Here is a 138,466-nt window from a genome sequence, read left to right as displayed (position 1 = left end):
TAAGAACAAGGTTTAGACTCCATGGTGGAGCAACAGTTTTTAAACACAGGCTTAATCCTGGTCAAAGCCTGACAAAAAGCCTGGACGTCAGGAACTTTTGACAGACGTTTGTGTAACAGAATGGACAGAGCTGAGATCTGTCCCTTTAATGAACTAGCAGATAAACCCTTTTCTAAACCTTCTTGTAGAAAAGACAATATCCTAGGAATCCTAACCTTACTCCAAGAGTAACCTTTGGATTCACACCAATATAGGTATTTACGCCATATCTTATGGTAAATCTTTCTGGTAACAGGTTTCCTAGCCTGTATTAAGGTATCAATAACTGACTCAGAAAACCCACGTCTTGATAAAATCAAGCGTTCAATTTCCAAGCAGTCAGCTTCAGAGAAGTTAGATTTTGATGTTTGAAGGGACCCTGTATCAGAAGGTCCTGTTTCAGAGGTAGAGACCAAGGTGGACAGGATGACATGTCCACCAGGTCTGCATACCAAGTCCTGCGTGGCCACGCAGGTGCTATTAGAATCACTGATGCTCTCTCTTGTTTGATTCTGGCAATCAATCGCGGAAGCAACGGGAAGGGTGGAAACACGTAAGCCATCCTGAAGTCCCAAGGTGCTGTCAGAGCATCTATCAGGACTGCTCCTGGATCCCTGGATCTGGACCCATAACGAGGAAGCTTGGCGTTCTGTCGAGACGCCATGAGATCTATCTCTGGTTTGCCCCAACGTCGAAGTATTTGGGCAAAGACCTCCGGATGAAGTTCCCACTCCCCCGGATGAAAAGTCTGACGACTTAAGAAATCCGCCTCCCAGTTCTCCACTCCCGGGATGTGGATTGCTGACAGGTGGCAAGAGTGAGACTCTGCCCAGAGAATTATCTTTGATACTTCCATCATAGCTAGGGAGCTTCTTGTCCCTCCCTGATGGTTGATGTAAGCTACAGTCGTGATGTTGTCCGACTGAAACCTGATGAACCCCCGAGTTGTCAACTGGGGCCAAGCCAGGAGGGCATTGAGAACTGCTCTCAATTCCAGAATGTTTATTGGCAGGAGACTCTCCTCCTGACTCCATTGTCCCTGAGCCTTCAGAGAATTCCAGACGGCACCCCAACCTAGAAGGCTGGCGTCTGTTGTTACAATTGTCCAGTCTGGTCTGCTGAATGGCATCCCCCTGGACAGATGTGGCCGAGAAAGCCACCATAGAAGAGAATTTCTGGTCTCTTGATCCAGATTCAGAGAAGGGGATAAGTCTGAGTAATCCCCATTCCACTGACTTAGCATGCACAGTTGCAGTGGTCTGAGGTGTAAGCGTGCAAAGGGTACTATGTCCATTGCCGCTACCATTAAGCCGATTCCCTCCATGCATTGAGCCACTGACGGGTGTTGAATGGAATGAAGGGTGCGGCAAGCACTTTGAAGTCTTGTTAGCCTGTCCTCTGTCAGGTAAATCTTCATTTCTACAGAATCTATAAGAGTCCCCAGGAAGGGAACTCTTGTGAGTGGAACGAGTGAACTTTTCTTTTCGTTCACCTTCCATCCATGTGAACTTAGAAATGCCAGCACTAACTCTGTATGAGACTTGGCAGTTTGAAAGCTTGAAGCTTGTATCAGAATGTCGTCTAGGTATGGAGCTACCGAGATTCCCCGCGGTCTTAGTACCGCCAGAAGAGCACCCAGAACCTTTGTGAAGATTCTTGGAGCTGTAGCCAATCCGAATGGAAGAGCCACAAACTGGTAATGCCTGTCTAGGAAGGCAAACCTTAGGTACCGATAATGATCTTTGTGAATCGGTATGTGAAGGTAAGTATCTTTTAAATCTACAGTGGTCATGTACTGACCCTCTTGGATCATAGGTAAAATTGTCCGAATAGTCTCCATCTTGAACGATGGAACTCTTAGGAATTTGTTTAGGATCTTTAAGTCCAGGATTGGTCTGAAAGTTCCCTCTTTTTTGGGAACCACAAACAGATTTGAGTAAAACCCCTGTCCCTGTTCCGATCGTGGAACTGGATGGATTACTCCCATTAACAAGAGCTCTTGTACGCAGCGTAGAAACGCCTCTTTCTTTGTCTGGATTGTTGACAATCTTGACAGATGAAATCTCTCTCTTGGAGGAGAGTATTTGAAGTCCAGAAGGTATCCCTGAGATATTATCTCTAGCGCCCAGGGATCCTGAACATCTCTTGCCCAAGCCTGGGCGAAGAGAGAAAGTCTGCCCCCCACTAGATCCGATCCCGGATCGGGGGCCCTCAATTCATGCTGTCTTAGGGGCAGCAGCAGGTTTCCTAGTCTGCTTGCCCTTGTTCCAGGACTGGTTAGGTTTCCAGCCTTGTCTGTAGCGAGCAACAGCTCCTTCCTGTTTTGGTGCAGAGGAAGTTGATGCTGCTCCAGCTTTGAAATTACGAAAGGAACGAAAATTAGACTGTCTAGTCTTGGCTTTGTCCTGAGGCAGGGCATGGCCTTTACCTCCTGTAATGTCAGCGATAATCTCTTTCAACCCGGGCCCGAATAAGGTCTGCCCTTTGAAAGGTATATTAAGCAATTTAGACTTAGAAGTAACATCAGCTGACCAGGATTTTAGCCACAGCGCCCTGCGTGCCTGAATGGCGAATCCTGAATTCTTCGCCGTAAGTTTAGTAAGATGTACTACGGCCTCCGAAATGAATGAATTAGCTAGTTTAAGGACTCTAAGCCTGTCCGTAATGTCGTCCAGAGTAGCTGAACCAATGTTCTCTTCCAGAGACTCAATCCAGAATGCCGCTGCAGCCGTGATCGGCGCAATGCATGCAAGGGGTTGCAATATAAAACCTTGTTGAACAAACATTTTCTTAAGGTAACCCTCTAACTTTTTATCCATTGGATCTGAAAAAGCACAGCTATCCTCCACCGGGATAGTGGTACGCTTAGCTAAGGTAGAAACTGCTCCCTCCACCTTAGGGACCGTTTGCCATAAGTCCCTTGTGGTGGCGTCTATTGGAAACATTTTTCTAAATATCGGAGGGGGTGAGAACGGCACACCGGGTCTATCCCACTCCTTAGTAACAATTTCAGTAAGTCTCTTAGGTATAGGAAAAAACTTCAGTACTCGTAGGTACCGCAAAATATTTATCCAACCTACACATTTTCTCTGGTATTGCAACTGTGTTACAATCATTCAGAGCCGCTAACACCTCCCCTAGTAATACACGGAGGATTTCCAGTTTAAATTTAAAATTTGAAATATCTGAATCCAGTCTGTTTGGATCAGAACCGTCACCCACAGAATGAAGTTCTCCGTCCTCATGTTCTGCCACCTGTGACGCAGTGTCTGACATGGCCCTAATATTATCAGCGCACTCTGTTCTCACCCCAGAGTGATCACGCTTACCTCTTAGTTCTGGTAATTTAGCCAAAACCTCAGTCATAACAGTAGCCATATCCTGTAATGTGATTTGTAATGGCCGCCCAGATGTACTCGGCGCTACAATATCACGCACCTCCCTCTGAGCGGGAGATGTAGGTACTGACACGTGAGGCGAGTTAGTCGGCATAACTCTCCCCTCGTTGTTTGGTGAAATTTGTTCAATTTGTACAGATTGACTTTTATTTAAAGTAGCATCAATACAGTTAGTACATAAATTTCTATTGGGCTCCACTTTGGCATTGCAACAAATGACACAGGTATCATCCTCTGAATCAGACATGTTTAACACACTAGCAAATAAACTTGCAACTTGGAAATACAATTCAATTAGAATAATATTAAAACGTACTGTGCCTTTAAGAAGCACAGAAGATCTATGACAGTTGAAAATTAATAAATTGAAACAGTTATAGCCTCAATCCTTGTAAACAACACAACTTTAGCAAAGGTTTAATCCCATTAGCAAAGATAACAAATTCTGAAAGCAGGAAACAAATTACAGAATAAACGTTTTTTATCTCAGTCAAACTATAATTCTCACAGCTCTGCTGAGAGAAATTACCTCCCTCAAAATAAGTTTTGAAGACCCCTGAGCTCTGTAGAGATGAACCGGATCATGCAGGGAATACAATGAGTTGCTGACTGAAATATTTGATGCAGTAAAAGCGCCAAAAAAAGGCCCCTCCCCCTCACACACAGCAGTGAGGGAGAACAGAAACTGTCAGAAAAACAGATTAAGCAACTGCCAAGTGGAAAAATAGTGCCCAAACATTTATTCACTCAGTACCTCAGTAAATGAAAACGATTTTACATTCCAGCAAAAACGTTAAGCATAATCTCTAGTTATTAAACAGCTTTATGTATTTCTTACAGTGTAATTCTAGTGAAGTACCATTCCCCAGAATACTGAAGTGTAAAGTATACATACATAACATTATATCGGTATGGCAGGATTTTCTCATCAATTCCATTGTCAGAAAATAAAAACTGCTACATACCTCTATGCAGATTCATCTGCCCGCTGTCCCCTGATCTGAAGTTTACTAAGTATAATCACCATAGTCCTCTCACACATCCTATCTAGTCGTTGGGTGCAAGAGAATGACTGGGAGTGACGTAGAGGGGAGGAGCTATATGCAGCTCTGCTGGGTGAATCCTCTTGCACTTCCTGTTGGGGAGGAGTAATATCCCAGAAGTAATGATGACCCGTGGACTGATCACACTTAACAGAAGAAAAGGCTGCTAGAGAATTATCCATTACTGCTGCTAATTGCTGCATAGTAACAGCCATTGGCGCGCTAGATGTACTAGGTATCGCTTGCGCGGGCAAAGCTGGTGTTGACACAGAAGGAGAGGATGATGAACTATCCCCACTACTTTCATTTAAAGAATCATCTTGGGCAACATTATTAAATGTGACAGTACTGTCCTTAATCTGTTTGGACGCTATGGCACAATTCGCACATACATTTAATGGCGGAACCACCTTGGCCTCCATACACACAGAACATAGGCTATCTGAAGGCACAGACATGTTAAACAGACTTAGGCAGGTCCTTAATGCAATACAAGTTATTTTATACAGAACCGTTACTGTCTCTTTAAATAATAAAAGGGCACACTTTATTACTGAAACGTCAGAAAAACATCAAGGAAATATCCGATCTTTATGAAATTTTCAACACAGTGTCTCAATGCTTTGAAAGTATTGCACACCAATTTTCAGACAAATTAACCCTTAAATGCCCAAACCGGAGCTAAAATAACAATTAACCGGTTAAACACACTACAGTCCCCTGCCACAGTCTCTGCTGCGGCGTTTACCTTCCTTAGGGGTTATTCAAAACAGTAATAAGCCTCTCTGAAGTCCTTTTCCAAGCCTCTGGACCTTCCACGTGAAGCTGCATGAACTGCCTAGTGAAAAGTAACTGCGCAACTGAGGCGCGAAAATGAGGCCTCCTCCCTCTGCATTCCAGAGTGAAGGGGCCTTTTCTGACAAGATTAGGTGTCTAAACGGCTGCCAGGCGCAAATAAAATTCCCCAAAAGTGTTTCAAGTTTGAAAACACTCCAAATGTCGCATAAACATGTTAAAAATCAAACGACTTAGCCCACAATAGTGTCAACCAGCATAGAGCCCAAGTTATAAGCCTTAATTCTGTTACTGAGTCTAAGAAAAATGGCTTACCTATCCCAGAAGGGAAAACTGACAGTCTTCTAGCATTACTTGGTCTTGTTAGAAAAGTGACTGATCATACCTGAAGCAGATAATCCTGCAAACTGTTCCCCCAAACTGAAGTTCTCTGGTTTCAACAATCCTGGGTGGGAACAGCAATGGATTTTAGTTACTGGTGCTAAAATCATACTCCTCTTTTAACAGAAATCTTCATCACTTTCTGTTGTAGAGTAAATAGTACAAACCGGCACTATTTTAAACTAACAAACTCTTGATAGAAGAAATAAAAAACTACAACTAACACCACATACTCTTTACCACCCCGTGGAGATGCTACTTGTACAGAGCGGCAAAGAGAATGACTGGGGGGCGGAGCTAGAGGGGGGGCTATATGGACAGCTTTGCTGTGTGCTCTCTTTGCCACTTCCTGTAGGGAATGAGAATATCCCACAAGTAAGGATGAAGCCGTGGACCGGACACACCAATGTAGGAGAAAGTATAGTATTTCTAAAAGACATTATTTACATACAGAGAAAACCAAGAACTAATCAAGCATTTGTTCTATTTTTTGTTGATGTGATGTGTACTATTTTATGTACATAATAATGGTTATAGTTATTAAAGCCATATTTATAACTACAAATGCTTGATTAGTGTATATTCATTGGTGAGAAAATGTTCTTACTGTTATTGATGTATAAAACTTTTACCTTACATTTATTTCTTATAACATGTATTTGTGCATCCTTTATAATTATTCTTAACATATACCTATCTGGATCAGCTAAAACAGCTGCTTTTTCAGGTGGGGGTGGTGTCCACGCGCTCATCTCTTAACCAATAGCACCATTTTATTCATTATAAAGATAGTAGGAGTATTACAACAGCCAGGCTATGAATACCGCCATAAAGCCAAAACGTGTAAGCCAGTTGAACAGCATGGGACACCATCTCGTTTGGCTGCTATTTTTCCAAGTTTTGCTGACTTTTTAACTTGCATTTAATCCAAATGCTCAATAAAGACTATGTATTATGTTTCAACTATGAGCGAAATATACCTTTTTTTCTTTGCTATAAAAGCCTTAGTAGCCTGAAGACAGAACTTCAAGGCGTGAACCACGTCCAAATTATGAAGCATACCTTCCTACGAAGGAGGATTGGGACACAAGGAAGGATCCACAATCTCTTGATTGATGTTGCGGTCTGACATGACCTTAGAAAGAAAACCTAACTTAGAACGTAGGACAGCCTTATCAGAATGGAACACCAGATAAGGAGGCTCACATTGCAAGGCAGCAATCTCAGATACTCTGTGCACAGAAGCAATAGCCAGTAGAAAAAGAACCTTCCAAGACAACAATTTAATGTCAATTTCATGCATAGGCTCAAACGGAGCCTGTTGCAAAACCTTAAGAACAAGATTTAGACTCCAAGGAGGAGCCTTAGATCTAAACACAAGACTGATCCTAATCAGAGCCTTAACAAAGGACTGTACATCTGGAAGCTTCAAGAGCCTCTTGTGCAGTAAAACAGACAGGGCAGAAATCTGTCCCCTCAGAGAACTGGCAAAAAGGCCCTTCTCCAGTCCATCCTGGAGAAACGACAGGATCCTGGCAACCTTAACTTTATGCCAGGAAAATCCACGCTCTTCACACCAGAATAAGAAGGTTCTCCACACCTTACGATAGATGTGAAATGTAACTGGCTTACGAGCTTGAATTACTTGAATGAGAGTATCAATAACTCTCCCAGAAAAACCTCTCGGCTACAACAAAGGGTTTAATCTCCACGCAGTCAGCCTCAGAGAATCTAGATTTTGATGAACAAAAGGACCTTATTCCAGCAGATCCCTGCGACAAGGTAACTTCCACAGAGGAGATGATGACATCCCCACCAGATCCACGAACCACATCCTTCACGGCCACAAAGGAGTAATCAGTATCACTGATGCCTGCTCCTGCTTGATGCGAGCCACTAGAAACCAGAAGCAATAAAAAAGTGAGGTTTAAATAATGTGAAGAAAAAAGTGGAACAAAAAAGATGCCCACATTTTTTGGCGCCAATACGACGCCCACATTATTGGCGCCAAATACAACGCCCATATTTTTTGCGCCAAATATGACACCACATCCTCTGACGCCGAAACCGACGCCCACATTTTTTGGCGCAAAAAAATGACTGAATACGCATGCGTCAAAAAATGACGTTAACAGAATACAACTTCCGGCGTCAACTACGGCGCCGGAAATGACAAATTTTTGCGCCAAAAATGACGCAATAAAAAGAAACATTTTCTGCCCCCGCGAGCCTAACAGCATGCAGGAAAAAATGGTCAATTGAAAATTTTCAAGGTAAGGAAAAAATAAATTGAAATGCATTATCCCAAATAATGAAACTGACAGTCTGAATTTTAAAGGAATACTGATTATCCTGAATCAAGGCAAATATAAGTTTATAGACATATATTTAGAACTTTACATATAAAGTGCCCAACCATAGCTTAGAGTGTCACAAAAAAAATAAGATTTACTTACCCCAGGACACTCATCTACATATAGTAGATAGCCAAACCAGTACTGAAACGAGAATCAGTAGAGGTAATGGTATATAAGAGTATATCGTCGATCTGAAAAGGGAGGTAGGAGAAGAAATCTCTACAACCGATAACAGAGAACCTATGAAAAAGATCCCCTAGAGGAAGACCATTGATTTCAAATAGGCAATACTCTCTCACATCCCTCTGGCATTCGCTGCACTCTGAGAGGAAAACCTGGCTTCAACCTGTTGCGAAGCGCATATCAACGTAGAATCTAGCACAAACTTACTTCACCACCTCCACGGGAGGCAAAGTTTGTAAAACTGAATTGTGGGTGTGGTGAGGGGTGTATTTATAGGCATTTTAAGGTTTGGGAAACTTTGCCCCTCCTGGTAGGAATGTATATCCCATACGTCACTAGCTCATGGACTCTTGCTAATTACATGAAAGAAAGGTAAATTAGACTGAACCTCCAAGGCACTGCTAATGCATCTATTAGCTCTGCCTGAGTATCCCTGGACCTCGACCCATATCTGGGTAGCTTGGTATTGAGACGGGACATAAGATCTATCTCCGGCGTCCCCCACCTGTTGCATATCTCCACAAACACGTCGGGATGGAGTGACCATTCCCTAGGATGAAAATATTGTCTGCTGAGAAAATCCGCTTCCCAGTTGTCCACACCCGGAATGTGGATTGCTGACAGCAAACAGCTGTGGGCCTCCGCCCACTCCAGAATCTGAGATACTTCCCTCATCGCTAGGGAGCTTCTCGTTCCACACTTAAAGGTTGATGTAAGCCACAGAGGTTATATTGTCTGATTGGAATCTGATAAACTGGGACGAACCCAGAAGGGGCCAAGCCTTCAGCATTGAAGATTGCCTGAAGTTCTAGAATGTTGATCGGGAGGGAGCACTCCTCCTGAATCCTCCTGAATCCACAAGCCCTGTGCCTTCTTGGCACCCCAAACAGCTCCCCATCCTGATAGACTTGCGTCCGTAGTCACAATCTCCCAGGATGGTCTTAAGGATATCCCTCGGGACAGATGATCTGGACAGAGCCACCAAGAGAGTGATTCTCTCGACCGGTTGTCCAGAGAAATCTGTTGAGACAGATCTGAATGATCGCTGTTCCACTGCCTCAGCATGCACAGTTGCAACGGTCTGAGACAGAACCTGGCAAAGGGAATGATGTCCATGCTGGACACCATGAGACCAATCACCTCCATACACTGAGCCACAGAGGACATTAAGGCGGTCCGGAGGGCAAGACATGCCAAAGCTAGCTTGCAACGTCTCTGGTCTGTTAGAAATATCCTCATGGATATGGAGTCTATTATAGTACCCAGGAATTCTACCCTGGTGCTTGAATAAGATAAGTCTTTTCTAGGTTTATCTTCCATCCATGAGATCGAAGAAGAGATTCTGAATGGCCCTCCGCCAGACGAAAAGAAGGTGCTTGTACCAGAATATCGTCCAAGTAGGGAGCTACTGCTATACCCCCCATTCTGGCAATGGCTAGAAGAGCCCGTAGAACCTTTGTAAAAATCCTTGGAGCAGTAGCTAGACCAAATGAAAGTGCAGTGAACTGGAAGTGCTGGTCCAGGAACGCAAACCTTAGGAACTGGAAGTGATCCTTGTGGATTGTAACTTGGAGGTAAGCATCCTTCAGATCTATAGTGGTCATGAACCCTCCCTTCCTGAACTAAGGGAAGGATGGACCTTATCGTCTCCATCTTGAACGAGGGGGCATTTAGAAATTAGTTTAAGCACTTTAGGTCCTGAATCAGGCGGAAAGTTCCCTCCTTCTTTGGGACCACGAAAAGGTTTAAATAGTATCCCAAACCTCTTTCTGCGATAGGAACCGGGACAATGACCCTTAAGGAGGACAGATCCCGCATGCACCCCAGAAAGGCTTCCCTCTTTTCTGGTCTGGAAGACAGGCTTCAGAGGAGAAACCTGCCCTTGGGTGGATGAGACTTGAAACCTATCTTGTGTCCCTTAGCTATGACCTCCAGGACCCATGGATCCTGCACGTCCCTGAACCAAGCGTCTGAAAAGAGCGACAGTCTGCCCCCTACACGATCCAGCACCAGATCGGGGGTCACCCCTTTATGCGGATTTCGTCTTGGCGGGCTTCTTGCTCTACTTGGATTTATTCCAGGACTGAGCAGACTTCCAAGTACTCTTGGTTTGCTCGGGCTTAGTGAAGGGTTGGTGTTGTCGTTGGGAATTATTAGAACGAAAATTAGAAAACTTGTCCCTTCAACTTGTTCTTTTTATCTTGCGGTAGGAGGGCACCCTTGCCCTCTGTAACCGTAGAGAAAATGGAGTCCAGGCCTGGACCAAATAAAATCTTTTCCTTAAAGGGGAGGGAAAGAAGTCTGGACATAGAAGTCATATCCACAGACCAGGACTTCAGCCAGAGTGCCAGACGGGACTAAACCGAAAAGCCAGAAACCTTAGCATTTAGGCGAATAATCTGCATGTTGGCATCACAGATAAAAGAATTAGCAATTCTCAAGGCTTTAATTCTTTCCTGGATAACATTGAGGGGACCCTCCACCTATATCAATTCCGATAAGGAGTTGCACCAGTAGGTAGCTGCTCCAGCAACGGCCACTGCCAGTTGAAATAAATATCCTGTATGTTGAAACATCTTTCTTAGAAGAGTTTCCATCTTTTTATCCATCAGTTCTCTGGACGAGCTATCCTCAAGTGGGATAGTAGTACATTTGGCAAGCATGGAGATAGCACCATCCACCTTAGGGACGGAACTCCAAAACTCCAATTGAGAGTCTAGAACAGTGAATAATTTTTTAAAGGAAGACGAAGGGGAAAAGGAAGATCCAATTCTGTCCCATTCGTTCTTAATAATTATCGCCATCTTTACAGGCACAGGAAAAGTTAAAGGCACTACCCTGTCCTCGTAAACTCTGTCTAATTTAATTTAGGAATCAAAGGTTCATCAGGCAGCTTGGCCTCTGGAACCTCTAATGTAGACAGGACTTCCTTTAGAAGAAAATGTCAATCTTAAACCTAAAGGATGGTTCCTCCGCAGCAGGAGGCTTAGAGGAAGCAGACTCCATCCCAGAAAGTTCACCCTCTGAAGCCTCAGAGTGCAACTCATCCTCGCATAACAGAGCAGAGAAATCCAATAAATTACCTGATGACCCCGGGGCAGGAGAGCTGTGTTTAACCTTTCGCTTGCGTTTAGCAGGGCAAGGTAAAGCAATGAGGTCCTCAGACACCGCCATTTTGAACTGCGTGGTAAAATCTGATGGTAAAAGGCCCCCTCCAGATGCTACAGGAAGCTGCATGTGTAGAAGGAGATGAATGTTGAGAATGCACCTCACGGGACGGCGATTCCTCAGAGGTGGATGGCTCCTCAGTGGTACTAAAAGGGTTAACCTTCTTTGACCGAATAACGTTGTCAAGGCATGTGGAACAAAGTTGAGAGGGCAGGCATTCCAAGGCCTCCTCACAATATAAACAGGTAATACTATTTGGAATAGAGGGAGCTCCATAGCTTAAGCTAATTACAGTAGGACATAGAAAATAAACAATCTTTATATCTAAAAAAATGGCACCTTTATACTCCCAATGGCTGGGGCACTCACCACCTCCTAAACCCAGACAATGCAGAGAAATAGTGTCTTCTCCGACAGCCAGCTTGATCAGAAAAGAGGAAATAAAAGCGAGCTACAAGCTGCGCAGCACTCAAAGTGAAAGTAAAAACCTGCGCGTTCCAGCCACATAACCAACAGCCTATGAGCCCAATAAAATCTCACACATAAAGCAGCATAAAATCAAAGCATCACATTTGATTAATCCCCACTGTTCAATAAACCCCCATAGGAGATATTAACCCATGATTCTATTAAGATAAAAGGAGCCACACTGTGACCCTGTCTTATAGCGTTTTCAACAAATGTAAAAATTTAAATGATCTTACCGGAATCCATGCTGTGGAACAGAAACACAGCCTCTTAAGTGTGACAGTCTTGTAGCATCGCTTCTGACATAGACTTGATTGAGAAAACAAGCAGGCAGTGAAACTCGTCAATACTGATTGCTAAGGAGCTGTTAGCAGGTAGTCTGGATGGGTTTGCAGAAAGACTCTCCCTGCATCTCCAGACTCTAACTTTTGTCAGTGCTCTCACTGAGAGGCTGACAAGACTACTTAAAACTCCAGTCCCATATCGAAAGGCAGATACACTTCCTAAGAAACTACTCAAAAATTATCTGACATTTCTCTGCCATCCTCCTGTGAAGAAAGGCAAAGAATGACTGGGGGATGGGGGAAGTGGGAGAGGTATTTAAGCCTTTGGCTGGGGTGTCTTTGCCTCCTCCTAGTGGCCAGGCTCAGTATTTCCCAACAGTAAGGAATGATACCATGGACTCTCCTATTAAGAAGGAAATTGGCTAAACCTGGGTGTTCCATGGAAGTATACGAAACTGTCTCAAATCCCAGCATAATTCTGTAAACAGTCTCTCCCTACAGTTCTCACTGTTTTTTTTCTTGCACATTTATCAAAATACTCAAAACACTTATTACTCTGAAAGGAAAACCCATGCATATGAAAAAAACAGTGATTGTAAGGTACAGTGCACTGAAAACAGCCTAATTTGATTTGTATTAGGTGTAATATTCAACTTTAAACATAGGACGGGTCCTCCCTGTGTACTTAGACCATTGTAAAATTCTACATAGCTGAGAGTGCCCATTATTTCTATGGGAGATATCTTGCCACTCGCAGGGACAGCCCCTTTCTTATAGAAGTTCTTGAGGGCTGCTTCTGCGAGTGTCAGCGTGTAAAACCATGTCTAGACGGGTAAACGTTTTAGAATTGGCCCCTTAGAGAGAACAACTGAAATTAGCATTTAAAGGGATACTGAACCCAATTTTTTTCTTTCGTAATTTAGATAGAGCATGCAATTTGAAGCAACTTTCTAATTTACTCCTATTATCAAATTTTCTTCATTCTCTTGGTATCTTTATTTGAAATGCAAGAATGTAGGTTTAGATGCCGGCCCATTTTTGGTCAACAACCTGGGTTGCCCTTGATAAATTCATCCACCAATAAAAAGTGCTGTCCAGAATTCTGGAAAAAAAAAGCTTAGATGCCTTCTTTTTCAAATAAAGATAGAACAAAGAATCATTTATAATAGGAATAAATTAGAAAGTTGCTTAAAATTGCATGCTCTATCTGAAAGAAAATTGGGTTCAGTGTCCCTTTAAGTACTTATCTCCCACTGTGATTTCTTCTGTACCAGCACAACAGCTATTTCAAATGACAAAATAAAGGTAAATGAATCATTTGTAAACAATTCGGTACACTTCAGCAGGTAAAATATATAACTGGGAGGAAAAAAAGGGGACAAAGTATAGTCCCTTTATTTTCTCCCACATCTGCTTATAACCCTTCTCTTTGTTACTTCTTTGTCCCTGTCCCCTTCTCTCCAAGGCTTTCCCCATCTCCCAAGCCTTTCCACTTCTTCCCATATAATTTCTTCCAATTCCCCTTATTCTCCTCTTCCTCTCAACTTTTGCTTCCCTACTGTTAACCTCTCTTTGCACTCAGTTGTGCTCCCTGCTATTCATGCTTTATGTCTCCTACCTGTCACAGTTATTTCTTCCCACCTTTGTCTTATTTTTCTGTATCCCATTGTACTGAATATTCTCCCTACCCTCCTTATGTTTTCCTCTCTTTCAGCTTTCCTTGCTTTCCCACCCTTATTTCTCCTTTCAATTCTTCCCATTATGGCCTGCGTGATGAAAACCATTCATTTCCCCTCCATTTATCTTTATGTTGCTTCTCCCTGCACTTTTCACACGCCTTATACTTTTCCCATCACACAGTTGCCAACATTTAAAAAAACATTTCTAGGTGCACTTTGCAGCACAGCAAGCAAGCAGGTAACCGGAGTATTGATGACCTACTGTTCAAGTGTTTCGCACATTCAGTTCTTCAATCAAACCACGCTTATTTGATAGTAATAGTATAGATTAGACTTATCCATATCTTATTATACAGGTTACAGCACCAAGATCTTACACCTACCCCATATTGACAGTAGTCAGTATTATAGTAGACAGTAATATATTGACCAGTCTCTGGAACACATTATTTTACATTTTTAGTTCAAAGGAAAAATATATATCTTACCCTGCAACATTCCTTTCTAAATTCTCTCATTTATATGTGATTGCTAGCATTTACTAATTACTCCCCATTTTAGGTTCCCACTTATCTTACCGGCTATTCTTTCACTTTAACAGATCGGTGAGATTTAACCCTCTTCTTTCATGGTGACATATACCTAAATCTAAAAAACAGCATCATGCACTAAAGTTCCCAAACTAGAGACCAGAATTAAATGTCAATAATCTATATACAGTATGTCACTAACATGCCGGTTCATACTGAGACACTCTTATGACCATTTTGTGCATCTTCATTAGATGGTTCTGCAGTAACTCCTAGAAGAATGTTTGCAGTTTATGGTACATACTGTGCTTTACAGGAAAAAGATTCAGGTCAGATTGCTTCAACATTAATTGCCAGAAAAAAAACATGAATACAGTCTGAAACTTTAATCTTATCATTCATATGCTGCTTCTAGATAAAAGCCTAGAGATTTCAATCTTAACATAAAAGGTATTATTGTTTTTCCTACTATTCAAAAATTGTCCATTTTTTAAATCTGCAGCAGTGGTCAAATAGAAGCTTAAAGGGACAGTCTAGTCAAAATTACAGTTTTTTTACAGCTATACAGCATTAGTTCATGTGTGCCATATAGACAACATTGTGCTTACTCCCATAGAGTTATTTAAAAGCTTGTCCCGCTTTTGCAAACTTGTTCTCATCTGGCAAACCAAGTCTGCTGGGCTCTCCATCTGATATACTTACAAACAAGAGAGTCTCACAGGGTAAATAAGTCCAGCACAGCCACCAAATTGTGGCATCAAAGAATGAGGATGGTGGGTACCCCTTGTTACCATCAGTGGATTCTTAAAGGCTCTCCAACAATTCCCCTTTTTGTGCACAAGCCTTTGCAAAACAAATGCTTTAAAAAGAGTAATACAAGGACCAGCTATTCAACTGCTTACCTACACATTAACGTAGCTCATGCAATGACATCAACACAACATAGGAAATTCCAGCTTGCTTTAATGAAAAGCTTGTTTATTTCAAAAACATAAAATGTGAAAAAGATCTTAAATGCACAACATTCTTTTCCACAAGTCTAAAAATGTCAAAATAAATAAAAAGTAGAATACCTCTGGCAATCAATCTGTCCAAAATCCAGAAACAAACAAACAAAAATAAAATTATATATATATAAGGAAGGAGCCTCTAAAAGTTTGTTATGTTCTTTACAACATTTTGGGACAATTATAAATTAATTTGGTAAAATGCCTTGAATGGCCAATGTATCTGCAAGAAGGAGACAAATTTCTCATTTTGGCCCAACTATCTACGATCGTGTATAGCACATACATAGGGTAAGTCCTGATTTTGTGCAGATCTCTGCTCTGGCATGGTTATTGGTAAGTATGCTATGTGTATCGTGTGCAGAGCATACCTAACAATCAGCGCATGCACACAACACCCACTGATTTTGTGCACATAGTGCAGATCACTGCTCTGACAAGGTTCTTGGTAATATGTGTGTCGTGTGCAGAGCATAACTAACAATCAGCGCATGCACACAACACCAACTAAACAGAAAAGTCTAATGCAGGCTTTATTACGTATTTAATTTACTGTAGCTTTATAGTGACTGATTTACAGCTGTCCCTAATTGGCCTCAGCATTGAAGAAAACCTTTATGGGAACTAAAACTTTACATTCATTTTTTAAAATATTTAACCCCTTGAGTGCTAACGACGGCTCTGAGTCTCAGAGTTTCCCACTCTGGTGCTAACGACGGCTCAGAGCCGTCGCCAGCACTCTCCCACCTTGAGGGAGATCTGGGGGCTCCTACCCCGGCGATCGTGCCTGTAGAGGGACAGGCATCGCCGGGGCTTCCCATTTTTCCGTGGTGACGTCACGCGCAATAATGTGATGACGTCACCGTGCAATTTTATTTATATTTATACTTAACAATGTTAAGTATAGGAGATGGGGGCATGCTGCTTAGAAGCCTGCATCTCAGGCATCTAAGCAACTACAGACCCCCAATACCCACCATTGGAAAGGTAATCGCATAATCTTTCCTACAGTTTAAGTCTTGGGGGTCTGAAAAAAATAAAAAAAAAGTTTTTTTAAAAAATTTGTTCAAAACATAAAAAAAAACAAAAAAACAAAAAAAACAAAAACATTAAAAAATCTTAGCACCCAGGTGGGAAAGTGCTTAGCACTCAAAAGGTTAATATACATTTTAGGCTCTTTTTTGTAATGAATACATCATTCTGTCTAGCATTTAATATGTAATGTCCCTTTAAATTTGTAAGTTGAATAGTGTTTTTACTGTACTTATGACCATACCCCTAATCCTTAACTGTGAACTTATACTGCAGTTTTGCATTTGACAGCATTCCCATTGTTTGGTTCACTGACAGCACATAATGGTACGTTTATATTTAGCTAGAATATATTAAAATGTCAAGACGTCAGATATTAAAGACAGATGCAGAGGGAGATGCATTTCTAACAAACATGTAAGGAACGTGTAATACATTATGGTCTCCATATTGACGGTGATGTACGGCCAATGCTCATTTTGATATTGAGAATCCAGTAAGCTTTGGATGCTGATTCTCCATTCAATGAGATGATTGGTGCCATAATATAACTTACAAATAAGAATGTAATAAAATATTCAAATTCTCATTAGAAATAAAATATAAAAAAAACTTGTCAAAAACCACCTTAGTGAAACATGATTGCTACTTGCCCATGTTACATAGCAGTAGGAAAACACAACAAAGAAATGACACTCAGAATCTGCCATTTAATTTTCCTGTAAATCACAGGCCTATTCGGCATCTTCCTCCCTTTTACAGTTCTCAATTCTGAGGGAGCAGAGAGAAAACGCATGGAAGGTAAAAACTAATCAACAGGTGCATAATTAGTCCATGTATTAAAGGAAAAAAACCTAATTACAATTTCTATCCAATTGTGTCCTGCCAAGGCTTGGATTTGATATTTCTTGGAGAATGAGGTGTTTCCCGCTGTTGTAATGGGTTTTGGGAAAATGTCTGTCTCAGGGGCCCTGAAAGAAAAGAATATGTAATTAGACATTCTTCCTTAGCAAAATGACAATCCATATGCCACCCAGCTAACGGTCTCTATTATGTGATTACATGTCCTCTTAAAATCAAGATGGATACCCATAATGCAGAAGGGAGCAACATGCTTTAGAGATGCTGTGGGCTTATATGTACATTTTATTATAGTTTCATAATCAATCGCTAGATTACACATTGCTAAAATAGATTTGTCAGGCCCTAAGAAACACTGTACTGAGTTCAGTGGCTGTTCATGGTCTGCTGCTTGCTTTATACAGAAAGCCCAAAAATGACAGCACGTCCCTTTATCTACACTGCTACCCTCATATGAGCAACTTGTAATGTGCACCCCCTGACCTTTTGCTGCAATGTCGAGATGATTCTTTATTCTCCGCTCTCGTTCCTCCAGTTGCTGTGCCACTTGTGCATTCTTCCAACCTGGATAATAAGTGTTTTGTCCTTTACTAATCCCATACAAAAGAGTTTTCATAGATTTTGTTTGCACGTCAAGGACTCAAAGCTTTCCCGTACACTCTGTATTTATACCTTATCAAGTGCATATAAACCAATCCAGTACTATTCCCACTGACTATTCTTATGCACACAGGCTGAAATGCCAACATATGTTCCTGTACTAATCACGATTTTCCCCTATACAAACTACAAATATATACACTTCATCTCACAACAAATTCACTATGCCCATCACAATACATAAACTTAAACCCCTCACGCAGCATAATATGGGGATGAAAATATTTCATACCATTTTTCAGACTCTTCAAGAAGCCTTCATTTTTGGGGAGAAGAGAAGGATCGTGTTTGAGCCTCTCAGGAATGCGAAGTTTTTGCCGAACGACTGGGATTTTCAAGAAGCCCACCTGGGCTAGTGAGAAAATATTTGAAGTCACCCAATATGTGAAGACAGCCTGCAAAGAAGGAAATGTAATGATTTGATAAAAAAAAAATATCAACTGCTCTTTATTTATTTATTTTACCTTTAATTTAAAAAAATAAATAAAATATGCCTGGAATAATCTTTTATTTATTTGGGAAGTTTGTATTATTTTTTAAATTAGTTAACTACTTTTTATAAGGTATTTTTTTCTAAAGGGACAGTCAACACCCGACACAACCGGATTCCATATGTTTGTAACGCAAACGAGATCCACCTGCACCGGCTCCCTTCTCTATTACCTCTATCCTTGTCCTAGGAATCCTTCCAAATACATACGTTAATGTAGTCGAAATATGGCTGCTAAACTCCCCCCACGGTTATGTACTAACCTTCTCTTTCAATCTATCCTCCAATCAGACTAGAGTAACGTATGTATTTGGAAGGATTCCTAGGACAAGGATAGAGGTAATAGAGAAGGGAGTCGGTGCAGGCGGATCTTCGTTTGCGTAACAAACATATGGAATCCGGTTGTGTCGGGTGTTGACTGTCCCTTTAACAAACTGATAATCATTTTAATACATTTTATATGGAGTAAGATAAAACAATTTATGGAGCTCTTGTGTGAATTATTTATTCCATAAAAGTTTAATTTGTCCTATATTCTATATTTTTCTACAGTTTTTCCCATCTTAAGTGTCTAGTATGAAAGCTGTAATAAAATATAAATCAAGAGTGGAAGAAAGATACTCACTGTGGGGAAGTTGATTGTAAGTGGTAAAATTACCAAAGGCATAATACGGAAAACAGTTTTCATGACTCTGAGGTTGGGGTTATCCACTCCAGATTCTGCTCCTAGCTAAAATATATATGAATGTGAGAAAGGGTACGGAATAGCAAAGTAACTGAAAAACATCAGAAAAACAGAGAGATAATGGGCAGCAATTGGATTGGAGAAGAAAGGAGAACCATAGCAAATAATAATAATAAACTAATAATAAAAACCTAGCAAAAGATAGATGTGAATATCTAGAGAAAAATGAATAGTATATTAGTGAAAGAAAACAGACATATAACAGTAGGGAAGGAAAACAAAAAACAAGCCTTTAAAAGGGCAGACTTAAAGGGACAGTCTAGTCAAAATTAAACTTTAATTAGTCAGATAGGACATGTAATTTGAAATTACTTTTATAATCAAATTTGCTTTCTTCTCTTGGTATTCTTAGTTAAAAGCTAATACTAGGTAGGCTAATATGCTAATTTCTAAGCCCTAGAAGGCTGCCTCTTATCTGAATGCTTTTTTTAAATGTACTTTTCACAACAGGAGACTGCTAGTTCATGTGGGCCATATAGATAACGTGCGCACACTCGAGGAGTTATTTAAGAGTCAGAATAACACAGCTCTAATTGGCTAAAATGCAATTCAATAGATAATAAATAAAAAGTCATGAGATAAGGTGGCAGTCTGCAGAAGGTTAGATGCAAGGCAATCACAGAGGTAATAAGTATATTAATCTAACTGTGTTGGTTATGCAAAACTGGGGAATGGATAATAAAGGGATTATCTATCTTTTAAAACAATAACAATTCTAGTGTAGACTGACCCTTTAAGAACATGATATGATGAGAAAAAACATAATTTATGCTTACCTGATAAATTTATTTCTCTTGTAGTGTATCCAGTCCACGGATCATCCATTACTTGTGGTATATTCTCCTTCCCAACAGGAAGTTGCAAGAGGATCACCCACAGCAGAGCTGCTATATAGCTCCTCCCCTCACTGCCATATCCAGTCATTCAACCGAAACAAGCCGAGAAAGGAGAAACCATAGGGTGCAGTGGTGACTGTAGTTTAATTAAAATTTAGATCTGCCTGAAAAGGACAGGGCGGGCCGTGGACTGGATACACTACAAGAGAAATAAATTTATCAGGTAAGCATAAATTATGTTTTCTCTTGTTAAGTGTATCCAGTCCACGGATCATCCATTACTTGTGGGATACCAATACCAAAGCTAAAGTACACGGATGATGGGAGGGACAAGGCAGGAACTTAAACGGAAGGAACCACTGCCTGTAGAACCTTTCTCCCAAAAACAGCCTCCGAAGAAGCAAAAGTATCAAATTTGTAAAATTTGGAAAAAGTATGAAGGGAAGACCAAGTTGCAGCCTTGCAAATCTGTTCAACAGAGGCCTCATTTTTAAAGGCCCAGGTGGAAGCCACAGCTCTAGTAGAATGAGCTGTAATCCTTTCAGGAGGCTGCTGTCCAGCAGTCTCATAGGCTAAACGGATTATACTCCGAAGCCAAAAAGAAAGAGAGGTTGCCGAGGCCTTCTGACCTCTCCTCTGTCCAGAGTAATAACAAACAGGTTAGATGTTTGGCGAAAATCTTTAGTAGCCTGTAAGTAAAACTTCAAGGCACGGACTACGTCTAGATTATGCAAAAGACGTTCCTTCTTTGAAGAAGGATTAGGACATAATGATGGAACAACAATCTCTTGATTGATATTCTTGTTAGAAACCACCTTAGGTAAAAACCCAGGTTTTGGAAAGATCAGATAAGGAGAATCACAATGTAAGGCAGATAACTCCGAGACTCTTCGAGCCGAGGAAATAGCCATCAGAAAAAGAACTTTCCATGAAAGAAGTTTGATATCAATAGAATGAAGGGGTTCAAACGGAACCCATTGAAGAACTTTAAGAACCAAGTTTAAGCTCCATGGAGGAGCAACATGTTTAAACACAGGCTTAATTCTAACTAAAGCCTGACAAAATGCCTGAACGTCTGGAACTTCTGCCAGACGCTTGTGTAAAAGAATAGACAGAGCAGAAATCTGTCCCTTTAAAGAACTAGCTGATAATCCTTTGTTCAAACCCTCTTGGAGGAAGGACAATATCCTAGGAATCCTAACCCTACTCCATGAGTAATTCTTGGATTCACACCAATGAAGATATTTACGCCATATCTTGTGGTAAATTTTCCTGGTGACAGGCTTTCGTGCCTGTATTAAGGTATCAATTACTGACTCGGAGAAGCCACGCTTTGATAGGATCAAGCGTTCAATCTCCATGCAGTCAAGTCTCAGAGAAAGTAGATTCGGATGATTGAAAGGACCTTGTATTAGAAGGTCTTGTCTCAGAGGCAGAGTCCATGGTGGAAAGGATGACATGTCCACTAGGTCTGCATACCAGGTCCTGCGTGGCCACGCAGGCGCTATCAATATCACCGATGCTCTTTCCTGTTTGATTTTGGCAATCAGACGAGGGAGCAGAGGAAACGGTGGAAACACATAAGCCAGGTTGAAGAACCAAGGCGCTGCTAGAGCATCTATCAGTGCCGCTTCTGGGTCCCTGGACCTGGATCCGTAACAAGGAAGCTTGGCGTTCTGCCGAGACGCCATGAGATCCAATTCTGGTTTGCCCCAACGGAGAACCAATTGAGCAAACACCTCCGGATGGAGTTACCATTCCCACGGATGAAAAGTCTAACGACTTAGAAAATCCGCCTCCCAGTTCTCTACACCTGGGATATGGATCGCTGACAGGTGGCAAGAGTGAGTCTCTGCCCAGCGAATTATCTTGGAGACTTCTGACATCGCTAGGGAACTCCTGGTTCCCCCTTGATGATTGATGTAAGCCACAGTCGTGATGTTGTCCGACTGAAATCTGATGAACCTCAGTGTTGCTAGCTGAGGCCAAGCCAGAAGAGCATTGAATATTGCTCTTAACTCCAGAATATTTATTGGGAGGAGTTTCTCCTCCTGAGTCCATGAACCCTGAGCCTTCAGGGAGTTCCAGACTGCACCCCAACCTAGAAGGCTGGCATCTGTTGTTACAATTGTCCAATCTGGTCTGCGAAAGGTCATACCCTTGGACAGATGGGCCCGAGATAACCACCAGAGAAGAGAATCTCTGGTTTCCTGATCCAGATTTAGTAGAGGGGACAAATCTGTGTAATCCCCATTCCACTGACTGAGCATGCATAATTGCAGCGGTCTGAGATGCAGGCGCGCGAATGGCACTATGTCCATCGCCGCTACCATTAAGCCGATTACTTCCATGCACTGAGCCACCGTGGGGCGCGGAATGGAGTGAAGAACACGGCAAGCATTTAGAAGTTTTGATAACCTGGACTCCGTCAGGTAAATTTTCATTTCTACAGAATCTATAAGAGTCCCTAGGAAGGAAACCCTCGTGAGAGGAGATAGAGAACTCTTTTCTTCGTTCACTTTCCACCCATGCGACCTCAAGAATGTCAGAACTATCTCTGTATGAGATTTGGCAATTTGAAAGCTTGACGCCTGTATCAGGATATCGTCCAGGTAAGGAGCCACCGCTATGCCTCGCGGTCTTAGGACCGCCAGAAGTGAGCCCAGAACCTTTGTAAAAATTCTTGGGGCTGTAGCCAACCCGAATGGAAGAGCTACAAATTGGTAATGTCTGTCTAGAAAGGCAAACCTCAGGAACTGATGATGATTCTTGTGAATCGGAATGTGAAGGTAGGCTTCCTTTAAGTCCACTGTGGTCATGTACTGACCCTCTTGGATCATGGGTAAAATGGTTCGAATAGTTTCCATCTTGAATGACGGAACTCTGAGGAATTTGTTTAGGATCTTTAAATTCAAAATTGGTCTGAAGGTTCCCTCTTTTTTGGGAACCACAAACAGATTTGAATAAAACCCCTGTCCTTGTTCCGTCCGCGGAACTGGATGGATCACTCCCATTACAAGGAGATCTTGTACGCAGCTTAGGAATGCCTCTTTCTTTATCTGGTTTGCAGATAATCTTGAAAGGTGAAATCTCCCTTGTGGAGGAGAAGCTTTGAAGTCCAGAAGATATCCCTGAGATATGATCTCCAACGCCCAGGGATCCTGAACATCTCTTGCCCACGCCTGGGCAAAGAGAGAGAGTCTGCCCCCTACTAGATCCGTTGTCAGATAGGGGGCCGCTCCTTTATGCTGTCTTAGAGGCAGCAGCAGGCTTTCTGGCCTACTTGCCCTTGTTCCAGGACTGGTTAGGTTTCCAGGCCTGCTTGGATTGAGCAAAAGTTCCCTCTTGTTTTGAAGCAGAGGATGTTGATGCTGCACCTGCCTTGAAATTTCGAAAGGCACGAAAATTAGACTGTTTGGCCTTTGATTTGGCCCTGTCCTGAGGAAGGGTATGACCCTTACCTCCAGTAATGTCAGCAATAATTTCTTTCAAACCAGGCCCGAATAAGGTCTGCCCCTTGAAAAGAATGGTGAGTAATTTAGACTTTGAAGTCACATCAGCTGACCAGGATTTGAGCCATAGCGCCCTACGCGCCTGGATGGCGAATCCGGAATTCTTAGCCGTTAGTTTAGTCAAATGAACAATGGCATCAGAAACAAATGAGTTAGCTAGCTTAAGAGTTCTAAGCTTGTCAACAATTTCAGTCAATGGAGCTGTATGGATGGCCTCTTCCAGGGCCTCAAACCAGAATGCCGCCGCCGCAGCAGTGACAGGCGCAATGCATGCAAGGGGCTGTAAAATAAAACCTTGTTGAATAAACATTTTCTTAAGGTAACCCTCTAATTTTTTATCCATTGGATCTGAAAAAGCACAACTGTCCTCAACCGGGATAGTGGTACGCTTTGCTAAAGTAGAAACTGCTCCCTCCACCTTAGGGACAGTCTGCCATAAGTCCCGTGTAGTGGCATCTATTGGAAACATTTTTCTAAATATAGGAGGTGGGGAAAAGGGCACACCGGGCCTATCCCACTCCTTACTAATAATTTCTGTAAGCCTTTTAGGTATTGGAAAAACATCAGTACTCACCGGCACTGCATAGTATTTATCCAGCCTACACAATTTCTCTGGCACTGCAATTGTGTAACAGTCATTCAGAGAAGCTAATACCTCCCCAAGCAATACACGGAGGTTCTCAAGCTTAAATTTAAAATTAGAAATCTCTGAATCAGGTCTCCCCGATTCAGAGACGTCACCCACAGACTGAAGCTCTCCGTCCTCAGGTTCTGCATATTGTGACGCAGTATCAGACATGGCTCTTACAGCTTCTACGCGCTCTGTATCTCGTCTAACCCCAGAGCTATCGTGCTTGCCTCTCAATTCAGGCAATCTGGATAATACCTCTGACAGGGTATTGTTCATGATTGCAGCCATGTCCTGCAAAGTAATCGCTATGGGCGTCCCTGATGTACTTGGCGCCATATTAGCGTGCGTCCCTTGAGCGGGAGGCGAAGGGTCCGACACGTGGGGAGAGTTAGTCAGCATAACTTCCCCCTCGACAGACCGCTCTGGTGACAATTCTTTAATAGATAAAGACTGATCGTTACTGTTTAAGGTGAAATCAATACATTTAGTACACATTCTCCTATGGGGCTCCACCATGGCTTTTAAACATATTGAACAAGTATCCTCTGTTTCAGACATGTTTGTACAGACTAGCAATGAGACTAGCAAGCTTGGAAAACACTTTAAAGCAAGTTAACAAGCAATATAAAAAAACGGTGAAAAAAGGCAGTTACACTAACAAAATTTTTACAGTGTATGTAACAGGTCAGCAGAGCATTGCACCCACTTGCAAATGGATGATTAACCCCTTAATAACAAAAACAGAATAATAAATGACAAAAACGTTTTTTTAAACAGTCACAACAACTGCCACAGTCTACTGTGATTGTTACCCTCCTCAAACACGACTTTGAAGCCTTTTGAGCCCTTCAGAGATGTCCTGTATCATGCAGAGGGAAGCTGAATGTCTCTGTCAGTATTTCTATCTGCACAGAAAAGCACTAAAATAGGCCCTTCCCACTCATATTGCAACAGTGGAAAGTCTGTTACTAGGCAAAAATCAAGCCAGCCATGTGGGAAAAAACTAGGCCCCAATAAGTTCTGTCACCAAACATATATAAAAACGATTAACGGGGGGGCGGAGCCGGCCAGCGTGAGACATGGCCGCACTTTGAGTGAGCTCCGAGCGTTTTTGCCCAAAACAGCTTATGAAGGGACACCCGAGAGCCATCCTGCAGGGAGATCGCTTGTTCTGAGTATCGGAACACATGGGGAGTTAAAGGGTTGCGGCCAATTATGTGAAAAGTGCGGACTTGATACAGATCACTATTTGGGCCTTGGTCGCGGCCGCCATCTTTACAGCCTGAAACCACGCAGCATCTCCCGGTTCAATAACACTGCAGCACACCCAGACAGCAGACCCCAAGAACTAAATGGATCACTGAGCAGAGTATTACCGATCGCTCAGTAGAAGTAAGGTATGTGAACTTATACAGACCTATAATACGGTCACCACCTCCATAGCCCCAGGTCACAATACTCTATACCGGACACTCTTGGAACAATAACCAGGGCCATATGACTTAATAAGAGGGTCCCTTGGGATGCAAAGACCACAGCAGTGAGTGTAATCAGCTGCCTGCATGGGAAAACACGGCCTGTTTGTGGCGCAACAGATGTAATAATTTAAGACACATACCCAGATAACAGACGTTGTGGAAAAGATTAAGTGAAAGTGAGAAAGGGTTTACTTTCGCCCCCACCTTATTATAGGTTGCCTCAGCTGATAGCTAAACTACCGTGGGGTCTATTTGAATATGCCTTAGCTCAAAAGCCCTGAGTACCATGATTATGTTACTTTGATATATCGCACCTATCACAGCTCACAATTGGTGAGGGAGATTTTTCACCTATATACCTGTTATTATTACAAGGCATAACATTAGGACTTGAAAGTTAGCTATAGCCTCAAACCCGACATCAGACGTGACAATATTCCAGTTAACAGCAGTATTTCTTAACGCTGTATGAAAATGTCACCGAAAAAAATATCTAAACCAGGTAAAGAGGCCAAAAAGCCAGCAACTCCACATCATTCAGTAAGCTCCTTTTTCAGAGCTGCAGAAACCTCACAACCTGCTATATCTGATCTTGCTACACCGCAGAGAGCGGAGATGTCACATTCAGACAGTGAGGAAAGCGACACAGAGGAGTCAATTCCACTAACCAAGTCCTTCTTAGCCACCATACCATCCAAAAGCGACCTGGATAACGTAATTGTTAAGGTGCGTGACTGTATAAAAGAAGAACTAGCTACTATAAGAAAGGATATGTCAGAGATCGGCAATAGAGTGGAAACACTTGAAGAGGATAACGATTTTAATCAGCAAGAAATTTCTGTCTTACAGACCACAGCCCAAGTACATGATACTATGCTTCTGCAACTGCAAGATAAGCTGGAAGACTTAGAAAATAGAGGACGCCAAAACCTTAGAATCAGAGGGATCCCGGAAACAATCCTGCCAAACACTATTCCTGAATTCCTTAGAGGCCTCTTCTCCTTTCTACTAGGCCCTTCGTCTACAGCAGACCTCTCAATGGACAGGGCTCACAGGGCCCTAAGGCCAAGGCCCTCAGATCAAGCACCCCCCAGAGATGTCATTCTCAAAATGACCCATTTTCAAACCAAAGAAGATATCCTGAAAGCGGCGAGACAAATCAAAGACATTAGTTTTCAAAATTGTCGCCTGCAAATATTTGTGGACCTCGCCCCTCGCACTCTGCAGAGGCGTAAAGAATACCAACATCTGACAACTCTACTCAGAGCAAAAGGAATTCCTTACCGTTGGGGCTTCCCATGTTCCCTTAATACCACCTATAAAGGCAACAAACTTACCTGTAAGACACTGGATGATATCCCAGACTTTTGTGAAGCTCTGGGGCTTGACCCCCCTCAACCTGCACTACTGAGAGTAGAAAAAGATTTGGATGACCCAGCAAAACCATCGAGACCTCCTAAAGCACAATGGCAACAACAAAAGAATAAGAAACCGAGAAAACACCGAGATCACACTCCAGTTGACAAGCCGGGATGAGACAGGACTGAGCCAATTGGGTGAGATGCATCCATGTTACATAAGTTTAATATTGTTTTTTTTTTTTTATACCATTGATTACTATATCTATAAATGTTTATCAGACTCTCCAAAGAAAAAGACTGAACATTTTCTCATAGTTCTTTGAGGCGGTTATAGTCTGCCCGTTTCAATATGAACCAAGGTCCCTGAAGGGGTGCATGTACACCCTCTACTGTATTCTTATATCAATGACTTTTATTTTTGTAACCGTTTAACAGACTCTTCAGAAGAAAAGACTGAACATTTTATATTAGCTCTTTGAATTGGTGATAATCTGAATGTTTTACTCTGAGTTAAAGTCCCTATAAAGGTGCCTGTACACCTACCTAACTATAAGTTCTCACTATGGGCAAGCTAATTTTCCCCCTATGTGGAGACTTGTAAAGTCAAGTTATTTGTTATTGTTATTGTTTATATTTATGTTTTTGTTGTTCTTGTTCGTGTTTAATCTATTTGCTATCAGCGAAACTTCAAACGTGTGTACTTTTAATGCTATCCTTGTACTAATTTGGCATTTTTACATAGAGACAGCACAGTTAAATAAGCAGTGACCTAGTAAAAAAGTCATGACTGGACCAAAACCGATTACATTTATGACACAAAACGTAAAAGGCTTCAATACACCTCATAAACGACGTATAGCATTCACTGACATCACACACAAACAAGTTGACGTTCTTTTCCTACAAGAGACGCATTATATAGATGGACAGGAACTTGGGTTTTTTACATCTATATATACTAGGCATTACCATAGCAGCCACCCCACAAAAAAGATTTCAGGAGTTAGTGTGCTACTTCACAATTCCCTACAGTTTCATGTCCAGCAAATAGATAGAGATAATGAAGGGAGATATCTGGCATTGGGGGGATTACTCCACGGGAGACCAATCACACTGGTTAATATTTATACTCCAAACACACGCCAGGCATCTTTCTTTCGGAAGATATCCAATAATATTTTAACCTTTTATAAAGGGTCCCTTATAATTGGAAGTGACTTGAACACCTCCTTGAATCCGGTGATAGACAACTCAACCAGACAATGCCTAGTGTCGAAAAAATCAATTAAGTTTATCAAGGAGGATTTAACGCTACTAGGAGTCCACGATGTGTGGCGTGTCCAACACCCGAATGATAGGAATTATACATTCTATTCAGCACCGCAAAATACCCATTCACGTATAGATTACATATTTGTAGATCACAACACCATCTCCTCAGTGACTTCCACAGACATTGTCCCAACCAGCTGGTCCGATCATTCAGCAGTTATATGCAAGCTACAGTGGTCCACACTCTCCTTTAAGACATTTCAATGGCGCTTTGATGATACCATACTAAAAGAGGAACCATTATTACATCAGGTAGAAAAATGCATTGCAGACTATTTTGACCATAATAACACCCCAGGCACGAATCCGTACACTTTATGGGAAGCACACAAGTGTGTTATAAGAGGAGAGATGATAAGAATTAAAGCTTTCCAAAATAAAACACATAGGATGCAGCAAACAGATCTTACTAACACTTATCATCAAATGGAAAATTTGTATAGGGCCAACCCAAACGATGACACCCTAAAATCACAACGAGACCAAGCCAAACAGCAACTTAAAAATTTCCTAGAAAAAACAGCCCAGAAGCAAGCGTTAAAATTACAGCAGAAATTCTTCATAGAAGGTAATAGACCGGGTAAACTTTTGGCAAGGGCCCTTAAAACAAAGCAGTCTGCATATTACGTTAATGCACTACAAGATCCCCCTAGTGGTTTAACTGTAGAGACTCATAGAATGACAGAAATATTCAGGGAATATTACTCGGAGCTATATAGCCTAACCCCACAAAGAAACACTACAGTACATAAGATAATTTGCAACAAATACTTAGATACTATTTCAGTACCCATAATACCTCAGGAGGAACTTGATTCTTTTAGCTCAGTCATTACAGCAGAGGAAATTGACAGAGCCATACATTCACTAAAACAGGGAAAAAGCCCTGGCCCGGATGGACTCACCAGTGGTTATTATAAAAAATTCAAACATCTTCTCCTTCCACACTTGCTAACTGTTTTTAATCATATTGACGAATCCCATGAACTTCCCATGAACTTCCTTCTTCCATGCTCGAAGCAATAGTAACAATCATACCGAAACCGGGGAAAGACCCGACTATCCCATCAAATTACCGCCCAATATCCCTTTTGAATATAGACATAAAAATATATGCCAAGATTTTAGCCACCAGAATTAACAAAATACTACCCTTATTGATCCATCCGGACAAGGTAGGCTTCGTCCCACACCGGGAAGCTAAAGACAATACTGTCAAAATTTTACATTTAATACAATATGCAAGCACACATGATATCCCACTTGTTTTGTTATCGACTGACGCTGAAAAAGCCTTTGACAGACTGGACTGGACTTTCTTACAACTTACCTTACAGAAATTTGGCTTCCCAGACAACTTTATCCAGAAAATTATGGCCCTCTATACTTATCCAACTGCTAAAATTAAAGTCAATGGTACCCTCTCCGAACCCTTCCCCATTTTAAATGGTACTAGACAAGGTTGTCCTCTTTCGCCCTTGCTGTTCGTACTTTCCATGGAAACCCTTGATACCAAATTACGCGACAACCCCAATATAACTGGACTTACCATAGAATCCACCCATCATAAACTAGCACTATACGCGGACGACCTATTACTGACACTGACTCACCCGACTGTCTCTCTTGCCGCAACACGGAGTACATTGGAGGAATTTGGCCTCTGTTCTAATTATCTGGTAAATAGACACAAGTCCGAATTACTTCCCATTGGAATGGATGATACAGCCATCCAAACAATTGGATCCCAGGTGCCATACTTGATACAGAAGACCTCCTTGAAATACTTAGGCATCCACCTCACTAGCAATACCCAACAACTGCAAGAACTTAACTATGAGCCACTACTGACCGCCATTATCAAAGATACATCACTGTGGCTACATAAACATATATCCTGGTTGGGTAGGATAGGAATAGCTAAAATGACTATCCTCCCTAAAATTCTTTACTTGTTCCAAACAGTCCCTATCCCACTTTCAGACTCCTATCTCAGTAGATTGCAATCGGTGATGAACTCATATATTTGGAGGAAGAGACCCCCAAGAATAGCCAGAACTACACTATACCTATCAAAACAATATGGAGGTCTGGGAGTCCCAGACCTAGTTAAATACCGAATAGCAGTCTTTTTAAAGAGAATAATAGATTGGTGCACACTTTCTAGCACCCAGGATAAAATTTGGATAGCATTAGAACATGATTTAACTAATTCTCCCCAAATTGGGGTATACTGTTGGCAACCAAAAGGAAATCTTCCAGCTTTAATGAAAACCTACCCCATAATTAACAAACATTTGCAGTATGGCACCGGGTCCTAGCTAATTGCCCACATATCTCATCTGTACCTTCCCCACTGACGACAGTATTATCCAACCCTGATTTTCCAAGTGGATTATTGATTACGCCCAAAGCACAGAGTAGCCTAGATAAACTCCTCCCAATGTATACATTACTTGACATGAACAAGTTGCTACCCCAACAACACGTCAGACTTAGGAGTCACGCAGTTTGCCAGTTGGTTTAGATATCTACAACTTCAACACTTCTTGCAGACCCACAAACTCAAGCACTTAATGACTAGAGAACGTACCCCTTTGGAGAAACTTTGTACCCTTGACTCTCCGCTGACACGTGCCATTTCTACCTTATACCAACTTTTACTCAAACCCTCCGAATTTAAACAAACTCCAACTATAACATCTTGGCATAAAGAACTACCTTATACACTCTCTGAGGAGGAATGGTTTGATATTTTCTCATACACCAGCAAATCAGCTCATTCGGCCACTTTATTGGAAACCAATTATAAATTTTTGCTTCGCTGGTACCTTACTCCTCACAGACTAAAACATATATTTCCAGAAGCATCGGATAGATGCTGGAGGAAATGCTCAGGAGTGGGTACTCCCTACCATATCTGGTGGGAGTGTCCTAAAATTTTGAACTTTTGGACAGAAATCAACCAAGAAATGGGTAGATTGTTAAAACATAATATCACCCTAGATCCCCTCACATATTTATTTCATATTCTACCCAAATTCCATTTTAAGCAACACACTTCTCTTTTCCACTTAGCTATATGCAGCGCTAAACAAATAATTCCAAGGTTGTGGAAGTCTGAGGCCACACCAACTCTGTCGATGTGGAAAACTCAAATGGAAAGGAACCTGTCATTAGAAAGATATTTTTATTACACAGTACACAGTCCAAGAGTGAGCACAGCACAGAGGTCTGGGTGCACAGGAGACCAGGGGCACTGCCACAGCCCCCCAATAATCTGTCAATGGTACACACAAAGAGGAACTCCAGCACTCCAGTATTAGAAAAAGGCAATTTATTAAGCAACGTTTCGGGGTCACAGCCCCTTCCTCATGCTATATCTTTATTAAACAACACATCACCATTTAAATACCCTCCTCTAGGCGCCAAAAATGCACCTACATTGGGGAATTGTCTCCCTCTAGTGGTTATTTATGGTCACTATACCAAATGTATATACTATTTCCTAAGTGATATATATTGCTACTTATAAACACATTACATTATGCTTACAACTATACAGGAATATACAACAATATCAAAAATGCATAAATGTATGAAAAATGCATAAATGTATGAAAAATCTTATCTACAAATGTATAAAAGAATTATTTTGTAAAACAAGTGTATAAACAATATATATGAAGATGCAGATATCTATATTTTTTGTATGTTTTACTCTACTCAATTAATATAGGTTCACTTACTCAAAGCTCATTTTCCAAAATCATATTGCTATTTGGATAGTCATAGGGGGAATATATAGAAAAGCAGACTTATATTATGTTCAAATCTTGTTATGCAATATTATACCCTTGGATAAACTACTAAAAGAAATATGTTCCTTGGAGGAAGTAATGCTTTAGAATAAACTTTAGAAAAAACATAATGCTTTTAGAAAAAACAAGACAAGTCATAATCTCTGTTGAGACCCCTAGGTTGAAGTGTAGCTAGTTGGTGTATCCACCACATTTCCCTTTGTTGGAGGAGACGTTCCCTATCCATTCCATTTCTATTAGGGCCTACATGGTCTATTATCTGCCACCTCATCTGGCTGACACTATGTCCTTTCTCTAGGAAATGACTTGAGACTGGGGCATCTTTGTTATTACACCTAATGTTCGATCTGTGCTGACTCATACGGTCACGGGCCTTACGAGTAGTCTCGCCGATATAAACCAAGGAACATGGGCATTTTATAAGGTAAATTACATGAGTTGTCTCGCAGGTATAGAAGCCTTTGATATTGTATTTCCTACCACTTTGAGGGTGGTGGAAATTCTCTCCTTTAATGATCGAATGGCAACTCATGCAATTGTAACAGGGGAACGTACCTACTCTCTTTTTCCCAGTGATTGTCTGCTGTATTTTACCCGTGGTCCCCAAGTCTGTTTTAACAAGCTGGTCTCTTAGGCTCTTGACCCTTTTATAGGCCATGAGTGGTGGTTTTTTAAAATATGTGACTCCCTTGTTGCATTCCTCTAAAATATGCCAATTTTGGCGTATTAGTTTAGCAATTTTGTTACTGAGTGGATTATATTGGCTCACAAAAACCATTCTATCCATATTCTTGTCTGTGTTCCTACTCCTAGTTTTATCCAATTCAGTAAGTGTATTATCCAATAATTTGTCAGGGTATCCCCTATTAGTGAATTTTTCTTTCATTTCTTTGAACCTATGGGATTTCCTGTCATTAGAGCTTACAATCCTATCTACTCGGAGTAGTTGACTTCTAGGAAGTGACTCTATCAAATTTCGGGGGTGAAAACTATTGTACAGAAGGAGGTTATTTTTGTCTGTTTCTTTACAGTGTAAATCAAACTCTAAAAGTCTACCCGCTTTGATGACTTTCGTGTCTAAAAAGGCTACATGTTCCTCACTGTAGTTTACAGTGAATTCTAAACCTCTTACTTCTATATTAAGCTCTTTAACGAACTGTAGGAGGGACTCCACGTTGCCCCACCATACGCCAAACACATCATCAATGTAGCGGAGCCATACTGCCCCATACTTTCTAAACAATGCATTTTGATATACACAATTTTCCTCAATTTCCTTCATGAAGAGATTGGCGTATGATGGGGCAACGTTGGAGCCCATAGCAGTGCCTCTTATCTGGACATACCACTGGTCCTGAAACAAAAAGTAGTTCCAGTAAAGGATCAATCTCAAAAGATCTTCAATAAAATTAACCTGACCATGACCATATCCCCTGTCCACCATCAATGTCTTCCTTATAACAGCTATCCCTGTTTCGTGTTTTATAGAGGTGTAAAGACTTTTCACATCCATGGTGAACAGGAGATATTTGTCACTGGGAAATTCCAGGGCCCTTGTTTTTTCCAGAAAGTGGTTAGTGTCTTTTAAATAACTTGCCATCTTAATAACTTCTGGCTGAAGTATTCTATCAAGGAACCTGGAAATATTGGTATATACCGAGTCCACACTCGAGACAATAGGTCTCCCTGGTGGTCTCTGACTGTCCTTGTGGACTAATATAAGTGAACATGGGGTTAATACCTTTATCAAATTGATACAAAATGGGGTGGCACAATTTAAAGACCAATATAAGAAAAAAGACCATTCAAAAACTTGGCACAAAGGTAATAGAATTGAATTATCTAACTTTTCAAAAACAGATAAAAATTCATTAGAGAACCTTAAGAAGAATAGTGACATCATATTCAAGGGGGCTGATAAAGGTGGTGCCACTGTCATTATGGACAGAGCATATTATATCAAGGAGGCACTATCACAATTAGGAGATAGGGATACATATGAGACACTGAAACAGAATCCATTAAATATTATACAGAAGGAAATTACAGGCATCTTACAGAGAGCAGTAGATAGAAACATCATAGATAACAAACTTATGGATTTTCTAAGTGTTAATAATCCACGCAACCCTATCTTCTATACTGTACCCAAAGTCCACAAGGACAGTCAGAGACCACCAGGGAGACCTATTGTCTCGAGTGTGGACTCGGTATATACCAATATTTCCAGGTTCCTTGATAGAATACTTCAGCCAGAAGTTATTAAGATGGCAAGTTATTTAAAAGACACTAACCACTTTCTGGAAAAAACAAGGGCCCTGGAATTTCCCAGTGACAAATATCTCCTGTTCACCATGGATGTGAAAAGTCTTTACACCTCTATAAAACACGAAACAGGGATAGCTGTTATAAGGAAGACATTGATGGTGGACAGGGGATATGGTCATGGTCAGGTTAATTTTATTGAAGATCTTTTGAGATTGATCCTTTACTGGAACTACTTTTTGTTTCAGGACCAGTGGTATGTCCAGATAAGAGGCACTGCTATGGGCTCCAACGTTGCCCCATCATACGCCAATCTCTTCATGAAGGAAATTGAGGAAAATTGTGTATATCAAAATGCATTGTTTAGAAAGTATGGGGCAGTATGGCTCCGCTACATTGATGATGTGTTTGGCGTATGGTGGGGCAACGTGGAGTCCCTCCTACAGTTCGTTAAAGAGCTTAATATAGAAGTAAGAGGTTTAGAATTCACTGTAAACTACAGTGAGGAACATGTAGCCTTTTTAGACACGAAAGTCATCAAAGCGGGTAGACTTTTAGAGTTTGATTTACACTGTAAAGAAACAGACAAAAATAACCTCCTTCTGTACAATAGTTTTCACCCCCGAAATTTGATAGAGTCACTTCCTAGAAGTCAACTACTCAGAGTAGATAGGATTGTAAGCTCTAATGACAGGAAATCCCATAGGTTCAAAGAAATGAAAGAAAAATTCACTAATAGGGGATACCCTGACAAATTATTGGATAATACACTTACTGAATTGGATAAAACTAGGAGTAGGAACACAGACAAGAATATGGATAGAATGGTTTTTGTGAGCCAATATAATCCACTCAGTAACAAAATTGCTAAACTAATACGCCAAAATTGGCATATTTTAGAGGAATGCAACAAGGGAGTCACATATTTTAAAAAACCACCACTCATGGCCTATAAAAGGGTCAAGAGCCTAAGAGACCAGCTTGTTAAAACAGACTTGGGGACCACGGGTAAAATACAGCAGACAATCACTGGGAAAAAGAGAGTAGGTACGTTCCCCTGTTACAATTGCATGAGTTGCCATTCGATCATTAAAGGAGAGAATTTCCACCACCCTCAAAGTGGTAGGAAATACAATATCAAAGGCTTCTATACCTGCGAGACAACTCATGTAATTTACCTTATAAAATGCCCATGTTCCTTGGTTTATATCGGCGAGACTACTCGTAAGGCCCGTGACCGTATGAGTCAGCACAGATCGAACATTAGGTGTAATAACAAAGATGCCCCAGTCTCAAGTCATTTCCTAGAGAAAGGACATAGTGTCAGCCAGATGAGGTGGCAGATAATAGACCATGTAGGCCCTAATAGAAATGGAATGGATAGGGAACGTCTCCTCCAACAAAGGGAAATGTGGTGGATACACCAACTAGCTACACTTCAACCTAGGGGTCTCAACAGAGATTATGACTTGTCTTGTTTTTTCTAAAAGCATTATGTTTTTTCTAAAGTTTATTCTAAAGCATTACTTCCTCCAAGGAACATATTTCTTTTAGTAGTTTATCCAAGGGTATAATATTGCATAACAAGATTTGAACATAATATAAGTCTGCTTTTCTATATATTCCCCCTATGACTATCCAAATAGCAATATGATTTTGGAAAATGAGCTTTGAGTAAGTGAACCTATATTAATTGAGTAGAGTAAAACATACAAAAAATATAGATATCTGCATCTTCATATATATTGTTTATACACTTGTTTTACAAAATAATTCTTTTATACATTTGTAGATAAGATTTTTCATACATTTATGCATTTTTCATACATTTATGCATTTTTGATATTGTTGTATATTCCTGTATAGTTGTAAGCATAATGTAATGTGTTTATAAGTAGCAATATATATCACTTAGGAAATAGTATATACATTTGGTATAGTGACCATAAATAACCACTAGAGGGAGACAATTCCCCAATGTAGGTGCATTTTTGGCGCCTAGAGGAGGGTATTTAAATGGTGATGTGTTGTTTATTACACAGTAGATAAACTGGACTTTTACAATGAGATGATGTTTTTTTGGGAATCTTATTATAGCGCTAAAGAGACCTAGATCGTTTTGGGGGTATATCGGTACCATATGTGGTAATGACATACACTGACATACATTGAATATATTTGTACGCTCGGGTAAGACTTAATCCTCCATACATGAAGTTATTTATTAATAACACCAGCTTCTGGAAGTAACTCACACTCCTGACTGTCTGGACTCTATCTAAAACCGAACTGACCTTAAGTATTATTTGAAATTCAGGCTTGGTAGGCCTTAAATTAGATCCTACGTGGATAGTATAATTTGACTAAAGTAGATAAGTCAGACTGTAAGAGACCTATACGGATGTCAGGTAACACCTATGACTTAACACCTACTGATCATTCAATGTGTAGTGAAGAGGATTTATAAAGAGACTTTATGATATATCATATGCGCACAAATGTTTAAAGATAGAAATGAATATGTACCTAATTTTGTCCTATGTATTGTACATACTGTTGAAAACCTGTTTTTGTATTGCTTTACTGAGAAATTTTGATATAAATAAAAGATTAAACAAAAAAAACGATTAACATGCCAGCAAATGTTTTATATTACACTTTTATAAGAGTATGTATCTCTGTTAATAAGCCTGATACCAGTCGCTATCATTGCATTTAAGGCTTAACTTACATTAATCCGGTATCAGAAGCATTTTTCTAGCAAATTCCATCCCTAGAAATATGTTAACTGCACATACCTTATTGCAGGAAAACCTGCACGCCATTCCCCCTCTGAAGTTACTTCACTCCTCAGAATATGTGAGAACGGCAGTGGATCTTAGTTACTTCTGCTAAGATCATAGAAATCACAGGCAGATTCTTCTTGTAATGCTGCCTGAGATGAAACAGTACACTCCGGTACCATTTAAAAATAACAAACTTTTGATTGAAGTTAAAAAACTAACTATAATACACCACTCTCCTCTTACTACGTCCATCTTTGTTGAGAGTTGCAAGAGAATGATTGGGTATGGCAGTGAGGGGAGGAGCTATATAGCAGCTCTGCTGTGGGTGATCCTCTTGCAACTTCCTGTTGGGAAGGAGAATATCCCACAAGTAATGGATGATCCGTGGACTGGATACACTTAACAAGAGAAATAAATACAAGTCTGAGCAAAAATGCATGGAATACAAGGGAAAACAGAAAAGAGACAGGGTGATGAAATATTTGAAGGTACTTGGAGAGTAAACAGGTAAAGAAGCAGAGTAATACAAGTATGGAGTTGAATGATGAGCAGCAAAGCTTAAAGGGACACTGTACCCAAATTTTTTCTTTCGTGATTCAGATTGAGCATGACATTTTAAGCATCTTTCTAATTTACTCCTTTTATCAATTTTTCTTCATTCTCTTGGTATCTTTATTTGAAATGCAAGAATGTAAGTTTAGATGCCGGACCATTTTTGTTGAACAACCTGGGTTGTCCTTGCTGAATGGTGGATAAATTCATTCACCAATAAAAAAGTTGCTGTCCAGAGTACTGAACCCAAAAGAAGCTTAGATGCCTTCTTTTTCAAATAAAGATAGAAAGAGAACGAAGAAAAATTAATAATAGGAGTAAGTTAGAAAGTTGCTTAAAATTGCATGCTCTTTCTGAATCACAAAAGAAAATTTTTGGGTACAGTGTCCCTTTAACTAATGTGAAAGAGAGAGCAAAAAGAGATAAAAAAAGAGAAAGAAAGAAAGAGATATTCTATGAAATGTTACCTTTTTATTTCAGTGCATTACCTCTAGAACACCCCACATGGTGCCGGTGACTATAATGGGCAAAATATAGTAGGGATCAGCAGCAGTCAGATCTGTGAACCACCAGAGACCCCCTGTTTGCATGCTGGGAACGGGAAGATAGGACATCTTTCGCAATGCCACAAAAAATGAAATAAATACTGGCGCCTGGTGAAAACAAAGGAAAGTGTGAGTTCTCGCTAAGACATTAAAGCACAAGCATTGTGTTGCAGATACTTAGTTTTATAGGGATTTCCACCGGACCTGCCTGTTTTGGTTTGCCAGAACTAGTTTCCGTAGGGTAGAAATGATGAAATTACCTGAACCAAGGGCACAAGGAAGCCACGCAGAGGATTAACATCATGTTTCTTCTGATAAAGGCTGAGGTCAGAGTACGCCTTAGAGACTGAAAGAAGAAGAAACATGAACACCACAACTATAAGCTAAAAATGGCAATGCTAGAATTCATTGTTAGTGTAGAAGAACATAGAAAGTTTAATCATTATTACTGAAACAAACAAACAGAGAGATACGTTTTTTTTTAGATGTTCTAACCTGTCACACATAATACTGCACTTACATTCAAACTTGTTCCCGGTTTGCTTGGCCTCATTCATTCGGTTTGTTATTGCAGTGATCTGAGGCATGTGATTATTCAGTTTAGCTGCTTCTCTCTGTCCTTTCACTATTAACGGGAAAACTAGAATACGAGCAATTACTGTGCCTGCAAGAAAGGTGGAAAAGGATGTTAAAAACAAAGGTTTACAAAGAATCCTGAAAATGATGGTGCAAATGCCAACAGACAAATGAAAAGGGAGTTTTAGGGAGAATATGAGGTGTCTTGACAACAGAGACATGGGGATAAGAGAGTAGTATCTGAACATGCAACCAAGGGCTACACTGGTATACAATGTGGGGTGAACCAATGGTCATTGTCTGGAAGAACATTATGCAATCCTTTTTTACTGACCACCCGGCTAAAATATTAGCCAAAATTAAAGGGATACTAAACCCAAATCTTTTAGTTCATGATTCAGATAGAGCATGCAATTTTAAGCAACTTTCTAATTTACTCCTATTACCAAATTTTCTTTATTATCTTGCTATCTTTATTTGAAAAGCAAAAATGTAAGCTTAGGAGCCGGCCCATTTTTGTTCAGCACCTGTGCTTGCTTACTGGTTGTTAAATGTAGCCAATAGGGCAAGTGCTATACAGGGTGCTTAATCAAAAATGGGCCAGCTCCTTAGCTTAGATTCCTACTTTTTCAAATAAAGATAGCAAGACAACAAATAAACATTGATAATAGGAGTAAATTAGAAAGTTGCTTAAAATGGCATGTTCTATCTGAATCATGAAATAAAAAAAAAATTGGGTTTCATATCCCTTTAAGCTAAAATGAACTAATATTAAAAATGTTTAGGGCTGCAACAACTGTTGATCTAACAACTGTTGATCTATCGATTAGTTGGGCTGCTTGCACGCAGCCACACTAGAGAAGGCGTGTCCATTGCTGAGCGGTAAAGAGAGGAGATCAGAACGTGGATCAGAGTAGACGTGTGGGAAGAGAGGGAAGTGAAAGTCCGTAGATAGTAAGTAAAAAAACTTCTTTCAACTATTTGCTGAAAGGTGCGTAATGGTATCCAGCAGACATTGGCAATTATGCACACTGGTGAGGGGGCGATGGAGGAATGAGGCTATAGGGAGATACTTAGAGAAGAAAACAAACTGCATGCAGGAAAATGACTTGGTGTCATAAACTAACTTCCCAGTATACCAGAGCAGCCTTTGGAGAAGCTTTATGTTGGAAGGGACTGATCAGTAGTAAATTTAATAGCTGCTAGTGGTTATAGATAATAGATATTATTAGCTGTAGCTGGCTGCCACTTGAGTTAACTTAACGGTTTATTACAGCTGCTATTGAAAAATTGCTGACTGATTGACAGGATTATTAATGTTCTTTCTTTTTTAAAGACACAAGTCCACGGATCATCTTAATTACTAATGGGATATTCACCTCCTGGTCAGCAGGAGGAGGCAAAAAGCAGCACAGCAGAGCTGTTAAATAGCTCCTCCCTTCCCTCCCACTCCAGTCATTCTCTTTGCCTACGTTAGTGATAGGAAGAGGTAAAGTGAGGTGTTAGTATAGATTCTTCAATCAAGAGTTTTTTATTTTTAAAGTAGTGCAAGATTGTGCTGCTTTGTTCTAGGGTGTAGCCGTAGTCCATATCAGTCTCTACAGTAGATTTTTTGGTGGCTTTAGAGCAATGGGAAGTGGTGGGACATAATCCTCACTGCGCCTCCCATATATTTATGCTGCACTATATCCTATATTCTGAGGTACAGCTTACTCAGCATTCTATTTCTCCACAGGTCGATGTGAGGGAGAGGACCTCTCAAGCCTGTGAAGCTGCCTTGCTGTCAGGCAGAAGGTCAAGGTAAGTGCTAACTTTGATATTTTCTGGGGACACAATCACTCAGAAGAAAGTAAGCACTACATTACTGACTCTCACATAATCAAGGGCTAAGATAACAGATTAGGCTCTTTATTGTGACGGGACTCAAACTTTTTTTGATGGCAGTCATTGTATGCAGGCACTGGGGCTGGATAGGAGACAGTATTATTTTATGGCTCTAAGGTTTTCTCCCGGCGGTTTTAACATAGAAATATACCGACCGGGAGATGGTTCCGTTTTTTTTTTGCCAACGCCCACGATGGGCGGATCTTAATGCTGCGCGCCATTTTCTCTGCGCTTGTATTGTGTCACTCTCGGACCCCATATTGAGTAGCTAGATCCATCTGCGCAATCTGCCCAAATATGTAAAGTGCTTAGCACATAGGCGGACATTAGTGCTACGCGCCATGATTATTAGACTCTGAGGGGTTCTCCCGATGGTTTTACATTGAAATATACCGACCGCGAGATGGTTCAGTTTTTGGCTATGCCCACGATGGGCGGATCTTACTGCTGCGCGCCTCTTCCTCTGCGATTGTATTGTATCACTCACGGACCCCATCTTGAGTGATTGAATCCATCTGCGCATTCTGTCCTGATAGAAAGAGTGCTTAGCGCATAGTCAGGTTTTACAGGAGGAACGGACAAATAAAAACTAGCACTGGTGCAGAGAGGCAGGTTCTAGTTAAGCCCTTACATTGTACACATATATTTGCAATAATCTTCCATCGGTCTCCCCTTTGCGGCGACTGGAATAAAACAACAATACTTTTATTTCATTCTGCAGTTTCATTGTCTTTATGTTATATTGTGTTTCTAGCACACAAAAACATATTAGAAGGGCAGATGGGAAACTCAGTAAGGTTTTGCTGAGGTGTGGTTAACTTCTGCATTACTTGTGTACTATTTTAGTTTGTTCTGCACACAAAAAATAAAAAAGTTACATTTTAGAATTTAACCCCTTAACGACCGAGGACGTGCAGGGTACGTCCTCTAAAAAAAAGTCACTTAATGAACAAGGACGTACCCTGCACGTCCTCCGTCTGGAAAGCAGCTGGAAGGGATCCTGATCACTTCCAGCTGCTTTCCGGTTATTGCAGGATGCCTCGATATCGAGGCATCCTGCAATAACAAATTTTACCCCTCTGGTGCATAGAGAGCCACTCTGTGGCCCTCTCTGCACCGGACATCGATGGCCGCATTCGTTGGTGGGTGGGAGTTGAAGTGGGAGGCGGGTGGGCGGCCATCGATGCGATCTAAGTCAGAGAGGTGGGCGGGATCGCCGGGGGCGCGCACGGGAGGAGGCGGGCACGTGCACAGGGAGGGAGCGGGTGGGAACTGCTACACTACAGAATTTTTTTTTTTTTAGAAGTGGGAGAAAGGGGGGGGGGGGGTAAAATCGTTAAAAAAGTAAATCTAAGGGATCTGGGAGCGGGTGGGGGATTGGTCTTGGGGGGGGGGGGGGAGAAGCTACACTACAGAAAAAAGAAATAATAATAAAAAAAAACATTTTTATTTGCAAATTGGGTACTGGCAGTACCCAAGATGGCCCCCAATAAGGCAGAGGGGGAGGGTTAGAGAGCTGTTTTTTTTGGGAGGGGGGGAGATCCTACACAACAGCATATGTAAATATGCTAAAAATATATATATATATAAAAAAAAACAGAATTTATGTTTACCTGATAAATTACTTTCTCCAACGGTGTGTCCGGTCCACGGCGTCATCCTTACTTGTGGGATATTCTCTTCCCCAACAGGAAATGGCAAAGAGCCCAGCAAAGCTGGTCACATGATCCCTCCTAGGCTCCGCCTACCCCAGTCATTCGACCGACGTTAAGGAGGAATATTTGCATAGGAGAAACCATATGATACCGTGGTGACTGTAGTTAAAGAAAATAAATTATCAGACCTGATTAAAAAACCAGGGCGGGCCGTGGACCGGACACACCGTTGGAGAAAGTAATTTATCAGGTAAACATAAATTCTGTTTTCTCCAACATAGGTGTGTCCGGTCCACGGCGTCATCCTTACTTGTGGGAACCAATACCAAAGCTTTAGGACACGGATGAAGGGAGGGAGCAAATCAGGTCACCTAAATGGAAGGCACCACGGCTTGCAAAACCTTTCTCCCAAAAATAGCCTCAGAAGAAGCAAAAGTATCAAACTTGTAAAATTTGGTAAAAGTGTGCAGTGAAGACCAAGTCGCTGCCCTACATATCTGATCAACAGAAGCCTCGTTCTTGAAGGCCCATGTGGAAGCCACAGCCCTAGTGGAATGAGCTGTGATTCTTTCGGGAGGCTGCCGTCCGGCAGTCTCGTAAGCCAATCTGATGATGCTTTTAATCCAAAAAGAGAGAGAGGTAGAAGTTGCTTTTTGACCTCTCCTTTTACCTGAATAAACAACAAACAAGGAAGATGTTTGTCTAAAATCCTTTGTAGCATCTAAATAGAATTTTAGAGCGCGAACAACATCCAAATTGTGCAACAAACGTTCCTTCTTTGAAACTGGTTTCGGACACAGAGAAGGTACGATAATCTCCTGGTTAATGTTTTTGTTAGAAACAACTTTTGGAAGAAAACCAGGTTTAGTACGTAAAACCACCTTATCTGCATGGAGCACCAGATAAGGAGGAGAACACTGCAGAGCAGATAATTCCGAAACTCTTCTAGCAGAAGAGATTGCAACTAAAAACAAAACTTTCCAAGATAATAACTTAATATCAACGGAATGTAAGGGTTCAAACGGAACCCCCTGAAGAACTGAAAGAACTAAGTTGAGACTCCAAGGAGGAGTCAAAGGTTTGTAAACAGGCTTAATTCTAACCAGAGCCTGAACAAAGGCTTGAACATCTGGCACAGCTGCCAGCTTTTTGTGAAGTAACACAGACAAGGCAGAAATCTGTCCCTTCAGGGAACTTGCAGATAATCCTTTTTCCAATCCTTCTTGAAGGAAGGATAGAATCTTAGGAATCTTAACCTTGTCCCAAGGGAATCCTTTAGATTCACACCAACAGATATATTTTTTCCAAATTTTGTGGTAAATCTTTCTAGTTACAGGCTTTCTGGCCTGAATAAGAGTATCGATAACAGAATCTGAGAACCCTCGCTTCGATAAGATCAAGCGTTCAATCTCCAAGCAGTCAGCTGGAGTGAAACCAGATTCGGATGTTCGAACGGACCCTGAACAAGAAGTTCTCGTCTCAAAGGTAGCTTCCAAGGTGGAGCCGATGACATATTCACCAGATCTGCATACCAAGTCCTGCGTGGCCACGCAGGAGCTATCAAGATCACCAACGCCCTCTCCTGGTTGATTCTGGCTACCAGCCTGGGGATGAGAGGAAACGGCGGGAACACATAAGCTAGTTTGAAGGTCCAAGGTGCTACTAGTGCATCCACTAGAGCCGCCTTGGGATCCCTGGATCTGGACCCGTAGCAAGGAACTTTGAAGTTCTGACGAGAGGCCATCAGATCCATGTCTGGAATGCCCCACAGCTGAGTGACTTGGGCAAAGATTTCCGGATGGAGTTCCCACTCCCCCGGATGCAAAGTCTGACGACTCAGAAAATCCGCTTCCCAATTTTCCACTCCTGGGATGTGGATAGCAGACAGGTGGCAGGAGTGAGACTCCGCCCATAGAATGATTTTGGTCACTTCTTCCATCGCTAAGGAACTCCTCGTTCCCCCCTGATGGTTGATGTACGCAACAGTTGTCATGTTGTCTGATTGAAACCGTATGAACTTGGCCCTCGCTAGCTGAGGCCAAGCCTTGAGAGCATTGAATATCGCTCTCAATTCCAGAATATTTATCGGTAGAAGAGATTCTTCCCGAGACCAAAGACCCTGAGCTTTCAGGGATCCCCAGACCGCGCCCCAGCCCATCAGACTGGCGTCGGTCGTGACAATGACCCACTCTGGTCTGCGGAATGTCATCCCTTGTGACAGGTTGTCCAGGGACAGCCACCAACGGAGTGAGTCTCTGGTCCTCTGATTTACTTGTATCTTCGGAGACAAGTCTGTATAGTCCCCATTCCACTGACTGAGCATGCACAGTTGTAATGGTCTTAGATGAATGCGCGCAAAAGGAACTATGTCCATTGCCGCTACCATCAAACCGATCACTTCCATGCACTGCGCTATGGAAGGAAGAGGAACGGAATGAAGTATCCGACAAGAGTCTAGAAGTTTTGTTTTTCTGGCCTCTGTCAGAAAAATCCTCATTTCTAAGGAGTCTATTATTGTTCCCAAGAAGGGAACCCTTGTTGACGGAGATAGAGAACTCTTTTCCACGTTCACTTTCCATCCGTGAGATCTGAGAAAGGCCAGGACAATGTCCGTGTGAGCCTTTGCTTGAGGAAGGGACGACGCTTGAATCAGAATGTCGTCCAAGTAAGGTACTACAGCAATGCCCCTTGGTCTTAGCACAGCTGGAAGGGACCCTAGTACCTTCGTGAAAATCCTTGGAGCAGTGGCTAATCCGAAAGGAAGCGCCACGAACTGGTAATGCTTGTCCAGGAATGCGAACCTTAGGAACCGATGATGTTCCTTGTGGATAGGAATATGTAGATACGCATCCTTTAAATCCACTGTGGTCATGAATTGACCTTCCTGGATGGAAGGAAGAATAGTTCGAATGGTTTCCATCTTGAACGATGGAACCTTGAGAAACTTGTTTAAGATCTTGAGATCCAAGATTGGTCTGAACGTTCCCTCTTTTTTGGGAACTATGAACAGATTGGAGTAGAACCCCATCCCTTGTTCTCTTAATGGAACAGGATGAATCACTCCCATTTTTAACAGGTCTTCTACACAATGTAAGAATGCCTGTCTTTTTATGTGGTCTGAAGACAACTGAGACCTGTGGAACCTCCCCCTTGGGGGAAGCCCCTTGAATTCCAGAAGATAACCTTGGGAGACTATTTCTAGCGCCCAAGGATCCAGAACATCTCTTGCCCAAGCCTGAGCGAAGAGAGAGAGTCTGCCCCCCACCAGATCCGGTCCCGGATCGGGGGCCAACATTTCATGCTGTCTTGGTAGCAGTGGCAGGTTTCTTGGCCTGCTTTCCCTTGTTCCAGCCTTGCATTGGTCTCCAAGCTGGCTTGGCTTGAGAAGTATTACCCTCTTGCTTAGAGGACGTAGCACTTTGGGCTGGTCCGTTTCTACGAAAGGGACGAAAATTAGGTTTATTTTTGGCCTTGAAAGGCCGATCCTGAGGAAGGGCGTGGCCCTTACCCCCAGTGATATCAGAGATAATCTCTTTCAAGTCAGGGCCAAACAGCGTTTTCCCCTTGAAAGGAATGTTAAGTAGCTTGTTCTTGGAAGACGCATCAGCTGACCAAGATTTCAACCAAAGCGCTCTGCGCGCCACAATAGCAAACCCTGAATTCTTAGCCGCTAACCTAGCCAATTGCAAAGTGGCGTCTAGGGTGAAAGAATTAGCCAATTTGAGAGCATTGATTCTATCCATAATCTCCTCATAAGGAGGAGAATCACTATCGACCGCCTTTATTAGCTCATCGAACCAGAAACATGCGGCTGTAGCTACAGGGACAATGCATGAAATTGGTTGTAGAAGGTAACCCTGCTGAACAAACATCTTTTTAAGTAAACCTTCTAATTTTTTATCCATAGGATCTTTGAAAGCACAACTATCCTCTATGGGTATAGTGGTGCGTTTGTTTAAAGTGGAAACCGCTCCCTCGACCTTGGGGACTGTCTGCCATAAGTCCTTTCTGGGGTCGACCATAGGAAACAATTTTTTAAATATGGGGGGAGGGACGAAAGGAATACCGGGCCTTTCCCATTCTTTATTAACAATGTCCGCCACCCGCTTGGGTATAGGAAAAGCTTCTGGGAGCCCCGGGACCTCTAGGAACTTGTCCATTTTACATAGTTTCTCTGGGATGACCAACTTGTCACAATCATCCAGAGTGGATAATACCTCCTTGAGCAGAATGCGGAGATGTTCCAACTTAAATTTAAACGTAATCACATCAGGTTCAGCATGTTGAGAAATGTTCCCTGAATCAGTAATTTCTCCCTCAGACAAAACCTCCCTGGCCCCATCAGACTGGGTTAGGGGCCCTTCAGAACCATTATTATCAGTGTCGTCATGCTCTTCAGTATCTAAAACAGAGCAGTCGCGCTTACGCTGATAAGTGTTCATTTTGGCTAAAATGTTTTTGACAGAATTATCCATTACAGCCGTTAATTGTTGCATAGTAAGGAGTATTGGCGCGCTAGATGTACTAGGGGCCTCCTGAGTGGGCAAGACTCGTGTAGACGAAGGAGGGAATGATGCAGTACCATGCTTACTCCCCTCACTTGAGGAATCATCTTGGGCATCATTGTCATTGTCACATAAATCACATTTATTTAAATGAATAGGAATTCTGGCTTCCCCACATTCAGAACACAGTCTATCTGGTAGTTCAGACATGTTAAACAGGCATAAACTTGATAACAAAGTACAAAAAACGTTTTAAAATAAAACCGTTACTGTCACTTTAAATTTTAAACTGAACACACTTTATTACTGCAATTGCGAAAAAACATGAAGGAATTGTTCAAAATTCACCAAATTTTCACCACAGTGTCTTAAAGCCTTAAAAGTATTGCACACCAAATTTGGAAGCTTTAACCCTTAAAATAACGGAACCGGAGCCGTTTTTAACTTTAACCCCTTTACAGTCCCTGGTATCTGCGTTGCTGAGACCCAACCAAGCCCAAAGGGGAATACGATACCAAATGACGCCTTCAGAAGTCTTTTCTAAGTATCAGAGCTCCTCTCACATGCGACTGCATGTCATGCCTCTCAAAAACAAGTGCGCAACACCGGCGCGAAAATGAGGCTCTGCCTATGATTTGGGAAAGCCCCTAAAGAATAAGGTGTCGAAAACAGTGCCTGCCGATATTATTATATCAAAATACCCAGATAAAATGATTCCTCAAGGCTAAATATGTGTTAATAATGAATCGATTTAGCCCAGAAAAAGTCTACAGTCTTAATAAGCCCTTGTGAAGCCCTTATTTACGATCTTAATAAACATGGCTTACCGGATCCCATAGGGAAAATGACAGCTTCCAGCATTACATCGTCTTGTTAGAATGTGTCATACCTCAAGCAGCAAGAGACTGCTCACTGTTCCCCCAACTGAAGTTAATTGCTCTCAACAGTCCTGTGTGGAACAGCCATGGATTTTAGTGACGGTTGCTAAAATCATTTTCCTCATACAAACAGAAATCTTCATCTCTTTTCTGTTTCTGAGTAAATAGTACATACCAGCACTATTTTAAAATAACAAACTCTTGATTGAATAATAAAAACTACAGTTAAACACTAAAAAACTCTAAGCCATCTCCGTGGAGATGTTGCCTGTACAACGGCAAAGAGAATGACTGGGGTAGGCGGAGCCTAGGAGGGATCATGTGACCAGCTTTGCTGGGCTCTTTGCCATTTCCTGTTGGGGAAGAGAATATCCCACAAGTAAGGATGACGCCGTGGACCGGACACACCTATGTTGGAGAAATATACCTTTTATTTTAGTACTGGCAGACTTTCTGCCAGTACTTAAGATGGCGGGAAAATTGTGGGGTGGGGGAGGGAAGAGAGCACTTTGGGAGGGATCAGGGGGTCTGATGTGTCAGGTGGGAAGCTGATCTCTACACTAAAGCTAAAATTAACCCTGCAAGCTACCTAATTAATCCCTTCACTGATAGGCATAATTCACGTGCTGTGCGCAGTGGCATTTAGCGGCCTTCTAATTACCAAAAAGCAACGCCAAAGCCATATATGTCTGCTATTTCTGAACAAAGGGGATCCCAGAGAAGCATTTACAACCATTTGTGCCATAATTGCACAAAATGTTTGTAAATGATCTCAGTGAGAAACCTAAAATTTGGAAAAATGTAAAGTTTTTTTTTATTCGATCGCATTTGGCGGTGAAATGGTGGCATGAAATATACCAAAATGGGCCTAGATCAATACTTTGGGTTGTCTACTACAGTACACTAAAGCCAAAATTACCCCAAAAAGCTCCCTACAGGCTCCCTAATTAACCCCTTCACTGCTGGACATAATACACGTGTGGTGCGCAGTGGCATTTAGCGGCCTTCTAATTACCAAAAAGCAACGTCAAAGCCATATATGTCTGCTATTTCTGAACAAAAGGGATCCCAGAGAAAGATTTACAACCATTTATGCCATAATTGCACTCGCTGTTTGTAAATAATTTCAGTGAGAAAGTTTGTGAAAAAGTGAACATTTTTTTTTATTTGATCGCATTTGGTGGTGAAATGGTGGAAATATACCAAAATGGGCCTAGATCAATACTTTGGGATGTCTTCCAAAAACAAATATATATATGTCAATGGATATTCAGGGATTCCTGACAGATATCAGTGTCCCAATGTAACTAGCTCTAATTTTGAAGAAAAAAAAAAGTGGTTTGGAAATAGCAAAGTGCTATTTGTATTTATGGACCTATAACTTGCAAAAAAAGCAAAGAACATGTAAACATTAGGTATTTCTAAACTCAGGACAAAATTTAGAAACTATTTAGCATGGTTGTTTTTTGGTGGTTGTAGATGAGTAACAGATTTTGGGGGTCAAAGTTAGAAAAAGTGTGTTTTTTTTCCATTTTTTCCTCATATTTTATAATTGGTTTTATAGTAAATTATAAGATATGAAGAAAATAATGGTATCTTTAGAAAACAGAATTTATGCTTACCTGATAAATTACTTTCTCTTACGGTGTATCCAGTCCATGGATTCATCCTTACTTGTGGGATATTCTCATTCCCTACAGGAAGTGGCAAAGAGAGCACACAGCAGAGCTGTCCATATAGCTCCCCCTCAGGCTCCGCCCCCCCAGTCATTCGACCGACGGTTAGGAGAAAAAGGAGAAACCATAGGGTGCAGCGGTGACTGTAGTTTTAAAAATAAATTTGAACCTGACTTAATTGCCAGGGCGGGCCGTGGACTGGATACACCGTAAGAGAAAGTAATTTATCAGGTAAGCATAAATTCTGCTTTCTCTTACATGGTGTATCCAGTCCACTTATTCATCCTTACTTGTGGGATACCAATACCAAAGCTTTAGGACACGGATGAAGGGAGGGAACAAGTCAGGTAACCTAAACGGAAGGCACCACTGCTTGCAAAACCTTTCTCCCAAAAATAGCCTCCGAAGAAGCAAAAGTATCCAATTTGTAAAATTTGGCAAAAGTATGCAGTAAAGACCAAGTCACTGCCTTACAAATCTGTTCAACAGAAGCCTCATTCTTGAAAGCCCATGTGGAAGCCACAGCTCTGGTGGAATGAGCAGTAATTCGTTCAGGAGGCTGCTGTCCAGCAGTCTCATATGCCAATCGGATGATGCTTTTCAGCCAGAAGGAAAGAGAGGTAGTAGTCACTTTTTGACCTCTCCTCTTACCAGAATAGACAACAAACAAGGATGATGTTTGTCTGAAATCTTTAGTTGCTTTTAAATAGAATTTTAAAGCACAAACCACATCAAGATTGTGTAACAGTCGTTCCTTCTTAGAAACTGGATTAGGGCACAGAGAAGGAACAATGATTGCCTGGTTAATATTCTTATTAGAAACCACTTTTGGAAGGAAACCAGGTTTAGTACGCAAAACAACCTTATCTGCATGGAACACCAGATAGGGTGAATTACACTGCAAAGCAGACAATTCTGAAATTCTTCGAGCAGAAGAAATAGCTACCAAAAACAAAACTTTCCAAGATAATAACTTAATATCTATGGAATGTAAAGGTTCAAACGGAACCCCTTGAAGAACTGAAAGAACTAAATTTAGACTCCATGGAGGAGCCACAGGTTTATAGACAGGCTTGATTCTAACTAGAACCTGTGCAAACGCCTGAACGTCTGGTACTGCTGCCAGACGCTTGTGTAACAGGATAGACAGAGCAGATATCTGTCCCTTTAAGGAACCAGCCGACAATCCCTTCTCAAATCCTTCTTGGAGAAAAGACAATATCCTTGGAATCCTAATCTTACTCCACGAGTAACCCTTGGATTCACACCAACAAAGATATTTCCGCCATATCTTATGGTAAATTTTCCTGGTGACAGGCTTTCTGGCCTGGATTAGAGTATCTATAACTGATTCAGAGAACCCACGCTTAGCTAGAATTAAGCATTCAATCTCCAAGCAGTCAGTTGCAGAGAAACTAGATTTGGATGCTTGAATGGACCCTGTATTAGAAGATCCTGCCTCGATGGCAGCTTCCATGGTGGAACCGATGACATGTCCACTAGGTCTGCATACCAAGTCCTGCGTGGCCACGCAGGCGCTATCAGAATTACCGAAGCCTTCTCCTGTTTGATTCTGGCTACTAGCCGAGGGAGAAGAGGAAACGGTGGAAAGACATAAGCTAGACTGAAGGACCAAGGCGCTACTAGAGCATCTATCAATGCCGCCTTGGGGTCCCTGGACCTGGATCCGTAAAGGGGAAGTTTGGTGTTCTGACGGGACGCCATCAGATCCAATTCTGGAATGCCCCATAGCTGGGTCAGCTGAGCAAAAACCTCCGGGTGGAGTTCCCACTCCCCCGGGTGAAAAGTCTGACGACTCAGAAAATCCGCCTCCCAGTTGTCTACTCCTGGGATGTGAATTGCAGATAGGTGGCAGGAGTGATCCTCCGCCCATTTGATGATCTTGGTTACTTCCTTCATCGCTAGGGAACTCTTTGTTCCTCCCTGATGATTGATGTACGCTACAGTCGTGATGTTGTCCGACTGAAATCTGATGAATTTGGTCTACGCTAGTTGAGGCCATGCCTGGAGCGTGTTGAATATCACTCTCAGTTCCAAAATGTTTATCGGGAGAAGAGATTCTTCCCGAGACCATAGGCCCTGAGCTTTCAGGGAGTCCCAGACCGCACCCCATCGGTCGTGACAATGATCCACTCCAGTCTGCGGAAGCACATTCCCTGAGACAATCACCAGAGAAGAGAATCTCTGATTTTCTGGTCCATTTGTATTTGAGGAGACAAATCTGCATAATCCCCATTCCACTGTTTGAGCATGCACAGTTGCAGTGGTCTGAGATGAATCCGGGCAAAAGGGACAACGTCCATTGCCGCAACCATTAATCTGATTACCTCCATGCACTGAGCTACAGAAGGCCGAGGAATGGAATGAAGAACTCGGCAAGTATTTAAAAGCTTTGTCAGAAATATTTTCATTTCTACCGAGTCTATTAGTGTTCCCAGGAAGGGAACCCTTGTGAGCGGGGACAGAGAACTTTTTTTCTACGTTAACCTTCCACCCGTGAGACCTTAGAAAGGCCAGAACAATCTCCGTATGAGCCTTGGCTCTGTGAAAAGACGACGCCTGTATTAAGATGTTGTCTAGGTAAGGTGCTACTGCAATGCCCCACGGTCTTAGTACCGCTAGAAGGGACCCTAGCACCTTTGTGAAAATTCTGGGAGCGGTGGCCAACCCGAAAGGAAGGGCCACAAACTGGTAATGCGTGTCTAGAAAGGCGAACCTTAGGAACTGATGATGATCTTTGTGGATAGGAATATGTAGGTGCACATCCTTTAGATCCACGGTAGTCATATATTGACCTTCCTGGATCATCGGTAAGATTGTCCGAATGGTTTCCATTTTGAATGATGGAACTCTGAGGAATTTGTTTAGAATTTTTAGATCCAGGATTGGCCTGAAAGTTCCTTCCTTTTTGGGAACTACAAACAGGTTTGAGTAAAAACCCAGTCCTTGTTCTGCAATTGGAACTTGGTGTATCACTCCCATCTTTAGAAGATCTTCTACACAGCGTAAGAACGCCTGTTTCTTTGTCTGGTCTGAAGACAAACGAGAAATGTGGAACCTTCCCCTTGGAGAAGAGTCCTTGAATTCTAGAAGATACCCCTGAGCAACAATTTCTAATGCCCAGGGATCTGGCCTTCATGCTGTCTTGGTAGCAGCCGCAAGCTTCTTGGCCTGTTTACCCTTGTTCCAGCCCTGCAAAGGCTTCCAGGTTGCTTTGGGCTGGGAAGCGTTACCCTCTTGCTTTGCGGTTGCAGAGGTTGAAGCAGGTCCGCTCCTGAAGTTGCGAAAGGAGCGAAAATTAGCCTTGTTTTTGGCCTTAAACGGTCTATCTTGTGGAAGGGCATGGCCCTTTACCACAGTGATATCCGAAATAATTTATTTCAACTCGGGGCCAAATAGGGTCTTTCCCTTGAAAGGAATATTTAGTAATTTTGTTTTGGACGACACATCAGCCGACCACGATTTGAGCCAAAGCGCTCCATAATGACAAAACCAGAATTTTTCGCCGCTAACTTAGCTAGTTGTAAAGCGGCATCTGTGATAAAAGAATTAGCCAGCTTTAGAGCATGAATTCTATCCATGACTTTGTCATATGAAGTCTCCCTCTGGAGCGACTCCTCCAGCGCCTCAAACCAAAAAGCCGCTGCAGTAGTTACAGGAATAATGCAGGCAATCGGTTGAAGAAGGAAACCTTGTTGAACAAATATTTTCTTTAGTAAACCTAATTTTTTATCCATAGGATCTTTGAAAGCACAACTGTCTTCTATTGGTATGGTTATGCGCTTGGCTAGTGTTGAAACTGCTCCCTCTACCTTAGGGACCGTCTGCCACGCGTCCCGCCTGGGGTCAGTTATTGGGAACATTTTCTTAAAGATAGGGGTGGGAACAAAAGGTACACCTGGTCTCTCCCACTCCCTAGTTACAATATCTGCCACCCTCTTCGGGATCGGAAACGCATCAGTGTATACAGGGACTTCTATAAACTTGTCCATTTTATACAATTTTTCTGGGACCACCATGGGGTCACAATCATCCAGCGTAGCTAAAACCTCCTTAAGCAGTACGCGGAGGTGTTCCAGCTTAAATTTAAACGCTAAGGAATCTGATTCTGCCCGCTGAGAAACCTTTCCTGTGTCAGAAATTTCTCCCTCGGACAGTACATCCCTCACTGCCACTTCAGAGTGTTGTGAGGGTACAACAGATAAATCATCCAAAACTTCTGATTGCTCATCCTCTGTTCTTAAAACTGAGCTATCACGCTTTTTAGGAAAAACTGGTAGTTTGGATAGAAATGCTGCAAGGGAATTATCCATGACTGCTGCTAATTGTTGTAATGTAATAGGGGCCAATGCGCTAGAGGTACTAGGCATCGCTTGCGCGGACGTAACTGGTGTTGACACATGGGGAGAGGAAGGAGGACTATCCTGCTTACCTTCCATTAAAGAATCATCTTGGGCTACATTTTTAAGTGTCACTGCATGGTCTTTAAAATGTTTAGATACCTTAGCACACTTTAAACACAAATGTAAAGGGGGTACCGCCATGGCTATTAAACACATAGAACAAGGTCTATCTGTAGGCTCAGACATGTTAAACAGACTTAGACAGCACTCAAATACAGTAAAATACAATTTTTGAAAAAACGGTACTGTGCCTTTAAATAATAAAAAAGCGCACACTTTTTTACTAAATCTCCAAAAATCATCCAATCTTTATGAAATTTTCACCATATGATCCTAATGCTTTGAAATGATTGCACAGTACATTTCAAGTCAATTAACCCCTTACTGCCCAAACCGGAGTAAATTTAAGCTGGCAACCGGTTAGCAAACTGCAGCACCATGCCACAGCCTCTGCTGTGGCCCTACCTTGCACCATGCCACAGCCTCTGCTGTGGCCCTACCTTCCTTGGGGATTAGTTTTGATCGAAAATAAGCCTCTCTGAAGTCCTCAAGTAATCTCTGGACTCTTCACATGGAGCTGCATGAAGCTGTCTGTAAAATCAACTGCGCAACTGAGGCTCGAATTTCAGGCCCCCTCCCTCTTCACTCTGGAGTTGTGGGGCCTTCCCAAGCCAAAATAGGTGTCTAAATATATGCCATGCGGAATAAACCCCAAAAAAGTGTTTCAAATGTAATATAAACTTGTATAAATATCAGATTTTTGTAAAAAAATAACGGATTGCCCCTTAACAGTGTCCACCAGTGTTTTGAGCCCTTTCAAATAAGCCTTCCTTCTACACTAAGTCTCAGAATATGGCTTACCTTTCCCACATGGGGATTCTTGTCAGTCTTCTAGCATTACTAAGTCTTGACTAGAAAAAATTACTGAAACATACCTTAAAGCAGTTAAGCCTGCAAACTGTTCCCCCAACTGAAGTTCTCTGGTACTCAACAGTCCTGTGTGGGAACAGCAATGGAGTTTAGTTACAACATAATAATATAGTTTTCCTCTCAGCAGAAATCTTCATCACTTTCTGCCACAGAGTAAATAGTACAAACCGGCACTATTTTAAAATAACAAACTTTTGATTGAAGAAATAAAAACTACAAATCTAACACCACATTCACTTTACCCTACCGTGGAGATGCTACTTGTTAGAGCGGCAAAGAGAATGACTGGGGGGGGGGGGGCGGAGCCTGAGGGGGAGCTATATGGACAGCTCTGCTGTGTGCTCTCTTTGCCACTTCCTGTAGGGAATGAGAATATCCCACAAGTAAGGATGAATCCGTGGACTGGATACACCATGTAAGAGAAATTCCATTTAATGGCGAGAAAAACGGTATATAATATGTGTGGGTACAGTAAATGAGTAAGAGGAAAATTACATCTAAACACAAACACCGCAGAAATGTAAAAATAGCCTTGGTCCCAAACAGACAGAAAATGGAAAAGTGATGTGGTCATTAAGGGGTTAAAGAGACAGTAACGTTTTTTATCTGTTAATTTTTATTAAAAGAATTTTAGCTGTTTCTTGTTTATTTCATCCTTTGTGACTTAGGATGTAACAACAGCACACAAAAAAAGGAGAGACTTTAAAAAAAAAAAAAAAAAAAAAAAAATTAAAAGACAGTAACGTTTTTTTACGTATCAATTTTTATTAAAAAAATTTCACTCTTTTCTGAACCTACTCCTTCTAAGGCGTTTGCTGTTTAGGAGTCTGTTGACAATGGTCAATATATGCCACAAATTCCTCCTATAGTGTCCCACAAAATTTTATGGCCCATATGCAGTGCCCTGCGCTTCCTTTCACACTCTACCGGAGTTTCTCTGCATTTCCTGCATTATATGTTTTTCCTATGTGGAAGAAAACATTACTAGAGGAATTATTTTCAATCATTTAAAGGGTGATTGACTCAGTAGTTGCTATTCTGAATGGTTCTTCCCTGTTACCTGAAAGAGGAAGATACTTTGGGATTAACTGAGAGAGAATTCTCAGACTCAAATGAATAATATCTTTATTTGATTGTGAGGTTGGTTTTCTTTCAGTTTTTTTTTATCTTAAACACCTCCATTTGTTACTTTAGGAGGTTTTAGCTACCCTGGGCGGCTCCGATACTTCCGGTATTCTCTGTCATAGCTTAGTGGTTAGCATGCCAGACTTGCAAGTAAATGGTCAAGAGATTGAATCTACCCATGTGTACCGTTCATTTAGTAATCTATCCTAGTGCGCCCAGTAAGTTATAAGGAGTGGAAGAGACCGCATTCCCTATATTTAAAAAGATGTTTCCCATAGCCGACTTAGTTAAGGAGGCTGGACAAACATTCCCTAAGGTAGGAGTAGTTTCCAGCGAAGAGAACTACTATACCCTTAGAGGATAGTTGGATTTTTTAAAGGTCCTATGGACAAAATTAGAAAAAGGGATGTACACCAGGGCTCATAATGGCATCCAGCTGTGTACTTTGTTTCAAGAAAAATGGGTCCACCATGGGTCACTAGGGCGACGGCATCTTGATTTGATGCGTTGTCTGATACGACTAAGTCAGAAACTCCCCTGGATAAAATCCAGGATAGGATAAAAGCTTTCAAATTGGCTAATTCCTTTATTTCAAATTCTTCCCTTCAAGTTATCAACTTTGGAGCATTGGTTTCAGGTTTCTCTGTTCCAGCTCACAGAGCCTTAGGGTTAGAGCCTTGCGCTACGGATGTATGCTCTAAATCTAAGTTTTTAGCGATTCCTTACAAGGGGAAGACCTCGTTGGCATCTAACTTGACGGAAATAATGTCCTTTGAAATTTAAAGAATCCATTTAGCCTACTGTTGACTCTTAAGACAGCATGAAGGACATGCTCCCGATACGAGATCGATCTTGCAGGGGGGCAGACTTTCCGTCTTCACTCAGGCTTGGGTTCGAGATGTTCGGGATCCCTGGGCAATAGAAAATAGTGTCCCAGGGATACAAATAAAGTTCAAAGGTTTTTCCTCCCAGAGGCAGGTTTCTGTTTTCAGGATTATCTGCAGATTAGTCAAAAGCAGAGGCGTTCTTACTCTGCATAGGAGACCTCTCAGACCTGGGGGTGATTGTTCTGGTTCCCATACAGGTCCAATAGAAGAGGCTACCTTCAGACCAACAGGGTCTGGGTTTTTTATCCCAATTGGTTTGTGGTTCCCAATAGAAGAGTGAACCTTCAGACCACTTTTTAGATCTCAAGGATCTGAACAAATGTCTTAGTGTACCATCCGTCAAGATGGAAACTATTCGTTCCCTTCTTCCCATGATCGAAGAGGCTCAATTTATGACAACAGTGGATTTAAAGGACGCGTACCTTCATGTGCCATTCTCAAGAATCTTCTCAGGTTCTAAGGTTTGACTTTCTGGACAAACGCTTCCAGTTCGTGACTCTTCCTTCGGTCTTGCCACAGCTCTCAGTTTTCACAAGGGCTCAGGGATCGCTGTTGGTGGTGCTTCGGTTATGGGGTTTTGCAGTGGCGCCCTATCTGGACGACATCCTAGTCCAGGCGCCATCCTTCAGCAAGTTAGATTTCACACGGACATGGTGTTATCCTTCCCGCGATCTCACAGGTGGAAGGTAAATTTGGAAAGGAGTTCCTTAGTACCAAGCACAAGGATAATCTTCTTGGGAATCATAATAGATTCCATGTCAATGAAGATTTTTCTTACAAAATGACAGGAAATCTGAGATTATCGATACTTGTCTAGTCATTCAGTCCACTCCTCGGGCTTCAGTGCTTGGTACATGGAGATAATTGGGCTGATGGTGGCGGCAATGGACATTATCCCGTTTGCTTGGTTCCATCTTAGATCTCTGCAGTTAAGTATGTTCAGGCAGTGGATCTGAGATTATACAGATTTGTCTCCTCGAATACTTCTGGAGCAGGAGACAAGGGATTCTCTTCAATGGTGGTTGTCTCTAGATCATCTCTCCCAGGGAACCTGCTTTCGCGGATCATCTTGGGTGCTTGTGACAACAGACGCCAGCCTTCTAGGGTGGGGAGCATTCTGGGGCTCCCTAAGGGCTCAGAGGTTTTGGACTCAGCCAGAGTCTGTTCTTCCTATAATCATTCTGGAGCTAAGAGCGATCTACAATGTTCTTCTGACCTGGCCCCAGTTAACCTCAGTCCAGTTTATCAGGTTCTAGTCGAACAAAATTACGTCAGTGGTTTACATCACTCATCAGGGAGGAACGAGGAGTTCCTTAGCGATGACAGAGGTATCCAAATAATTCAATGGGCGGAGGCCCTTTCTTGCTGCCTGTCGGCAATCCACATCCCAGGGGTGGATCATCCGGGGGAGTGGGAACTCCATCAGGAGTGTTCTCCTGCTTTTTCCTCCGTGGTGCTTTTCTTTCTCGGGTCATTGCTCGAATCAACCTGGAGGGGGCATCGGTGATCCTCGTGCCACTGGCTTCGCCTTGCAGGATTTGGTATGCTGATCTGGTGGACATGTCATCTCTGCCACTTTGGAGACTTCTGTTGAGAGAGGACCTTCTCATTCAAGGGTCCCTCCTTCCCCCAAATCTGTTTTCTCTGAAACTGACTGCTTGGAGATTAAATGCTTAATATTATCCAAGCGGGGTTTTTCTGACTTGGTCATTGAGACCTTGATTTCAGGCTTGTAAGCCTGTCACTAGAAAATGTATCATAAGATATTACGTAAATATCTCTATTGGTGTGAATTCATGGGCTACTTATAGAAGTAGAGTTAGGATTCCTGGAATTTTGTCTTTTCTCCAAGAGGGTTTGGAGAAAGGTTTATCGTTAAGATCCCTTAAGGGTCAAATCTATTTTGTTACACAAACGTCTAGCAGATGTCCCAGATGCACAATCTCTTTGTCAGGCCTTGGTTAAGATCAGGCCTGTGTTCAATCCAGTTACTCCTCCAGTGAGTCTGAATTTAGTTCTCATAGTTCTTCAAGGGGCTCTGCTTGAGCCTATTCTTTCCTAAGATATTAAGTTGTTATCTTGGAAGGTTTTATTTCTTGTTGCTATTTCTTCTGCTCAGAGAGTTTCAGAGCTCTCGGCATTACAGTATAAGTCACCTTGTCTTATTTTCCATTCTGATAAGGTTGTTTTACATACTAAATTAGGACTTCTTCCTAAGGTTGTTTCTGATCGGAACATAAATCAGGAGATTGTTGTTCTTTTCTTGTATCCTAATCCTTTTTCTCAGAAGGAAAGCCTTCTGCACAATTTGGACGTGGTCTGTGCTTTAAAGTTTTTCCTGCAGGCAACTAAGGACTGTCGTCAGTCTTCTTTGTTTGGGGTTTTCTCAAGAAAATGCAAAGGGACAGAAAGCTACGGCTACTAATCTTTCTTTTTGGTTGTAGAGTATCATACGTTTTGCATATGAGACTGCTGGACGACAGCCTCCCGGGAAAGTTACGGCTCATTCTACGAGAGCTGTTGCTATTTCATGGGCGTTCAAAAATGAAGCTCCTGTGGATCAGACTTGCAAGGCTGCAACTTGGTCTTCTCTTCACTCTTTTTCAAAGTTGTACAAATTTGACTTTTTTGCCTCGGCTGAGGCCGCTTTTGGTAGAAAAGTTCTTCATTTGTTTAAGTGCCCTGTCTTGTCCCTCCCGTATCATCTGTGTACTCTAGCTTGTGTATTGAATCCCATTAGTAATTAAGATAATCCGTGGACTCATCGTGTATTAAAAAAAAAAAAAAAAAAAAAAAAAAAGACAGGTTGTGGGTTATTGTAAACTTCAGATACCTCTGCACCTTGGCTTTTCCTTTCTCTTCCTAACTTCGGTCAAATGACTGGAGTGGGAGGGAAGGGAGGAGCTATTTAACAGCTCTGCTGTGGTGCTCTTTGCCTCCTCCTGCTGACCAGGAGGTGAAAATCCCATTAGTAATTAAGATGATCCGTGGACTCATCGTGTCAAAAAAGAAATACATTTATCAGGTAAGCATACATTTTCTTTTTTGTCAGTTATGTTTTTTTTTTATGCTCGCGTTTCTCTTGGCTTTGAGTTAGATAAAACACAGTGAGACCAGAGCTTATGGCTTATCTCCCAGCAAGTTACTTGATCCGGACCCTTCCATGCGATCCGGTGTTTGCGATCTCGCAACACCCCATGCGATCTTAACAGACAGCTGAGCTCTTAAAAACCATCAACTCACTGCTGACTGTGACTGCATACAACACTGCTGTGACTGTCACTGCTTCTGTTAGAATCGCACGGGGTGTGAGGAGATCACGGGCACCGTGTCGCATGGAAGGGGAGGGGCTAAGGTGAGGGTCCGGATCAAGTAACTTGCTGGGAGCCAAGGGGAGATAAGCCATAAGCTCTGGTCTTTTATCTAATTCAAAGCCAAGAGTAAGTCAGCAATTCATTAATAGCAGCTGTAATAAACAATGTTAAGTCAAGTGGCAGCCAGCTACAGCTAATAATATCAATAACCACTAGCAGCTATAAATGTACTACTGATCAGTAGTAGTGCTATTGAATGATGAATTATTGCTGAATGACTCCAAATGACAATGATTATTAATGTTCTTTTTGCCAGTTATGTTTTTTTTGTATGCTCGCGCTTCTCTTAGCTTTGAGTTAGTTAGATAGATAAAAACAGTGAGACCAGAGCTTATGGCTTATCTCCCCTTGGTTCCCAGCAAGTTACTTGATCCGGACCCTCACCTTAGCCCCTCCCCTTCCATGTGATCCGGTCAAGTGCCCGCAATCTCACACCCCATGCAATCCTAACAGAATCAGTCACAGCAGTGTTGTTTGCAGTCACAGTCAGCAGTGAGTTGATGATTTTAATATAAGAGCTCAGCTGTCTTAAGATCACATGGGGTGTGGGGAGATCACGGGCACCGGATCGCATGGAAGGGGCTAAGGTGAGGGTCTGGATCAAGTAACTTGCTGGGAGCCAAGGGGAGATAAGCCATAAGCTATGGTCTCGTGTTTTTATCTAACTCAAAGCCAAAAGAAGCACGAGCATAACAAAAAGTAAAAAACATAACTGACAAAAAGAACATTAATAATCATTCATTGTCATTGGAGTGGTTAGTCAGCAATTCATTCAATAGCAGCTGTAAACACGTTAAGTGAGTCAAGTGGCAGTCAGCTACAGCTAATAATATATATGGATCAATAACCACTAGCAGCTATAACTATTAAATGAACTTCCAAGTTTCACTTCCAACATAAAGGTTCTTGTCCCACAATGCCCTCTTTTTTTTCTGATCCTCTAAAGCCAAGAGAAAGAGAAGAATTACCTTTGCCTTTCTCGCAAGTTAGTGGTTAAATAAACCACCAATATAACATGGAACTTAGGGTTAGACATTGTAATTTACCCGATTAATCGAAAAAATAATCGACCAACTAATCGATTATTAAAATAATCGTTAGTTGCAGTCCTAAACATGTTCAATTTTTATTGCACAAATTATCATTAAATACATTTTTGTTAAATTATGCAATTAATGTGTGCTTTGGATAGCAGACAATTATATAATATTAGAAATTATTACACTGTCCCCACCCGACTACTTCATAATGCCACCCAGCTGGCTAAATTTACCGTGGAGAACACTGGGATGACTGGTTTAGACAAGAGTGTAGAAAACAATAACTGCAAAATGAGGGGAAGCAGCCCTAGAAGCATTAAAAAAATGTTAACTGAGGAAAGGGAGAAAATGAGGGGTAAAGAGGCTTAGGAAGACACCTTTATAATGCTCAGAATAAAGCAATACACCCAGCAGTTTATTGTAAAATTTCCTGCAGGTAATTTTGAAATGAAATTTTAAATTGGGCAGTTACACTAAAGCACCAGCTGAATGGCAATGTATTGATTAACTGGAGAATAAAGCAAATTTTAACATTTTATAATATATTGCAGCATGCATAATCTGGTGACCCCCCTTTTTCTTAGAACATTGCTTTAAACCAATCCAAAGCGATTTCTTCTGACAGCCTTTTAATAATGGGAAGACAGACCGGTGTTACTGCGCATACGCTCCACTGCCGGTAGTGTAAGAAATCATCAGCCAATCAGCTTTGGCCACTATCATGTGTCACAACATGCTTTCATGAAAGGCACATGCATGCGTGCTACGGACAGATGAAGTGGGAGTTAACACTGAATCATAGCTCTAATATTGCAGTGCCTATACTTTACTTATATGACGTAGCAGTCACATCGGATCATGCGCATAAAACACGCAGCATTGAAGTGCGCATAAAGTGAAGCTGTCCATCTGGAAACTTCACATCACACTCCTAATCTTTTTTTTTTTTTTTTATATATTCTGTGACGTGTAGAGCAGGCCAACCCGTTATGCACGTCACTGAACTAAGTGAAGTTACTTAAAGGGCCACTGTAAGTAAATATTTTCTATGCCTGTTACTAACCAACTACCCCAAATACGCTTTTTATCAATAGCATTTCATTAACATATCTCTACAGTATATCAGAAATCTTGTCTGCAAATTTAATTGTTTTCCAAACCCACTCCGTGGGTATCCTTTGCTCTGTACCAATCTGTTTACAATACCTAGGTTTCAAAATGGCGCTTTAAACACAAAGTTATTGGTTTAAGTATTTTGAACACGCAGTGCTGAAAATAGTGGGCAGGATAACGTGACATCATCGGCGAATAAAAGATATAACTTTTAAAACGTTATGAAACTTTGTTTTGGAGAAAATATAGGTCAGTAGGTTTTAATTAATGTTTATTAACTTTAATATGTTAGTTGTTTAGCTTAAAAATTATAACAGAAAGTAATCCTTTAATGGACAGGTTGGAAATTTGATTATATTTCAAATGTATAATAGATTTTGTATAAACAACAATGCGAGTCACATCAGCATATAAAGCTGTTTTGATGGATATATATATCATTACTTGTTTTGTTTACCATCACTTTAAAGTTTTTAAAATGTCTCATGAATAAATTTGTTTCCTTTGCACTTGGTCTAACATCACATAGTTATAAGGTAAAATATAATAATAAAAAAGGTGCATTTGCTTTGCTGACTGTGTAAGGCTAGGGGTTGAGGCTGAAAAAATCTGAGAGTCAGTAATCAATGCGCTGCCGGTTTGCAGGGCTGCACCGTATTTGACTGCTCTCTTCAAACAGTACTTCACTCTGGCTGCACTGTGTTAAAGGGACATTTACTTGATTGTTTATTGTTTAAAAAGATAGATAATGCCTTTACTACCCATTCCTCAACTTTGAACAACCAACATTGTTATATTAATATACCTTATAACCTCTAAGATTGCCTGTTTCGAAATCCCTGTAGGCCACCTCTTATCTCAGTGCTTTATAAGCTTTTTAAATATTTCACAACAGCCATACAGTGCTAGATCATGTGTGCCATATAGATACCATTGTGCTCACTCCTGTGGAGAATAATAGTTATACAAGAAACAGCAGTAATTGGCTACAATGGAAGATTGCAAAACTAGGGAATAGGTAATAAAGGGATCATCTTTAATTCTATGGAATAAGATTGCTGTCAATAAGCCAAGCGTATGTGATTCTTTATCATTGTACATAAATTGTAACATACAAATCTAAATTTTTGGAAATACTATTTTTTTTTAAAAACAATTACATTTTTTTTTTTGGGGAGTATATTTTTCTTCTCGGAAGTGCAATCTTCTTTTATAGAATTACACTTTTATTTGGAAATACAATTTTTTCTTTTGGAAGTAGAATTTGTTTTTTGGAATTACACTTCTAACATGTCAAAAGACTGTAAAAATAAATAAATTCTAGTTGTTTTTTTTTTGCTAAAAGGACTTGTGATGTCACAGCATTTAGATCAGTATTTTGCTGGGAACTATCCAAATCAATATTCCTTGGTACATTATTATTAAAAAAACAAGGCAGAATAAGCATGTTGGGCATATTAAAGAATGTTGTATGGTAAAACATACACCGAAAAAAGAAGACCACATGCTACAGTGAGTTTTTGCGACTATTAAACTATAATTAAAACATCAAATCAATATTCCTCTCTATAGTGTATTGTATGATGCAAATACATGGGTAGACTTGAAGGGCCTTTTTGGTTCTTACCTACCGTCAAATTCTATGTTTCTATATGTTTCAAATGAGAATAATAACTTCTGGCATGTTAAGCCATGATGTATGTCACATGACAAATGTTACAACCTTTACCTGAGATGGTGATGTGCTGGGGATGTTAGACATTTCTCCACAGTTAATTGAAAGCAAAAGAGCAGCTAGCTCCCAGGCAAACTACTGAACTTATCTTGCACTTACAAGACATTTCTGTTGTGTTGTTATAGAATAACATATCAGCCAAGTCATAAGTTGTTTTTATTTTCAGTAGCCTAACTCCACCCAACAGTTGCCTTATTTAGAGCAGCCTATCTGAGCTTTAGTATGCAGACAACAAAGCTAGCCACTGTCGTAAAGTTAGTATTAAAGGGACAGTCTACACTAAAATTGTTATTGTTTAAAAAGATAGATAATGCCTTCACTATCTATTACCAGCTTTGCACAACCAATATTGTTAATTATATTAATATACTTTAGAACATTTAAACCTCTAAATGTCTGCCTGTTTTCAAGCCATTACAGACAGCCTCTTATAACATGCTTTTTTGTTTGCTTTTCACTAGAGGAGACTGCTAGTTCATGTGGGCCATATAGATAACATTGTGTTCACGCCCGAGGAGCTATTTAAGATTTAGCACAACACAGCACTAAATGCAAGTCAACAGATAATAAATAAAAAGTAATGTGACTAGGGGGCTGTCAGAAGATGCTTAGATACAAGGTAATCAGAGGTAAAAAGTATATCAATATAACTGTGTTGGTTATGCAAAACTGGGGAATGGGTAATAAAAGGTATTATCTATCTTTTAAAACAATAACAATTATATTGTAGACTGTCCCTTTAAGTGAATTGCTTTTTTAGTTGTTAGCCTTGAGAAATCAGCAGGTGCATTTTCAGGTCTGAGAGTTAGAAATTGCTCAATTTTCAGAGCTAACTTACATAAAAAGCGAGCAAAATAAATAATAAAAATAGATTGCACAATGGTTTTATTATGCATGACCCCAGAGGCAGAACTTTTTTCACTTTCTGCAATGAGAATTTTTTTAGTGAAAAACTTTCTGCAGGTCATTTTTAGATTAAATTCAATTTTAAATTAGGCAGTTACAGTAAAGCACCAGTTTGATTGTAATGTGTTAGTTAACTGGAGAATAAAGTAATATTTAAAGTTTTATAATAAAGTGCAGTAGTTGAAAATTGCATTGCAAATTAGCTGCAGACATACTCAATAAATGCACTGCCACTTTGCAGCGCTACTGCATATTTGACTGTTCACTTCAAACAGCACGTTGCTCTAGAGGAACTGTGATAAGGAAAACTTACACAGTGCAGCCAGAGAACAGCTCTGTTTGAAGAGAACAGCCTAATGTGAAGCAGCTCTGAAAAGTTAAATAGCTAATTAACAGTTCCTGCATGTGTCCTGTTCTTTCTGCAGACATGCTGCATTTTCTGCAATGACATCTCAGATCACTGTATGTTCTGCCTTGGGGTGCATGACAAAACATTTTGTATAAAAATAGCAAGGTGTTTACTGTCCCTTTAAAGAAAACGTACACAGTGCAGCCAGAGCACAGCACTGTTTGAAGAGAACAGCCTTATGTGGAGCAGAGCTGCAAAGAGAAAGCACTAACAGTTCATGTGTGTGCCCTGTTCTCTCTGCAGACATGCTGCATTTCTTGTGATCACAGCATGTTCTGCCTTGGGGGCAGCAAATTACTTTCAAAGTGGAGGAGCACACAAGTGGATGTATATTAAAAACAGAGCAGACAATGCTGACTGTGTAGAGAACAGCAACAGACAGAGACTAGGAAGAAAGAGTTGTGTGTGAAACACATGGTGGCAACCTCTTGTTCTTACCTGCCACTATAGCTCCCCACCAGGGCAATCCCATATCCACGTGTAAGAACTCCAGGAAGTTCTGCACCAGTCCAACAGGAGTGTGGCCCCCAAGGCCCAGCTCTGAAAGACCGAGCTCTCCCTGCCCCAAAGCCTCAGTAAAGGTAGGAGGGGTCTCACTGAGTGGCAGGGGTAAGATGGCTTCAGGAGCAGGAGGAGATATGGGCAATTGTACTTCTTGGAGGTCAGAGGCCTATAAGGAAGAGATATTCCTGAATATTTACACAAACAGCTGAACATTATTAAACACAGTACACAGAAAGAAGTCTTCCACAAGCTACAACATAAAATTATTGTAAGATGGTTAAACTTTTTGCAAAAAAATAGCTTTAACAAATAACTTAAGAAAATAATGAAAAGTGTGTTTAGGTGCTGTTATTACTTGGCTAAGTAATAGTTTAGCAACGTTTTACACAACTTTAGAAATGCACTTTACACAATAATAGCAAAATGTTTACAAATCAAAACACGCTTGAGATAAAGACATTTTAGTGGAGAGAAATACAAAATATTCTACTGCATGGCTATGAGCAGAGTGTGAATATGACTAAGTGAATAGTTTTTTTTAATCTTAAACCCTATAAAACAACACTTTATTCCTTGGATTTGCAATGCTTGTGTACTTCTAACATGCTGACCATAGGATACCTAATGATCCAATCAATGCCAAGCAACAAACTCCTGATGGGAACCAGCTATATCCTAGAAAAATGAAGGATTTCCTCTACAGTTTTAGATCACGTCCCTCCTTTTCTGTGTCATAAACATAGATTTTGACAGCAGATAAGAACCAAAGGCCGAACAAATCTTAAAGGGACACTGTACCAAAAAAATTTCTTTCGTGATTCAGATTGAGCATGAAATTTTAAGCAACTTTCTAATTTACTCCTATTATCAAATTTTCTTCATGCTCTTGGTATCTTTATTTGAAATGCAAAAATGTAAGTTTAGATGTCGGCCCATTTTTGGTGAACAACCTGGGTTGTCCTTGCTGATTGGTGGATAAATTCATCCACCAATAAAAAAGTGCTGTCCAGAGTACTGAAACAAAAAAAAAAGCTTAGATGCCTTCTTTTTCAAATAATGATAGCAAGAGAACGAAGAAAAATTGATAATAGGAGTAAATTAGAAAGTTGCTTAAAATTGCATGCTCTTTCTGAATTACAAAAGAAAAAAATGTGGGTACAGTGTCCCTTTAAGTGCTTCTGTAAATAACTCCTGAATATACCACCCTTCAGCTTGAGATCATGACCCCTTGTTCTTGAAGGTTTCTTTCTATGAAAAATACTCACACCTTCAGCTTTACTAAGCAATGTATTAGATTTTAAACTTATTATCATATCATCTCTTTCCCCTCTACGATATTTATATATATTTAGGTAATGGAGACTCTCCTGGTAAGTTTTATTTTTTTAGACCAGTTTGTTTATATCCTTCAGGAGATATGGCCTCCAGAACTGCACAAAAAACTTGATGAGGCCTAACTAATGATCTGTATAGTGGCATAAGATCCTTACTATTTGTGCTGCAAATACCTCTACCAATACAACAAAATTCAAAAAACGAGTTAAACGGTTCCATAAAAAATTGTGTCCAAACTTTATTCAGGCTTAAAATCAATGCACCTTGTAGCTGAAAATAGGCTAAGAAACACCTGGTATGTGTCCTGCACGCCTCTTTTGCCTGATTAAAACAAAATATTCTACTGGCCTCATTTGCTGCAGTACTACTTTGTTTACTAAATTCTAAATCTTTTGAAATAATAAATCCCAATTCCATTCCTCATGTGTAACAGTCAGTAAAGTGTCATTGAGACTGTAATTAATGTTTGGATTTTTCTTTCCTAAATGCATAATTTTACACTTTGCAGTGTTAAACTTTAGCGCCCAGTCATTTGTTCAATCCTCCAATTTTTTTTATATCACTTCTCATTTTGCCCACCCCCCGGAACATCTACTCTATTACAAATGTTTGTATTATCTGCAAGCAGACATACTTTCCCCTGTAGCCCTTTGCTGACATCACTGTTAAATAGGTTTACCAAAACAGGCCCTTGAGGAACACCACCAGTAACTGCCCCCTCTGCATAAACGTCATGGCATGAATTAAACCCTGGTTAATTTTTTTTAAAGGGACAGTCAAGTCCAAAAAAACCTTTCATTTTTCAAATTGGGCATGTAATTTTAAACAACTTTCCAATTTACTTTTATCAACAATTTTGCTTTGTTCTCTTGGTATTCTAGTTAAAAAGCTAAACCTAGGAAGGCACATATGATAATTTCTAAGCCCTTGAAGGCCGCCTCTATTTTATTTACTTTTCACAGCAGGGGAGAGCAAGTTCATGTAGGCCATATAGATAGCATTGTGATAACGCCCGTGGCTAGTGGCAGACTGCACTAATTGGCTAAAATGCAAGTCAATAGATAATAACTAAAAGTCATGTAAATAGGGGCGGTCAGAAGATGCTTAGATACAAGTTAGTTACAAAGTGTATTAATATAACAGAGTTGGTTATGCAAAACTTGGGAATGGGTAATAAAGGGATTATCTATCTTTTTAAACAACAAAAATTCTGGTGTTGACTGTCCCTTTAAGTATATCCAATGCTGTGGGGCACTAGTATAAAGTTTACATTCACTTTAAAGTACTTCATTTACTAAGAAACTCTGTTTTCTCCTTGTACATTCATAAACTAGTTAATAAACCACTAACATAATCCTTAAAAGCACATTTGAAAAATAAATAAATCAGTATGCCCAGTGGTTAGCAATAACATAATAAAATGGTTCACCATTTTGTAAAAAAAAACAACAAAACAAAAACACATAATTGCTCTGAAATATAAAAATGTCTTAAGCTGCAAGAAGATTATTTGAAACAGCGAAACCACTATTAAGAGACTGTACAATTATATACCTGGCTTGCCGATGCTATTACTGTACTTTGGTAGCGAACACCAGACAGGAACAGAAGCCGATTTGTCCCAGAGGGTAAAGCTCTTCGTAGGCAGATTGGAACTACACACCTGTGATACTGGAGACATTTAAAACAAAAACATTTTATTTTTTCAGCTTTTGTAAAATTTACTAGGGAAAAACAAGCTATATCAAGCACTGGATTACAAACATTAAAAAGGGACATTACAGTTTACAACAAAATGGAACTATTTTAACTCAATTATAAAAAAAAAAAACATGCAATATATTTTAAGGAACACTAAAGTCAAAATTAAACTATCATTATTCAGATAGAGCATGCAGTTTTAAGAGACATTCCAATTAACTTCCATTATCAAAATGGGGAATCTTTTTATATGCATATTTATAAGTGACTAATGAGCGTGTGCAAGAGTTCACAGTGTATATGCATCTGTGATTGGCTGATGTCTGTCACAATGAACATGGGGCCAGCAAATTCATGTAAATTTTGAAATTTGCCCTCAAAAAATCAACTGCTCATTTAAAATTCAAAGTAAGTGCTACAGCATTGTCTTTTTAATTAAGTATTTGTTAATTATGCAATTCTACTGTATTTAAAGGGATAGAAAGGTCAAAATAAAATGTGCATGGGTGCACTTCAGTTTGAAATATAAGCATTTTTGCAATATACTTCCATTAGCAAAAATATTCCTTGTAAAAGTTATTACTGTTTTCTGCTGCATTTGCATATATCCTGCGAGGGACGGTGCACCAGTATTCAGACACTACACCTTCTCAGACACAAATTATATGTTTAGAAGCAATATACACCCCCGCCAGCTCTCTGAGAGGGTGTTGTTTTTTACTACTGGTGCATTCGTGCATGTTTCAATTTTGACCTTTCTATGCCTTACAAAAAAAATAAAACAATTAGCTCTCTTAAAATAGCCCCCTCCAAATTCTATTGTCTGTTTATTTTAACTTACCTTAACCCTAATCAAGTCCTTTTGACCGTCTTTCACCATTTCATTAACTTATTTAGTAGAGTCTGCTGAATGCTCTGTCCTATAAATCTAACACTTCTATGGGGAATTAATGCATTGCTAACTATTCTATGGGAAATAGTTGTTAGCATTATTGTAATATTGAATGTTCCTATTTCTTAAGTGAGCATTTTATAAGTGAGGCATTAAGAATTAGACAAAATAATTATACAAGAATCGAATAAAGAGACAAGATACAAGGCACGTGCTGCTGTAATACTGTGTTTATGTGTTTCACTGTTTCCCTTCAGTACAAATGTTCAATATCTTCATCTATTTTGCTACCTTTTGTCTCTAAGACAGACTACTTTATTCATCTACTCCTTCCCACTCACCACCTGCACTATCCACTCTCCCTCTTGCTCATACTAGCTGCTGCTGATATATCTCCTAATTCTGGTCCCCCACAACTTCCTAGCCTCACCCACCCATGTTTGCCTCTCCATTGACCTAGAAAACAAAGCTCTGGCAATCTTACTCAAGTTCCTACTGTGACTCTAAAGCCAACACACCCTTCACTTGTGCACTCTGGAATTCTTGCTCGATTTGCAACAAGGTCACTTCTATCCATGACCTCTTTATTATCCGCTCCGTCAAACTACTGGCTCTCACAGAACCCTGGCTCACTCCTTTAGACACGGCATCCACTGCTGCATTGTCACATGGGGGTCTCCATTTCAGCCAAACCCCTAGGTCTGGAAACAGACAAGGAGGTGGTGTAGGTATTTTACTTTCCTCTTGTTGCACCTTTTAACAAATAAAACCAAATCTCTTCCCTCACATTTTCCTCATTTGAAACCCACATGATTTGCTTATTCTCTCCCCTCTCTATACAAGCCGCTGTCATATATACCACCCCTAATCTCAATTTCTAGATCATTTTGCTACCTGGCTCACCTATTTCCTCTCCTGACACCACTTCCCACATTCTTGGGGACTTCAACCTCCCTGTTGACAACCCCACTGTCTCCTCTGCAAAACAACTTCTCCAACTCACTGTTTGTCAAAATGGACTGGTACTCTCACGCACAAAAATGGTCACTCCCTTCTTGAACCGATTTTCAGCTATCGATTTACTCTCTCACACTTCACAAATTCCCCTTTTCCTCTTTCTAACCATCATCTTCTCACTTGCAACATCCCTCACTACAACTCTCCAGCCATCTACCCCCTCACACCAAACTATATAAAAGCATTAAGTCACTAGATCAGCAACAGCACTCAAAATCTCTCAAACCTCTGCTCTCTTCCATCTCCTTTTCCTGCCCTGACTTATCTATCTGCCACTAAAATTCCACCCTTACATCGGTTCTTGACAATGTGGTCCCTCCTACCATAGCTCTGAAGTCATGCACTCATCTTCAACCCTAGCATACTCTTCTGACACGCAACCTACACTGGAGAAAACCTCGGAGTTCAGCTGACTTTCTTCACTACAAGTTCACCTTGAACTCCTACTATTCTACCATTAACATCTCTAAGATTAATTCTCTTCTCTTGTCTCTACTCTTTCTTCAAAGCCAAAATGCCTGTTCTCCAATTTCAATACTCTTCTCTGCCTACTCCCACATCCTATTACAACTTCTCTCTCAGCTCAAGATTTTGTTAGCCACTTCAACAACAAAATTAATTCCATCAGAAACAACATCATCTCTCATCATAGTAGGTCTCAAACCCCCTCAAAAGCTTGCAATCATACAAAACCCATAAATGCAGCTCTTTCGCCCCTGTTACTGAGGAAGAAATTTCAGCCCATACACTGTTCTCTCACCTCACTACCTGTCCCCTCGATCCCATCCAATCACAGCTACTTCCCTCCCTCTCATCAACCATTATCTCTATACTCACACACATTTCCAACCTCTCCCTCAGCACTGGTATATTTCTCTTATCTCTAAAACATGCACTTGTCACACCAATCCTCAAAAAACATTCTTTTGATCCAACCACCCCATCCAACTACAACCCTATTTCGCTCCTCCTCAAAACTTCTAGAAAAGCTAGTATATACATGTCTAACACATTTCTTACATTAAACTCCCTCCTTGCCCATTTAAATCTGGATTTCACCCCAACACTCCACAGAGACAGCAATCGTTAAGGTTACCATCGACCCAATTCCAGAAAAATAAAAAAGGCCACTTCTCTCTGCTAATCCTCCTTGATTTGTCTGCAGCCTTTGATACTGTTGACCACCATCTTTTGCTCCAAACCCTCCAGTTATTTGTAACACAGCCTTCTCGTGATTCTCTTCCTACCAGTCTAACTGGACCTTTAGAATAGCCTTCTCTGGTGCATCCTCTAAACCTTTACCACTTTCTGTTGGGGTACCCCAAGGCTCTGTCCTTGGTCCCCTTTTCAATCTATATGTCATCATTAGTAATAGGTTCCTTAATAAAATCCCATGGGTTTCAATATCATTTGTATGATGATGACACCCAAATATACCTCTCTGCCTCAGACCAATCCTCTTCCTTGCTAACTTTTGTCACTGTCTCATATTTCATCTGGGATGTCTTCTCACTACCCTAAGGCTAAATCTCTCCAAAACTGAACTCCTTATCCCCCCTTCTTCCAAAATCTCCAGCCCCCATTTTTCTATAACTGTCGATAATTCCATCATTACCCCAACCCCACATGCCCAAAGTCTTGGGGTCATACTTGACTCAGATCTTTTTCACTCCTCACATTAAATCCTTGCCCAATTCCTAACACTTCCACCTTAAAAACATCTCCGAAATTTCCTCACACAAGACACAATTAAGATTTGAATCCACTCATCCTTTCCTGCCTTGACTATTGTAACTCCGTCCCCTCTGGTCTCCCTAGCTGCAGCCTAGCTCCTTTACAATCCATAATAAATGCCTCTGCCAGGACATCTTCCTTACACATCACTCTTCATCTGCTCGTTACCGCCTCACACTCCCATTTACAGGGCGTTTCCAGACTGCCACCTATTTTCTAATCTCAATTCCTCTGCTCCATTGTTATCCCTTAAACCCCCTTAGCATGTAAGCCTATAAGCCCAGCTGTTTGAAGATCAACTTCATGAGAGCTGACTACAACAGTACAACCATTGGCAGGGCCTTCTACCTACTTGTTCCCTTGCATATCATGCCTATGTTTATAGGGCTACAGAATCTTTTGGCGCTTTACAAATAACTAATAATAAATAGGCATCGTCTGCACCCTCCAGTATTATAATAATATGTGCAGATCTGTTTAAGTAGCTGTAGTCTTAAGACCACTGCTACTTAACCTCTCCGCCACCTCAAGGCTAGTGGAGTTAAAACATCGGAATGAGTGACAAACCCTGCTCTCACGTGATTGGTTGCACAAGAGAAGAGGGTATGGATGCAGGACCATTTGCTTGGGCAATAATAACTGCAGGCATCAGATGCTGGGATAATGGGCGGACAATTTCTGCGAGCAAACCTTGTCTGTCCAGCATTTCATAAACGGTGGCCAATATCCTCTATTCATGCTTTTTCTTATTTGCTATGTCATATCCCTGAGTAAGCTGAAATTAAACCCGAAAATCCAACTTTGCTTACTGGTGTTATAGGCACCACATTTATTCATATTTATAATGCTATATAGTTTAGCTATTAGGGAGTTTATCAATAAAGGTAGTTGTTCCAAATGAAATAGAAAATGCTTTACTAAATTTCTTAAAGAATGCATTTATTTCGATGTAGTGTTTTATTATGATATACATTAATATAATAGTTTCAGATAAAATAAATAAGAAAGCAAGTAAAATTATATGCTATTGTGAAATGAAATTCTTGTATTTTCACCCAAGGTTATAAAATTGCACCAGTCTCAATGGCGCCAATATTATGCTTGTTATGTTTTAGCTCATTACTCATGTAATGCCAAAGGATTGTTTAAAAGGGTATAAATACCCCTTTCCCTGAACTGATAAGGGGGGCAGAAAATATTATCTGATCCAAAAAGCTGTCAAGACTGTCTGGTATGGTAAAATATTTATTCATATGCAAGCATGATTAAAGTATTGTAACTCTGCAACATTGGATTTTTAATCTCTCATGCCTTTTTCTATAAATTTTGTATTCAAAATCTTTCATAAGATATGGGACCGATTTTACTTATATAATATTAGAAGTAAGCGTCTGGAATTTAGATTTCAGAATAACCTCTCTCTAAAGCATTCTAAGGGGAAAAAGGTACGAACCGTTACAGTTGTAATGACACAGGGTCTCTCCTATCACTATCATTTAATAGCCCATATTATCAACAGCCCATGAGGAAATTTAGTTGCTTAATAAGATTTAAATCTGTATGAGATTGTAATTAAAAATGTTTAATTTACTATCATGATTTATTCTGCCCCCCTTTTACTATAATTTAACTCAGAACATGGTTTGGTTTCTAAAGTCTTTGAGCTGGACTATTATTGATCAAATACTGGCAAAGACCTGGGTACTAACTGTCTTCAGTGCTCTTGAAGAAAACCCCAGTACATAAGGAATAGAACTTTTATTAATACTGGTACAAATACATAACATAGGGACTCCATTAGATGTCAATATTCTGTATTCAAAGTAGCATGCACTCTACTTTTAACCCTATAATAGCTACTATAATAGCTAATAGTGGTAAAGCTATCCTCCACTAAAATACTGGACAACCTGTAGGTTACTGGGAAGCGGTATGTTGGGTCACAAAATTGGCGCCATTTATGTAACCAGTGCGGACAAGAATACAAAATTTGTAGCGGACACTATATGTACCATTACACAATCACTTGACTGTATAATGCTAACCGCCCTCTCACGCGAGAGAAGGACCTGTAAATAACCCTGAAAGAACGTGTTTGGGGTGATTTCTATCTGCCGATTTAGAGATGGCGGACATTGTAAGAACAAGTGGTCAGATTACCACGGCTTCTTTTATTGCTAAAAGCAGGCTCACATGTCAGCATTCCAGACATCCCAACCTGCAGAAACTCATTTCACTGAGGTGGCTTCACCTGCTACTGCGCTGCCACCCCCCTCCCAGTTATATATTGGACACCTTGAAACCCTAAATAAGATAGAGACTTATCATTAAAGTGAAAGTTAATTTTTCAGCTCTGCAACACATCTATCTAATCTTTAACAAGTATATATTAAGATCGCTATGTTTTTTTTTTATATTACAAATGTGACTATTTTTTAATTTCTTATTTTCCTACTGTGATAATCCTTGCTCCGCCCACCCTCCACTTCCTGTCTTTTGTTGCCTTTACTTATAGAGCGGTCCCACCCGCTCTATACATAGTAGAAATGTGCGTTCACGAGCAGGGAACGCATAGCGCATGCGCGAATCGTCGATCGTGGCTGCAATGTGCATGCGATTTTCTTATCATCCAGATGCAACAGAGAAAAAGCTATGCGCATATCGGGCACGCGCGTCCGACATAATACTGTGTACAATAGCTTTGCCGCATGCGCAACTGATTACATAGTCAGATGACGTAGCTTCACGGCCAGAAAGGCAATTGGCTAAAAAAAAAAATGTGACAAGTAAAATATCTATAGAAAAATGGGATGATTTGAAAATCGTAAAAGTTTGACTTTATTTGCAGCAAAAATGTTTAGATCTAGCTTTCAGGAAAATGATGAATTAAACTCCTATTATTTTTAAATAAACTATGTAACTCTGCATAGCTGACCACCTAACTTTACTTTCACTTTAAAGTAGCTCTCACTAAAGTCACATTAAAAATAGTAGCTTTATTGCACAACCCCATACAACAAACTTATTTTTCCAGTGATCGTATGCTTGTTGAATGCTTAAATATTTTAGAATACGAAGTTTAATTATGTGCAGTAAATAAGGTAGTGTTTGTGTTTTATTTTATTAAAATCAGTGGGGGCTTTTTGGTTACTGATGCATGCTTTGAGGGTTCTTTAATGCCCCAGCAACTAAAGGCATTCCTTAAAGAAACACTTTTCTGGATTTGGGCCACATTGGATCATGGCACTTGGAAATTCAGGGAGATTGCATATAATTTGCTGGCATCAGGGAGCCGCTATTACAATCAGGGAGACTTCCTGAACTTCAAGGAGAGTTTGGATGTCTGGCATTCTCTGCTAATATATTGAGCCCTGTGACTCCCCTACAAAGCTCTCGTTCAATTATTGTACCTCATTGGCTCATTGTACACACAGCTCAATTATTGTACCTCATTGGCTGACAATACACATAGTTGCCAACAGTCCCTGATTTCCAGGGACAGTCCCTGGATTTTGTGGTCCCTGGAAATGTCCCTGGATTTTTTTGCACAACATTTGTTGTTTGTATATGTATATATATATATATATATATATATATATATATATATATATATATATACACATACACACATACATATATACAGATAGATAGATGATAGATATAGTGTATTATTTAAATATAATTCATTCCTAATGGAATATTGTTATTATTATTGAATGGGTTCACATATTATTTGTCTTTCTAATTTTGATGCTGTGTTGTAAAAATAACCATATGCCCAGAATGTGTTCCAGAGACTGGGTAGGTGTAAGAGCTTGGTGCTGTAATCTGTATAATAAACTATGGATAAGTCTAAATTATACTATTACTTTCAAATGGGTGTGTTTTGATTGCAGAACTGATTGGGTGGAGCAGTTGAACTGTATGTCGTCAATACTCCAGTAACCCGCTTGCTTGCTCTGCTGCAAAGTGTCCCTGGAATTTATTTTTAAATGTTGGCAACTATGAATACACAAACATTAATCTAACCACATTTGACTACTAGTACCACACATACAACTGCGTTTCTGCACCCCCATGTTCCCAGCCTCAAGGCTGCCAGAAACTCATAAGATGGCATTTTTATTTACCACCCTTTACGACTGTAACACATATAGTACATGTGCAATGTAGCCATGTTTTTAATACAGAGGGCCATAGGTGGTATTTAAATAGTTAAATAATGTAAACCTTGCCAATCATAGCAGTAGCTGAAACCTGTGATTTTATCATCCAGTGACTCTCCAATTTCTAGGTGTCAGGTTTTAATCTTAATAGTTAAAGGTCATCAGGTAGCCAAATGTCACGTTCATGACAACAGTGACTACATACAGTGAGATCGAAAACATTAGAAGCTTAATTTTCTTAATATAAGACAGATTCAGCATTCTGATGATGCAACTCATGACATCACTACTACAGGATAAACTTTAGAGTCCTTGACGTCCCTACTTTGAAAGGTCACAGCCCGTGACATCATTGGATCCAGAGTTCATACATGTGACGTCTACGAGCGAGCCTCACGATGTCCTCTCACCTTTCTTTCTGGACTGTGCGGAAACATGCGGGTTATTCTGAGCCCCCGACCAAGTACAACCCGACATGCCGACTCCATGCTACTGAGCGCTGCCATGTTGTTGGTGGCAGCGAAAACGAAAGAACACGCATGTGAAGTATACAGCTATCTGGAACAGCTGGCGCAGGCGCAATGAGGCAAGTGTAGTCACCTAGTGGCCATGTTGAGTGAGTCGTGTAAGTAGCTTGAAGTTGAAGTTAGTGGGTACAGTATTCTAATGTAATTCGTACTAGCGTACAGCATAGGCAATGAGTATGGTAGTGTTATTGATTGGTGTGTCATATTATTACCAAAAAGGTAAACAGAGTATCTGGCGAATTGAAATAAAAATAATAATATATTAATAGATTTTGATTGTTATTAGAATCACTGTTAAAAGTTATTCTGATATTTATTTATTTAAAATAATATATAAATAATATACTGACAATACACTAAACAGTAATTGTACATATTGGGTCAAATATGAGGTCTCTGGTGTTATTAAAAAAAAAAAGCAGGCAAACGGCTTTAAAGGGACAGTATACTATAAAATTGTTTTTCCCTTAATGTGTTTCCAATTACTTTTTTTACCAGTGCAGAGTATAAAATGTATGAGATTTGCTTTTTTTAAGGTTTATTTGTGTACAGTATATGAATTAGATGATTTTGTGTTTTGAAGCCACAACCTAATAAAATGGGTTGAGCTTGTAGGTATAATCAGATCTTATTACTTTATCACATTGTGTACATATATCTGCTTATTTATCTTATAGCTGTCCATAAACCAATCACCACAATGTAAAATTAACATTTTATTACCTTCTTTTTTCTATAACCCACTGGGAGTGTAATTTCTTCTACTGGCTGTGTTAAAGGGACACTGAAACCAAATTTTTTCTTTCGTGATTTAGATAGAGCATGACATTTTAAGCAACTTTCTAATTTACTCCTATTATCAGATTTTCTTTATTTTTCTTGGTATCTTTATTTGAAATGCAAGAATGTAAGTTTAGATGCGGCACATTTTTGGTAAACAACCTGGGTTGTTCTTGCTGATTGGTGGATAAATTCATCCACCAATAAAAAAGTGCTTTCCAGAGTACTGAACCAAAATAAAAAGCCTAGATGCCTTCTTTTTCAAATAAAGATAGCAAGAGAACGAAGAAAAATTGATAATAGGAGTAAATTAGAAAGTTGCTTAAAATTGCATGCTCTATTTTTTTTTCTTCTTTCCTTCTTTCCCTCCCTCCCTGTCACTCACCTCAACACTTATAGAATAAGTATATGTGCACGGATCTTCACGGTCACTAAATCACAATTGGTACATGGACAAATTTCTGGGTATCTCTGCTAAACCACCTTCTCCAGCCATGTCTGCTAGGCAAAGGGATAGAAAGCCCAAGGGAACACAGGACCCAATTCCTGAATTGCACTCAGCCCTAGCAAATACACCTATGCCTGAGGCATTTAATATTCATAGCTTAGTGGTCAGTATATCTGAGGCTCTTTCTCCCAAATTTGAGGCCCTGAAGACAGATATCAAGCAAGATATTTCTTCTTTATCGCATGAAGTTAGGCAATTTTCATCTCGGCTTCTTGAGGCTGAGCAGAGAGTGTCAGAGAGTTTCAGTGTCCCTTTAATCCATCTGAATCATGAAAAAAAAATTTGGGTTTAGTATCCCTTTAAATTAAAATTTGAGGAATTTTTACGTTTTAATTCTAATTATATAGACCGCCCTGTTTTGTTCTGGGACACCGCTATAGCGGTTCTTAAAGGCGAAATTATTGCTTTTAATATGACGCTATCTAAAAAGTTGAGGTCAAAGGAAAAAGAAATACAAACATTATTGTCTAACTCATATAACAAATTTCTGTTGCAGAGAAACTCTTTAAACTGGGCTAAATACGTACAAGCCAAAGAAGCAAGAGACATTTGTTCTAACCCAACAAGCACAAAAAGAGTTAAGATTACAAGCAAAGTTATACAGATTCGGAAACAAGTCTGGAAAGATACTAGCTAGATTAGTTAAAAATGAAAAAAAACAATCATACATTGAAGAGATTGTAAACAAGGATAAGCGATTGTCGAAACCAGATGATATTGCTTCGGCATTTGTAGAATATTACCAGGATATATATTCCTGTAGAGGATTCGATGCTGATAAATCTGCAGAATTCTGGGACAAAATCGTGAGTCCTGTACTAACAAAACAATGTATAGAATCTCTCAATTCTTCCATCTCTGAACAAGAAGTTATAGACACGATTTCCAGGCTTTCCAGTAATAAAGCAGCTGGCCCGGATGGGCTACCTAACGAATTCTACAAAATATTAGTTGCTGAAATTACCCCTTATCTAACGAATCTATATAATGATATGTATATTACTGGAAACCCGATCACATCTTCTTTCTCCTCTTCCTATACCAGTCTTATACTTAAGGGAGGGAAAGACTCGACGAAAATGGATTCATATAGGCCTATAGCCCTACTTAATTCAGATTACAAGATTTTAACTTCTATCTTAGCATCTAGATTGCAGCCTATTCTTTCTAGAATAATTCACCCGGACCAAGCAGGTTTCCTACATAAACGTAATTCGTCGGCTAAAATCCGAGAAGTTTTGGTTGTTTTGGATTATTTTGAAAAAATACTTCAATCTAATAAAGTGCATGATAAAATATCTGATATGGCTATTCTTGCCATCGATGCAGAGAAAGCGTTCGACTCTGTCATTTTTAAGCATCTTAACACTTCCTTGCGTAAATTTGGAATCAATGGTAAATTCCCAGAATTTATAGAGAACTTATACAATCACTCAGTTACAAGTCTGTTAGTTAACGGATCTGTTACATCCCCAATATTGTTAAAAAGAGGGACACGTCAAGGATGTCCCCTCTCTCCACTCCTTTTTGACATTGCTATTGAACCGTTGGCAATTGCATTAAGACAAAACATGGAAGGTATAAAGATTAAACAACATGAGATCAAAATTGGCTTATATGCGGATGATGTTTTACTGTATATATCTAATACTAAAACAAATATCCCTAGACTTCTGAAGATAATTGAACATTTTGGTACCTTTTCGGGCTATAAGATAAATCCATCTAAATCAGAGATATTATGGATTCATAAGAAGAACGATTCCTTTGTCACGAATCCTTTTAAACTAGTAACAGAATCCTTTAAATATCTAGGAATAATTATTCCAGTAAAATCTGGCTAACTGTATAAATATAATATACCTCCAATTATAAGCCAAGTCAGGGAAAAACTTAGGCAATGGCACAATCTCCCATTATCAATCTCGGGCCGAATTGCATTATGGAAAATGAGTCTCCTTCCAAAATTGTTATATGTACTCCAGAATGTACCACTACTTCTTTTTTAAAAAAAATGTCCGGCTATTAAATAATTTAATTGGTCAATTTCTCTGGCAGGGGAAGAAAGCACGGATGTCACGAACAAAACTTTCTCTCCCACGTGAACTGGGAGGCTTGGCACTGCCTGATATTCGTGCCTACAATCTTAGTTTTCTGGCCCGGATAGTATCAGGGTGGATTCTATCTAAAGATTATGTTTTAAATAATTCTCTTGAAACAAATGTGTGTGATCCATATCTCCCCTGCGCTCTATTACATTTTCCATCTAAAGAGATTCCACAAGAGATTAAGAAATTTAAAACGATAGTTAACCCCATTAAAGCTTGGTGGAAAATATCAAATCTCCTTTCAATCAATCCCAGAACTTCGATCCATTTGCCTTTAATGGGTAATCCTGGATTTCAGCCAGGGATACAATCTGAGGTCTTTTCCAGATGGCATAGGAATGGTTTAAACAAGATATCTCTAATGATAGATGCAAACAGTAAACTGATTAAAACATTTGAAGAACTCAAAATGGAATATAACTTACCTAACAAAGATTTCTTTGTTTTTCTCCAGATAAGGCACTATATTTCCGGAATTATCAGAGAAGTAGGTTGGTCCTGGACACTGGGTAAACTAGAAAACTGGCTTACACTTATTAAAGTAAACAGGATGTCCATTTCTTTTTGTTACCAACTACTTGCCACTGCCAGGGGAACTCCTATTCTAGCCAACCTAGCCAAAACATGGTCTTCAATCTTAGGCCAGACCATAGTGGAACCAAAAGTATTACAATACTCTATAAACAGAGTAGCAAAGATAACACTATCTGCCACATGGCGGGAGGCACATATTAAACTCCTGCATAGAGCATACTTCACCCCGGAGAAGGGTCACAGGCTGCACAACTCGGATTTTAACAGATGTCCTAAATGCTTACTTCCTGCAGCTGATTTAAAGCATATGTTTTGGCAGTGTCCAAAAATTCGTAAAGTATGGGGTAAGCTTGGATATTGGCTAAATAATGTTTTGAAAATCTCACCAGTGACCCTATCCCCCTTTCAGATTGTTTTTTGTTTTGATAACTTAAAGAAGCAATACCCAAATGAGAAAATTGTAGCTATGTCTATACTATCAACTAGATATCTCATATGTAAAAAATGGAAAATGCGTTCCACACCAAGCGTCTCTGAAATTCAGAATTGTTTGAAAAAACAATGTGTACTTGAACAAAAGGATACTGATATAGACAATACAGAAGACATAAAAATTTTTTTCACTAAATGGGCTGTATTTATTAAAACACTTCCCGAAACTGAGATTGACTATATGGTTTTTCCATTTCAGAACTCGGAGCTGGTGCTTCTGGGTGCTTGGTAATGGGGGGGGGATGGGGAGAGGGAGAGAGAGGGTTAATAATTTTTTTTTTTTTCCCTTGGTTGTTTTGTGTGGGTCCTTGGTCATAGGACCATTGGGTGAATGGAATTTAAATATTATAAAACTCTGCTGTGCAGAAAATGTATACAAGTAAATAAGTTTACATTAAGACTGATAGGACGACTGAATATCAGTGTAATTATGATAAGTTTGTTATTGATTATATTATAAGGGAAGTCCTGATGGATATATGTTGTAAACATGGTTAATTGGAGACTTTATGTTATGTTATGTTATGTTGGCTTCTTGTTACTGCACAGTGGAGAATAAATAAATATATTAAAAAAAAAATTGCATGCTCTATCTGAATTACGAAAGACAAAATTTGGGTTCAGTGTCCCTTTAACACAGCTTGGCCTTGAGGCCAAAAACTTTCAGGATGGGTGGGGCTACCACAGGCAAAATAAACTATTTAAAATGCCAATATAAGGGTAATAAAAATACTTGTAAACAATTTAATACACTCCGTCAGGTAAAGTGGATCATTGGGAACAAATTAAAGGGGAGAACATTTTTGAGTAAACTGTCCCTAACATAGAGATACATACAGTGCCCTCCACTAATATTGGCACCCTTGGTAAATGTGCAAAGACAGGGTGGGCCTAGCCCAAGGCAGGATGACAAAATGGGGCCCAATGTCTCCCCGCTCCCACAGTTTTTAAAATGAAAAAAAAAATGGTGGAAAAACAATGTAAAGTGACAGTATACGGCAATTTTCATATAACTGCATGTAATAGACACCACTATAAAGAAGAATATGTACAGATACTGCTATAAAAATCCAGTATAAAGCCTTTTAAAAGCTTACTTAGAATCTCTCAGTTTAGCCCTGTTGATGAGGTTAGGCTGGGAAAGCAGGAACAGGCAGACCCCCCCCCCCCCCGCATATGAAAAGACCCATTACACAACCTGGAGTCTGTAGACATCAGTATACATCTGTAAGTATATTTATAAGATTTCAGTAGTGCTCTCCAAATAATATGTCAGTATATGGCTGGGTTATAACACAATATATTTAATAATTATCCTTTAAAATAAACCCACAATCAATGTATATACTAAGACCATAACATTAATATAAATTCCTAAATTCTTTATTATTAGTTAATATCTATGAACACATTGAAATATATTTGTAGGAAGCAGAATATGAATCAATACTATACACGTCTAAAAACTATTAAAATATGCTATGTAAAGTTCATAAAAGTTTACCTTTAAAACTAGCCTTATTTACAATAGAATTTCATTCAATTAACACAATGAGACTAAAATATAAACCACTAAACATTCAAACTGGTACAATTTTAACAGTGCTTAGTTAAACAATAGGACAATATATATATACTCAGCTATTTAGCTACAATTGATTCTAATACAATTCTAATTAGAATACTAAAAATACATATATTTTAATGTAAACAGTTACTTTAAATGTCTATTTATTTAAACTGGAACAAATTCTTAGTTACTTATAATTAAAGCCAATTCTAATATATATATATATATATATATATATATATATATATATATATATATATATATATATATATATATATATATATATATACATATATATATATTCTATATTTTGCACAGATGAATTACTTAGCATACAAGAGACAAACTCAACCTTATACAGGACTATGAACACAGTTAAAATACTGAGTTCTCCTTTAAATCTCTTAAATACAAATCGACTATGTTCTTACCAATAACCTTTGTTTCAAATGTTAAAAATTAGAACAATTATACTTCACCAATTTGAACCAATTTGTAGTTGTCTTTAGATCATCTCATTTGAAGGAAAGGTATCGCATATATCAAGGTAAGTTTTCAGTTTCTTGCTTAAATGAATATGTTCCCAAGTATGGCCGCCAGATATCAAATCACCAGTCTAAGCAAGTCACACAAAAACTGTCCCTTGTTTGCCTTTAGCCATTCCTTATATCTAATCATTGATGATCTTTTTCGTTCACGCCCACGGTGCTTGTCCCTTCTAATTGCATACTTTGGGGAACGCTCCCTCATTGGCTCTGTATGTATTGTCACTATGGAAACGCATCTTTTAACAGTTACATTTTTTTTTTTACTGTTATACTGGATTCTGGCCATTGGGGGGCAGCGGACAAACACACAGATTCATTTAACCATTTCTAACATTTATCCCATACAATGATTATTTTAAACATACTCTTAATTTATTCCATTAACAAATTACAATATTAATTATAGATGGGGTAGTATCATATCATTTTTCTGATTATTTTAATATGAAACATCATATGTCTTTAACATTATATTATATAAAAGTAATTTATATTGCTAACTATTAATATAGCATTTAAAATCCTGATATATATATTCATGCAAATACAGCATGTTTCACATTCGGTGTACTTCTTCCTGAATATATAAATTGATGCCCATGACCAATTGATGTTGTCTGTAACACAAAGAAATAATTTTTAGAAATGTTAAACATTCATATTTCTATTTGCAATGTTTATCAATCTCAGCAAATATTTATCTAATATGAATGCTATCTGTCACTGCTTCTTAGGTCCACAATTTCCCCAATTCATGTGTTTATATTTAATATCACATAAATAGACAGTCTCATATCCATTAAAATATATGTTTTCCTACAATGCTGATGTATATTTTACTTGAAATCTAAATACAGTTGTATTTTCAGTAAATTTCAAAATTACATTGTAACACTTGCTTTTGCTGTTCAAGTTTTCATTGCCCTACTTACACAGCATGGGGTCAATTTGCATTTGAAATGTAAATGGTTACTTTCTCACAAAATATGTCACTTAAACCAGACTTCTAGGCTACTCTGTGACGAGTAGGAAGTTTATCACACATTTCCAGGTAGTAACCATATGGTCTCTTGAAATGGCTCAATGGTCCTATACTATCTCAAGCCATAAAACTCTGCATATAGCCAAATAAACATGGTCATTCCTTTTGAAACAAATTGCCTTTCCTTGAAGTTTTCACCTCCAGCTAGGGAGCAAATGCTGTCTTTTGAAATTTCTTGAGACATCCTGTCTGTATTTGAGTCTTGAGATGTGTATTCAAATCATATGGGCTTTGAGTAAATTCCTGACATCAGAATTGCAACCCTATTTTAATAATATCTGATAAAAATATGGCTTCATACATAAACACATTCCCCTGTCCTATTTACATATCTATCTATCTATCTATCTATCTATCTATCTATCTATATATATATATATATATATGTCATTTACCTGTACCCTAACATAATTCCCCCTTCCAATTCAAATAGATGTAGGACACATATTTGAATTGGCTTAAAGTCAGCGGTACTTGGTGAGGGTATTGACCGTACACTTCATAGAAGTCTCTTATGCAGAGAGTCCGTCATTTTTGAGCCTTCATGCTTATCAGTTAGGCATCTTTAAACTACAGTATGTCTTTAGTGTATTTTGAGATATGATTTCATTCTCCCTCAATGACTCGTAGTTGGGACTTAGGATGGCATCCTCGCAATTGATTGATATGGACCCATTTATCTATGAAACTTTAATTTTTGGGGACCCGTATTTTATAGGCCACTGGAGATATTTTGTCAGTAATGACAAAAGGACCTTTCCATGATGGGAGAAATTTCTTCTCCCTAACCTGATCTCTTCCAAAGTTATAAAGATAAACTTTATCATTTATTTCATATTCCTTTTTGGACGTTTTGAGATCATAATAGGTTTTAGTGGCAGTTGCAGCTTTCTCTAAATTCCTTTGAGCAAATGCAAAGGCATATTGCAGGTGCTTTCTTAGGTTCTCCACATATTGATGGGTATTGGCAGCGTTTATCAAGTTTTGGTCTGATGTACGGTACAGTAGATGCTGAGGTAGAACCATTCTTCTACCAGTCATCAGTTCAAAAGGTGACATCTTGGTAGCACTACTTGGAGTTGCTCTTAATGCCATTAAGACTAGAGGTAGTTTTACATCCCAGTCTTTACCCGTTTCACTCACAAACTTTTTGAGGATTTTAACAATGGACTGGTTGTAATGCTCTACACCACCACTTGAGGCAGCTCTATAAGCAATATGGAGCTTTCTTTTACCCCTAGTATTTTCCACATTTTTGTCATCACTTCGCTAGTGAAGTGGGTTCCCCGATCTGATTTGATTCTTTGGGGCAAGCCAAATCTGGAAAACACGTGGTTGATGAGCAATGCTGCACATGTTTCAGCACTATTGTTAGGTGCACTGATGCACTCTACCCATTTTGTGAACAGGCATGTTACTGTTAACATGTATTTGTTACCTCTTGATGACCTAGTTACTGGACCAATAAAATCAATTTGTATATCTGACCATGGCATTACCATCCCCCTTTTCTGCAATGGCGCTCTATGCATTGGTGCAGTGGGTTGGAACTGTGGACAGATTAAACACCCTTGACAGTAGGTTTGAACATCTTTCAACATGTGTGGCCAAAAAGCGTAGTCACGCAATATTTCATACGTGAGTTTGGCACCACGATGACAAGATGTGGGAGCATCATGGTCATGTTGAAGCGTTAGACCTCTGAACTTGGTGGGTACTACCCATTGTTGGATGCCAGTTTTGGAGGTTCTAATTAACAAACCATCCTGTAACTTGAATTGTGTTCTGGATTTCATTAAGATTCTAAGATCTTCTTTGCCAATACAATCATCTTTTGAGATGGGGTTGATTTCAGGATCTTCTATGTGTTTATAGAAGATGCCTACAATGGGGTCTTCTTTTTTACTAGTGATCAGGTCCTCACTAGGAGAATCCTGACTCCATTGCACCAGGTTAGGCTCACTCTGTTGTTTTGCCTGGTTTCTGGTAATGGCTTCTACCTGAATTGCACCCATTAAGTGATCAATATTAAGGAGTTCTCCAGTTATGGCTCCTTGTTTGGCTAATGAATCCGCAAGATCATTGCCTACCTTATCTGGACCTAGAACCCTGGAATGACCCTTGGTCTTTTTCCAGTGTATGGTTAAATCATTGGATACCACCAGATTATCAATTTCGCAGAACAACTTGCCATGCTTGACTGGTTTGTTGTTACTTTTCTGCATGCCATTTCTTTTCCAAGTTGGCAGGTATTCAACAAAACTGTCACGCACATAATTTGAGTCAGTAATGATCACAAATTCATGAATACCATGTTCAATAGCCATTTCAATGGTTTTTAGAACAGCAGTGAGTTCTGCAACTTGACTGGATATTGGTCCAATGTTGAAACCTATAGATATATTTGGGAATCCATTTACCCAAATTATACCAATGCCAGTGACTAGTCTGCGCTCATTATCAATAGTGGCATGGTAAGAACAACCATCAACATATACCCAAGGTAATGTTCGACAATGGTCCTCATTGTACATTTTATAAAAAAAAAAGCAATTGTTCCTCCAGGAAATCATCGTCTGATAATTCTTCCCCAGGATCCTTAGCAGTACAGTCGTGGAACTCAGTAAGCTCCTGTGCGACTGGATTTTTTTTATTCTGCTTGTAGCGAATTTCTAAAGGCCAGCCTTGTAAGGAAAGAGTCCACGCTGTTATGCGGCTATTTGACAAATTCCCATCTCTTATTCTCTCACTTTGCAAATATAGCAAAGGCTGGTGGGCCGTTTCTACAATAATTTTCTCGCCTTGTATATAGCTGCGGAAATTTTGTAGAGCCCATACAGTAGATAAGAGGGCATTTTCGCAATCGCTGCAGTTTTAGTGCGATGTTGCCCGAATTCCTTTCTGCACTGCCGTTTTGTTTCACTCCAGGAATGAATATTCATATCCTTTAGTGAAGCAAATAATTTGTGATGTTTACCTTCAAATACCCAGGGCAGAAATTTAATTTTTAATTGCTCACTTGTAACATTCATTATAGCTAATGCGTTTTCAAAGGCCTCTAAGTGATCAATTCCAGAGTTTTTTCCCTTGTTGGAGAATATAGGTACTGCACCCTTTAGGAAAGTAATTATTTTATGGGAGTCATATACCTTATTAGACTTATTTTGGGATTCTCTAGGAGCCTTATTTTTGGGGTTGGAGTGTTCCCTATTTTCACTATGGGGAGACCCCCTACGTATATTATTGTTAGGTGGTCTATTTGGGTATCTAGCTCCGCCGTCTGACTCTCTATTAAAGTTTCCCTCCCCCTCATCAGCTGAGTTACAGCAGCTCCCTAAATTTACATCATGATGTGACTGTCTATTTGGGAAATCTATTTCTGACCCAACAGGGGTCCTTTGTCTACATTCTTCCATATATTTCTGCATTTCGTCTCTGACGCATTCTCTAATGGAGTTAGAATTATCTGCATTATTCTCACTGTTAATATAGGGGTTTTCATTATGGCGATATGACCTTTTTAAATCATTTAATTCTTTCTGGCTTTGCGCAAGCTGTTTATTTAACTCTTGTATCTTTGCTAGTAAATCAAAGTTATGCTTATCTAAGGTAGTTAGGTCTTTGGCAAACTCATCAATTTTATTTTTGGCTATTTTTAAATTCTCTTTGCATCTGCGTGAGGAGCGAATATTACTTTCTAGTTCCTGTATTTGCAATTCTTTCTCTATGAGATATAGCGACATTTCTTCAATAATGCATATCACAAGGGGCCAAGGTTTTAGTATTAGTTTGTCTCGCTTTTTGAAAACCTTGCATTGATTAATTATTAATAATTCTTGGAATAATTCACTTTTTTCATTCTACCTATTATCATCAATGTCAATATTTTTAGCCTTAATTTCAAGCATATTCATGTACTCATTGAATTCACCCGCAATATTAAACCTCTCTTTAATGTGGCCTATAATGTCCCTCTTAAGGACCTGACCTCGAGTAAAGGGTATTGTTATGGCACAATCTTCAACGTTATGTACAGAATTAACTGATTCACTCCTGGCTACAGACATTATTATATTGGCTTAGTATTTAGTTAAATTACAAAATATTTTTTTATGAATTTTGAAATATGAAAAATTAATATTTTTATGAATTTTGAAATATGAAAAATTTATATTTTTATTAATTTTTCAAAAATTAATCTTTAATAATTCAAGATATTGATATTAATCCTGAAATACAAAAATCAATATTTCAATTAAAAAAAAAAACTTATATTTTTTCTCTTTTTTTTTTTTTAATAATTTCTATTTACTACAAATATATTATATCAATATGATAAATATTAATAATATCTCATGCAAAGTGCCTCCATATAATATGTAAGTATATTTATAAGAATTCAGTAGTGCTCTCCAAATAATATGTCAGTTTATGGCTGGGTTATAACACAATATATTTAATAATTATCGTTTAAAAACCCACAATCAATGTATGTACTAAGACCATAAAATTAATATAAATTCCTAAATTCTTTATTATTAGTTAATATCTATGAACACATTGAAATATATTTGTAGGAATCAGAATATGAATCAATACTATACACTTCTAAAAACTATTAAAATATGCTATGTAAAGTTCATAAAAGTTTACCTTTAAACTAGCCTTATTCACAATAGAATTTCATTCAATTAACACAATGAGACTAAAATATAAACCACTAAACATTCAGACTGGTACAATTTTAACAGTGCTTAGTTAAACAATAGGACAATATATATATATATATATATACTCCGCTATTTAGCTACAATTGATTCTAATACAATTCTAATTAGAATACTAAAAATACATATATTCTTAATGTAAACAGTTACTTTAAATGTCTATTTAAACTGGAACAAATTCTTACGCCTAGATTTAGAGTTTTGTCGGTAAAGACCCGCGTAGCTAACGCTGCTTTTTTTCCCAGCGCACCCTTAAGACAACGCTGGTATTTAGAGTTCTCTGAAGGACTGCGTTAGGCTCCAAAAAGGGAGCATAGAGCATAATTTACCGCCACTTCAACTCTCAATACCAGCGTTGCTTACGGTAGAGGCTAGCTGGAAAAACGTGCTCGTGCACGATTCCCCCATAGGAAACAGTGGGGCAGTTTGGGCTGAAAAAAAACCTAACACCTGCAAAAAAGCAGCGTTAAACTCCTAACGCAGCCCCATTGTTTCCTATGGGGAAACACTTTCTAAGTCTGCCCCTAACACCCTAACATGTACCCCGAGTCTAAACACCCCTACCCTTACACTTATTAACCCCTAATCTGCCGCCCCCGCTATCGCTGACACCTGCATTACACTATTAACCCCTAATCTGCGGCTCCGGACAAAACCGCAACCTACATTATACCTATGTACCCCTAATCTGCTGCCCCTAACATCGCTGACACCTACATAATATTTATTAACCCCTAATCTGCCCCCCCAACGTCGCCGCTACCTTACCTACACTTATTAACCCCTAATCTGCCGACCGGACCTCGCCGCCACTCTAATAAAGTTATTAACCCCTAAACCGCCACACTCCCGCCTTGCAAACCCTATAAAAAATAGTATTAACCCCTAATCTGCCCTCCCTAACGTCGCCGCCACCTAACTTCAAGTATTAACCCTAATCTGCCGACCGGACCTCGCCGCTACTATAATAAATGTATTAACCACTAAAGCTAAGTCTAACCCTAACCCTAACACCCCCCTAAGTTAAATATAATTTTATTCTAACAAAATAAATGAACTCTTATTAAATAAAGTATTCCTATTTAAAGCTAAATACTTACCTGTAAAATAAACCCTAATATAGCTACAATATAACTAATAATTATATTGTAGTTATTTTAGGATTTATATTTATTTTACAGGCAACTTTGTATTTATTTTAACTAGGTACAATAGCTATTAAATAGTTATTTACTATTTAATAGCTACCTAGTTAACATAATTACAAAATTACCTGTAAAATAAATCCTAACCTAAGTTACAATTAAACCTAACACTACACTATCAATAAATTAATTAAATAAATTACCTACAATTACATACAATTAAATAAACTAAACTAAATTAAAAAAAAATAAGGTTACAAGAATTTTAAGCTAATTACACCTACTCTAAGCCCCCTAATAAAATAACAAAGCCACCAAAATAAAAAAAATTCCCTACCCTAATCTAAATTAAAAAAGTTAACAGCTCTATTACCTTACCAGCCCTTAAAAGGGCTTTTTGCGGGGCATGCCCCAAAGAAATCAGCTCTTTTGCCTGTTAAAAAAAACACAATACCACCCCCCAACATTACAACCCACCACCCACATACCCCTACTCTAACCCAAACCCTCCTTAAATAAACCTAACACTACCCCCCTGAAGATCTCCCTACCTTGAGCCGTGTTCACCCAGCCGGGCACCGATGGACCAAAAGAAGACATCCGGAGTGGCAGAAGTCTTCATCCTATCCGGGCAGTAGAGGACATCTGGACCGGCAGACATCTTCATCCAAGCGGCATCTTCTATCTTCATCCATCCGATGAGGAGCGGCTCCATCTTCAAGACCTCCGGCGCGGAACATCCTTCTTCAACGACGATTACCCGACGAATGAAGGTTCCTTTAAGTGATGTCATCCAAGATGGCGTTCCTCGAATTCCGATTGGCTGATAGGATTCTATCAGCCAATCGGAATTAAGGTAGGAAAAATCTGATTGGCTGATTGAATCAGCCAATCAGATTCAAGTTCAATCGGATTGGCTGATCCAATCAGCCAATCAGATTGTCTTTGCATTCTATTGGCTGATCGGAACAGATTAGGGGTTAATAAGTGTAGGTAAGGTAGCGGCAACGTTGGGGGGGCAGATTAGGGGTTAATAAATATTATGTAGGTGTCGGCGATGTTAGGGGCAGCATATTAGTGGTTCATAGGGATAGAACTTTATAAACCCAGCTTTATTAGCCCAGAAAGCTCTTAACTACTGACTTTTTCCTGAGGATGGAGTCTTGTCGGTAGAGGCTCTACCGCTCACTTCAGCCAAGACTCTAAATATCGGCGTTAGGAAGATCCCATTGAAAAGATAGGATACGCAATTGGCGTAAGGGGATCTGCGGTATGGAAACGTCGCGGCTTGAAAGTGAGCGTTAGACCTTTACCTACATGACTCTAAATACCAGCGGGCGGCCAAAAGCAGCATTAGGAGCCCTTAACGCTGCTTTTGACGGCTAACTCCAAACTCTAAATCTAGGCGTTAGTTACTTATAATTAAAACCAATTCTAAGATATATACATATTCTATATTTTGCACAGACGAATTACTTAGCATAAAAGAGACAAACTTAACCTTATACAGGACTAGTGATGTGGCAAACTTAAAATTTTCCATTCGCGAACGGCGAACGCGAACTTCCACAACTGTTTGCGAACGGGCGAACCGGGCAAAACCGCCATTGACTTCAATAGGCAGGCGAATTTTAAAACCCACAAAGACTCTTTTTGGCCACAATAGTGATGGAAAAGTGGTTTCAAGGGTACTAACACCTGGACTGTGGCATGCCGGAGGGGGATCCATGGCAAAACTCCCACGTGAAATTACATAGTTGATGCAGAGTCTAGTTTTAATCCATAAAGGGCATAAATCACCTAACATTCCTAAATTGTTTGGAATAACGTGCTTTAAAACATCAGGTATGATGTTGTATCGATCAGGTAGTGTAAGGGTTACACCCGCTTCACAGTGACAGACCAAACTCCCCGTTTAACACACCGCAAACAACCGCAAACAGTCCATTTGCACAACTGCAAACTCCCCATTTGCACAAGGTTGGATACCAAGCTAGCCATGTCCCGTTCCTTGTCCTCACTGATGTCATTGAAGGTCTCTTCCTCCACCCAGCCACATACAACACCAAGGGACCCCGAAAGGCCCCCTCGGACGCCTGCTGTGTTTGGTCTTCCACCTCCTCAAAGCCACCTTCCTCCTCTGACTCCTCTTCTTCAGACTTCTCTCTCTGCGTTGCCTCTCTGTGCATTATTATAAGGTGTATTAAGTAGTACTATTCCTATCAGTTTAATCCCTGTTACGTCCCCTATTAGGGGACGTGTATATGGCATCGATTTTAGGAACCGGGAGATGGAAAAAGATGCTTGGTCAGTCCTCCTACTTCAAATTTGGGGCACTGCGCGTGCAATTGTGGCCGGACTTTTAGCCGACGGATATTTGGCCGACGGACATTTGGACGAAACACAAGTGGCTGTCAGATAACAGTCCGGCCACGAGATAGATAGATTTGATAGATAGATAGATACATAGATTAGATAGATAGATCAATAGATGCAATAGATACATTTGATAGATACGATAGATAGATAGATTTGATAGATAAATAGATACATTTGATAGATAGATAATTTCCCAGACAGAGAATTACAAGACGTGCTGTCTGGGACCCATGGTAAGGTTCCCAGAGGCAGTTGCGGTGCCAGGGGGCGTGTATATGGCATGGATTTTAGGAACCGGGAGATGGAAAAAGATGCTTGGTTGGTCCTCCTACTTCAAATTTGGGGCACTGCGTGTGCAATCTGCTGTGCCACCAGATATGAGTGGTGTGTTAAGTAGTACAATTCTTATCAGTTTAATCCCTGTTACGTCCCCTATCAGGGGACGTGTATATGGCATGGATTTTAGGAACCGGGAGATGGAAAAAGATGCTTGGTCGGTCCTCCTACTTCAAATTTGGTGCACTGCGCTTGCAATCGTGGCCGGACTTTTAGCCAACGGACATTTGGCAGACGGACATTTGGCCGAAACACAAGTGGCTGTCAGATAACAGCCCGGCCACGAGATAGATAGATTTGATAGATAGATACATAGATTAGATAGATAGATCAATAGATGCAATAGATACATTTGATAGATACGATAGATAGATAAATAGATAGATTTGATAGATAGATAATTTCCCAGACAGAGAATTACAAGACGTGCGGTCTGGGACCCATGGTAAGGTTCCCAGAGGCAGTTGCGGCGCCATGGGACGTGTATATGGCATGGATTTTAGGAACTTAGAGATGGAAAAAGATGCTTGGTCGGTCATCCTACTTCAAATTTGGGGCACTGCACGTGCAATCTAATGTGCCACCAGATAGGAGTGGTGTGTTAAGTAGTACTATTCCTATCAGTTTAATCCCTGTTACGTGCCTTTTTTTGGTTTGGTTTTTGAAGCCACAGTGCAGCACCAGGGGCCAGAAAAATTTGGCATGTACACATGCCTGAAAAATTAGGTATTGTTGCAGCCGCAAGTCATCCGGCATTCAGAGATAAAATACAGCAGTGTGTGGCCCATTTTTAGCCCAAAGCAGCTCATCTCATCAGGCCTTTTTTAGTCGAATGTATCGCCCAATGTCAGTCCCTTCGGGATCCATCCCTGATTCATCTTAATAAAGGTGAGGTAATCTAGACTTTTTTGACCTAGGCGACTTCTCTTCTCAGTGACAATACCTCCTGCTGCACTGAAGGTCCTTTCTGACAGGACACTTGAAGCGGGGCAGGCCAGAAGTTCTATCGCAAATTTGGATAGCTCATGCCACAGGTCAAGCCTGCACACCCAGTTGTCAAGGGGTTCATCGCTCCTCAGAGTGTCGAGATCTGCAGTTAAGGCGAGGTAGTCTGCTACCTGTCGGTCGAGTCGTTCTCTGAGGGTGGACCCAGAAGGGCTGTGGCGATGCATAGGAGTTAAAAAGCTCCGCATGTCCTCCATCAACAACACGTCTGTAAAGCGTCCTGTCCTTGCCGGCGTGGTCGTGGGAGTCGGAGGATTGCTTTCACCTCTTCCCCTGTTAGATTCCCGTTGTGCTGTGACATCACCCTTATACGCTGTGTAAAACATACTTTTTAATTTATTTTGGAACTGCTGCATCCTTTCCGACTTCCGGTAATTCGGTAACATTTCAGGCACTTTATGCTTATACCGGGGGTCTAGTAGCGTGGACACCCAGTACAGGTCGTTCTCCTTCAGCTTTTTTATACAAGGGTCACTCAACAGGCACGACAGCATGAAAGACCCCATTTGCACAAGGTTTGATGCCGAGCTACTCATGTCCCGTTCCTCGTCCTCAGTGATCTCACTGAAGGTATCTTCTTCCCCCCCAGCCATGTACAACACCACGGGTACCAGATAGGTGACAATGAGCACCCTGGGATGCCTGTTGTGGTTGGTCTTCCTCCTCCTCCTCAAAGCCACATTCCTCCTCTGACTCCTCTTCTTCACAATCCTCTTCGAGCGATGCCGCTGGTCCAGCAAGCGATGCTGATAAGGCTGTTTCTGGTGGTGATGGTGACCACAACTCTTCCTCTTCACGCTCATCTACGGCCTGATCCAGCACTCTTCGCAGGGCACGCTCCAGGAAGAAAACAAATGGTATGATGTCGCTTATGGTGCCTTTGGTGCGACTGACTAGGTTTGTCACCTCCTCAAAAGGACGCATGAGCCTACAGGCATTGCGCATGAGCGTCCAGTAACATGGCAAAAAAAATCCCAGCTCCTCAGAGGCTGTCCTAGCACCCCGGTCATACAAATACTCGTTAACGGCTTTTTCTTGTTGGAGCAGGCGGTCGAACATTAGGAGTGTTGAATTCCAACATGTCGGGCTGTCGCAAATCAAGCGGCTCACTGGCATGTTGTTTTGCCGCTGGATATCGGAAAAGTGCGCCATGGCCGTGTAGTAACGCCTCAAATGGCCACACACCTTCCTGGCCTGCTTCAGGACGTCCTGTAAGCCAGGATACTTATGCACAAAGCGTTGTACGATCAGATTACACACATGTGCCATGCACGGCACATGTGTCAACTTGCCCAATTTCAATGCCGCCACCAAATTACTTCCTTTGTCAGAAACCACTTTGCCGATCTCCAGTTGGTGCGGAATCAGCTACTGATCCACCTGTGCATTCAGGGCGGACAGGAGTTCTGCTGCGGTGTGACTCTCTGCTTTCAGGCAAGTCAACCCCAAGACGGCGTGACACTGCCGTATCCGGGATGTGGAATAGTACATGGGGAGCAGGGGGTGTGCCGTTGATGTGGAGCAAGATGCAGCAGCAGAAGAGTACTCAGACGAGGAGGTTATGGAAGAGGATGGAGTAGGAGGAGTAGAGGAGGTGGCAGCAGGCCTGCCTGCAAGTCGTGGCGGTGTCACCAACTCCTCTGCAGAGCCACGTATTCCATGCTTTGCAGCCGTCAGCAGATTTACCCAATGCGCAGTGTAGGTGATATATGTCAGAGTATATAAATATTATGATGAATATTACATATGTGTATGTATATATATATATATATATATATATATATATATATATATATATATATATATATATATATGTATATTTTATACACTGTATATGTTAGATGAGACCTCAGGATTAATTGAACATGAGTTTGTTGAACACAGCTTCTAATACACGTCTATCAGGATTGACAATCAGTAGAGCCTTTTTGAAGCATGACCCCTGTAGTGTAAAACACACAAACATTTCTTTTCTAAAGGAAATAGCTCAGTGACCCTATTCATTTGACTATATATGCAGATTTTTATAACTTCGGAACATTTGGTGAGGTGAGAAAAGAATGTGTTCAAGGACCCCTTTGGAATTTGACACGTGTGATACAACAGTTCTATCTCACTGAATCTCTATTTGAAGAAGTACTGCAAAACCCCCTCATGGGGGAAGGTGACACAAATAAAATTAAATACATTTTGCAAGGGTAACAATGCCAGTTTTCCATGTATGTTTGGAATGATTCATGATATATATATATTAAAATTAAGCACATTGTATTAGGTGGATGATTGCTGCAGGGGATATTTATATAGGAAATAAATTCAGATATACATAGAAATGATATATATGTTTTGAAAACACAAAAGATCTTACTTAGCCTCTGTGTTTTTAAGAATATAAATAAATACTTATGGACCATACACATATTAATAATTGGATCATCTCTAATAATTATTTCTATTTTTATTGCAGACAACCATTGGTCATGAGCATCAATCTTAGAAAGAGACGGAATGCCGCATGAAATGAATTAAGTCATATCATATAAACATACAAATAAATGTTTATAAAGTTTCACATACATCTTTTAAAATATAGTGAGATGAAAATATGGAAGTTACTTTGATGTGATATGACTATGAGATATATATTTGATGTGATATAACTATGAAATATAAGTTATTTTAATATAATGTTAGATATGTGATGTTTCATATCAAAATGATCAGAAAATTCATTAAGATATAACTTATCCAAAACAAATATTATGAATAGTTGTCGCAGTAAATTATGATAAAATTAATAACCATTTCATAGAAATACTGACTTAAGTTGTTTCAAATGTTGCTGTGTCTGTTTGTGCTGCCACCTGGTGTTATGTTGCGAGAACTACAGCCAGAAGGTTCTCTCTGGCTGTTAAAAATGAAATTTCCAAGGGCCAATCCGATTTAGACTTCCCAGATAACCAATGGGAAGGTCAGCTCCCGCAGGGCCACCCACAATTTACCAGTGATGGGAAAACCAAATAAAAAGTGAATGCAATGGAGAGAAAGGGACAGATTTTCTGCTGAAGCTAAAACTTGTAACTGGTTCCCGCTGGTGTGAGATACCACTTTACTTGAGCAAAGCGAATCTACCCTTCTCATTGATTGCGATATACACTTATTGGTGATCTGAGGTAAAATAATTCCTACCAAGGAACATCGGATATCGACTGCTTTTTACTTTGGTAACGTATTCAAGGTTTTGTAAGATAAGTTATATGCATAGTTAATTTGTATTTAATAGATTTAAAGAAGCAGTGTGTTTTTCTCAAGTTAGCATTTCACAGCCTATATACATATATTGTTTAAATCTGCGTCTGATTGGCTAAGTAACTCATCTATACAAGTTCTGGTATTGTCAGTTAATTTTGTATTAGGATAAATTGCAATTAAATAGCAGAATATATATTATCCTATTGTTTTATAAACACTGTTTAGAATTGTATTGCTTGGATGTTAAAGGTTTTTAGTCCCATTGTGTTAAATAAATAAAAGGCTAAATTGTGAAGGTATATTGTTCTGGGTTTTGTAAGAAGAATAGCATATCTTAAGAGTTGGTTCTAACGCATATAAACTTTTATTTAGTTTCCTTTTATTGCAAATATAGTTCAATATGTTTATGGATATTAACTAAATAAAAGAATTCAGATATTTATATTAATTGTATGGTCTAGTAGGTGCATGGTTGATAAGGGTTTCTATTTCTTTGTATTGTGTTTATAACCCTGCCATAAACTTATATATATTATTTGGATAGCACTGCTAAGATTTTCATAAATATACTGACATAATAATTGGAGGCATTGCATGAGATTTAATAATATCCATCATAATTGATATAATATATTTGTAAGTAAATAGAAATTATTATAAAAGAGAAAAAAAAATTAAAAAAAATCATATTTCGATATTAATATTTTGAAGATATAATTTTTTTTTTTTGAAGAGTTGAAATATTAATTTTCATATTTCGAGATTGACATTAATATCTTGAAATATTATTAAAGATTAATTTTGAAAAATTAATAAAAATATTAATTTTTCATATTTCAAAATTAATCAAAAATATAAATTTTTCATATTTTCAAAGTTAATCAAAAATATTAATTTTTCATATTTCGGAATATTAATTTTTCATATTTCAAAATTAATAATATATTTTTATTTTTTTTTTTGAAATATAAAATTTTTTCTCTCTTTTTATTGGCAAAAATTGTATTAGCATTTTAGTTAAATAAATACTAAACCAATACAATAATGTCTGTAGCCAGAAGTGACTCATTTAATTCTACACATAGCAATGAAATTGGTCCCATAACCATACCTATTACTAAAGGTCAGGTCCTTAAGAAAGATATCTTAAGTTACCTTAAAGGGAAGTTTAATATTGCGGGTGAATTAAATGATTTTATGGATATGCTTGAAACTAGGGCTAAAAATATTACCGTTAATAATAATATGTGGAATGAAGAGAATGAATTCTTCCAGGAATTATTAATGATTAATCAATGCGAAGCTCCCAAAAAGCGAGACGAACTAATACTAAAATCCTGGCCCCTTTTAATATGCATAATTGACGAAATGTCGTTTTGTGTCACAGACAAACAATTGCAAATACAGGAGCTAGAAAATAGTATTCGTTCCTCGCGCAGACGCGAAGAGGGTTTAAAAATAGCCAAAAATAAAATGGATGAATTTGCCCAAAACCTAGCCACCTTAGATAAGCACAATATGGACTTAATCGCGCAGATACAAGATTTAAATAAACAGCTTGCGCAAAGCCAGAGAGAATTAAGCGATTTAAAAAGGTCATATCGCCATAATGAAAACCCCTATATTAGCAATGAGAATAATACAGATAATGCTAACTCCTTTAGCGAACGCGTCAGGGACGAGGTACGAAAATATATAGAACAACATAGACAAATGACCCCTAACGGGTCAGAAGTAGATTTCCCAAATAGACAATCCCCTCAGGATGTAAATCCAGAGGACAGCTGTAGCGCAGCTGATGCGGGGGAGGGAAACTCTAACAGAGAGTCCCAAAATAAGTCTGATAAAGTCTATGATTCCCATAAAATAATCACCTTCGTACAACGCGCAGTACCTATATTCTCCAATAAGGGAACAACATCTGTAATTGATCATTTACAGGCTTTTGAAAATGCGTTAGCTATAATGAATGTTACAAGTGAGAAATTGAAAATTGAATTTCTACCTTGGGTATTTGACAGTAAGCATCACAAATTCTTTGCTTCACTAAAGGATATGAATATTCATTCCTGGAATGGGGTAAAACAACAATGCAGAAAAGAATTCGGGCAATATCGCACTAAAACTGCCGCAAAAATAGCGGTATATGGTTTAAAGTGTCGTGCGAATCAGAGTCCAGTCGAATTCCTTTCTGTATTGAAAAATGCGTACAGTATGGCTGAAGATAATCCCAGATTTGATGGCTCAGAATTTGTAAATTTATTTTTTGAAGCATTGCCTACACCCATCAAAATCAACTTAGCTAGAGATTTTGATGAGGACTGCTCATTGGAATGGCTGATCAAAGAGAGTACGAAGTTATACTCTATTCAGCAGTCCAGTGAGCAGGGGGTTAAAAAGGAGTCAAAACCCAAAATTGTGGCAGAAACTAGGGTGTCACCTAAACCCCTCAATTTGGAGTCTAACAAGAGAACTTATGCAGAGGTGGCCAGTCAAAACAGGCCATCTCCACAGAGGTTTAATTCTGCCCCTCCCCCTACACAGGTTGAGGCGCAGGGAGACTATAACCAAAGTGGGGGACATAATCAGGTGAATAATTACTCACAAAGAGAATACTCACCAAATAATTGGTATCCGCGCAAGGGTAGATACAATAGACGGCGAAGATATTCTCAGGGTAACCAGACACCCCAGGTATATAATGCTCCCCAAAGTACTAATGCTGAACAAGCTGAACCCCAGGGGCAACCACGCCAGAATAGAAATAGTGGCCCTGATTCTGAGGGAACCCAATGGTCCAGGAATCAGTACAATGGGGCACCAAGAGATAGGCCCAGGGGTAGAGGTAACTTGTACAATCAGGTAGATATGCTGTTTACCCAATTAAATCGGTTGAGCGAACAAATCGCTAATATGAGTCAAAAATCTACGGCTCAGCAACCGAACAATACTTTTTTAGGGGTACAGCCAGTGGTCAGCAGTGGACCACAGGCACAGTCATAAATACTGCAGTATCACCTGAAGGGGAGGGAAGAGATATACAAAATGTAGTAATAAATATCAATGATACTAATCATGTTATCTCCCCACAGACCGGAAACGGACAAATTAGCTGTGACAATGAGCGATATCAGCCGGGAAAAATTAACCAAACTTTTCCTCTGCAGTGTTCTCTTAACATTATTTCCACAGATGCAGTACACAAGAACCCAGCTGACCTTGTCATAGGGGAAACAGGTAGGTATGAAATTTCCTCTGCATCGAATGACGCAGCGGATCCAGGTAAAACGTGGCGAAGCCCACAGATGTACAAGAATGCAAATTTTATGTGTGAAATGATAGAAACTGCAGGAAGATATTATGTACTAGTTGAGCTGCAAGATTCAGTCTCCAACCCTATCAGGGGATTAATTGACACTGGGTCACAGGCAACTATCTTATCCCACAGGTACTACACACAGCTAAATGAGCTAACACCCCACAAACCCAAAATAAGAGAATTTGACGGTTCTCTAATAGGTGTTGGGGGTGACTCCCTAAAAGTCTACGGTACTGCCTGGTTAAAATTTAAATTGGGGAACAGGGTCATAAGACACCCTGTCATTATAGTGGATCTGCCAACTGATCGTTTAATTATTGGTAGTGATCTCCTGAAACGATTAAGCACCATAATTGATTGCATAAATAATGTAATTTGGTCGCAAGTTAAACGGCCTATCAATTATGAAAAATCTGGTATATCTCACGCCCGACATAGCTGTCACGTGGTGGAAGAGAAACCAGATGCTGTGGAGATTCATTTCAGGAATAACTCTGCACCTGAAATCACTATTCTACAAATAGACGATCAGACTCCTTTTAGTGGCTCTGATGGTAATACTTTTAAAATTTCGCCTGGAAAGATAGCGAATATTTCCCTAGATGGCGATGTATTAACCATATCACTCCACAAGGGGGATCATAAAATCCCTAAGGGGGGAGGCCACACTCAATACCTCACAGGGATTGAGAGAGTTAAAGAGGATCTATTTATCCCTATACAAGTGCATGACCTTGGTAAAACCGAGTATGCTAAAATAAACTTAAAACAGGAAGCTAGCTATATAAGCGAAGGTTTATTAGCGCAGATAGCTGAACCTAAAGTGATTAAATATCTTTCTCCCCAAGACCACAGTGTCAGCAACCTGGATGACAGGTCTGAAAGCTATAACATCACCGCTAAGTGCTTATTATCTATCTCTATAGGAAATAAGTCAGTGAAGCACCTGTTTTTAGTTTTAAATACTCCCCATAATCAAATATACATTGGCAATGATATCTTACATAGATATGCCATACAAATAGATTTGATTAATTCTTGCCTCTGGAGCAGGTTAAAGGGGGACCCTGAAGTATTTCAGGATGAAAATGCAGCCCTGAAATCAAACCAGCAATTGCCATATGCTGTGAATATGCAGGTATCTAGCGATGTCATAATTCCTGCTGGGGCTGATAAATTTCTTTTACCCTTACAGGTAAAGAGAGGTCAGAAATTAAAAACTTCTGAAACACTGATTTGCCTCTCCCATAGAATACAAAATCTGGGTGTCTCAGTAACCTACACTCCTATGGTGAATATTGGAACTGTTCCAATAAATATTATTGTGCATAACATGACCCCACAGGATATAACATTATCCAAGGGAACTACCATAGGATATGCACTGGAATCAAGTTATTACACTTTTGGATTCCAGAATAATGTAATTGGGCTAATACCTGAAGGATACCTAACTGAAGAACAATTAATAGAACAATCCTTTGCATCTATGCCAGAGGGTCTATTTAATATTCAGTCTATTTATCCCTTCAGCTCAGAGGAAGGCATCTGTAAAATTGAAGAAGCCTCTCTGGTGTTTGATCAGCCAATCAAACAGCAAGATTACCCCAATACCCAGAGTCATGGGAGCAATGTAAATTATAATCAAGGGGATCTCACCTCTAGACTGGAAGAAGCCTATGAAATAGGACAGCCTGAAATCTTTCCAGGATTTCAGCAAATAGTCGAAGAGCAAATATCCTTAGCTAATGGCTGTTCTAGCGATGATGAACGCCAACAGCTGCGAGAACTCCTGATGGAGTACAAGGATATTTTCGCTAAGGATTCTTATGACTGTGGTACCACAGACTTACACATTGCAAGAATACAAACAGATCCTAATGCGCCACCTGTATTTGTCAAACAATACAGACTCCCCTTAGCCTCATATGATTCTCTTGCAGAGATCATAAGGAATTTGGAAGAAAGAGGTATTATCAGACAGGTGCACAGCTCTTATAATAATCCTATTCTAGGTGTCCTTAAGCCAAATGGACAATGGCGTTTGTGTGCTGACTTAAGACAGCTAAACAAACGAGTATACATGTCTGGCTGGCCTGTACCATACATTGACCAGTGCCTAGCACAAATGCAGGGATCCAAAATATTCACTGCCATTGATTGTGCACAGGGATATTGGACCATAAAGGTACATGAAGAGGACCAATATAAGCTGGCATTCTCTTTCCAAAAGGTCCAATATGCATTCCAGAGACTTCCATTTGGATACATAAATTCTGGACATGAATTTGCTGTATTCATGCATAAGGCTATGCCTGACGCACTGGAAAGGGGGACCTTATCTTATGTTGATGATGTTTTAATCAAAAGCACAGACTTTGAAAAACACATCACAGAACTTAAACACGTCCTCAGCCAACTTAAAAGGGCAGGTGTCAAATTATCCCTGCAAAAAGCTCAATGGTGCCGCACTCGGGTAAACTTCTTGGGACATGAAGTTACCTCTGAAGGATTAAATCCCCAAAAGAAAAAGGTGGAAGCTATAGTGAATTCTAAAAACCCAACTAACTTAAAGGAATTGAGATCATTCCTGGGTATGACAAATTATTCTCGCAAATTCATTGATAATTATGCGGAATTAACTAAACCACTACTACTTCTTCTGAAGAAAGATGTGAAATGGCACTGGAGTGAGTCTCAAGAGACAGCCATCAGAGAGCTGAAGAGAAAACTCACTCAAGCACCTTGCTTAGTGTACCCTGAAGGTGGTAAACCTTTCTACTTAGAAACAGGGTACACAGATGTAAGCATGAGTGCTGTGTTATACCAAAAGCATGATAATTTGAACAAAGCCATTGCTTATGCGAGCAAAAATCTATCCCCAGTAGAAATAAAGTTTAACGATTGCGAAAAAGCCCTCTTATCTACTGTATGGGCTCTACAAAATTTCCGCAGCTATATACAGGGCGAGAAAATTATTGTAGAAACGGCCCACCAGCCTTTGCTATATTTGCAAAGTGAGAGAATAAGAGATGGGAATTTGTCTAATAGCCGCATAACAGCGTGGACTCTTTCCTTACAAGGCTGGCCCTTAGAAATTCGCTACAAGCAGAATAAAAAGAATCCAGTCGCGCAAGGGCTTGCTGAGCTCCACGACTGTACTGCTAGAGATCCTGGGGAAGAATTATCAGAAGATGATTTTCTGGAAGAACAATTGCTTTCCCCATATAAAATGTACAATGAGGACCATTGTCAAACATTACCTTGGGTATATGTTGATGGTTGTTCTTACCATGCCACTATTGATAATGAGCGCAGATTAGTCGCTGGCATTGGTATAACTGGGGCAAACGGATTCTCAAATATATCTGTAGGTTTCAACATTGGACCAAGATCCAGTCAAGTTGCAGAACTAACTGCTGTTTTCAAAACCATTGAAATGGCTATTGAACATGGTATTCATGAATTTGTGATCATAACTGACTCAAATTATGTGCGTGACAGTTTTGTTGAATACCTGCCAACTTGGAAAAGAAATGGCATGCAGAAAAGCAATAACAAACCAGTCAAGCATGGCAAATTGTTCTGCGAGATTGATAATCTGGTAGTATCCAATGATTTAACCATACACTGGAAAAAGACCAAGGGTCATTCCAGAGTTTTAGGTCCTGATAAGGAAGGCAATGACCTTGCGGACTCATTAGCCAAACAAGGAGCCATAACTGGAGAACTCCTTAATATTGAACACTTAATGGGTGCAATTCAGGTAGAAGCCATTACCAGAAACCAGGCAAAACAACAGAGTGAGCCTAACTTGGTACAATGGAGTCAGGATTCTCCTAGTGAGGACCTGATCACTAGTCAAAAAGAAGACCCCATTGTAGGCATCTTCTATAAACACATAGAAGATCCTGAAAGCAACCCCATCTCAAAAGATGATTATATTGGCAAAGAAGATCTGAGAATCTTAATAAAATCTAAATCACAATTCAAATTACAGGATGGTTTGTTAATTAGAACCTCCAAAACTGGCATCCAACAGTGGGTAGTACCCACCAAGTTCAGAGGTCTAATGCTTCAACATGCCCATGATGCTCCCACATCTGGTCATCGCGGTGCCAAACTCACGTACGAAATATTGCGTGACTACGCTTTTTGGCCACACATGTTGAAAGATGTTCAAACCTACTGTCAAGGGTGTTTAATCTGTCCACAGTTCCAACCCACTGCACCAACGCATAGAGCGCCATTGCAGAAAAGGGGGATGGTAATGCCATGGTCAGATATACAAATTGATTTTATTGGTCCGGTAACAAGGTCATCAAGAGGTAACAAGTACATGTTAACAGTGACATGCCTGTTCACTAAATGGGTAGAGTGCATTAGTGCACCTAACAATAGTGCTGAAACATGTGCAGCATTGCTCATCAACCATGTATTTTCCAGATTTGGTTTGCCCCAAAGAATCGAATCAGATCGGGGGACCCACTTCACTAGCGAAGTGATGACAAAAATGTGGAAAATACTAGGGGTTAAAAGAAAGCTCCATATTGCTTATAGAGCTGCCTCAAGTGGTGGTGTAGAGCGTTACAACCAATCCATTGTTAAAATCCTCAAAAAGTTTGTGAGTGAAACAGGTAAAGACTGGGATATAAAACTACCTCTAGTCTTAATGGCATTAAGAGCAACTCCAAGTAGTGCTACCAAGATGTCACCTTTTGAGCTGATGACTGGTAGAAGAATGGTTCTACCTCAGCATCTGCTGTACCGTACATCAGACCAAAATTTGATAAACGCTGCCAATACACATCAATATGTGGAAAACTTAAGAAAGCACCTGCAATATGCCTTTGCATTTGCTCAAAGGAATTTAGAAAGAGCCGCAACTGCCACTAAAACCTATTATGATCTCAAAACATCCAAAAAGGAATATGAAATAAATGATAAAGTTTATCTTTATAACTTTGGAAGAGATCAGGTTAGGGAGAAGAAATTTCTTCCCTCATGGAAAGGTCCTTTTGTCATTACTGACAAAATATCTCCAGTGGCCTATAAAATACGGATCCCCAAAAATGAAGGTTTCATAGATAAATGGGTACATATCAATCAATTGCGGGCATGTCATCCCAGATCCCAACTACAAGTCATAGAGGGAGAATGAAGTGTCATATCCCCAAATGCACTAAAGACATACTGTAATTTAAAGATGCCTAACTGATAAACATGAAAGCTCAAAATAACAAACTTTCTTCATAAGAGACTGTCTATGAGGTATACGGTTGATCCTCATCAAATACCACTGACTTTAAGCCAATTCAAATACATGTGTCCTACATCTATTTGAAGTTGGAAGGGGGATTTATGTCAGAGTATATAAATATTATGATGAATATTACATATGTGTATGTATATATATATATATATATATATATATATATATATATATATATATATATATATATATATGTATATTTTATACACTGTATATGTTAGATGAGACCTCAGGATTAATTGAACATGAGTTTGTTGAACACAGCTTCTAATACACGTCTATCAGGATTGACAATCAGTAGAGCCTTTTTGAAGCATGACCCCTGTAGTGTAAAACACACAAACATTTCTTTTCTAAAGGAAATAGCTCAGTGACCCTATTCATTTGACTATATATGCAGATTTTTATAACTTCGGAACATTTGGTGAGGTGAGAAAAGAATGTGTTCAAGGACCCCTTTGGAATTTGACACGTGTGATACAACAGTTCTATCTCACTGAATCTCTATTTGAAGAAGTACTGCAAAACCCCCTCATGGGGGAAGGTGACACAAATAAAATTAAATACATTTTGCAAGGGTAACAATGCCAGTTTTCCATGTATGTTTGGAATGATTCATGATATATATATATTAAAATTAAGCACATTGTATTAGGTGGATGATTGCTGCAGGGGATATTTATATAGGAAATAAATTCAGATATACATAGAAATGATATATATGTTTTGAAAACACAAAAGATCTTACTTAGCCTCTGTGTTTTTAAGAATATAAATAAATACTTATGGACCATACACATATTAATAATTGGATCATCTCTAATAATTATTTCTATTTTTATTGCAGACAACCATTGGTCATGAGCATCAATCTTAGAAAGAGACGGAATGCCGCATGAAATGAATTAAGTCATATCATATAAACATACAAATAAATGTTTATAAAGTTTCACATACATCTTTTAAAATATAGTGAGATGAAAATATGGAAGTTACTTTGATGTGATATGACTATGAGATATATATTTGATGTGATATAACTATGAAATATAAGTTATTTTAATATAATGTTAGATATGTGATGTTTCATATCAAAATGATCAGAAAATTCATTAAGATATAACTTATCCAAAACAAATATTATGAATAGTTGTCGCAGTAAATTATGATAAAATTAATAACCATTTCATAGAAATACTGACTTAAGTTGTTTCAAATGTTGCTGTGTCTGTTTGTGCTGCCACCTGGTGTTATGTTGCGAGAACTACAGCCAGAAGGTTCTCTCTGGCTGTTAAAAATGAAATTTCCAAGGGCCAATCCGATTTAGACTTCCCAGATAACCAATGGGAAGGTCAGCTCCCGCAGGGCCACCCACAATTTACCAGTGATGGGAAAACCAAATAAAAAGTGAATGCAATGGAGAGAAAGGGACAGATTTTCTGCTGAAGCTAAAACTTGTAACTGGTTCCCGCTGGTGTGAGATACCACTTTACTTGAGCAAAGCGAATCTACCCTTCTCATTGATTGCGATATACACTTATTGGTGATCTGAGGTAAAATAATTCCTACCAAGGAACATCGGATATCGACTGCTTTTTACTTTGGTAACGTATTCAAGGTTTTGTAAGATAAGTTATATGCATAGTTAATTTGTATTTAATAGATTTAAAGAAGCAGTGTGTTTTTCTCAAGTTAGCATTTCACAGCCTATATACATATATTGTTTAAATCTGCGTCTGATTGGCTAAGTAACTCATCTATACAAGTTCTGGTATTGTCAGTTAATTTTGTATTAGGATAAATTGCAATTAAATAGCAGAATATATATTATCCTATTGTTTTATAAACACTGTTTAGAATTGTATTGCTTGGATGTTAAAGGTTTTTAGTCCCATTGTGTTAAATAAATAAAAGGCTAAATTGTGAAGGTATATTGTTCTGGGTTTTGTAAGAAGAATAGCATATCTTAAGAGTTGGTTCTAACGCATATAAACTTTTATTTAGTTTCCTTTTATTGCAAATATAGTTCAATATGTTTATGGATATTAACTAAATAAAAGAATTCAGATATTTATATTAATTGTATGGTCTAGTAGGTGCATGGTTGATAAGGGTTTCTATTTCTTTGTATTGTGTTTATAACCCTGCCATAAACTTATATATATTATTTGGATAGCACTGCTAAGATTTTCATAAATATACTGACATATACCTGCCCTGACCATGCTTTGCAGACCAGCTATCAGTGGTCATATGGACCCTTGCCCCAACACTGTGTGCCAGACATTCCATTACTTCCTTTCGCACAATCGAGTACAGGTTGGGGATTGCCTTTTGTGCAAAGAAATTTCGGCCGGGTACCTTCCACTGCGGTGTCCCAATAGCTACAAATTTTTTGAACGCCTCAGACTCCACCAGCTTGTATGGTAAGAGCTGGCGGGCTAAGAGTTCAGACAAGCCAGCTGTCAGACGCCGGGCAAGGGGGTGACTTTGTGACATTGGCTTCTTATGCTCAAACATGTCCTTGACAGACACCTGACTGTGGGCAGATGAGCAGGAACTGCTCCGGAAGAGAGACGGAGTGGCGGATGGTTGAGAGGGGGCAAGGAGGACAGCAGTGGTTGACGTGGCTGAAGATGCTGGACCAGGAGGAGGATGGCGGCTTTGAGTTTGTGTGCTGCTTGTACTCATGTGTTGATCCCATAGGCGTTTGTGATGTGCGATCATGTGCCTTCGCAAAGCAGTTGTATCTAGGTGGGTGTTGGACTCCCCACAACTCAGTTTCTTTTGGCACAGGTTGCAAATGGCATCGCTGTTGTCAGAGGCAGACACACACAAAAAATGCCACACTGCTGAGCCCTGCGATGACGGCATTCTGGTGGTGGCAACAGCATGCGTTGATTGGCGTGCTGTCTGTCTGACCCCGGGTGCCGATGCATGCTCCCCCTGCTTCCAACTCGTCTCCTCCTCCTCCTCTCTGTCTCCCCACCTGAACTTCTTCTAGCGGGCACCCACGTGACATCCACGGACGTATCGTCATCATCAACCGCTTCACTTGTATCTGACAAATCAACAAAGGAATCAGCAGCGGGTACAACATCATCATCATCACACTGTACGTCCATGTCTGTAATGCTGCCTGACTGAGACATATCACTGTTATCTACATCCTCTGTCAATGATGGTTGCGCATCACTCATTTCTTCCAACTGATGTGTAAATAACTCCTCTGACAGATCAAGTGAAGCAGCTGTGGTGCTAGTGTTGGTGGTGGCTGCAGGCGGGCGAGTGGTAACTTGAGAGGTGCCCGAAGATAAGCTGGAGGAGGATGGTGCGTCAAGGTTCGGAGCGGACGCTATAGAAGATTGGGTGTCCTGTGTTAAAAAGGCAACTATGTCCTCAGAACTTTTCGAGTTCATTGTACATGGCCTCTGAACACTGGGCATTCTTTTAGGGCCAAAGGGAATCACAGCACCACGACCACGACGGCACCTGCGGGGTGGCCTGCCTCTGCCTGTCATTTTTTTTAAATGTACACTTACACTACTATTAAACAAGATATGAGTGGTGGCACTGGGCAAGTGGGCACAGTATACGCTGTGAGCCTGGCACACACGCTGGCAGCCAGGCAACTGCAATTAGATTACACTAGCAGACTGATGTTTCACAGTCAAAAAAGTTTTTTTTTTAAATTTACACTACTATTACACCAGATATGAGTGATAGGACTGGGCAAGTGGGCCTGGCACACACACTGGCAGGCAGGCAACTGCAATTAGATTACACTAGCAGACTGATGTTTCACAGTCAAAAAGTTTTTTGTTTTTAAATTTACACTACTGTTACACCAGATATGAGTGGTGGCACTGGGCAGGTGGGCACAGTATATTCTGTGAGCCTGACACAAAAAGCAGACTGATGTTTCACAGTCCAAAAAGTTTTTATTTTTTTAAATGTACACTTACACTACTATTAAACAAAAGTAGTAAATGAGTACAGCACCTGTTGGTTCCTTAAAGTAGGTTTTAATTCTGTATGATGCCCGTGGAGAAAGGATTACTGCCACCCTTACAGCAACATAGATAAATGGTATCCACAGCACCAATTAGGGAAAATAAAGGTATTTTCTTTTACCTAATTGGTGCTGTGGATACCATTTGTCTACTATTAAACAAGATATGAGTGGTGGCACTGGGCAAGTTGGCCCAGTATAAGCTTTGAGCCTGACACAAAAAAGCAGACTGATGTTTCACAGTCCAAAAAGTTTTTTTTTGTTTTTAAATGTAAACTTACACTACTATTAAACAAGATATGAGTGGTGGCACTGGGCAAGTGGGCACAGTATACGCTGTGAGCCTGACACAAAAAAGCAGACTGATATTTCACAGTCCAAAAAGTTTTTATTTTTTTAAATGTACACTTACATTACTATTAAACAAGATATGAGTGGTGGCACTGGGCAAGTGGGTACAGTATATGCTGTGAGCCTGACACAAAAAAGCAGACTGATGTTTCACAGTCCAAAAAGTTTTTATTTTTTTAAATGTACACTTACACTACTATTAAACAAGATATGAGTGGTGGCACTGGGCAAGTGGGCACAGTATACGCTGTGAGCCTGACACAAAAAAGCAGACTGATGTTTCACAGTCCAAAAAGTTTATATTTTTTTAAATGTACACTTACACTACTATTAAACAAGATATGAGTGGTGGCACTGGGCAAGTGGGCCCAGTATAAGCTGTGAGCCTGAAACAAAAAGCAGACTGATGTTTCACAGTCCAAAAAGTTTTTTTTGTTTTTAAATGTACACTTACACTACTATTAAACAAGATATGAGTGGTGGCACTGGGCAAGTGGGCACAGTATAAGCTGTGAGCCTGAAACAAAAAAGCAGACTGATGTTGCACAGTCCAAAAAGTTTTTTTTGTTTTTAAATGTACACTTACACTACTATTAAACAAGATATGAGTGGTGGCACTGGGCAAGTGGGCCCAGTATAAACTGTGAGCCTGACACAAAAAAGCAGACTGATGTTTCACAGTCCAAAAAGTTTTTTTTGTTTTTAAATGTACACTTACACTACTATTAAACAAGATATGAGTGGTGGCACTGGGCAAGTGGGCACAGTATACGCTGTGAGCCTGACACAAAAAAGCAGACTGATGTTTCACAGTCCAAAAAGTTTTTTTTGTTTTTAAATGTACACTTACACTACTATTAAACAAGATATGAGTGGTGGCACTGGGCAAGTGGGCCCAGTATAAGCTGTGAGCCTGACACAAAAAATCAGACTGATGTTTCACAGTCCAAAAAGTTTTTTTTGTTTTTAAATGTACACTTACACTACTATTAAACAAGATATGAGTGGTGGCACTGGGCAAGTGGGCACAGTATACGCTGTGAGCCTGACACAAAAAAGCAGACTGATGTTTCACAGTCCAAAAAGTTTTTATTTTTTTTAAATGTACACTTACACTACTATTAAACAAGATATGAGTGGAGGCACTGGGCAAGTGGGCACAGTATACGCTGTGAGCCTGACACAAAAAAGCAGACTGATGTTTCACAGTCCAAAAAGTTTTTTGTTTTTAAATTTACACTACTGTTACACCAGATATGAGTGGTGGCACTGGGCAAGTGGGCACAGTATACGCTGTGAGCCTGACACAAAAAAGCAGACTGATGTTTCACAGTCCAAAATGTTTTTATTTTTTTAAATGTACACTTACACTACTATTAAACAAGATATGAGTGGTGGCACTGGGCAAGTGGGCCCAGTATAAGCTGTGAGCCTGAAACAAAAAAGCAGACTGATGTTTCACAGTCCAAAAAGTTTTTTTTGTTTTTAAATTTACACTACTGTTACACCAGATATGAGTGGTGGCACTAGGCAAGTGGGCACAGTATACGCTGTGAGCCTGACACAAAAAAGCAGACTGATGTTTCATAGTCCAAAAAGTTTTTTGTTTTTAAATTTACACTACTATTACACCAGATATGAGTGATGGCACTGGGCAAGTGGGCCTGGCACACACGCTGGCAGGCAGGCAACTGCAATTAGATTACACAAGCAGACTGATGTTTCACAGTCAAAAAAGTTTTTTTTTTAAATTTACACTACTGTTACACCAGATATGAGTGGTGGCACTGGGCAAGTGGGCACAGTATACCCTGTGAGCCTTGCATACACGCTGGCAGGCAGGCAGGCAACTGCAATTAGATTACACAAGCAGACTGATGTTTCACAGTCAAAAAAGTTTTGTTTTTTTTTAATTTACACTACTGTTACACCAGATATGAGTGGTGGCACTAGGCAAGTGGGCACAGTATACGCTGTGAGCCTGACACAAAAAAGCAGACTGATATTTCACAGTCCAAAAAGTTTTTATTTTTTTAAATGTACACTTACATTACTATTAAACAAGATATGAGTGGTGGCACTGTGCAAGTGGGTACAGTATATGCTGTGAGCCTGACACAAAAAAGCAGACTGATGTTTCACAGTCCAAAAAGTTTTTATTTTTTTAAATGTACACTTACACTACTATTAAACAAGATATGAGTGGTGGCACTGGGCAAGTGGGCACAGTATACGCTGTGAGCCTGACACAAAAAAGCAGACTGATGTTTCACAGTCCAAAAAGTTTATTTTTTTTTAAATGTACACTTACACTACTATTAAACAAGATATGAGTGGTGGCACTGGGCAAGTGGGCCCAGTATAAGCTGTGAGCCTGAAACAAAAAGCAGACTGATGTTTCACAGTCCAAAAAGTTTTTTTTGTTTTTAAATGTACACTTACACTACTATTAAACAAGATATGAGTGGTGGCACTGGGCAAGTGGGCACAGTATAAGCTGTGAGCCTGAAACAAAAAAGCAGACTGATGTTGCACAGTCCAAAAAGTTTTTTTTGTTTTTAAATGTACACTTACACTACTATTAAACAAGATATGAATGGTGGCACTGGGCAAGTGGGCCCAGTATAAACTGTGAGCCTGACACAAAAAAGCAGACTGATGTTTCACAGTCCAAAAAGTTTTTTTTGTTTTTAAATGTACACTTACACTACTATTAAACAAGATATGAGTGGTGGCACTGGGCAAATGGGCACAGTATACGCTGTGAGCCTGACACAAAAAAGCAGACTGATGTTTCACAGTCCAAAAAGTTTTTTTTGTTTTTAAATGTACACTTACACTACTATTAAACAAGATATGAGTGGTGGCACTGGGCAAGTGGGCCCAGTATAAGCTGTGAGCCTGACACAAAAAATCAGACTGATGTTTCACAGTCCAAAAAGTTTTTTTTGTTTTTAAATGTACACTTACACTACTATTAAACAAGATATGAGTGGTGGCACTGGGCAAGTGGGCACAGTATACGCTGTGAGCCTGACACAAAAAAGCAGACTGATGTTTCACAGTCCAAAAAGTTTTTATTTTTTTTAAATGTACACTTACACTACTATTAAACAAGATATGAGTGGAGGCACTGGGCAAGTGGGCACAGTATACGCTGTGAGCCTGACACAAAAAAGCAGACTGATGTTTCACAGTCCAAAAAGTTTTTTGTTTTTAAATTTACACTACTGTTACACCAGATATGAGTGGTGGCACTGGGCAAGTGGGCACAATATACGCTGTGAGCCTGACACAAAAAAGCAGACTGATGTTTCACAGTCCAAAAAGTTTTTATTTTTTTAAATGTACACTTACACTACTATTAAACAAGATATGAGTGGTGGCACTGGGCAAGTGGGCACAGTATACGCTGTGAGCCTGACACAAAAAAGCAGACTGATGTTTCACAGTCCAAAATGTTTTTATTTTTTTAAATGTACACTTACACTACTATTAAACAAGATATGAGTGGTGGCACTGGGCAAGTGGGCCCAGTATAAGCTGTGAGCCTGAAACAAAAAAGCAGACTGATGTTTCACAGTCCAAAAAGTTTTTTTTGTTTTTAAATTTACACTACTGTTACACCAGATATGAGTGGTGGCACTAGGCAAGTGGGCACAGTATACGCTGTGAGCCTGACACAAAAAAGCAGACTGATGTTTCATAGTCCAAAAAGTTTTTTGTTTTTAAATTTACACTACTATTACACCAGATATGAGTGATGGCACTGGGCAAGTGGGCCTGGCACACACGCTGGCAGGCAGGCAACTGCAATTAGATTACACTAGCAGACTGATGTTTCACAGTCAAAAAAGTTTTTTTTTTTAAATTTACACTACTGTTACACCAGATATGAGTGGTGGCACTGGGCAAGTGGGCCTGGCACACACGCTGGCAGGCAGGCAACTGCAATTAGATTACACAAGCAGACTGATGTTTCACAGTCAAAAAAGTTTTTTTTTTAAATTTACACTACTGTTACACCAGATATGAGTGGTGGCACTGGGCAAGTGGGCACAGTATACGCTGTGAGCCTTGCATACACGCTGGCAGGCAGGCAGGCAACTGCAATTAGATTACACAAGCAGACTGATGTTTCACAGTCAAAAAAGTTTTTTTTTTTTTAAATTTACACTACTGTTACACCAGATATGAGTGGTGGCACTGGGCAAGTGGGCCTGGTACACGCTGGCAGGCAGGCAGGCAACTGCAATTAGATTACACTAGCAGACTGATGTTTCACAGTCAAAAAAGTTTTTTTTTTAAATTTACACTACTGTTACACCAGATATGAGTGGTGGCACTGGGCAAGTGGCTTGGCAGGCAGGTAACTGCAATTAGATTACACAGGAAAAAAAATGATGCTCTAGCCCTAAAAAGGGCTTTTTGTGGTGCTGTCCTTACAGCAGAGATCAGATGAGTCCTTCAGGACTGTAGTGGACACTGAATACACTAGCCTAGCTATCAATTTCCCTATTAAATCACCAGCAGCTACACTGTCCCTCCTCTCACTAACAATGCAGCTTCGGAATGAATCTAAAATGGCTGCTGTCCAGGAGCTGGGAGGGTCTGGGAGGGAGGGTCTGCTGCTGATTGGCTGAAATGTGTCTGTAGACTGTGAGATACAGGGTCAAAGTTTACTCAATGATGACGAATAGGGGGCGGATCGAACATCGCATATGTTCGCCCGCCGTTGCGAAGCGAACAAGCTATGTTCGCCGGGAACTATTCGCCGGCGAACTATTCACGACATCACTATACAGGACTATGAACACAGTTAAAATACTGAGTGCTCCTTTAAATCTCTTAAATAGAAATCGACTATGTTCTTACCAATAACCTTTGTTTCAAATATTGAAAATTAGAACAATTATACTTCACCAATTTGAAACAATTTGTAGTTGTCTTTAGATCATCTCATTTGAAGGAAAGTTATTGCATAGATCAAGGTAAGTTTTCAGTTTCTTGCTTAAATGAATGTGTTCCCAAGTATGGCCGCCAGATATCAAATCACTAGTCTAAGCAAGTCACACAAAAACTGTCCCTTGTTTGCCTTTAGCCATTCGTTCATGCCCACGGTGCTTGTCCCTTCTAATTGGATACTTTGGGGAACGCTCCCTCATTGGCTCTGTATGTATTGTCACTATGGAAACGCATCTTTTAACAGTTAAATATTTTTTTTTTTTTTTACTGTTATACTGGATTCTGGCCATCAGGGGGCAGCGGACAAACACACAGATTCATTTAACCATTTCTAACATTTATCCCATACAATGATTATTTTAAACATACTCTTAATTTATTGCATTAATAAATTACAATATTAATAATAGATGGGGTAGTATCATATCATATTTCTGATTATTTTAATATGAAACATCATATGTCTTTAACATTATATTATATTAAAGTAATTTATATTGCTAACTATTCAAAAGTAATAGCATTTAAAATCCTGATATATATATTCATGCAAATACAGCATGTTTCACATTCAGTGTACTTGTTCCTGAATATATAAATTGATGCCCATGACCAATTGTTGTCTGTAACAACAATTCATATATCTATTTGCAATGTTTATCAATCTCAGCAAATATTTATCTAATATGAATGCTATCTGTCACTGCTTCTTAGGTCCCCAATTTCCCCAATTCATGTGTTTATATTTAATATCACATAAATAGACAGTCTCATATCCATTAAAATATATGTTTTCCTACAATGCTGATGTATATTTTACTTGAAATCTAAATACAGTTGTATTTTCAGTAAATTTCAAAATTACATTGTAACATTTGCTTTTGCTGTTCAAGTTTTCATTGCCCTACTTACACAGCATGGGGTCAATTTGCATTTGAAATGTAAATGGTTACTTTCTCACAAAATATGTCACTTAAACCAGACTTCTAGGCTACTCTGTGAGGAGTAGGAAGTTTATCACACATTTCCAGGTAGTAACCATATGGTCTCTTGAAATGGCTCAATGGTCCTATACTATCTCAAGCCATAAAACTCTGCATATAGCCAAATAAACATGGTCATTCCTTTTGAAACAAATTGCCTTTCCTTGAAGTTTTCACCTCCAGCTAGGGAGCAAATGCTGTCTTTTGAAATTTCTTGAGACATCCTGTCTGTATTTGAGTCTTGAGATGTGTATTCAAATCATATGGGCTTTGAGTAAATTCCTGACATCAGAATTGCAACCCTATTTTAATAATATCTGATAAAAATATGGCTTCATACATAAACACATTCCCCTGTCCTAGTTACATATATATATATATATATATATATATATATATATATATATATATATATATATATATATATATATATATATATATATATATATATATATATATATATATATATATATATGTCATTTACCTGTACCCTGACACATCTAAACATTGGGGCTTGGTTAGGAGTCTGAAAATCAGCACAATGTTATTTAAAAATAAGCAAAAATTTACATTTTTACAAAAACACTCCCAGATGAGCTATATAAATGGATCATCTACAAAACATTTATGCAAAGAAAAATCTAGTGTACAATGTCCCTTTAAGGCAGTGCTTTCCAAACTGTGTGTCGTGACACATTAGTGTGTTGGCAGCAGTGTGTAGGTGTGTCCCTGCTAAAGCACACATTTTTTTGAATTACAATTTTTTTTTTGGTTTCCGACTTACAGTCTGCCTGCTATGCATATTACGTGGTTGACATATTATTGATACCTAGTGGGTCACAGATCATCTTAACCTATTGGTGCTGCTTAGCTGTAACTGAAACTATTCCCATTTGCGGCACATTGGCTCCTGACTGTATGTGTAGTCTCCTCAATCAGTTCGTGACTGCAAGTGTAGTCAGTGAGTGGGACAGCAGTGTGTTTGCAGCATGGGCAGTAGTCAGTCGGACTTGCAGAGCTTTGAGTGCGGCAGCTTAAACGCTGAGCTTAAGTCAGAAGTCAAAGGCCTCTAGTTATCAAGCCGTCAAACGCAAATACGCTGGAATTCCACAGCGTATTTGTGGCGAGGCTGATTCGCCATAGTTATCAAGCCCTACAGCCCGGCAAAAGTAGAATATAGTGACGTAACCTACGATCCGCCGGACTCATTCCGACACAGATGGATGGTTACTTCACTACAGATGTTCCGAGCGCAAGTTTGGCACAATCTGACTACTTTTGGTAGTTATCAAACTACTACCAGGTACGTTCGCCACTATTCCGGGCCAGCGTACCTGATTTTCAATCTGCCGCCCTGGAGGCGGCGGATCCCATAGGAATCAATGGGAGTCTTACAGCAGCGAGAGCTCATGTTCGCTGCTGCCCGATATCCCATTGATTCCTATGGGAGATGTCTGCACCTAACACCCTAACATGTACCCCGAGTCTAAACACCCCTAATCTGCCCCCCCTACACCGCCACCACCTACTTTATACATATTAACCCCTAAACCACCGCTCCCGGACCCCACCGCAACTAAATAAACTTACTAACCCCTAAACCGCCGCTCCTGGACCCCGCGGCCACCTACATTATACCTATTAACCCCTAATCTGCCCCCCCCATACCGCCAACACTATATTAAACTTATTAACCCCTAAACCTAAGTCTAACCCTAACACCCCCCTAACTTAAATATTATTTTAATAAATCTAAATAAAAATTACTATTATTAACTAAATTATTCCTATTTAAAAATAAATACTTACCTGTAAAATAAACCCTAAGATAGCTACAATATAAATAATAATTATATTGTAGCTATTTTAGGGTTTATATTTATTTTACAGGCAACTTTGTATTTATTTTAACAAGGTACAATAGTTATTAAATAGTTAATAACTATTTAATAGCTACCTAGCTAAAATACTTACAAAATTACCTGTAAAATAAATCCTAACCTAAGTTACAATTAAACCTAACACTACACTATCATTAAATTAATTAAATAAATTAACTACAATTACCTAAAATTAAATAAACTATAGTACAAAAACAAACAAACACTAAATTACAGAAAATAAAAAAAGAATTACAAGAAGTTTAAACTAATTACACCTAATCTAAGCCCCCTAATAAAATAATAAAGCCCCCCAAAATAAAAAATACCCTACCCTATTCTAAATTACAAAGTAATCAGCTCTTTTACCAGGCTTTAAAAGGGCTTTTTGCGGGGCATTGCCGGAAAAGTAATCAGCTCTTTTACCTGTAAAAAAAAATACAACCCCCCCAACATTAAAACCCACCACCCACATACCCCTACACTAACCCACCCAAACCCCCCTTAAAAAAACCTAACACTAACCCCCTGAAGATCTCCCTTACTTTATTCGTCTTCACTCAGCCGAGCCGAATTCTTCATCCAAGCGGGGCAAGAAGAGGTCCTCCATCCGGTAGAAGTCTTCATCCAAGCGGCGTCTTCTATCTTCAATCATCCGGAGCGAAGCCATCTTCCATCCAGCCGACGCGGAGCCATCTTCTTCCAACGACGTCCTAACACCGAATGAAGGTACCTTTAAGGGACGTCATCCAAGATGGCGTCCCTCGAATTCCGATTGGCTGATAGGATTCTATCAGCCAATTGGAATTAAGGTAGAAAAATCCTATTGGCTGATGCAATCAGCCAATAGGATTGAACTTTAATCCTATTGGCTGATCCAATCAGCCAATAGGATTGAGCTTGCATTCTATTGGCTGATTGGAACAGCCAATAGAATGCCTTCTCAATCCTATTGGCTGATTCCAATCAGCCAATAGGATTGAGCTTGCATTCTATTGGCTGATTGGAACAGCCAATAGAATGCCTTATCAATCCTATTGGCTGATTCCATCAGCCAATAGGATTTTTCCTACCTTAATTAGGTTAGGTTTTATTTTACAGGTAAATTTGTGTTTATTTAGCTAGGTAGTTATTAAATAGTTAATAACTATTTAATAACTATTCTGCCTAGTTAAAATAAATACAAACTTGCCTGTAAAATAAAAATAAACCCTAAGCTAGCTACAAAACTATTAGTTATATTCTAGCTAGCTTAGGGTTTTATTTTATAGGTAAGTATTTAGTTTTAAATAAGAATAATTTAGTTAATGATAGTAATTTTATTTAGATTTATTTAAATTATATTTAAGTTAGGGGGTGTTAGGGTTAGGGTTAGACTTAGGTTTAAAGGGTTAATAAATTTAGAATAGTGGCAGCGATGTTGGGGTCAGCAGATTAGGGGTTAATAAATAAAATGTAGGTGGCGATGTCTGGAGCGGAAGATTAGGGGTTAATAAGTATAATGTAGGTGGCGGCGATGTTAGGGGTGGCAGATTAGGGCAGATTAGGGGTTAATAATATTTAACTAGTGTTTGCGAGGCGGGAGTGTGACGGTTTAGGGGTTAATATGTTTATTCTATTGGCCGCGATGTCGGAAGCGGCACATTAGGGGTTAATAATTTTATTATAATGTTTGCAATGCGGGAGGGCCTCGGTTTAGGGGTTAATAGGTAGTTAATGGGTGTTAGTGTACTTGTTAGCACTTTAGTTATGCGTTTTATGCTACAGCATTGTAGTGTAAAACTCATAACTACTGACTTTAGAATGCATTAGGAATCTTGGAGGTAGAGGGCGTACCGCTCACTTTTTGGCCTCCCAGGACAAACTCGTAATACCGGCGCTATGGAAGTCCCATAGAAAAAAGGGTTTACAAACTTTACGTAAGTCGGTTTGCGGTAAGGCCAAAAAAGTGTGCGGTGCCCCTGAACCTGCAAAACTCGTAATACCAGCGGTTGTAAAAAAGCAAAATTAGAACCTGTTAACGCTGCTTTTTCAGCTTACCTCAAAACTCGTAATCTAGCCATTTGGGTTTCACACTGAATTTATTTACATACCACTTGTGCAATCATGACACAAATGGTTGTAAAGGCGTCTCTGGGATCCCCTTTGTTCAGAAATAGCAGACATATATGACTTTGCCATTGCTTTTTGGTAATTAAAAGGCCGCTAATTGCAGCTGTGCACCACACTTATTACTTTTACTTACTTATTATTATACCACACGTATTATTTCTGGCAGTGAAGGGTTTATTTAGGTAGCTTGTAAGGTTAATTTTAGCTTTAGTGTAGAGATTACCCTCCCACCTGACACTTCCCACCCCCTGATCCCTACCTGATCCCTCTGAAACAGATCTCTTATCTCCATCACCCCACTGGTCACCCCCAATATAAAAATGTTAAAAAAAAATTTTAATTTTATATTATTATTTTTTTCTTTAATTTTTTTTTACCCGCCAACCTCCCTGATCCCTTCCAAACAGCTCTCTTACCCCACAATTAGTGCCCATTATAGGTACTGGCAGCTTTATGTAAATGTTTTTTTTTTTCTGTAATATAGTGGTCCCACCACCTCCCCCCCTTCCGCGATCCTCAGTTAGGGATCCCCCCACCCCCTATCTGTAGTGTAGCTGCCCCATCCCTCCCTGTCCCTTAATTTTCTGTAGCATAGGGTCCTCTCATTCCCTCAAGCTCCCTCTCCCCATAGCTGCAGGGCTGCCCACCTGCCATCTCGCCCTCCCTCCCACACCTCCCGCTGGCATCAGTAACAATCATTACAGATGGTGACAAACACAGTATCACCATCTGTAGCATTCAGGCATTTGCCCTCATATGGAAACGGAGCACCGATCAAGCTCCGGTTTCATATGTGGGCAGATGCCTGGAGCTCAGGAACTCCAGCTCTCGGCTATAACTTAACATCTGAGACTGCTGGAGCTTCCTGATGCTCCAGTATTTCCACATATGAGTCCGGATGCCTTAGTATATTGTAACATATTGTCAATATCAACTTGGTCTTAGTATGTTCTATTCAGCCATGTTTTGTGTTTTGTTTTATTCACTTGCAGACGCTGCTGAACAAGTGTCATGGTTGCTATGGCTATGGAAATTACGTAGCGCAACCCTGGCTGGGGGAGGAGACATTTCCGGATGCTGTCGGCAGCGTCGCGCGCTCACAATGTTGGTATGTCTGTTTATAAGAAGGGGTAAGTTCACACTGTTTGTTATCTGTCTGTATATTTGAGAAAGGGGGAGACCCCGAAACGTTATATATATTAAATGTTAGTTAAGTAGGATAGCATCTGCTATTTTACGTGGGTTGCCACGGGGGGGGGGGGGGGTTGGTAGAGGCCGGTCATGTAGAAGGCCACAGCTGCACTCCTCTCCGTTCCGGTACCTCAGAACTAAGGTTCTAAGTAATATTTACATCAATATGTTCGGTGTGCTTAGTAAAAGCAAAGTATGTAGAAAATGATCTTAGATGGTTCTATTAATGCGATATGCAGCAGATATACCAGCTCATCAGCTCAGACTCTGAAATAAGTGGCCATCTTGGTTGCCGCCCACAAGCATCTGCCGATTCATATAGAGCTTAATATTTCAAACAACTTTAAAATCTTTTACTATTTTATAATTTGTTTTGCTCAGAAACTCAGAAACTGCTGATAGTTGGCTGCACATGCCTCTTGCCATTGGCTTTCAGCTAGTTCCCAGTAGTGCATTACTGCTCCTTTAACAAAGGATACAAAAAATTGATATAATTACATTTTCTTTCTTTTAATGACATTCTTTGTCAAAGAAATACCTAGGTAGGTAGAGTGCACGTGCCTGCAGCACTACATGACAGGAAATAGTGCTGCCATATAGCACTCCTGCTAATGTATAACTGTTGAAAAACTGCTGCCATATAATGCTGCAGACACGTGCACACTCTTGTGCTTAAATTTCTGCTTTTCTAATAAGGATAACAAGAAAACTAAGAACATTTGATAACAGAAGTAAACTGGAAAGCTGTTTAAAATTGTATGTCTATCTGAATCATGAAAGAAAAATGTGGGGTTTTATGTCCCTTTAAGGAAAAAAAGAGAAATCTATTCACAACATTAGGATGGTGTGAGCCTCATTCTTAGAAGTAGTTTTCTAACTTTTCATGGATTTCACAAAGGACTAGAACCCTTAAACTTGTAATAGTTAACTGCGCCACCCAACAGATGGTAGGTTTTTAATTAAATCTATCTATAATGATATTATGATATTTACTGAATCCAGCTGCTTTGGGTGGTTGGAGGAAATAAACATCAGAAATAAAAAAAGAAGGCTAGATTATTATTATAATTGGGGTAACAAATTCAACATATATTTGCGATTTTAAAGCTACAGTAATGTTTTTTTTTTCTGTTTGCATCTAAGAGGGTATTTTAATATATATTACATTATATTTATTTAAACTGATGATCCTTTGTTGAAAAATAAGCTTTCTATATACTTGTGGGATGTGTCACGATTGACCAGTAGAGATATGGCAGTGAGCTTCTGTTCCTCTGACCAGATGAATGCAATCATGCACAATCAAAATAACAAGTTAGAAATGTTCCCTGTAGGTAAACACTGGAGACAGTCATGAGTATTTAGAGAAAAACTTAGAAGTATCATTGTAAATCTATAATATATCCATTTATGGGTACCAATTAAAAAAAAAGAGAATTCATTATAGTTTTGGTATATATACTTGTAACAGAATAATAGTTCCAGCTTGTGTTATAGAATATATATTACTGAAAAAAATCTATTCATTATCTTTTTAATAAAATAGGCTATAATAAACAATCACTGAAACAAATAAATCAAAGTTTGGTGGTTAAAATATGCATCTAGACTTCACCATAAAAGAGAAAACACACAATACAAAGGAAGACCCGCAGGCAAGAAATTTGATATCCAAATATTTTTTATATGCAATACTAACTTAATATTTATCTAATTGTCCATGTGAGTGGAGCTATGTTGGGGAGACTACCTGCATTGTCAGGGAATGGATTACCAAACACAAATCTAATATCAGAAAGAATTTAACGTATCCTATTGCACAACTTTTTCAAAGTAGGACATTGTATTAGTCAATTTAATTTGAAATTATTGAGCTGTTTAAGGTTTCATGGAGAGGATGTGATGGGGAGGTTTACCTTATGATCTTAAAGGTTACTTCTAAGTTTTGAACAGTCACAAGCAGTTAAAGTCAGTGGAAACTTTTTTTTCCGTTTTGCATGTGAACAGCCACTCATATGGTAATGGTCATTTTGCATGCACATTCTGCTCTTCCGCATACTCTTGAGTAAAAGAAGAATGTGTGTGCACATGGCATTCTTTCATTGTATTGGTGGTTAGATTGAACTAGTTTGCTCTGAAAGTGAGTTTATAAAATGAGATAACATCTGACTACCCACTAAACTAATAATAAGAGAAATTGTATTTTGTTTGGTTTCTCAACTATTTTTTGGAAGAGGTCTGTAATTGCACATGGCCTTATTGTGAAAAATAACTGGTTGGGCAGCTGTGCTGAATGGTTGCAGAGTTATTTTTTATTTAAAATTGTAATCTTAAATTAACAAATGTAGTGGTTGGGTACCCCTGAAATGGTAGTACTTTGTTAATATTAAACAACGTTCTTGCAAAAAACATTTACTGTCCCTTTAACAGATTCACTTGAGTGAGTTTTAAAGTGCTCTTCTGCTGTTCTGCAATACACATGTGAGGTGTAAATCAAATCCATACAGAGAGAAGTGCACTCACAGGAACGAACAACTATTTTTTAATACCATTGTTAGCCTGTTCTATGGCAATTTACCACCTGGGTGCAGCTTTTTAGCCCAGTAATGCTTTTCACAGAGTTGAACTTTCCTGTAGTATATCATTCTGATCCTGCCTATTACGGTCAGTCCAGCGCCAAAATACCAGGCAATTCCTCTCTGAACAAGGAACACAGCAACCCCAGACAATCGTTTCAGCCTTCATTGGGCCTCGTCAGTGAGGTGTAGCCATATTCCTCTAAGCACACTGAGCAAGGAGTCCACGTCTGGTTGCCCCTTTTTCCCATAGAGTGACTAAATACATACAAAGAGAAGTGTACTCACAGGAATGAACAACTTGCTCAATACAATTGTTAGCCTGTTCTATGGCGATTTACCACCTGGGTGCAGCTTTTTAGCCCAGTAATGCTTTTCACAGAGTTGAACTTTCCTGTAGTATATCAGTCTGATCCCGCCTATTCCTCTAAGCACACTGAGCAAGGAGTCCACGTCTGGTTGCCCCTTTTTCCCATATGAAGACTAAATACAAACAGAGAGAAGCACACTCACAGGAACGAACAACCAGCTCAATACCATTGTTAGCCTGTTCTATGGCGATTTACCACCTGGGTGCAGCTTTTTAGCCCAGTAATGCTTTTCACAGAGTTGAACTTTCTTGTAGTATACCAGTCTGATCCCGCCTATTATGGTCAGTCCAGTGTAAATCAAATCCAGCAGCCAAGAGCAACCTACTCCAACACAACTTCTTGACTTAGATCAGACCTTTCAGCTGTTCTGATTTGACAGGGACAATCCCTAATTGTTAGCTTTGTCCCTCTAAGACAGACATATGTCCCTATTCACAGAATTCCCCTTAGCCCCACCCACACACCAAGACATGCCCATGAACTGCCCAGGAACATCCCCATCAACCACCCAGACAGGCCCATAAGCCTGCCAACTATCCACCCCTTATCCCCCCTTTCCAACATGGTCCCACCCACAAAACAGTGATAGCTCTCCTCAATCTCCTGAGCCCCTAATACAGCGACTAATAATATATTACATGCTAGCAGTAGTCACCATCCATCTACTGTTAAAGGCTTGCCTTACGGAGAATATCTAAGAATTAGAAGACATTGCTCTAATTTGGAGTCATTTAGGAAATCAGCCTTAGAACTAAGAGATAGATTATTAAAACGTGGCTACTCAAGAAAACTCCTGGCCAGAGCCTACCAAAAAGCACTGACCAAGGATAGGTCTGAATTGCTTAAACCGAAAGAACAAATAGTGTCAGACTTTAACCCTCCTAGATTCATAGCTACATATAATTGCTAACGTGAAAAATTGACTGCTATTGTCAATAAACATTGGCATGTTCTGAAAAGTGATGAACAGTTATGAATACTTCTACCTGATAGACCTTTGTTTACATTTAGACGGGCAAATAACCTAAATGACAACCTGACAACAAGCCACTTTGATAGGAATAGAAAGAAAAAGCATATATATCAAGGCTCCATACCATGTGGGCATTGAAAAACATACCAATTCATGACTAAAAAGGAGACCATTACTGATAGGTTTGACAGAAATTGGAAAATAAAAACCCACATAAACTGTCAGAGTAATAATGTTGTTTATTGCTTATCATGTTCATGTGACATTTTTTATACAGGTATGACCACACGTAAATTGAGTGTCAGGATAACAGAACATTTAAGCAACATTCGTAATGCTCATAAAGACATTGAAAAGGGTAAACAAATTACCAGTGTGGCCAGGTATTTTCTTAAGTACCATGCAGGAAAAACTATTCCTTTCAAATGTTGGGGCTTAGAACAAGTCAAACCAGGAATCAGGGGTGGCAATTGTGAAAAAATCCTATTACAAAAAGAAACCAACTGGATTTTTAAACTAAACACCGTCATGCCCAATGGGATGAATGAAGCAAACAACTATTGGGCTTTTCTATAACGAATGGTGTCACTTTCAGACTTTTGATTAAATATGTAGATGTATGTGTATCTTGAATTGGTTTAATCAGTACTAATACTGTTGTATATACAGTATGAAGTTCCTATTGGAATTTTGGCTAATTATACAGAATGCATGGGGTCAATTTCTGTATATGGAATTAATCAAGTTATAACCCTTTAAATCCCATTAGAAATATGGGTTGATCCTGATATTTCAGGATAATTTAATAGAAATCATGCAATATCCACAACCACAAATTCAGGATATAACACATGTTGATATTATCATATACTCACTACTTACATAGATTGATATTATGATTGTGCCCATATATGATATCGCGGTTATATATGGATTAACTTCTTGATTACCCCTTGACCCTTAGCAAATTGCAGGAACTTTGTGTTCAGTCTGGTGGTACTCTATATATTTTTGTAGCATAGATAACGGTAATCTTGATACTGTAAGGGTCTGGTTCATCCTCTTTATATGATCGAGTGGACAGGCACAATACAATTGTTATGCTTTGTCTGACTATTCTAATGCGATACAAATAAAATATATACCTACAATCAGATACAGAGTTACCAGTCGTCAGTTTTAAGATCCATTACATTTCTGTGTACCTTGTGTGCTTGTATAAGTTTATTATAAGAGTTATATAACTCACAGTTCACAGTTTAATAACACAAATAACAATTTCAACTGGCTCCATTAGGCAACCAATCATAGCACAACCCTACGACACACCTTTTAAATGATGTATCAGTAATTATGGCATTAAACATAAACTACACAATTTTTTTTTTTTAAAGACAATTTTTATTAAAATAAAATAAAATAAGTAAAATACAAAATTTGCCCATTAATAATATTAACATCAAGATATAACACACAATATTTTTTACATATAAGTTATCCATTCAGCTAGGGGAGGGGTTGCAAATCTAAGCATCTAATTGATACATTAATGTTGGGACTCTCAGAGATAATCATAACAGTATCAATGCTAAAAGGCCAACCATAACAAATGAGAACATATGTCATGTCAAGTGAGGTGTCAAATAAAGGTTTGGGCTAATTGAGATAGATTGTCAATTTATATTTTAGTAATTGGAACATGGTCTCCACACCTGTGTGGTAAATAAATTCTAATTTCCTATTAAAACTGTCATGATGTGGAGAATTGGCTTTTGTAATGACCACAGGTGGGTCACAGAAATTGGGGGAGGAAAGGTGTTGCAGGGGCAAGAGCCACTCGAGTTATGGGGAAGATGGGGGGGGCAGGCGAGAGGAGGAGGGCGGAGCCGACCATAGTAGGGCTGTAGGGTGAGCTTACCTATATAATTGTGTAGGCTATAGATGCAATCAGGGCAATAACTAAAATAAGGTGCCAAGGGAAGTGTTTTGTTTGGTATGCGTAAAACTAGTCTTCCCAGGGCTGGCTCCTCAATAAAAACTGGTTATGGAAATTATAGATAATCCTGACTTAGTCCCTGAATGGAGACAGAGGGGGCTACAAAATGAGGGGAGATGTCCTAAGATAGCTAGCAGCCCTAGATTAGAGCTATGCAAAAGGTGGCCTGTCAGCAGAGTCATGTACCGCTAGGAAGCGGCTGCAGTGGTATGAGGGTGTAATATGAAACTTGGGCTAGTGCAGTAATCACCTATAATAACTGTCTCCACTAGAGTTGGTTACTCATGGGGTATAAGAACTTAAGGCAAACAAACCGTACTTCATAGGTATATCTAAATCCTTAATATCAACCAGTATTTTCATTCTAACTGCCCAAGAATCAAAAACTAACAAGTATGTCATATGTACATCTCTGACTAGTAACATTTATATATCAGGATTATTGTGGCTTATGTAAATGAGATGGGTATGACAAAAAGGGGCATGTTCTGTTATAAAATTCTCAGTATACCAGTTTGGAAACATAGTATAGAACTAAGTTAAATATACCTAAGGAAATGAGCAAATACAGAACTCAAACACTTAAATCAAACATTCACAAACTTGAAAAACAAGAGAGTTATCATTATAAACACTTATACAGAGGTATTGTTAGGTGGCTGTAAAAGCTTGTATATGGTAGAAATAGGGTATCTTTACAAAGCATTTGGAACTAAGAAAGTAAGCTTAAATCAATGCTGAGATGAGGAAGACATGAAGTAGCATTAAGAGTACAGCAGGTACCAATTTCGTGAGTAAACATTCAGACTAGCTAACTATGTCTCAATAGGCAGAATTAAATATGCATTCATGACTAGGACTATCCGTTTAATGTCAGAAACACAATTAAGTATCTTCCAAAGTGTATAGCTTCTCACATATATAGACATATAAACATGAAGTCTTAGTACCCTTTTTTCCTGCGTTGTGCTCCTTAGGTTACCAGAATGAAAAATATACTAGTTTCCAGATTAAATATTTTGAGCATTGTATGAAATCCAATATTAAAACCCAGGTGTCGTGAGATTTTAAAACAGTTTCAGGCATGAACACAAACTTAAGTCTCTGGGCGTCAAGAGGGAGGTTTGTGAAGATGTGTAAGGAGCCTTTCTAGCCTACTCCAATTCTAGCGACATTCTGGGAGCCTTGGAGGGCCTCTGGGTAATCCCCATTAGTGGAGCAGATTGTCTGCAAAGGGGAGTTACACGGGACACTCCATTCCTGGTACAAAGACTGTTCTGCTACCCGAGCTCTGTCCTGTAAAGCGGTAAGTACCTTAAGTGGTAGGTGTGATTTCTCCACTGATAGCCTGTAGTAGTCGCCTGCATCGCCCAGAGTCTTGAGAGTGTTAGGTGTTAGAGTCATTTGCATGCTTAGGTAAGGAGAGAGAAAGAGCCGGGGAGGTTGCCCGGTGGTGGTCTGGATAAATCCTACTGATCCTGATTTAACGGTAGCAATGTGGAACGGATCAGCTGTGTGTGGCTGCATCGGGTCGCTACTTGCAGTTCCAGGTAAGATGCTGGTTGAACCCCGTCTGAGCTGCCTTTCTTGCGGTCGTTCAAGAAAGTGTTGAGTAGGCAGTGAGTCTTCTCTCTGGCTTGCCACGTGGGTGTCATAGCTGGGTAGGTGAGAAACACCATCTTGGTTGCGTAGTTCTATAATGGAAGACCTCAAGCTGTGAAACTGACTATCGGCTTTATCAAGCAGACCTTCCAGCAAAGAAGCAAGGTGTGTGGAAAATTCCTCCAGCCTAAGGGCAAGATAGGAAAAATATATAGGTTCCTAGAACGCCATAAATCCAGGGTTTAGCGATCAAGCTTCAGGAGCTCTGCAATAGTACGTCTTGTTGCTTTAGTAGTTGGCTCCGCCCCCCAAACAACACAATTTTGATGTTTGATCTGATCCATCAACTTTTTATAGGAATATGTAGGGGCTTTGTACTATATTATTAATACATGTTCTGACATTTAGAGGAGTTGTGTATTAACACATAGGTCTATTGTAGAAAACTTAGAATTAAATTGTGCTTACGAGGTTACGTTGGTACATGTTCAGCACAAGCAAACATGCCGACATAGAATGATTGAGGTTTTAGTTAAGCTGTCTTTAACAGCTACAACCGCCAATCCTAGCAAAGTCTGGCATTGTATACTGTGGCAATTATTAATAACATTTAACACACAATCCGATACTCAATCGGAATAGAGGGGAGATACACACCCACTTGATGACATCAACGATACACAAGTGGTTACTTTGAAGGCGTGTAACACTGCCTTACATACTATTGGATAAATCAAGTTATGGGAGGTGTATATTAAGGGGTAACACCCGGGCCTCGGTTTGTCACTTCCACATTGAAAAAGGCTGCTTAGACAGCCGAAATGAGTTTGTGCTCTCTAGTGCAATCTTTTTTTGCACTTTTTACTGTTATTGAATGCTGGTCCTCCCTGCCACCCGAAACCAAGGTATCCTGTTATCGTCCAGGAAACAGGGGGTGACCATACATTCTTAATTGGTTGGTTCGATTCTTTAGGAGATTTTATTCTCCTTTTTAATTATTTCCTAATAAAGTATTAATTTTTATTAAGCTACTCATAGGAAGGAGTGCTAATTTAACCCCCACTTAGGTCTTTCCCTATTTTTTATTTAAATTCATATTTATATATGGGGGGCAGCACCGGAATGTATTCCACCATAACTAGTGCCAGTAATTCTATTTCTTTTATGTCCCCTAATACCTAGCCACAAATTTTGGGAGGTATGCTAGATACCGCATGCTTGTAGATTGCTCACAGTGTACAATTAACCTCACAGCTTTAAAAGAGGGCTGCAATATGTTGCATAGTAATACACTGCAGTCATTTGGTAACTAAGGGGTTCACCCTGAGCCCGGCCGCTGCAGGGAATTGTAGCCGGCAGAAGCAGGAGGAAGTGACATTGAGTTGCAGGAAGTGCACAAAGGAGATAAATGCATTCCTCAGCCCAGCATGTCTGTCTTTCTGAGGAGCAGGACTGAGATGTTTTATCACACTCCAGGGTATATTTTTCTGGCACCTGGGTTCCTTAAAGGGACAATCTACTTCAGAAATGTTTTAATAAAAAAAAGAATATAACTCCTGTTCCTGTTGTGTGTATATATATCAATGTTGTCTGCTTGCAGAGGCAGTTGTTCTCAGCCAGTGAGGTTTAGAATGAAGTATACAACATTAGTTTCAACTTTAATTCAAACAACTTTAACTTATTTTTAAGGGCAAAATGTATTTTTTATAAGTATAAGCAATGCTGTTTCATATGTATGGTAGAAATAAAAATGAGTACAGTGTTTCTTTAACCTCTTATGGGGGTTTACATCATAGAGCATTTTTTTTTTATTACAGGTTTATGTTCTTTTAATATAACCTGTTGGTCTCATCACTTTGTGCTCAATGAACAAGTAGGAAAAGACAGATGTATCTGTTATTCCATGGTAATGTGCAGCAGTCTCAGATATTTTATGCTATTCTGTTTTTGTACCACATTATTAGGGTTGCTATTAGGTGCAGACCAGTTTTGTGATCATTTATAACTGTGTCCAGTCATCTTTCAGTCATTTATTTTAATCTACCTTTAAAAAAAAATGCTGACTAAGAAACATGAAGTAAAATGTTTTGTCTACAGTTTTTAAAGTTTAACTACACAGTGTGACAATCTGTATTCTGCCAATATCACATATATGGCACAGCCTTCTTTGGCAACCAGTCAGCTTAATACTTGGTGCTGCATATATAGCAATAGGAAGTGTTCATATGCAGCATTGTCTAATGGCAGTAATGAAACAAAAATAACAGTAGATGGCACTGCAGCTCCATGAATAAAGCTGCTAGCATCATAAGGCAATAAGTGAACAGAGGTTACAAAATATAACAGTAATGACCAATGTCCTAATAAATGGGGGCTGCAGATTAACATTTTAGAAGCCTTAAAGGGACAGTATACACCAATTTTCCAACTGCATGTAATAGACACTTCAATAAAGAATGATATACACAGATACTAATCTAAAAATCCAGTATAGAACCATTTAAAAACTTGCTTAGAAGCTCCCAGTTTAGTACTGTTGAAAAGGTTATGCTGAAAAGCAAATAGAGCAGACACCCCACTCCCCCTTCCTCTGCATATGGAAAGACCCTTTACACAAACAGGAGCAAGCTGGAGTAGGAAGACAACAGTCTACTTCTAAGTGTCGATTTATCAAAGCTGAGGTGGACAGGGGCGCATATACACGCCCCTGTCCGCCTCAGCTCGCCTCTGGCAGGGCGAATTTCACCGGAGGAAATTACCATTGCACACGAGCACTATTTTGCGCTCGCGTGCAATCCCGCCCCTGCCAATCACGTACGGGCAGGAGCTGTCAATCTCCTCGGTCGGACTAGACTGCGGAGATTGAATTTCACCACCTTAGAGGTGGCGAAGAGGTTAGGAAAGCAGCTGGCTAAATACGGCGAGCAGGTTCTTGTGAGAACTTGTAGCTGTAGGGGCTTCGATAAATCGAGCCCTTAATCATTGGTGCTTGGTTAGGAGTCTGAAAATCAGCACAATGTTATTAATAAGCAAAACTATACATTTTAAAAAAACTGTATGGGCTCAGCAGTAGCACTGCAGAGAAAATTTTATTTACAAGAGAACATATTAAACAAAATAATGGAAAAAACTATTTTTTCTTTTGTTGTATTATATGCATTATGTGCTGATCAAACTTACCTTTTATTTTTAACAAAAGTTATGTCCATACCCACCTATGACCATGACACAAATACGGAAATATGAGATGGACACACAAAAGAATGCAAAAGTACAAATTAAAACTATATTTCCATGTTCAAATTTGATATATTAGCGTGTAAATTTCATTTATGACTATTAAAGAGTTGTTCTGTCTCAAATAAATTAAATGTAAGGGAAAAACAATCCCATAAATATATTTATTTTCCTGTTTACTCAGATTAATGTAAGAAAAAAAGGATTTAAGCAAAAGCATTTTGGAATTGTGAGTGCATATTAATGAAATAAATCGACTATTTAGGCAACTTGTTTCTCCATAGACTCCTATATACAACATGATTTGGAGCCTTTTGCACTGACTTTTGAATGCAGCTAAACAAGAACTATGTGCTCAGTGACATAAGTGATAGTTCCCTCATATTAATATTTTATTTTGAAAGCTTAAATTTAGGGCTCCATGTACTAATCAGCATAAGCTGCTTTGGAGCCCTTGTGAAGCAGGGTCGCACATGCAAGCCTGCTTCTCGCAATGTAAGCTGCAATCTCCACTACCTCTCAGTTGGCGGAGAGAAATCACTCCAAACATGCTCGCTTGGGGTGATTGACAGGCCCTTCTTTCACCTGATTGGTTGATTGAGGAAAGGGGTCAGCATTACACAGTCACACAGCGTTTAGAACATGGGGCTTTATTGTATTTAAATATCGCAAACTGGCACTCCTTTACTTAATGAATTAGGCCAATCATTGCATTTCTTTATCCACAATACTCTTCCAAATATAACACAAAATTCTTTCTGTTAGTTTGGTTTCAGTGCTGTACTTTTGTCCAGTGTATTTATTTCTTGGTATTTGTTTATGATTGTGGCTCTTACTTTGCTAAAGTTTTATTTCTATAAACTTGTATATTTTTTTTTTTGTTTTGAATTATATATTTTCTATAATTTGATCGCAAACCTTCAAATTATAAAAATTCTGATGTTTTCCCTCACTTGTAAGGTCAGATTATATACATAATACAATAATATTTTTTTAAATTGGGATTTTGCAGAAATTTAGCACTAGATGGCACCAAAACCTAGGGAATGAGAGTTTTCTGTTTGGATTCAAGCTTTACAGTGCCACCTAATGGTCAAAGCAGTAATTACAAACTTGGTTGAAAAAAATAGATAAATACAGGTTTGTAGTTGGATAAGTATCAGTGTTTTATATTCTTGTTGGTATTCACATAACCTGTATACTGTTTCTCCATTATGAAAGTATTATAACAATTTAACAACCTTAACAATAAAAATACAGGAGAGAAGGAAACCCTATTTTGAAAGATTGATTTATAATAGTTAAATAGCTCATTGTGTACCTTATTAGTTTCTCAAATGATTATTCTGAGCAACAGTGAGGCTATTTTGTAAAATATTGAAACAAGTGTTTTGCCATTTCAGGGCTGGTGTAATTTCAGTTTTATTTTAATATGCTTTGTCATAAGGGTAGACCTGCATACTAAATTAACTTTAGGCTGTTAATTGTCATTGCTAAACTAGTAGTATATTTAATGCCAGGATGACCTAAAACAAAATATTTTGTACTGTTCTGTGATCCAATGAGCTAAATTACATTTTAAGGGATATGAAACACATTTTTTCTTTCATGATTCGTATAGAGTATGCAATTTTAAGCAACTTTTGAATTTACTCCTTTTATCATTTTTTTCATTTTCTTGGTATCTTTATTTGAAAAGCAGGAATGTAAGCCTAGCAACCGGCCCATTTTTCGTTTAGCACCTGGGTAGCGCTTGCTGATTGGTGGCTAAGTGTAGCCACCAATCAGCAAGCGCTATCCTGGGTGCTGAACCCCCCCCAAAAATGGGCCAGCTCCTAAGCTTACATTCCTGCTCTATCCGGATCATGAAAGAAAACATTTGGGTTTCATATCCCTTTAAGTAAAAAAAAACAAACTCTAAAGTATTTTACCCAACCCATGCGCAAGGTGATGATGTGTGTGACATAACCAACAGTCAATGGGCCATATTTATCAAGCTCCGAATGGAGCTTGATGCCCCGTTTTTATGGCGAGAATGCAGGCTCGCCAGAAACAGCAGTTATGAAGCAGCGGTCACAAAGACCGCTGCTCCATAACCTGTCCGCCTGCTCTGAGCAGGGGGGGGGGGCACATCCTGGAAACCAACAATATACTAATATTATAATTGTGAGACTCATCAGGAGACAAATCTCTCTTGGGCTCAATATAAGACTAATGGGAGGTAAAATAGGAGGGCCTACAAACATTTAGTAGACTCACCACATATAAACCTAGGATCATAGATGGTTTAAAGAACCATCCACAATTATTCATATTATAGGATATAACAACAATACATAAACTGTCAGTTGGTAAAATGTGCAGGAACATGTGAGAAAGTACATAGTAGTAAATGAGCTAAGAACCCTAGTGTAACAATAGAATACTGTGATATCTGTGGGTTTAGATCCATGTTTTAGCTATATTAGTAGTCATCTGTTAGTCTTCCCTAGGTTACATATAGGTCATATGGCATACATTTCAACAAGAAGGCTAGCTCTCTTATTATGAATAAAGCAAGTTATTTAGGGAAAGTACAGTATCCAATATGTATGTATGATGTGGTTGGGGTTATGTATCTATATAAACCTTGAAACCAGATTATGCTAACATATACTGTATAAACAAAGATAAGCCTTAGCATCGGGTGTTAGATAACTTTGCACAATTGTAGAATTACAGGTTTTCTGATGTAATGTAAAATAAAGGAGTTAAGCAACACTGCAATTATAACAGCCAGGCTCTCTACACATAAAACTAGCTAACAATGAACTGTGGCTATAAGAGTACTACAAACCGTATCAGCTATACACTCATAGGCATCCTAAGATTAAATAAATTCTCAGACTGGAAGTCTTCATTTAACTGTAGCCCATGTGTGTGGATACTGATATGAAATGAATTAAATGAGCAGCCATTTAAACATTTCTGACTGTGAGAACATCAGAGTCTATCTCTGGTCTGATCAAAAAAGACCTCACCAGAGTCTTATAGTTACCGGATTCAACCAACCCCAGTTTTGAAGAGCGATGTCCCCATAAGCATGGTTTTGTGTAGGGGTCTGTGACTGTTGGAATTAAAAGAAACTATAATACAACTTGCAGTAGGCCAACTAGTAAATAGTGTAGATAGGTGAAAAGCAAGTTGTTGACATTAGGAATATGCAAAATTGATTATATATATAGAACTGTAAGAGTATACAGATCATCTCTGAGATTTAAAAATTAAAAGATACAGTGGAGGCAACAGAGGGGCTGTCATAAATAATATATTAATGGAGAGGACTATAAGCAAGGTTCTGGGAGCCACTTTTCTCCAAATCAGAGTTATAAGTAGTAAAAGGTAAAATTCTGCTCCTGTCATTATTAGGCCTTTTGCTATAGATACTGAGTAGGGTTTCAGATATTAGGTGTAAACACACCAAAGGCCAACAGCACATATGAGCTCCCAACCACAGAACTGCACCTATACTAAGTCAAAACCTTATAACATGGACCATAGGCTGAAAGAAAGTTGCAATAGCATAGGCAGATCAGCTGAACCATTCCCCTCCGTTCTACTTTCCCAGCTGAAAATTAATTTGGTAGATAGTTAAACCCAGCCTAAAGTGTGCTGAGCGTCTGGGGGCCAATACTCCAGGCCGTGTATTATGCGTCTATATATATGTGTACATGGTTGCTCTCTTATTATGTTATTATGCTCTAAAGAATGTATAGACCCTCTCCTGCATCCCAAAGTGAGTGTGCTGTCTCGGCGCTGGCAACACGACAAATTGATCAGCTCAATTAGTGAAAAGGAGGAGGAGTTATAAAAGAGCTGCTAAGAATCTGTGAGCTAAGTGTACTAGCTCCCATCTACCTGGTAACATAACTCATCTGGCAGGTCTGCTGTAAGGGGATTCAAGTAGAGAGCATAACTACCCCACATATAGGTATGGTTTCCCTGTTCGTGCTGCTCTGCTAGCGTCAGTAAACTTCTGATACTCTCTTGCAGGTCATTAAAGTGCTGGGTTATGAGTGCCTGGATCCTCTGTTCCCACCAATCTACTGCCTCCATTTCCACCGATCAGCAATGTTCCATGCAGATAAGTAATGAGTGTCTAATGCTAGATAGTCTTGGGTTACCAGGCGAACCGGGGGGGGGGGGGAGGTTAAAGATGGTGTAGAAGGCCGTCGCCTTGGCCAGCAATCAGTCCGGATCAAAGCCCCAGTGAGTGCGAATGCCTTCAAATTGATATCTACTGATCTGGTTACTCTTCATAAGGCTGTATCAATAAAATAGATAGTTAGATTTGCAATATATTTTCATATAATTGGCGACTTATCTATGGGATATCAGCAGCTTCTGGACCGACTTTAACTGTGTTTTTAACTTCTTCACAGGGGTTAAATATATAACTTTATGCAAGCACCAGTGCAATGATAAAATACTCTAACACATTACAGTATTTTCTTTTTGCTCTTTTTTGTCCCTGTGAGGCACGGATTCTCTAAGGTATGTATGATGGAATTTGTAATGATAACAGCAGCTTTTGCAACAGACTTGAATATTATTATTTTAGTTGACTGTAAAAAAAAAAGCAGAATAAAAAGCAACTGTAAAAGCTTTAAAGGGACAGTACACTGTAAAATTGTTTTTATATACATTTATTTTCAATGACTTGTTATACCAGCTGCAGAGTACAAAATGTATGAGAAACTGCATTTTCATGTTTATTTGTGTATATGAAGTAGCTGGTTTTATGCTTTTAAACCACAGCCTATTACAATGGGTTGTTTCAGTAATATCAGATCTCCTTATGTTATCACTTTGTGTACACACTCTTGCTTCCTTATCTTATATTTCCCTGTAAACCAAAGCTCAATACTTAGAGAGAACACTGGAACATTAACATTTTAACATTAACACCCCACTGGGAATGTAATTTCTTCTGCTGGCTGTGTTTACTTAGGCTATTCAATAGCTGAGACTGCAGTATACAAACTTTCAGTATAGGTTGGGAAACCACAAGCTAAATCAGCTATTTCAAATGCCGAAATAGGGATAAAGTAGCTACTTGTAAATAACGTAAGACACTCCAGCAGGTGAAATTGATAATTGGGAATAATTTAAAGGGGAGAACATTTTGGGGTGGATTTTTTTTTGGTATAAAAAAGAGTCCTAATTATAGGGAAAAAAAATAATAGATGTCTCCAGTGCTCAGAAAATGGTTTATCCTTAAAGATTATAAGGGTCTAAATTACAAGTCCAGGCATTAAATAAGACCTAGTTTCTATTGCTGTTGTAAAATGTGTAACAAGTATTTCCATTAAAGTCTGTGGAGGTGTTTTATGTTACCCCCAGTTTGCACATTTTACAACAGCAATGGAAACTAAGCCTAAATTGTTTTTCGTTGGACTCATAACCTAAATGTAGTAAGAACTATTCTGAAATATGTCTGTTTCTTTTTGACAGTGCTTGTCATTTATTTCTACTTAAAGGCCCTTGTCATTTTCTGGTTCACTCACCAGTTCTTGAAGGGATCTGTTATCAGCTAGAAACATGTGAGTGGCTCAGCAATTGTTCAGGATAAACGCCACTGTTTTTGAACACTAAACACAGCACAGAATTTTTGAAATCACTAAGGGCTAGATTGCAAGGGGAGCGATAAAATGTTAGTGTTGTTCAGCAAAGGCTATGTTAGTGCTTGGATTACAATTTGAAAGTAAAAACTTAGCGAGTGCGTAAAAGGCTCAGGCACACTAACATCTGGAGGTTGGATATTGTGACTGCGCTAAAACCCTTTCCTGGTATACTTCTATGGGGCATGCTAAAAAAAAGCCTCTTTTTTTTTTTTGCTTGAGTGTTAATTCGAAGGTGCGCTAGGCACTAAATGAACTAAAACTAATATAAAGAATAATTAAAATACCTTTGTTCTTCACTTTTTTTA

The 138,466-nt window shown here is 39.4% G+C and overlaps 1 protein-coding gene across 1 annotated transcript; it reads right to left on the bottom strand.

Annotated features, from left to right (window-relative positions):
* Positions 1–17,054: 17,054 nt before the first annotated feature.
* OXA1L (OXA1L mitochondrial inner membrane protein) lies at positions 17,055–77,234 on the bottom strand. Its single transcript, XM_053702292.1, has 10 exons — positions 77,116–77,234; positions 68,750–68,866; positions 65,795–66,026; positions 38,760–38,903; positions 38,500–38,585; positions 38,183–38,347; positions 19,001–19,105; positions 18,118–18,280; positions 17,709–17,789; positions 17,055–17,335 (listed from the first exon to the last, which is right to left on the bottom strand). The coding sequence occupies exons 1-10, from the start codon at positions 77,209–77,211 to the stop codon at positions 17,232–17,234; spliced, it is 1,293 nt and encodes a 430-aa protein (XP_053558267.1). The 5' UTR covers positions 77,212–77,234; the 3' UTR covers positions 17,055–17,231.
* Between the last annotated feature and the right edge of the window lie 61,232 nt (positions 77,235–138,466).

Source organism: Bombina bombina, chromosome 2 (assembly GCF_027579735.1).
Source record: "Bombina bombina isolate aBomBom1 chromosome 2, aBomBom1.pri, whole genome shotgun sequence".
NCBI classification, from domain to species: Eukaryota; Metazoa; Chordata; class Amphibia; order Anura; family Bombinatoridae; genus Bombina; species Bombina bombina.
This window is presented reverse-complemented; position numbering and strand designations above follow the sequence as displayed.

Coding starts and splice junctions, on each gene's coding strand:
- OXA1L (XM_053702292.1), bottom strand. CDS start 77,211: ATGGCAGCGCTCAGTAGCATGGAGTCGGCATGTCGGGTTGTACTTGGT. Junction 38,904..65,794: donor GTGGGGAGCTATAGTGGCAG/GTAAGAACAAGA, acceptor CCTTTCTTGCAG/GCACAGTAATTGCTCGTATT. Junction 17,790..18,117: donor CTTGAAGAGTCTGAAAAATG/GTATGAAATATT, acceptor CTTATTATCCAG/GTTGGAAGAATGCACAAGTG.